Genomic DNA, 136,262 nt, shown 5'->3' with positions numbered 1-136,262 from the left:
TTCTTCCAAAATACCATGGAATGTATCCATGGTACAAGAAGAATTATGTTTATGTAGAGATTTTTTTCCCTACGCATATAGTATTCCTTTTTAAGTAAAGATTTATTTGAGTTGTTTTTAAGTTAGTCCTGGCAAGGCTCGCTTTGTAGTAACCCGTATCATCTGAACTATTAGGTCTAAGAGTTGATACCAAGATATGAAAATGATCTATTTGCAATGATAAAATAAAATATAACTTAAAGACTATGCTAGAAACTAAGGGTACTGTTGCGAATCGGACATTCACATGGAAAGTCACATGATTTTACGTCTAAAATGTGCAGTCCCTTTGGTAGAAAGTTTATCCCATATTTTGTAGGGACCCAGCTACTGACACTGTTTGTTCTTGGAACAGGTTTATGTGTACAACTGAAAGCATCCAGGTAATAAGATACAGTGTACACTGTTAAAAAACAGGTTTATGTGTGCAACAACAAGCATCCAGGTAATAAGTTACAGTGTACACTGTTAAAAAAACAGGTTTATGTGTACAACTACAAGCATCCAGGTAATAAGATACAGTGTACACTGTTAAAAAACAGGTTTATGTGTGCAACTACAAGCATCCAGGTAATAAGATACAGTGTACACTGTTAAAAAACATGTTTATGTGTACAACTACTGCATCCAGGTAATAAGATACAGTGTATACTGTTAAAAAACAGGTTGATGTGTACATCTGAAAGCATCCAGGTAATAAGATACAGTGTACACTGTTAAAAAACAGGTTTATGTGTACAACTGAAAGCATCCAGGTAATAAGATAAAGTGTACACTGTTAAAAAACAGGTTTATGTGTACAACTGAAAGCATCCGGGTTATAAGATACAGTGTACACTATTAAAAAACAGGTTTATGTTACAAATGAAAGCATCTGCAGGTAATAAAATACAGTGTACACTGTTAGAAAACAGGTTTTTGTGTACAATAATAAGTAATAACAGTGTACAGTGTTGGAAAACAGGTTTATAGTGTATAACTGAAAGCATTAGGTAATAAGTTACAGTGTACACTGTACACTGTTAGAAATCAGGTTTATGAACAACTGAAAGCAACTAGGTAGGAAGGTGCAATGTAAACTGTTAGAGAAAATCTCAAGAACTGACGAGGATCAACCCAGACCGAAATATATTTTTAATAAAATAGCATCTACTTTTTTACTCTACAGAGGTTTGGTCCATCACCATTACTGAATTTCAAGTCAAATTTACTTATACAAATAAAAACATAAATGCACAAGATTGCAAAGTCAGAACCAGAAAGTTCTGGAATAGAAAGACGACTTTGAGACCCAGTTTAGTACTTTAGATGAAACCCAGCAATTGTGAATAGAAAAAACAGACTCATTTAACTTAAAACGTTATTTAAGAAGTTACTGTTAACGCAAAAACCGCAAATGCACTTAAACAAGGCTAAAATGTCGTCTTCCTAGCCGACAGTTGTTGATTCTCACTGCAGGAAGTACAATTATCTACATATATATCGATTAATTTTCAAGTGAAGTATTTTATTGATCTTGTAATTGTTTAGAATGCGATTACAGGGTGGATGGAACTGGAGCTGGTTTATTGGCTGGGGAAAACAGGGCTTTTTCTCAGCTGGAGACTCATTTATCAGGCCATTTAACACATAGTTTTCTTAAAGGACTCTTCCCTTATATTTTTCAAACCCAAAAAAAATAATTTGTCCGTTAGATAAGGTTTTTTTGGTTTCGAAGTCGTCCATATCAATTTGGAAAATATCATTAACTTATGAAGCCTTCACCTAAAATCATTTATTTAATGAAAAACGATTTTTTAATATATCTCTAAATTTCATCAAAATTATAAACCAGAGATGAGATTTTAATAGCTTAAACCCAAGTTAACCCTGGTCTTTGCGTCTGTTAGACCCAAATAAAGCTCAAGTCAATACCCGGGTTTTGGATGGCTTCGAGTTTAGTAAAAACCAAATATCTTGGGTTTATATCTCTTCAAGGTTTGGGTCTTCAACAGTAATATGATAGTAAATTACGAAAAAAAAACTTTTATTTTTGTACATTTAAAATCTCAGGAATTATTTTAAGTGTCAAATCTGATCAAAGGTATGAAATAAACATACTATACAAATAATGTATTTATGTAAAGTTCGAATTTTCGAAATTTAAATCTGATCTGCTACCAATCTGTCCGCTAGGCGCTACAGAGAGAACGCTTTCTAAGCAGTCTCTAATTGGTTGAATCAGAGCCAATCCTGACTTGGGTTCTATCTGAGCCCAACTATGTTTAAGCTTTTAAAATCTCATCTCTGGTCTTCCATGAATGAATTAATAAAAATAGAAGTTCATCATAATAGAAATTGTTCGGTAGTTTCTTCTCTATTATTAATATCAAAGTTAGGACGGAGCTCATTTAGTTTTTTAAAATATTTTTTATTTAGGAATATCGTTTATATTCTGGTTATACTACGCTCCATGAACGCTCTTTCACAGGTTTTCATCTATTTATATTTATTTTTACCAGAGCTCAGACTTATAAACTTGTTCTTGATATCCAAGGCGTAAACTTTTAAGTCATTAATTTAAGTTTAATTCCGGGTAAAACGTTTTCCACCAAGAGAAACTCAGATAATTAAGAATTATATATGAATTAAATATGAACTACAGAGAGGAGGGTTTCTTCTATCTTCATTTAAATAAGTTTAGTTATCCAAAAGTTTCTACCTGACAAATATGTTTAGCTAAAGAATCAGAACTAATACTTTGTTGACAGTGGTTGTTGACAATTATGATTTTTGAGGTTTTGTTTTCTGATACCCCATTATATTTTTCTGATACCCCATAACATTTGACTGATACCCACTATATTGTTCTTCTTTCTCAACCTGTATCGATCCAGGTACAACTCAATTTCACTTTACTATCATTGTCAAACCGGACACAATCTCGCAAACTATCAATGTCAAACCGGACACAATCCCGTAAACTATCAATGCCAAACCACTGGGCAATGGGCACAAACTTGAGCTATCAATGCCAAACCACTGGGTACGTTTTTGAGCTATAAATGTCAAACCAGACACAATCTCGTAAACTATCAATGCCAAACCACTGGGCATGATTTTGAGCTATCAATGTCAAACCGGACATGGTCTTGTAAACTATCAATGCCAAACCACTGAGCACGTTCTTGAGCTATAAATGTCAAACCAGACACAATCTTGTAAACCAAAACCACTGAGCACGATCTTGAGCTATCAATGTCAAACCAGACAAGATCTTGTAAACTATCAATGCCAAACCAGTGGGCAGGATCTTGAGCTATCAATGTCAAACCAGACACAATCTCGTAAACCCAAACCACTGAGCACGATCTTGAGCTATTAATGTCAAACCAGACACGATCTTGTAAACTGTCAATGCCAAACCAGTGGGCAGGATCTTGAGCTATCAATGTCAAACCAGACACGATCTTGTAAACTATCAATGCCAAACCAGTGGGCAGGATCTTTCTTTTATATCCTTTTATATCCTTTTATATCCTTTTATATCCTTTTATATCCTTTTATATCCTTTTATATCCTTTTATCTCCTTTTATATCCTTTTATCTCCTTTTATATCCTTTTATAATTGAGAGAATCACAAAAATTACGACAATAAAACTGTATTTGTGAGTTCAGGTGGCCAGGCTCCATTTAAAAAAGTTGATGGCTGATTTACAATAGTATTCTTGAAATCTTTATCAGATCAATAATATGCAACATATTTCAAATTCGGTGATGGTGATGGACCAAACCTCTGTAGAGTAAAAAAAGTTGATGTTAGTTCCACATTTATTGAAAATATATATAAAAATGTTAAAAACCACAAGAAAATAAACAAACAAAAAAGGTTATTTACAACAAAAAATTTGGGTTGTCAAATAGACAAAAGGGAAACGAACTCAGATTAGGAGAAGGAAAAAAGATAATTTGCAAATATTCACTTTTTAAAAAACCGTTGAAAGACAATTATTATTCATTGAGATTGTTTCTGTCACAAAGATTAAAAACAAACAAGTTGTGGTGGGGGTCGATCTAATTAATAAACTTTTAAGTAAATGAGGGGTGGGGGACGGGGGGAGGCTTGTTTAAGGAGTGGTATTTAAAACTTTTAAAGAATTGAACATAAACAATACTCTTTTTTTAAAAAAACCATACTGCAACATATTATGCTTTTTATGTGTTTAATTTTAATAATTCCTCTGATAATTGAAGGAAAACCACGATTGAAAATAATCAATTTTAAAAACTTTCAACATGGTGGTATATTTCATACTTGATCAGACAAAGCTTTTCAAGGTACCATTGAAAATCGGACATCCTATTCCTTAAAAATAAGTTGTAAAATATTTTAGATTTTAAAAAGATTTCTAGAAAAAAAATACAACTTGTTATATCCCCTCATTAGCATATTGTTTTAACAAAACTAGCAAGATTCTAATGAGATAGAATATCAAATTTTCTCGGGGCACCTTCATTGTATTTACGTTTTGTACAAGCATAAAAAATAAATTGACAGGAATTACTGTAAAAATTAAGAAATGTATTGCAAATGCATTTTAAATTATTCCTTTTCATGTTTCAAGCAAAATGTTTCAAGTATTCTGCATAAACCCCAACCCAAGGGAGTTCTGGTCACAAACTCTGATTTATCCATCCTTATATCTTTGCAACCCTATGTTGCAGACCTTGGATATTTCAAACTATGAATTCAGTTCTATTAAATAGATTAAGTTTTGGATATCAAAGGTTTACACCTTCAAATTGCAAGATATATGGAGTTTGTGGCAAGACTCAGTTTTTTTTTCTCAATTTCTTTTTGTTGTTTGAAATTTGATTATGTTTTAGAGATTAAAGTTATTTTAAGAAAAATCTGAACTTATTTCCAAGGAATTATTATTCTTGATTTTAACAAGACAATAATTTTTAATGATATTTTAAAATTCTAATTAAAGAAGAAAGGTTGGAGGTTATTTTTGTTTTAATTATTTTGTTAAACAATTTGTTAAATTCTGTATTATCTTTTAATTAAGAAGTTTTATGAAAAGGCCCTTTGTTATATATACGAACCTGGTATCTCAGTTCTCTACTTATTGCACCTTTATCTTATTAGATATCCATGAATCCTGCTTATTGCACCTTTATCTTATTAGATATCCATGAATCCTGCTTATTGCACCTTTATCTTATTAGATATCCATGAATCCTACTTATTGCACTTTTATCTTATTATATATCCATGAATCCTGCTTGTGGAGGGTAATTTTTGTTTTTATTTCTTAACCCTATAAAGGCTGGTGGGTCTGAGTCTATGTATAGCCGGGGGGGGGGGCGTTTGGCCCCCCTTAGAGAATAGGTATGGCTGAAAATGAATGTTCATGGCCCAATTTTTCATGGCCAGCTCAAAGAAAAAAATTAGAACGATAAGTTTAATAGTTTGGGTGCTAGGGAGGGTGGAAAAAAATTCCTAAAAAAATATTTTTTGTTTTGTTCTAAACAAATATCAAAGTGTGACACATGTTTCTACTTGCATTTTTCAAGGGCTTTTCAAATATATAGATCTGTAGCTCTAGTCACAAAAAAGTTATGGGTTATTTTAGATTTTTTTTTCAATGACCGGACTTTTTACTACCCTAAAAATAAAATAAAAAATTTATCAAAAAACTCTTTAAGCTTATATTCATTAAAAGTCACAACATTTCACGGCGATAGTGTCAAAATGAGAGTGCTAGGACGAAAAACTACATGGGCCGTTTAAAGAAATATAGATACACATTTATGTTTAAAATGTAGCTAAGCGGGGACGAAACAAACAAATTGCAATTTATGAAAACAAAAAAGTTTAAAATTGCGAGATGTTAAGTTGCTTTTTCCTTAAAATTAGATTACAGCATTAAAAATTCAAGTATTCGGGTCAAAATCCAATTTAATCTTATGAAATAAAATGTTCTCTTTTTGCAGAATCCAGATTTCATCAAGACCTAGGAAATAATTCAAAGAATTAAATATCTCAATTTAAACCGGTTTTTGGCGGATTTAAGACGCGGCTCAAATTCATTAAATTCGGACATTGGACTAAAAGATAAAATTTCAATATTTCTCACATTGAACTAAACAGAAGGCGTAGGTTTAATGTATGCTAAAGTAATGGTACCGCTTTGTGACCTCTAGTTCCTCTAGTTCTAATTAAACACACGAGAAAACTAAATTATAATTACACATTAAGTTCTTTAAACAAGATCGTTCTACTCAGTAGCTCTACATTAGAGGGTGTAAGCGTAATTTCAAGTGACTAAGCAGGGTTGGCAATGCCCGATTTACAACGGTACCCTTAAAATCAAGAGTGAAGAAAATATAAATGTTTTTGTTTCTTTTCATTGTTTCTTTTCATTTGCGGGTTTTCTTCGAATGTGACTTAGGCATTCCTTGTTTTTAAGAAGCAATGGAAAAATTATCGGAAATAATACTTTTCAGAAAAACGACGTTTTTTTCACATCAGAGCCCGCGATTTATAAAACTTCGGCTCGAGCCGTAATTCCTTAAACCCAACTTTAAGACCCAATCTTCGACCCAACTCTGAAGACAGCTTGTGTAACACGATTGACAGCATGCAAGATCTTCGGCTCGACTTAAGGAGTTAGGCCCAATGAAAATAAATTCTTCCTTGCTCAATGTTGAGTCTATGTTGTCATAAAACCCCGGAATGCGCAAATTCCTTATATGTAAGTCCGCCAAATAGAATATTAAACCGGTTTTTTGAACTCAACTCCGTGGAAAATAAGATGCAGTTTAAATCCGCAAGCTAAAGCCGTATTTTCCCGAATTTTTTAAAATCGCGAGCTCTGAAGAAAGTTTCAGTTGGGTTCCGTTGTAAAAGGTCACTTGAAATTGCGCTTACAGTCCCTTTAAGAGGAATTTAAATTGAAAAAAACATCTAGTATTTATATGTAAAATATCTTTTACGTTTGACGTCAAAATAACAAATTGTAAATGAAAATCTGATAAATTTCTTATTATATTATTATAAAAATAACCCTGTGGAAGGTTTTTATAACAGAGACACCCTATATGGATGCTCTTATAAAACACACCCTGTAGAATGTTTTTTATATCAGAGACACCCTGTTTGGATTTCTTACTAAACACACCTTGTAGAATGTTTTTTTAAATCAGAGACACCCTGTATGGGTGTAAAGAAAATGTTCTGAAGTAGAAGACAAGATAGTCAGGGTTATAGATTGAACTTGTATAAAAGAGGACTGCTGGAGCCTTTTTGTTGAAATATATTGCAAACTATACACAGTAGATATTACAGAGGAGACATAGCATGAGTAGTAATATTACACTTTTACAAACTATACACAGTAGATATTACAGAGGAGACATAACATGAGTAGTAATATTTCACTTTTACAAACTATACACAGTAGATATTACAGAGATGGCATAACATGAGTAGTAATATTACACTTTTACAAAGTATACACAGTAGATATTACAGAGGAGACATAACATGAGTAGTAATATTACACTTTTACAAACTATACACATTAGATATTACAGAGGAGACATAACATGAGTAGTAATATTACACGTTTACAAACTATAAACAGTAGATATTACATAACATGAGTAGTAATTACGATTACAGAGGCGGTATTGGGTGTTAGACTATCCCAGCTTTCAATGTTGTAAGGTGTAAAACTACTCTACTGTCTCTGCTCTCTATGGTGTAAGGTGTAGGCTATGCTATTATCACCGCTTTCTATGATGTAAGGTGTAGGCTATGCTATTATCACCGCTTTCTATGGTGTAAGGTGAAAACTAATCTTCTCTTTTTTCTCTCTATGGTGTAAGGTGTAAACTACTCTATTATCTTCACGCTCTATGGTGTAAGGTTTAATAGAGTGTATTATTATATCTGCTCTCTATTGCTATGGTGAAAACTTTTTATAAACTAATCTACTATCTATTTTCTCTATGGTTTAAGGTGTAAGAACTAACAATAAAATCCCAAGCTGTCAGGAAACATTTTATACCTTCCTTGGTTCAAGAGTTATATTGTTCAAAATCCGATGCAAGTTTTCAAGATCTGGATGCTTTAGTCTTTATTTAATTTATTTTGTTCCGATGCAAGTTTTCAAATTCTGGATGCTTTAGTCTTTATTTAGTTTATTTTGTTCCGATGCAAGTTTTCAAGTTCTGGATGCTTTAGTCTTTATTTAGATTATTTTGTTCCGATGCAAGTTTTCAAGTTCTGGATGCTTTAGTCTTTATTTAGATTTTTTTGTTTTGATGCAAGTTTTCAAGTTCTGGATGCTTTAGTCTTTATTTAGTTTATTTTGTTTTGATGCAATTTTTCAGGTTTTGGATACTTTAGTCTTTATTTAGTTTATTTTGTTTCGATGCAAGTTTTCAAGTTCTGAGATGGAATTTAAAGAATTTGAGCCACCGTTTAAATCCACCAAAACCCGGTTTAAATTAAGCGCCGGCTTAAATCTTGAAACATTTGATACAATTTTAAGTGGGACCAACCATATTTAAACCGCGGCTTAAATTTAAACCGCCGCTCAAATTCTTTAAATTCGGCCACTGGATACTTTATTCTTTATTTAGTTTATTTTGTTCCTATGCAAGTTTTCAAGTTCTAGATACTTTAGTCTTTATTTTGTTTAGCCTTTTCAGTTGTTTTTATCCTAAACAATTTTATAATAAAAATTATAATGAAAATTATGAGACTTTATTGACGACCTAATCTATATAATAAAACAAGACATTCGTATATATTTATATGTTGCCATAGCCGGCCAAACGGCTGGACCGATTAGGCTGAATTTTTTTTGTGGACACTCATGGGTGCCCGGGGATGTTATATGCTAAAAAATCGAACATTTTTTTCCAACATTTTTTTTCCTTAATTAATTTAATATATATTTTTTTTCCTCGGGCAACCTGGGCCCTTCAGCTAGTAATCCTTAAAAATCAACAGCTGAAGATACATTTAGCTCTTTTGCACTGCCTTGAATATAGCCTTTAACTGCTAAACCTTTAGATATTCCAAAGAAAAAAGAAAAAAAACAGCTGCGGGTTACCAATAATATAATTATAAAAGACCGATAGGATTTTGTACAGTCGTCTATCAAATATCATCCTTTGTTTGTTGCCATGTATTAGTGCATATGCACCATATGCATTGCACCATGCAGTTCTTTGAATTTTTGAATTGCATACTTCAGAGAGAAGCTGCTTGATGCATTGAAAGGATATATCGCCCTAAGCACAGGTACGAAAATGTATGGCATGTGTATTATTTTGCATTGAGCAGTGCATATTATTCTTTTGGCCAATATTTCAAGAGATATTGCGCATTTCTAGGTTGAATGAGTTTGAAAAAAAAAAATTTCAATGTCTAAATCTACCGGGGTATTAGAAAATTGATAAAACAAAACTTGTATAGGTAGGGGTTGTCAATTGTTCATTTTTATAGGTTAAATAACTTTTAAAAATAAATTTGAACTTTTTAAGAGACCTTTCGTTTACAAACGATATTCTTTTTTGACGATCAAACTAATTGTAATAATGATGGAAAATAAAGACTTATTATATTTATTTTTACTCGTACCGTGTTTTGTATTTATATTGTGTCAGACGCCATTTCTTGAAACACAATTCTCATAATTAATTCTAAATAAAAAAAATGTTACTGAGCCAACTAAATAAATTAAACCTTACATTAACAATACAATATTAAGTCTATAGTTGAATATTACAAAAGATTTGAAAAATTTTCTTCAGATTAAATTGTTTTCTAACAATTCAATATTGTCTAATTAGTTTTGCCAGATTGGGAGATACTTCATTTCGAATATACTTGGTTTCCAATATTTTTAAAAAACACTTTTGTCATTAAACAGCTATCAAGAAATGTTTAGTAGAGGTCGTAGTTTGTACTGTATCGCCCAGACAGGGGGTAAATAAAGCAGACACTCAATAGGACTAGTAGCCGGTGCAACAAGGTTAACGCGATCAGACTTTAGGTTGAATTTACTTTTACTGAAGGGTTAGGGGTGCGTGAGAGGACACCCTATATTTACCAATAACAGACCTACTATTATTACCAAGGTATTGTACTGCTATGGGCGTGTACAGTACCGGCCTGGAACTGGTTTTTCTCCGTTGTTTACAATTCAGACCAATCAGAGCTTAATGTAAAGGTAGTTGTTTTTGGTTATCTTATCCTGTAATTTTCTTGTTTTGGTTATCTTATCCTGTAATTTTCTTGAATTTTGTATTTTTAAGTCTTTTATCCTGTGGAATGATTTGTCATTCAAGCTTGAAACAATAAAGAAATTAATTTCTTTGTGTCAATAAAATCATAAATTATAAAGATTATATGTTTATAATTATGATATATATATATATATATATTATATATGTTAAAGCATAATTATAAACCTAATGTTTACACATTTCTAGAAAAATATACATATCTTTTTTAAATAAGTTCAGAACATTTTCTATTGTTTGCAAATATACAGAGCGTCCCATATCATATTAGATTATCTCAAATCTTTAACGACAAAATAAACCCTTAATACTCGAAGAACTTATCATTTTCCGCAAGAAAATTCTTATATGAGCCTTATGTTATTTTTCAAATTGATTTATTCGAATTAAATTTTCTTATTAGTCCCGAAAATCGCAATTTAGACCCGTTGACGGTCTAATATGATGTGGGACACCCTGTACATAAATATTTATTTATTTCATTTCAGCTTGCTGGGATTCTAGTTCCTTTCTACAGTGTTTTTCTTTTCAATGAGCTTACAGCATCGGTTCTTCTAGCTCACGGCCGTCTTGACCTTCTTTTTATAGCAGCTGTCATAGGTAAGCATATTCATTCTTATAATTTATGGTCTTCTTGATCTTTTTATAGCAGCTGTCATAGGTAAGCATATTCATTCTTATAATTTATGGTCGTCTTGATCTTTTTATAGCAGCTGTCATAGGTCAGCATATTCATTCTTATAATTTATGCTCTTCTTAATCTTTTATTTATAGCAGCTGTCCTAGGTAAACATATTCATTCTTATAACTTATGGTCGTCTTGATCTTCTTTTTATAGAAGCTGTCATAGGTAAACATATTCATTCTTATAATTTATGGTCTTCTTGATATTTTTATAGCAGCTAGCATAGATAAACATATGTATTCTTATAATTTATGGTCTTCTTGATCTTTTATTTATAGCAGCTGTCATAGGTAAACATATTATTCTACGGATTAAAAGCTTTCCTAGTAAGCATTACCATAATATATATAAAAATCTGCATTTAGAGGATAAAACTGGGTTAATTACCATAATAATTATAAAAATCTGCATTTAGAGGATAAAACTGGGTTTAAAAGTTTAGACTCACTTTTAACCATAACTTTAAATCCATAATTTACTGTGTAATCATAAAGCATTAATTACATAAATTACAAATTATGATCCATTTATTACAAATATGATACATTAATTAGAAATTATGATACATTAATTACAAATTATGATACATTAATTACAAATTATGATACATTAATTACAAATTATGATACAGTAATTACAAATTATGATACATTAATTACAAATTATGATTAATTGATTTCAAAATATGATACATTAATTACAAATTATGATACAGTAATAAAAAATTATGATACATTAATTACAAATTATGGGAACGTAAATAGAAAACGCAGTATTAGAAGTTTAATTGAAGTCTGAGGGCGCACAATGCATTATTAGGATTCAAAACAGTGTGACATTTGTATATCGCAGCCTTTTGAAAAGGGGTATTTAAAATAAGATATACAATCTGATCTAAATTTTAAGGATGGTAAATTGAAATTGTTTTGGGATTCTAGCTTTTAAGATATTGAGAAAACAATACAAAAGTTTAATTATGATAATTGTTACAAATAGGGTCCGTGCAAATCACTGATGCTCGATTTAAGGCTAAAAAAAAATCTAATCAGTTTTTTTCTTCTAGGAAATACAGTTATTGGAGCAACCTTCATTGCAGGTTTAATAATTTGTTTATTATTGAGAATATTATTGAGAATTAAGGTTTCTATAAATTTCTCAGCAGGGGGCGAATCAATTTGGTTCAACGAGGAAAGTTTGAAAAGTACAAAAGGAACTGATTATTCGCGTATTTTTTAATTAGCAATGCAAATTTTACTTTTTCATTCCAAATAACAAGTAACATTATAGGGGGTACAGGCTAATATCGAATTGAATCGACAATTATAGGTTGTAATATTTAAATAATGGATTTTAAATTTAACTGAACTTTTTACGATCTGAATGGAATAATGAGACCCGTGATTGTGAATTTGTATGAACGATACGCACTTATGTATAAGAAGTTTTTAAACATAATTTCCCTATAGACGATTTCGAATTAAATCCGACATCATTTTTTCCTGAACTATCCCATTATACTTAAATTTTTTCTTAAAAAACTTAAATTGAAATCTTAAACAAAATCAAGATTAAAGTAAAAGTAAAAAAAACTTATTGTTTACTTTAAAAAGATTTAATCCCGACCAAAAGCACATTTTGTCCCATATAAAAACAAAAGAATAGTTACAAAACTAGTTTTTTTATTGAAGCAGGAATTGAAAGATCATAATATAAAAATTTGCATATTTAGTTGAGTATGAATTGATTCCATTGGTCCTGGAGAATGTTGCTATCATATTTGGATCTGGACTAGTTCTAGGATTTATTGTCAAGTTTATACTGCTCTGTGTTTGGATATCAAGATATGCTGACCCTTCAGCCTGCGCAGATAAGTCTGCTGACCCCGCGGCGAGTACAGACAGGTCTCCTGACCTCTCGGCTACTTTTTCCAATTCTGCATTCTCAGACCAGATCTCGGACCAGATCACAGCAACGGAGATGAAGTTTGTTTTCTGATAATCGTTAATATATCGTTAATTTACAGCATTTTACATTAATTTAATTGTTATGAAAATATTTGCTCGTTCAATTAAATTTATTTACAAATTTTGTTGTATTAGAGGAATTAGATAAATATGCACAGCTCAGCTCACGTGGTAAAATTCCTAATTGGGATAAAAAGTGTTTCTTTCAATTGGTTGAAGAAAAACAAAACCCAACAAAACGAAGAATTGACAACCTAAATGTCGATTTTGCAATCGTTCGATAAATGTTAAAAAAATAAGGATGTCAGAATTGAATCTTATTCAAAATATAAACTACAGCCCACACCGGACTATTTGAAATCAAACGTGTTTGGTCTTTAATTCAATAATCATTTACTTTACAGATTTGTTTATTTTATACATTTTTATTCAAAATGCATATGCCAACAAAAAGTATTTTAAAAAAGGCTTACAAATTATGTTTAATGGGTCAAATTGGGATCGAAAATTACAGCTCTCCAGAATATTGACAGAACCGTTAAATCCACGTGAGCCTGCCTTACGCTATGAATATTATTATACAAATAGGGGTTCTGAACATATTTTCAAATGTTTGAAAAAATACTAGAAACGAGCAAATATATAAAAGTTAAAGTTTCAAATAAAATGAGTTTTAAAAAAACAATTGGAATTTGTTCTGCATCTAACTTTCTTGGACAAATTGTTGGTTCTTCCTCCGATCCTCGATCGATGCATTTTTATACGTGCTGCATATTTTCTGCAAGTACCGGGTTACCCACAAAGAATGAGACTTCAGAGATTATATATATCTAACACATAAAATACAATCAATAAATATGGCCGATAAAAAAATTAAATATGTTTTCTAGTATATTTTTTGTTTTGCTCCTTTTATTTTTTTTTAATAAAGCTAAACATTTTAATCCTTTGAAATAAACGTACTGTCAATAGGTGTAATCAAGCATTTTTTTCATAATGATATTTTGTTTCTCTGAATGTTTATTAAAAATAACAACATTTGTGTATACTACAGTGTGTCCCAAGAAACATGGAAATTCTTTGACAAGTTTTATATCGTCTTCGATCCATTTTTCGCGAACATAATAATTGCAGTTCCTTCAAGTATCAAAAACGCCTAGTCTTGAGATTTTCAAAATGTTGTCTACCATTTTTGTATTTTCAAAATTTACGGAGATATTGCAAAATTTGCACAAATTTCTAATTTAATTAATAACTCAAAATTATTATTAAATTTAATATCTTGGTCAATTTTTAAAAAGAAAAGTAGAAAAGTAGAAAAGTAGAAAAGTAGAAAAGTAGAAAAGTAGAAAAGTAGAAAAGTAGAAAAGTAGAAAAGTAGAAAAGTAGAAAAGTAGACAACTTCATGAAAAGCTCGTCAATGACATACAGCCTCGTTTTTATTTACTTTGCGATGCATTAAATATCAAAGTTCAAAGACGAGTTTCAAGTTGTCCATTTCACATAATAGTTTCCTATGACCAGAATATACCATTGATTTTTTTTATGTGAAAATGGATCCCATGTCAGGCAGTAACATTTCTTGTTCAAGGTTGTAAGGCAAGGAAAGTTATTTCAGAGGTGTAAGCATCTTTTGTACTGCAGTGTACTGTCTCCGGGCGGAAATGTAAACACAAGACGGATGTCGAAGCCTGACATGATGGGATCCATCTTTCAAATATAAAATCAATGTAATATTCTTGTCATAAGAAACTATTATGTGAATTATCAATTTATCAAAATTTAATGCTTTTAACCTCCTCGGATACTAAACGAACACTGATGCATCTATTCTTGTTTACAAATTCCGCCCAGAGAAAACTGGTTTTAATATGTACGCAGAGTATACGCAACTGCAATTAACTTGCCTTGCAATACAACCTCGGTCTTGTGTTTACTTTACCGCCCAGAGACAGTACACTGCAGTACTAAAAATGCGTACACCTCTGAAATAACTTGGAAATAACTATCTTTACATTACAATCCTTTGAGTTTACTGAAGTATTAAAGTTAAAGCGACATATACAAATCTATCTAACCAGGAAATATTGTTGTTCACAAATCTCCAGGTTGCGTGCAATCTGAACTGCAAATTATAAGGTTGTTGTCTTTTCAACCTTTTTTACAGGCACTGTGCGCATGTTTAGAGACAATGCAAAAAACGCGATTTTCATAGTTTTTTTTAATGTCGCGGCCCTGCATTGTAATAAAAAAATTACACAGAGAACCAGCAAATTTTGGAATAGGAAGACTACTTTTTGATTCAAGAGTTGACATATTTTAATGTTTCAGTGAAGTCAGAAGCGTTAAGGGGTAGACAGTAGACAGTAGACAGTAGACAGTAGACAGTAGACAGCAGACAGTAGACAGCAGACAGCAGACAGCAGACAGTAGACAGTAGACAGTAGACAGTAGACAGTAGACAGTAGACAGTAGACAGTCAGATTATGTTTGTAGTTGTTAACAAATTTTACTCTGAATTCTGAATTCTGTAACTTTAAATATTTCGTGACTAAATTATATAAAGTAATAAGCTCTAAAAACAAAACAATAAATGCAAACGCTTGTCGATTAATTCTTCGATTTAGTTTTCTCGGAAAATTATTCAATTCATTTCAGTTTTATTTCCAGTTGATTAATTGAATAATTGATAAGTGCATTACTCGGGAAAACAGAGCTTGTATAGGAAGTAACTGCGCCTTTGCCACTAACTCTTATATTCTAATCCCGGTTACTTTGTTATCCATTACTTTAGACTGAAGATATATAAAATTATGAATTCTTTTTTATTAAATAATCTAAGTTTAAAATATCAAATGTTTAAACCATAAGTTTGCAAAGATATATGGATAAGTAAATTTAAGTTTGTGACAAGGATCTATTCCCTTGAAATGCAATACTGAATGGGTCTAGATATGACATTTCATGGATATAACATTTTATAAATTGGACATTTCATAGACTGAGGAGATTTTTTACAAATGATATTTTTTTTTAAATTTTTTTTCTTCCATATCAATTTTTTTATTCGAATTTTTTCTTATTTCACGGGGAACACGGGTAGACAGCTAGAGTAACATTGATTAAATTAAAACTTAAAATTTTTAAAGGTTTTCACAGATGAAATAAGTTCTTAAAAAAACAACTAAAATACTCCACATGTACGTTTTTAAAAAATTTAGAATTTTAATTTTAAATTTAAGAAGAAATTTCGTCAGTAAACATTCTCTTCTGTCAATGAAAAATCTTCTCTGTCTATGAAATGTCTTATCTATGAAATGTCCTATCAATGAAATGTCCTATCTATGAAATATCCGTCTATAAAATGTCGGTCTATGAAAAGTCCTATCTATGAAATGTCCTTTCCCTGAAATGTCTCCTTTCTATGAAATGTCTTTCTATGAAATGTCTTTCTATGATTAATGTCTTTCTATGAAATGTCTTTCTATGAAATGTCTCCTATCTATTTAATGTCCGTCTATAAAATGTCCTAACTAAAAAATTTCCTATCCATGAAATGTCATATATATGAAATGTCCTATCTAAGAAATGTCTTTTTATGAAATGTATTTCTATAAAATGTCCTTCTATAAAATGTCTTTCTATGAAATGTCCTCCTATGAAATGTCCTATTTATTAAATGACCTATCTATGAAATGTCATAATTTTATAATGTCCTATCTATGAAATGTCTTTCTATAAAATGTCCTTCAATGAAATGTCCTTCTATGAAATGGCACAACGCCCTAGATTCTATGAATGACGTGCAGTTCTTAGTTTTTATTTGAAGTAGAAGTTAAAAAAGAAAAGAAAATTGACGTAAATAAAATTAAATCAAACCAAATGTCGACGTAATTTCTTAAACCTATTTCCCACAAAGAACAATAGAGAGAAATATGCCTAATTTCCTTGAGACCTGTATCTGGGTAACAATTAAGAATTTGTAAAATAGTTTTCTATCGTTAAAAAGAGATCAATTCTATCAATTACTGTGCTTGTTTGAGCTAAATAAGTTTGCAAGTTACGCTTATATTGTGGAAGACGATGCCTGACCGCCTTAAACAAGTTCCACAAGATTCAACGGAATGAGATAGAATGGATCAGCCCCCCTGGATCGGTAAACTCTATGTTTTCTATTGGTGTTTCAGGCCCCTGAACGGGTGCCTGAACCCCTCTCCCCCTTTACAAATTCCAAGGCACGTTCCTTAGTTCAGTGTACTCACTAAACAGACCCAGTTCAGTGTACTCACGAGACAGTCCCAATTCACTAAATAAGTGATTTATGAACTTCTAATAATGTTTTTTTTTTGCTTTGTAACGACATTAAATTCACTTTCAGATTGCTTTAATGTAGTTTTCCTCTCCCACATTTTTGTAATTCTTATTGTAGCAAAAAATAAGTTTTTTAATTAAAAAATCCGAACGGTTTTTTACGATGAAAAAAAGTCCAAATACGATAATAATCCCATTGTTTTTACTCAGCTAGACACAAGTTTAATGTTCAGATACAAAAATGTAAAAAAATTATTTTACCCCTGGCTAATCATTTATTCATATATCTATGAAACAAAGAGTTGAATTCTATGAAACGAGCTGAATACACAAAATAAAACATTTTCTCCGAATTTGGACAATTATCGACGCATGGAAAATAATGTAATAGACATTGTTAAAATATTTACCTTTTCTTCGCTTTTAACATTTTAATTCCAAATTAACCAAAATTTTATTTAAGTTTAGACAATTAATCCAAGGAAGGAAAAGTTTTAATTGGAGCTGTGTCCCGCGTGTGGTAGGAAAATTTCAAAAATATTAAAAAGTTTTGACAGAAAATTAGTACCAGCTTAAAGAACTAGTTTCATATTTTATTGAAAGTTGACGGTAGACAGTAGACATTAAACGGTAGACGGTACACTGTAGACAGTAGACAGTAGACAGTAGACAGTAGACAGTAGACAGTAGACAGTAGACAGTAGACAGTAGACAGTAGACAGTAGACAGTAGACAGTAGACAGTAGACAGTAGACAGTAGACAGTAGACAGTAGACAGTAGACAGTAGACAGTAGACAGTAGACAGTAGACAGTAGACAGTAGACAGTAGACAGTAGACAGTAGACAGTAGACAGTAGACAGTAGACAGTAGACAGTAGACAGTAGACAGTAGACAGTAGACAGTAGACAGTAGACAGTAGACAGTAGACAGTAGACAGTAGACAGTAGACAGTAGACAGTAGACAGTAGACAGTAGACAGTAGACAGTAGACAGTAGACAGTAGACAGTAGACAGTAGACAGTAGACAGTAGACAGTAGACAGTAGACAGTAGACAGTAGACAGTAGACAGTAGACAGTAGACAGTAGACAGTAGACAGTAGACAGTAGACAGTAGACAGTAGACNGTTACGCTTATATTGTGGAAGACGATGCCTGACCGCCTTAAACAAGTTCCACAAGATTCAACGGAATGAGATAGAATGGATACGGGGCATTGTACTGACGGACAGTCTACAATTGTGATATCGAGATAGACTCATGTTCTGAACCCTCTAGTAATAAGTAATAAGAAATATATATACTGGAAGTTATTTATGCGTTTTTATTAGAGTCCGACCCACGTCCTCTATATTGGTGACCCCCGACTTTGAACATACAGTTAAACGCTATCCAGTTTCGTGATTTTCTTAAACTTTGAACATTAAGTGATACATCCAAGCATCATGACGGACCTTAAAGAAACTCCAACCGAGTACATCGCCAAAGTCTCCGTCAAGCTCCCGGATTTTTGGACAGAGGACCCCAACTTGTATTTCCTTCATGCAGAGGCTGCCTTCAGAAACATCCAAATCACACAGCTACTCCAAGAGCTAATCAGCTATATAGCTACTCCCGGAGCTAATGAGCTACACAGCTACTCCAGAAGCTAATTAGCTATACAGCTACTCCTGGAGCTAATCAGCTACACTGCTACTTCCAGAGCTAATCAGCTAAACTGCTACTCCCGGAACTAATCAGCTATATAGCTACTCCCGGAGCTAATGAGCTATATAGCTACTCCCGGAGCTAATGAGCTACACAGCTACTCCAGAAGCTAATTAGCTACACAGCTACTCCTGGAGCTAATCAGCTACACTGCTACTCCCAGAGCTAATCAGCTATGCTACTCCCGGAGCTAATGAGCTACACAGCTACTCCCAAAGCTAATCAGCTATACAGATACTCCTGGAGCTAATCAGCTACACTGCTACTCCAGAAGCTAATCAGCTACACAGCTACTCCTGGAGCTAATAAGCTAAATCTTTGCTACTCCTGGAGCTAATTAGCTATACCTCAGCTACTCCTGGAGCTAATAAGCTAAACCTTGGCTACCCCTGGAGCTAATAAGTTGTACTTCAGCTACTCCTGGAGCTAATAAGCTAAACTCAGCTACTCCTGGAGCTAATAAGCTAAACCTCGGCTACTCCTGGAGCTAATTAAATATACCTCAGCTACTCCTGGAGCTAATAAGCTAAACTTCATGGCTACTCCTGGAGCTAATAAGCTAAACCTCAGCTACTCCTGGAGCTAATAAGCTAAACCTCAGCTACTCCTGGAGCTAATAAGCTAAACCTCGGCTACTCCGGAGCTAATAAGCTAAACCTTAGCTACTCCTGGAGCTAACAAGCTATACCTCGGCTACTCCTGGAGCTGCAAATGTAGTGGCTGACAATCTCCTTGTCCCCCTCCAGCATCTCCTCTTGCTCCGAAATATCCTCCCGCTCCACAACTGCCTCCTTCCCCTGGGGTTAAGGTGTCTGAGGTGTCGGCGGTGTCTGAGGTTAAGACGATGCCTGACCGCCTTAAACAAGTTCCACAAGATTCAATGGAATGAGATAGAATGGATACGGGGCATTGTACTGACGGACAGTCTACACATGTGATATCGAGATAGACTCATGTTCTGAACCCTCTAGTAATAAGTTATAAGAAATATATATACTGGAAGTTATTTATGCGTTTTTAATATCATATTAATATAATCAGATTTTAATAACATTTAATAATATCCCTTAACATTAAAAATTACGAAACTAATGGATCGTTTGGGTGCGAATAATAGCCGTGCACAATTTGCTTAGCAGCTAGAGTTTCCAAGAATTCCGTTGCGCGGAATGGGGAGGATTTACTTGGGATTGCGTGAAGAGTTGTGCGGATTTGCAAGGAATTGCACGGAATTGTGGGATTTGCTAGGAATTACGGGAAATTAATGGACTCGAAAGTAAAATTAATTTGATTTGCACTTTTCCGGACTTGTGTTGATCTGCATCGAATATAAAATGAAAGGTTTGAAGCAAAACCTCTCAAATATTTTAAACTCAACTTCATGACTAAATTAAATCAAGGTTTGAAGAGTTTAGTCCAGCCTGAAATCTAATTAAATCAAGGTTTGAAGAGTTCAGTCCAGCCTGAAATCTAATTAAATCAAGGTTTAAAGAGTTTAGTCCAGTCTGAAATCTAGTTAAATCAAGGTTTGAAGAGTTTAGTCCAGCCTGAAATCTAATTAAATCAAGGTTTAAAGAGTTTAGTCCAGCCTGAAATCTAATAAAATCAAGGTTTAAAGAGTTTAGGCCAGCCTTAAGTCTAATAAAATCAAGGTTTAAAGAGTTTAGTCCAGCCTAAAATCTAATCAAATGTTCAATTAAATTATCAAATGTTCCAAGGTATAGCATTAAAGGTTATAGTAAATGAGGGTGATTCAATTTAAACTTTATATTTAATTCAGAACATTAAACAATAATATGCGCCCGCCTCTCTCCCCCCCCTCCCCCACCTTTTTTTATAGAATGTGTACCAAGTATTATTATGTCATACCTGCAATTCTCTATGAATTTGTTATCTAAAAAGTTAATTCGGCTGCATGCTGGCACCCATATCGATAAAACTTAATTTTGGTTGGTCTATTTTTGTTTAATATAAAAGATGGGGAGAGAAGTCCCCCCCCCCTTAAACCATTTCCAGCTAAAAGACGCGATGAGCCACGATACCCATTACTCGGCATTTAAAAATTCCGGAGTTTTTATTCCACTTTAAAAATATTAATCTTATGTTCAAAGATCAAATATATTTACTGAATAATTCAATTATATTTTTACGGACATAGTGAATTAAACATTTAACTTTAATACTGTACTTTACAAACTTTTTACTTCATTTTGCAAATATTTTTATTATAATTTTAAAATACAATGGATAGAGTCACGTCACCACTTTTTACTTTAAGTAATTTAATAATTCAGAATAAATTGTCAAATTTTCGCCCACCAACAGCTTGCTTTCCTAACACCATCGTAAAATTTTCTTTTTACTTTATTTTCTTTATTGAAGTATCAATAAAAAGTACTGCTTCAAGATCTCCAAGCAACTCTGACGTTTTTTTCAAATCCAATAAATTTAAACTTTCTGTAAACCTTTTGATCTACCATAAAGGCAATGCAGACATAATAAGGAACCCTCAATTTAAAGTGCTATGTTCTTTAATTCACAATAGTACCTTAACAGCTGTGTCTGTTAAAGAGAGGTATGGAATAAGGTATCCATCATATTCTGTTTGCCATTTGATTATTTTTGATTGTGGTTTCACTATCAAGTGACAAGCGGATTTCTGTCAGAGAAATAATAGAGGAAAAAGTTCAAATCCAACACTAAACTGTGAAACCAGGAAAAAACGAAATATTCCACATTTTAGATCAGATAGTAGTCCAAGCCCGGTCTCTTGGTTAGTGGTTAGCTTTCCTGACCGTATATCCAAGCCCGGTCTCATAGTTAGTGGATAGTTCTCCTGACCGTATATCCAAGCCCAGTCTCATGGTTAGTGGATAGTTCTCCTGACCGTATATCCAAGCCCGGTCTCATGGTTAGTGGATAGTTCTCCTGACAGTATATCAAAGCCCGGTCTCATGGTTAGTGGTTAATTTTCCTGACCGTATATCCAAGCCCGGTCTCATGGTTAGTGGATAGTTCTCCTGACCGTATATCCAAGTCCGGTCTCATGGTTAGTGGATAGTTCTCCTGACCATATATCCAAGCCCTGTATCATGGAGAGTGAATAGTTCTCCTGACCGTATATCTCACTGCATGGATGAATGTTCAGGTTTTTTTTCTGTAAATTATCCAACAGGGAGAAGTACCATTAACTCGGCTATTAAATATTAATGCACCCAACCTTATAGTTTTCCATGCAGAATGGGAGGGAGGGATTTTTGCACAGAAAGTCCCCAGTAATTATAATGATCAGTTTTCTATCGGGTATAGATTAAAAAACTATGCGAACTTATCGTCGAAGTCGAAATTGATTAAATGAATGTTGCTCAAATCAACCAAACCGTAACTTAGAGAGTTGCAATAGAAAATAAAAACAGATGGTAACATGAAATATGTGATACATAATATATATTAGTTTAAAAGGTCATTTTCCACCCATTGTTGGACAGTTTTAAAATTAAACGGGCAACGCCGCGGACATCAGGGTCACATACAATTAATGTTTGATTTGGTTTTAAATCTTGCATGTTTTCTAATTATGGCAACCCTTATTGAAGAGAAAATGAGGTTTGAAGTCCTTGCTCTTCTGATATCGAATCTTAGGAAATGAACTGAGTTCTTGCCACAAAGCTAATTCCATAAATCTTTGTATATATCTTTGCAATGTGATAGACCTTTAATATTTCAAGGTATGAATTCTACTTTAAAAAACGTCTGAAGTTTGAAATATCAATGGTTTACACCAAGATTTAAAAGATATGTAAAAGGATAAGACCATTTTTGTTAACCCTAAACAATGAGTTCTCCGTTGTAAAGTCGTCTTTAACTTAAATTGTCTCTCGGAGACCACCAAACCAAACCTTACCTCCCAGATAGCATAAACAAACCTCACGTGAAGTAACTCAATTTTAAAAAGTTAAACAAAAGAAAAATATTCATAAAAAAATAGTTGTTTACATTGATAATTAATTGTCATTTTATTTCAGAAGATAAAACGTCTTTTTAGTACTGTTTATACCATAATTTGTACCCGCCTTCAATCCATTAGATCGTAAGATTTTTTTCAATATAAACATTATTTTCACTATATGTACTCACACTAATCAAATGTAATTTTTCAGGAAATAAAGAGATTCAATTATTATCGATTTTATTGGAGACGGTTTATATTCTGTTTGTGTAGCAGTCGAAGTAATCGGGATCGATATTTTGGGAAAATAAATACCCTTCAAATTCCGACCTTAGCTGCCCTGTTTTGTTATTTTATTCGAGAAACTCCTTTCTTGGGTCCAACAATTTTAGTGTGTGGCAAAATCTCAGTTTCTTAAAAAAACTTAACTGTAAAGGACCGTAGACGTATTGTTTCATGTCAGAATTAAACACTTTTTAAGCTAATGGATAAATGGCAATAGGTTCAAAGTGTACCGTTGTGAATTGTACATTCGTCTTGGAGGGTCATTTTATTTTGAATAAATGTGTAATAAAATCTTAATAATGTTTATTCTGTGTCTGAACATTGTAAGCAAAGTCTAAACACACCATTAAACTTCGCTATTGACTTTATCGTAAGAAAGATTAAGTTTTGCATTTTAGAAAGAAATGAACTTCATTGAACATTTAGTAGGAGGAAGGAAACTCAATACTATTGACTGTAAGATTGATTTAAAAACTTTATTCTTTCTTTTAAGAAATAAGAAAACTTTATCTATCACATCCTATTTTATAGAGAATTCCCGTATAGTTATGGGATCGTGAATCAATTAAACCATTTTCAGCTTATTCTAATGAGTGGTATTGAAATAAATTGGTTTTATGAAGATAATCGGAAACCGTTCGATAATGTGCCGACATAACACAAAGAAGACGCACATGAAACAGACAAAAACAATTATTGCAGATTTAAACCTGGCCATGTTTACTAAACAGAACAGGACGTACAATGAATTTTGTTTTTACAATAAATCATAACAAACATTTAAGAAAGTAAATTCAATACGAGCACTCCACGTCCCCCCCCCTTAATCCTTAAAATCTTCCTTCCTTAATTATAACCTCCTTCCACATGACTTCTGATTCTCAACCCCCCCCCCCCTCCCCTTCCAGCCCTCCTAACCACCAAACTTCAAGGATAGTTTAGGATTATGGGAATGCAATTAACCCTGAAGAATAATGTAGAACAAGCCTAAGTATGTTCAGATGTCAGATTATTTATTCATAAACATTATTTTATTACATTAATTCCCTTCAAGATAATTTCATCTGCCAACTACTATACACCGTGACCAGGAACCCACCACACCCAGAATCTTAAAGAGATTGTAAACGAAACTTTAAACCTAAAAATTGGCATGTCTGATTTAGAATGCCCTTTAAACCTAATTTTGAATATCAATCAGGAATATTTCTATCATAGAAAGAATAGAGTTTTTGCCCCAAACTCAAATTTTCACATCCTGATATCTTCTCAAACGAATGGCGTTAACCTTTAATGCTTCAAACTTTCATAGTTTGAAATATTAATGGTCTAAGACATTGGATTGCAAAGATATAAAGATATAGCTGGATAAAGATATAGCTGGATAAAGATATAGCTGGATAAAGATATAGCTGGATAAAGATATAGCTGGATTAGATATAGCTGGATAAAGATAAAGCTGGATTAGATAAAGCTGGATTAGATAAAGCTGGATTAGATAAAGCTGGATTAGATAAAGCTGGATTAGATAAAGCTGGATTAGATAAAGCTGGATTAGATAAAGCTGGATTAGATAAAGCTGGATTAGATAAAGCTGGATTAGATAAAGCTGGATTAGATAAAGCTGGATTAGATAAAGCTGGATTAGATAAAGCTGGATTAGATAAAGCTGGATTAGATAAAGCTGGATTAGATAAAGCTGGATTAGATAAAGCTGGATTAGATAAAGCTGGATTAGATAAAGCTGGATTAGATAAAGCTGGATTAGAAAATCTGAATATGTGGCAAAAACTCAGTTCCTTTGCTGATTACTTTACAATTTCTTTCATTGTCTCCGAATCGTAAATCCACAAATCGCAACTTATTTTTATATAAAACCAATTTTGATAAATGAAAGAAGAATCTCGTATTTATCTTTGATTAGGCAACGATTTTTTAAAGAGTCCCTTTAAGTGGGTATCGTTGATGGAACCCACTGAATATCCTCTTCTGTGTCTACAAACTGATATGTATTTTTATTTTAGATGTAGAAGATTAACAACCCAATCAAATCTGGTTACAAATGTTTAAAGTGTTGAGCTCTGAATCCTGTTGGAAATATGTATAAGAATCCTGTTAGAAATATGTATAATAATCCTGTTGGAAATATGTATAAGAATCCTGTAAGAAATATGTATAATAATTCTGTTGGAAATATGTATAAGACTCCTGTTTGAAATATGTATAAGAATCCTGTTGGAAATATGTATAAGAATCCTGTTGGAAACTGTGAAACCCGTTTACAACTTTACACCCGTTAAATAAAGATTTTTTCGCATTTTCTATTTTAGACTTTTTTGTTGAACTAAATATTTAAAATATTAAAAAATGTATAGCTGTTTACACCATTTTCTACAGATTTTGAATTAGAGTTGATCCAATATGAATAAAAGTGAAAATACATTGATACCAAAAGCCTGTGTACTTTTATGAGATAAACTCTCGATAAAATGCTAGATAAAGATATCTCTAATTTTATAATTTATGATGGTGTCAACACTAGATATCTCAAACCTGGACTATTTAATAGAACATAATTTATAATTTAAATTATCAAAGATTTTCACGATAGTTATTAGAGCAATATATTTTGTGGCGATTATTCAGTTTCTTTGAACCGATCAAATTGGAGAAAATAATTTCATATTTTTTATTTTGAAATACGGAATGTTTGCGCATAAACCAAATACACAAATAAACAAACTATCTGAAAACATGTTTTTTAATAACATATTTTGGAAACTTAGCACTATACAACAACATTCACGTCACGTGTATGTACGGCACCTTAATCATGTCAATTATAAACAATCATTATCACGTTTTATTTCATTTAAAAATGTCAAAGAAAAAAAAATAATGATTTTGAAGTTGGTTTAGATTTTAAGAAGTTAAACCCTTTCATTAAGTTTCCATTCCTTTTCTACTAAATGTTTTTAGTGAGAGAAATCAATCATTGCCATTTAAACCGTTATTTGAACCTTAATGAAGTAAATACCGTCGTTGTTTAAAATGGTTGAATTTTGACAATTTCCTTCTTCGAAACTGCTGGTTTTAACTCTGCTAGTCACTTTTTACAGTGGTCGGCGATTATTTCAATACAATGAAGGAGACCTTTTTATTTAATTTTGGATTGGAAATAATTAAATAGAAGATTTTTTATTTTAAATATTCTCTGTGTTGTCATGTTTTTTTTGTGTATCCTTGCTGATTAAAAGCTTGATATAAATCAAAATTGTAAATGGAATGTCGTCTTCATTACGTTGATAATGCGACCAAGAATGTTAGAGAAACCGCAAGAACTGTAAGTTCTGTTTTACTTGATCACAATTGATATCTCCATATTTGTTTAGTCTGGTTTCATAATGTTTAGTTTAAACCAGAGATGATTAAGTCAATGGGTCAGACTGTAGTCTTGTGCGTTCACCTGTCAGCTAGTTAACTCTCATTTTAAGTTGTGTTCATTGTGTTCCTATTCCTACATCTATTTAAAGGGTTGTGAGTTTTTATGAAATAATGATTTTATTTAATGTTGACTCGTTATTTATAAGAAAAGGACCAATTTGACTGAGTTAAGTTATAAGGTTAGGTTAGATAAAATACTTTGTGTATTTCATACAATCAGAAGATAGAATATCCTACTTCAAAACCTAGCTTTACAACTAAGTGGAGTATATAAGAAGAAGGAAACATTTTAGAATAAAGTAATGTAGATAGTGAAGGTATAAATTCTAACTTTTAAATGGAAAAAGTGAATAACTTATACAGCAAACTCATATATCTTTACAGATATCTATTCAGATGACTTTAACCCTTTTCACATTAAGCTTTCATATCTTTTCTACATTATAGGACAAATTCATCCTGTCCGGTCAAAAATATCAATTTCATTGAAACTTAATGTCGTAAAGAAATTTGAGGATTCAGTTAAGGTTCTTTTCTGAATATGAACACTTTTGATAATATTTACATTTACATTAGCATAAAATATTAGAAACAAAACTAAAAACAAAAATAAACAAAAATTAACCCAATCTGTTCTGAAAATAATATCTCATTGAACAAAAAAATTCTTAATTTTGCTAGTCCGATTTAAAATAATTGACCCTTTTTTATACTTTACGTAAACTAACTGCACTTTAAAATATTTGACCCGTTATAAAGATACATAACTTACGAATTGATCAGTAGATAAAATTTATTAAATTCTAATTTTTGGATATTTTTAAAAATCTTAATGCATGAAAATAAAACAGATTTAAATAGTAACAACAATTTAATTGAATAAAACTATTGATTATTAGAATATTCTGTTTAATGCCTTTTTAACAATCTTCTCCTTGTTCCAGTAATATACACTAGACACTCCGAGCAGTACAGTGCCAATACATACACAACCAAACACAGGCCTTGTCCACTAGAGAAACAAATAAATATAAATACAAACTCTAGTTTTCTAATTACGGCATATATTTTTGCAACCAGAGGGTTGACCAATAAACATGTCTGTTTAATGTAGAAAAATGAGGTTAGTAATCAGTTCAATTAATGCAAAATAAAGATTATTTTTATATTTTTCCTTCACAATTATATATTTCCTTAGTAATTATTAAATCATCTATATTTTTGTACAAATTTTCACTTTTAAAACATTATCAGGGATTTTTTTCAGTTTTCAGTTTGATACTTTATTAATAACTAGCTGAAGGGCCCGGCGTTGCCCGTGGGAAAAAAAATCACTTTTTTTAACCTAAAACACCCCCCGGCCACCCATGAGTGTCCACAAAAAATGTCAGCCCATTCGGTCCAGCCGTTTGGCCGGCTATAGGCAACATATATATATATATATATATGAATGTCTTGTCTTATTTTATAGATACAAGTCTTTTTAGAAGAAATGATATTATTAGAAACACTGGTGTTTTTCACTTTAGAATTGAATAAACATGAAGGAACTGTAGAGTGTGGAGTGTAGAGTGTATAGTGTAGAGTGTAGAGTGTAGAACGTGTAGAGTGTAGAGTGTAGAGTGTAAAGTGTAGAGTGTAGAGTGTAAATGTAATTTCAAGTAACTCTCAATTTATAAATTGTAATGTCAGATTTCTTTGATATTTTTTTCTGAAAAGAAATAGTGCACTAGATATATCACTCAGCTTCTCTTCAAAGTTTATCATTTTCAATTTGTTTTCTCTATACAATAACCTGCATTTTTTATATCTAGATATATTTTACATTATTAATGAGAACAAGGTTAAAGGGTACTGCTGTGAATCTGATATGTCCTCTTGTAGATGGACTGAATTGCTTGAAATTACAAAATTAGTTCCTTTGACCGTAAAGATGAAAAAGGGGACAAAATTCCCTCCCAAAAAAATATCACCCCAACTTCATTATTTTTTTTATAAAGTTAGAACTTTTTGCTGTGAATGTTATTCATTAATCTGATTCCTCTTCGATATCTCGTGGTGGCTAATAACCTGAAGGGATATCCCGTGGTGGTAATAACCTGCAATGATATCCCGTGGTGTTAATAGCCTGAAGGGATATACCGTGGTTGTAATAGCCTGAAGGGATATCCCGTGGTGGTAATAAACTGCAATGATACCCCGTGGTGTTAATAGCCTGAAGGGATATCCCGTGGTGGTAATAACCTGAAGGGATATCCCGTGGTGGTAATAACCTGAAGGGATATTTCGTGGTGGTAATAACCTGCAGGGTTATCCCATGGTGGTGATAGCCTGAAGGGATATCCCGTGGTGGTAATAGTCTGCAGGGATATCCCATGGTGGTGATAGCCTGAGGGATATCCCGTGGTGGTAATAACCTGCAGGGTTATCCCATGGTTGATAGCCTGAAGGGACATCCCGTGGTGGTAATAACCTGAAGGGATATCCCGTGGTGGTAATAACCTGCAGGGATATTCCGTGGTGGTGATAATATGTAGGGATAACTAAAATGAAGGGATCAAGCATTGAAACTCAAATTTAAAAGTGCCAACATTAGATATCGAGATCTATGTTTAAGATTAACGATTCAAAAGTTTATTTTTCTTTATCTTTATAGTATTTTCTCAGAACATCACATAATGAAGATTAACTATGATTGATGAACAAAATCTATACACAAATATTAAGTTTATCTATCTTTAGATATAAACATTTCATTTTTCTCAGAATGCATGATTGCAAGGTAACTGTGAATTGTAAATTCATATAGTAAATGGACATAAATTGCTAGTGGTAATAATTACATCTTTATTTTGATCATAAATATTAGGATTATGTATTTCCGGATTTGTATCAAATTCAAATTTTTTGAATTAAGAGATAGTGGTTTATACAATTCTTGTGAGAATACTTTTTCCATGATCCCTTAGATAAAAGTTTTTGCAACGAACATAATCAATTTGAACCTCTAATTTTATAAAGTGTTTTACTAACCTTAGTTTTTACGGCATATTCGATGGCTCCGCCAATAATTACAGATCCGTTGAGAAGTCCAAAATAGGTCATCACCTTTCTTCGATTCTCCTACAAATATTTACTCAATCATCTAATTTGACCATGACTATTTTTAGTATTATCTGTTTAATCAAATTTGCAATTAATAAAGAATAAAACGAAACACATATTGGTTTATGTACTCTAGCAAAAAGTCACTGAACAAAATTAATAAAAAGAATTTTTAGTTCTGCTGACAAATATATATTTTCAATTAAGCCTAGCTTACCTTCACTCGTTTAGCCATAGCCTTTATATCCTCTTTGACCTCAACAATTTTTTCTGCATATTTTTCTTCCTCTCTCCTCCTTCTAGCAGTCTTTTTCTTACCTCGCCCTACCATTCTGAAAAAATTGTTCAATAATAATTTAATTTGCGGATTTTTTGATATTTTTCTCAAGGATTTCTAACTACAATTTTGTCAAATACTTGTTTATTAGCTAAATGTATTCATCACTAAATATACAGATAACGATAAAAATATTTTTTTTCTCGTTAGGAACGTTCTAATTACAAATTAAGTAATTAAATCTAAGGACGGCATTCAAAATACTGAAAATTTTGAAAGAACTGTACATATTTAAAATCTTGTGCAAACTTTCCTGGAAGAGTATATTTTTAACTGCATATGAAACACATTTAAATTTTAGATAAGGTACAAATTGTACAGTGTTTTAGTATAAATATTTTATGAGGCACCTTACATGATCTTCAGTTTTTGCAAATACGGGGAATTTTTCCCAGTTTAGTGTTATATAGAAATTTCGGCAAACGCCTTGAAACCATACCAGAGAATTAAATGACGTTGAGAATTGAATTTGTTTTTTTGTCATCGCAGTCTGAGAATTTCTGAAATTTCCCAGTCTTTATGTTTCGTGCTGTAGATCCCTAGTGTTTTACTGATAGCAAAGCGTATTTACTTTTTTAAAACATTCAAACGTTTTGTCATGCTTGAATACTTTTTTGAAATTTAGTTTTTAATAATTTGCTTTTTATCAAATAGTACCAACTGTGTTTGGAATAAAAGGCTGTTTAAGTTTCATTTAGTTAAACCGCGATGGATTGATGAACGTTTTTAGTATTCTGGGTCTCTGAAACTCCATGAAACATATTTGAGTGCTTGGATTGGCTAAATTGTGTTACTTATTCTCAACTACAGTTTGCGTAATTTGGAGCATTAGTTAATCAGGTGTTACAAAATACTCATGACATACATACTTAAATGATGTAACGATTTTAGTATTAAAATGTCTGCTTGGCATATTGAAGTATTGGACGAATTGATATAATGGAAACCGAATACCACATCCTAAAGATTTCACAAAAAAAAAAAAACAATAAAAAACGATCATTTCTGGTTTGTTCCTTGTAATAAAGCTTGGATTAGCACTTTTTTCAAAGTACATTTAGTAATTCATTAAGGTGAGTCATTCGGTGACCTTTTTATCTTTTTTTGAAATAAAATATTTGTAATTTACAATTCTCGTGTCCGGACATTTTTTTCAGGAAATGGAATTCCGGGATAATTCCGAAAAAGAGAAAATCGGTAAATTTACGGTAAACGAAATGGAAAATAGAAACTGAACGTTCTATTCTGTAAAACGGAATATTTAAGGGTTCCATTTCGTAAACCGGAAAAATAGCGCCAACTCATCCAAACATTCAGGATATTAAGCAGTTAAGGGGGTCAATGGATATCCATTAGTTTTTTCCATTCTCAAGAATAAATAATGTATTGGCTTTAACTGAAGAGTAAAATGTGAAAAAGAAAAAAAGGTTGGTGCACAAATAATCTGACAGGAGAACAGATTCCAGAATTACTTTTCCATAAATAATCTGACAGGAGAACAGATTCCAGAATTACTATTCCATAAATAATCTGACAGGAGAACAGATTCCAGAATTACTATTCCATAAATAATCTGACATTCCAGAATTACTATTCCATAAATAATCTGACAGGAGAACAGATTCCAGAATTACTATTCCATAAAAGGCGAAATTCGAAAAGACAATCCGCTAATCTGCCCTACATACATATGTATTGACTAATATATATTCTAGATGACTATTGGAAGTTTTATTTATTGAAAAAAAACAAAACAATTTGAAATAAAAATTGATTCAATTCAATAAATACAATGATACATATACCATAGTTAATAACATAAACCTTAGAGATTGTCATATTAAAGGCTTACTTTGGTGAGTAGATACATTGAACTCCAAAAAGTACGGAAACGTAACCAGTTTTATTACATTTTACAAGATATAGTAGCACGTTATTAAAACTTGATGTAGTTTTTAGAAAACAAAACTCAGAACAAAAAAAAATTGAATTCAAAAGTTTACATATTTTTATCAATATTATTCTATAGAAAAGTGTTGCAAGGTTGGGCATCTGTCAAGAACGAATTCCTCTGAGTTGATGACAGATCTTGTAATTGTAGGGTTTGCAGTGGGTAAAGAAGCTGAGACCATGTATAGTTTTATACAGCTGATAACTGTTATCATCTCGCAGGAATTCTGTTTCAACTGGTGCCCAACCCTGCGTACACTTTTTTGTATCCCATAATATCAAAATAAAAAAAAATGAAACTTTTTATAAGTTACGGGTGGGAGGGGGGGGGGGGTTAATTTAGTTAAATGTTAGAATGTTAGGGATGTTTTTACATCCATATTTCAATATTGAATTTATTTTAGCCCTGCAGCTTAATAATTAAAAGTTATATCTGATTTTTTTAAACACCGACCCGCCGTTTGACTGTCCTCCACTCTATCATATACATGAAAAAATTCAAAATTAATTAAAAACTATGAAGTTAAAAAGTAAAGAAGTTTAAGCGTTTTAATGTAAGCTGTTTTTAAGTTATTTAGAAAAAAATACATGGGGTGGAAAACACCCCCCCCCCTGCAGCCGTGATAGGGTCAACTAAATTTTCTGAAACCTTAATTTCGTTTCAATTAGTGTTAAATTCAGGGGCGGATACAAGGGGGGAGGAGGGACATTCGCCCCCCCCCCCTGAGATTTCGAGGCGAAAATGTTCCCAATTTGATAAATGTTATTGTTAACGATAAATTTAGAATTAGAAATTTGTAAGTTAAGTTATAATATTGTTCATATCTAGTAATGTTCCTTAATCAATACTCATTTATCAAAATTGTAATATTGTTCCTAATTTTCATGCATTTAAGTATAACTATAATTTCTTTTTGTTCTTAAATTGCTAATGTTCCTATTTTTGTTCCTGTTCCTGTGTCCGACCCACCTTAAATCCCTGTCCTAATCCTATATTTTTGTTCCTAATTCCTGAACAATCTTTTTATTGTTCCTAAATTCCTGTCCTAATCCTTTATTTTTGTTCCTAATTCCTGAACAATCTTTTTATTGTTCCTAAATCCCTGTCCGAATCCTTTAATTTTGTTCCTAATTCATGAACAATATTTTAATTGTTCCTAAATTCCTGTTCTAATCCTTTAATTTTGTTCCTAAAATTTAAAAATCTAGTTTTTTAGTCTTCAGTCATTAATTTTGACTCTTTTTGAGTCTTTTAAGTAAAAAAAAAAATTCCCCTGCGGCACGATTTTTGTTCCTAATTATCCATTTTTTTTTCCTAAAAAATCTTCCCCCCCCCCCCTCACTTAAATCCTGTATCCGCCCCTGGTGTTAATCTTGTTCTTGGAATATGTAATAAAAAACTGGTTTCGTTTCCGTATTCACAAGAACTCAATGTACCTACTCACAAAGATTCAGCCTTTGATCCCGACCTAAAAGTTTTCAGAGAGTATCGTAAACTTAACGTGCCCCATCTCATCAAATTACATAATATTTCATCTTTTTTAATTCGTGTTTTCCTCTTTTTCCAAATTTTCAGATTTTAAACAATCACAAATTCAAAAAATCTTTAAAGGGAGAGACTTGCTTTCATGCTGTGTATGTAGGTTGTTAATCGTTTTTGAAACCGATCGTTAAACGATCGTTTTTTGTTTCGTTTTTTAATCGTTTTCAAAAACGATGGTTTCGTTTTTGGAAAAAACGATCGTTATTAAAAACGACCCACTCGTTTTGAACTTTTAGAAAACGAATAACGATCGTTTTTTTAAAAACGATTTGTGACCGTTTTTTATACGATTGTTTTTTTTAAACAATCGCTTTTGTAAAAACGATAGTTTTTGAAAGAAAAACATTTTATTGACAATTATGTTAACGATTGTTAACGAAGGGTCGTCGTTAAACATGTCTGGATTCTTTGATTTGTGTTAAACCGATTCCAATGTACGTCTTTCCATTTAGGTATCGCGATTTTTTTCTTTAAATCATAAGTTTTACTCCTCAATTATTGCCAATATATTTGAGAACAGAAANTAAAGTAAAGGTAGGATAGAAAGGAAATGAAGGAAAGGGGGATAGAAAGGAAATACAGTAAAGTAAAGGTAGGATAGAAAGGAAATGAAGGAAAGGGGGGATAGAAAGGAAATACAGTAAAGTAAAGGTAGGATAGAAAGGAAATGAAGGAAAGGGGGATAGAAAGGAAATACAGTAAAGTAAAGGTAGGATAGAAAGGAAATAAAGGAAAAAGAGGGGGGATAGAAAGGAAATAAAAGAAAGGGAGGGTGGGATTACAGAATAATAGGCTATTTAGGAAAAAAGAATAAAAAAGGGAAAGGATGGATGGGCAAATATTCAGGGAAAGAAAAGAAGTGTAAAGAGAAAGAGAATGTTTGAAAATGGAAAATGAAAGAGTAGATTAAAAAGAATGAATGGCATTTTCAACCGTGGAAAAGAAAAAAAATGAAAAGTTGAAAAGGAGAACATGAAAGGAATCAAGAAAAAAGGAAATTAAGTTTTTTTTCAAAAAACTTTTATCATTTATCATTCTTCGCTATAGAACAGTTTTTTAGCTGCAGATGATAGAATTTGAGCATAGAATGCATTTAGATATATGTTAAAATATTAGAGAAAAATTAAAACCAGAAAAATATGAGATAAATATTATTTTTGTTCCTTCTTTTACACGCTTACTAGGATTTAATTAAAGAGAATAGAATATATATTAGAGTGGAATTTACTAGAAAAAAGTGTAAAACGGCCATTTTGTTGTACTGTTTCCATACTGCAGGTGTACTTCACATATTTGTGCTATATAGCCTTTTGGGCCCTGGAACAAGGGATGAAAATATTGTCTACCCTGGTTAACCAAGAGATAGAAAAATGTCCTACCCTGGTTAACCATGAGATGAAAATATTGTCTACCCTGGTTAACCAAGTGATGAAAATATTGTCTACCCTGGTTAACCAAGTGATAGAAAAATGTCCTACCCTGGTTAACCAAGAGATGAAAATATTGCCTACCCTGGTTAACCAAGGGATGAAAATATTGTCTACCCTGGTTAACCAAATGATAGAAAAATTTCCTACCCTCGTTAACCAAGAGATGAAAATATTGCCTACCCTGGTTAACCAAGGGATGAAAATATTGTCCACCCTGGTTAACCAAGTGATAGAAAAATGTCCAACCCTGGTTAACCAAGAAATGAAAATATTGCCTACCTTGGTTAACCAAGGGATGAAAATATTGTCTACCCTGGTTAACCAAGGGATGAAAATATTGTCTACCCCCGCAACATCAGCTCATTGTTTCCGGTGGGGACTTTTCAGTGGTGGACTTTAGCTGGCGCCTATATACTACACTGGCGCCTAAACTATACACCCGGCGCTTAGTGTTGCGGCGCCAACACTACAGTTGCCTGTATGTATTGTTAACAAGATCTTGTGGTTACATATTTTCCCCGCTATGCGTGAATTTGAAAACTAGTGAATTCTTGGAATTGTTGTTTTATGCCAAACCATGGACGGAACTATGTTCATGAATCAGTGAATAAATAGTGAACAAAGTAAATTAAAATGTTAAGTTTTATTCTTATGTTTACTTTATTTTTCGCTTTGGCGGATTCAAGGGTTCGAACATCGGGACGACTTATAGGTACATTTTTTTAATTTAAAAAATCCTTTTTTATTTTTATACTTTAGGTGCCAAAGAATTCAGTGCCCGTTAATTTCTGGTTCGGAAATTTGGAAAGATTGCTATGTGAATAGTTGAAAAAAGGTCCTGAGAAATGTAATTTCTTAGAGGGACGTACTTTTAAATGCATAAATCTCCATCTCTTAGAAAATTCATTATTTTCGCTCATTTAGTGGTTTCTTCGTAAACGTTATTTGCACATTTCTGATTCAGAAACAAAGGAGAAAATTATAAAAATTTAAAAATGTTCAAGCTCGAAACACAACGATATCTTCACACTGATAAAGATTCAAAGATTAAAAGGAATTGAATCTTTGCCACAAACTCTGATTTTCTAATCCCAATATCTTTGGAACCCAATTTCGTAAACCTTTGATATTTCAAACTTATAGTTTTTAATCTAACAAAAGTCATAGTTTGAAATATCAAAGGTTTACGAAATTGGGTTCCAAAGATATTGGGATTAGAAAATCAGAGTTTGTTGCAAAGAGCCAATTCCTTTTAATGGAAGATAACTTCCTTATAATTTCAAAAACAGTTGCTGTCAAGTATATGATTGGTTTTATGTTCTTTGTTATAAATATATGCGGTCAACTCAAATGAGAAAATCCGCAAAACCATTCCAATCTGATTCAAAATGGATGAAGAAGCAATTAAAGAATTGTACCTTTAAGTATTTAACAGTAAAAAGACTCCTTTCTTTTTGAGTGGATACGCTTTTTCAGAATTAGTTTTTTTTAATTATTAAATAACAACAACGAAAAATAAAGTAAAAATTATACAGTAATCTATAAATTGGATGGCTAGGAACATATTTCTCAAAAGAAATTTTTTAATAAATCAATGCTAAAATCGATTATTTCGTTTTCATTATTATATTGAATTTCTAATTTTCTTAGAAAGGTCGTCTTTTCAATAATAATTCTAGAAAATCTGCGAAAATCTTTGTGAATAATAAGAAACCAGAATAATGAGATAATAGAAGCTAATAATTGAATAAGATTACTTATTTTCGATTAATTTTTATTTTCTCAACATGTTCCTATACATGACGTCTGTGGGTTTATTGTAGAACTTTTTCACATTTTATGTCGTCTTTATTTAATAATTTAAAAAAAACTAATTCTGAAAACGTATCCACCCCCAAAGTAGGAGTTTTGAGCATCGAATTTGCGCTCAACCTCAGGATTTACAGATCTTTAAAAAGTTTAATGTGTCTCAAAAAAATTCGAAAGCAGGTTTCCACAATACTGCATACTCAGTTCAACTACCTTACATTGCCGGTCACTCCCTTTAAAACAATTAAGATTTTCAAATGTATTCTATATTTGGTATAGGGAACTGCAATTTCAGGTAAAGGGTAATTTTTAAAGATTTGAAAAAAAAGAATTCTCTTTGAAATTAAAATCGCCTTGTGACGAAATTCTTTAAAACAATTTTCCGCAGTGCACGATTTATAATTGCGAGATTTTTTTTTTTTATTTGATATTGAATACGATTTTTTGAGATTAAAAAATATAATAATGTAAGAGATGGTGTTAAAGCAACGTGATCAGACGGAACTACATAAAATGATTCTTGGAAATTTGTTCAATGTTCGTTGACGTCAAGTAAATTATGAATATCAACGTTTTTTTTTTCTCGAGAATTAAAAAAAATTTAATAAGAATTTTCAAAAGTACTTCTTTAGAAATAATATAGCTTAATCATGTATAAAAGACCATTATCACTAATGTTGAATACCTTATTCATTTAATGTTTTGAGATTTTTTGCTTAGAATTTACGAAGACTTGTAATAAACTTTATAAAAAGAATGAACAAAATATGTTTTTCCTTTGGCGCTAAAAAAAACAATATTTCTTTTTTATGTATATATTAATGAAATTTTAAAGATACAATTAATAAATTCAATTTGCTTCGTATTCGATGCATAATAACTATTTATATTTATAATTATACTGGTTGAAGGGAGGCGAGGTATAGAGTATTTGAGCCAAAAACTTTTCTTTTTCGAGAGGGTTCGAGATTTTTTCGATGAGATTTTTAACCAGAGCGTAGCGAGGGTTAAAAATCTCATCAAAAAAGTCGAGAAAAAAAGAAATATTTTTGGCGAAAATACTTTACGAGCCCCCTTTAACCAGTAGGGTTTTAGATATTTTTATGCCCTGGAAAGAAAGAAGTATGAATTCATATGTAAAAACTAACAAAATAAATAAATACACAAAAATGGCACAAAAATATAAAGTTTAAACTTTTAAAAGTACATATTAAAGAAAATCCCAAATATTAATAGCGGAAGATGATTATTCAAAAGAATACGGGAACTTCATAGCAAAAAATGCGCAAATATTGAAAGGTGTACTGAGTTGGGGTGAAATTTTACTTTTAAACCCATAAGAAAATAGTGAAAATTTTACTCCAGCTCAACTTGGAATATATGGGTTACAGGATATGTTCACCATAGATTAAAAAGAGGCCACCCAGGGCATAAATAAACTTTGTGATTAAATGTTATTTATTTTCATGAGATGATTTGATTAGATGAATATCCTCCTTATGTACAATGTATTGCAACGTGTCCATAGGAAACTAAATCAGAAGGTTTTTTTGGGAACATATTCATTTACGTCCATCTGAATCAAACTATGAATATTATGATTTTTCTCGAGAATAAAAATGTCATTAAAATTTTCCAAAGAACCTGAACATATAAAATCTCGAATAAAAAATGAATCTTTTCGAGTAAAACTCACTTTACACACAAAAAAAGTTAATCACCAACAAATTGTGCTTTGAACATTGTGCTTAAAATTGTCAAATATCCGTAAAAATAAATAAATGAATACTTCTGCAAATTATGTAATTCCTTTTATTTTTTGAATAATTTTCAATTCTAAGAGTTTCATTCAATGTCTCTGATGCATTAATATTTATGTCAATTTTAAAGAAAACCAAAGCAATTAAAGTAATCAATTTTCAGCTAGAAAAATAAGGGCCTCTCATTCATTACTGATTTTACAAAGGTTTAGCCGCAATTGCTGTGAATTATACAGACCATTGTATTAAAATAGGATATCTTGAGATTTCGTATGCAGTCCCTAACTTTCAGTCTTTATCTATATATACCAGGGGGTAAGAAATAGAAGGAAGATATAACTGACGCGGCCCGCCCTACCATATGATTATACATGATTTGCGGACGGTACTTCATTTGTATAAGAAATATTTGTCTGATGTAACAATTACTGCGTATACAATAACCTATTCTGAATATTTCATATACAAATAGAGTACCGTCTGCAAAGCATGTATAATCATATGGTAGGGCGAACCGCGTCAGTTATATCTTCCTTTTATTCCTTACTCCCTGGTATATACATTTAAAGTTGTAACCTCTGTTTGTTTATCTTTCTGTCTGTGTGTCCGATCATTAGAAACCCCGGACCGATTTGCCTCAATTTTTGATTGGGGAACTCGGGAGATACGTTTAGTGGGTCGACTTTTGACGGGAAAATTGGGCAACGCTGGGTTTTCAAGCTAGTTTGATATACTTTTAATGATCTTATCACTTTTAGGTTTAACAGAAAATATTAAAATTAAAGGACTTTTCAAGATTATTATTGTTTTATTAATTTAAATATCTAGTTACTTTAAATAATTACTTGATCATAAAAAATCTCCATTTTTATTAAATGAATTATTAATTAATTAAATTAATAAAAAACTAATGAATGTATATTTCAGCTCGACCCAGAATAGAGAAGTGTAATGCTCGACCTAAACACTATCTGGACAAAAGAACAGGACATTACTATTTCTTCTCAGGTACACACGGTCGTACACACGGACATCCTCACGGACTTACCTTAAGGGAAATATATACACAGACGCATACACGGACATACACCCCGACGTACATTTGAACGATGAATTCCACCTTCTCTTCATACTTCATGAGATTTTTCCTAAACCTCTTTGTGAATTTTTAAAATTGATAATATTTGGTAGACAATAAATGGTTTGTAGTTTGTACAATGAACATTTTAGATTGTCATGTACACTGGATATATTTCCCTACAAAGCTATTTAGGACTTACAGGATTGTTTTTAAATGCATATGTTTGAAGTTTTAAATTTGCTTTTCAAATGAATTGAGTTTTGGTCACAAACTCTAATTTTGTAATCCATATATCTTTGCAACCTGATGGAGTAAACCTTTGATATTTCAAACTTAGATTACTTGATCAAAAAGAGTTAATAGTTTGAAATATCAAAAGTCTACAACATAGAGTTGCCAAGATATAGAGATAAGAAAATCAGAGTTTGTGGCAAAAACTCAATTTCTTTCTTTGCGAAATTATTTGCTAACCTATAGATTAAACCTTTAAGTCGTAGTATTTGAAGATTTTTTGGTTGGTCGTCATGTAAGCCTTATTCTTGATGGTTTGATCCTGTACAAGGAAAAATACGTTAAAATTTGATCAATGAGTTCTCAATATTTTCAATTCAGAGATTATGCAGACAGTATTTCTTGTATTATAAGAGAAGTTACATCTTATTATATGTGTATATTCTCCGGGATACCCCTAAACCGTAAGAATCACTCAACGTTACCCTTGAAAACTTATCTTATAAAAAGAAATCTTCGTTTTTCTAAGCTTAGAAGGGTTTAATTCGGATAATTCCTATCGGGTTTCCAGCAGTATATGTATTAATTTATTTAATTATTTTTTTGTTGAAACTTTCTTATTTTTAAATGTAGTTTTTTATAAAAAAGACTTGTGTTGTGAGTTGTATATTTATTTAGTATATAAAAAGAAGAAAATTTTACAGCATACAAAAATGTTCAGATCGTTTCTCAAGGTACCATTGGGAATCGGTCATGCATCTCTATTCATGGGGGTCCTTTGAATTTACTTGTACAGTCCCTTTAAGGGGGTAAAAAAACATCTGTAAACGCTTATAGACGTGGGACATCTTATCTCAATCTGTGCAATCTATGGTTATATTTTACATAGTTTAGACGTGGGACATCTTATCTCAATCTGTGCAATCTATGGTTATATTTTACATAGTTTAGACGTGGGACATCTTATCTCAATCTGTGCAATCTATGGTTATATTTTACATAGTTTAGACGTGGGACATCTTATCTCAATCTGTGTAATCTATGGTTACATTTTACATAGTTTAGACGTGGAACATCTTATCTCAATCTGTGCAATCTATGGTTATATTTACATAGTTTAGACGTGGAACATCTTATCTCAATCTGTGCAATCTATGGATACATTTTACATAGTTTAGACGTGGGACATCTTATCTCAATCTGTGCAATCTATGGTTACGTTTTACATAGTTTAGACGTGGGACATCTTATCTCAATCTGGGCAATCTATGGTTATATTTTACATAGTTTAGACGTGGAACATCTTATCTCAATCTGTGTAATCTATGGTTACATTTTACATAGTTTACACGTGGAACATCTTATCTCAATTTGTGCAATCTATGGTTACATTATACATAGTTTAGACGTGGAACATCTTATCTCAATCTGTGCAATCTATGGTTATATTTTACATAGTTTAGACGTGGAACATCTTATTTCCATCTGTGCAATCTATGGTTACATTTTACATAGTTTAACATATTTTGCATATTATTAAAGTGAACAAAGAGGGCTTTGAAGTTTTATCTGTTTCTAAAAAATAAGTTTTTAACCAAGAATATATTATACAAGAATAATATAATATGAAGGAAGATCAAGGTTGGGAAAGGTAAAGAAAGGAGACAAACTTTCGGAAAATAGTAGAATCATTAGGTTGGTCGTTAGTTAAACTTTATCAGTTCAATCTCGGTCTCACTATTCACTAGCTGAGGAACTGATTCAGCCATACTATTTTCATACCTCGCTATTCATTAGTTTCTAACTCTTGCCTTAAAAATATTCAGCTTCCAATTTGAGAACTTTTTTATTGACAGAACTTATGATAAAAATATAATTATTAACTCTTGGCCAAGGAGACGCAATGGGTTAATCTAATTTTATGATAAGTTTAATTTAGCTCTTTCTAATCCAAAAATTACAAGTTAATTTACATATATCAGCAAACATAATTAAATTTAAAGTATTTCACAAAAACTTTTCAAGTTCAGAAATCTCTTTTGCATTGCGGCTTTTGTACCAAGAAACTTTTAAATTGAGAGGATCCGAAGAAACATTATGTCACACCATTTAAGGGTCTGTACCTAGAAACTTCAAAGTTAAGAGGATCCGAAGAACCATTAAGTCACACCATTTAAGGGTCTGTACCTAGAAACTTCAAAGTTGAGAGGATCCGAAGAAACATTAAGTCACACCATTAAAGGGTCTGTACCTAGAAACTTCAATGTTGAGAGGATCCGAAGAACCATTAAGTCACACCATTAAAGGGTCTGTACCTAGAAACCTCAATGTTGAGAGGATCTGAAGAACCATTAAGTCACAGCATTAAAGGGTCTGTACCTAGAAACTTTAAAATTGAGAGGATCTGAAGAAAAATCGAAAAATAAAACGGTCTGTCAAAATAATTTCACCAATAAAGTAACAACGACCAGCAACATATCGTTTTTTATGTTAAAAGTGTCATAATTCCTTTGAAAGTCTGCAGCACATAAATCCGTAATTTCCTTTCACAGAGAAACCACAATTGAAAATCGATCCTGTTCAGAGAGAAAAAGAATGATATTCAACCTGGAAAATACTAGGGTACCGTTGATCACTCAGATAAATGAAAAATAAAGTAAAATTGAGTCTTCAGTCTGTTTAACTATATATTCTATCATTTAGAATCCTTGATGTGTGCAAACCATGGTTTAAAACATGACCAATATTTGACGAACCATTGTTTACAAACAAATTTAACAACCATAACAATGTGTTATCCAGTAAGAAAAAAAATTTATGAGAAATTTGACAATTACTTCTCAAAAACTAAAGTTAAAACTAGTGTTGTATAGTTATAGCAACTCGCGACATGTTGTTAATTTCAAATTTTGTACACAAAAAAAAATCTTATTTTGGTGTCTACGTTAAAGAAGCTTACAAGTAATTAAAAGAATAACATCTTTGTAACAAACAAGCAAAATTCTGTCATCCTTATATCCGTGTAACATAATGATGTAAAACTTTGATATTTTAAACCTCTAGATTATTTGATCCAACAGAATTTAAAGTTTGAAATACCTAAGGTCTCCGACTCAAACCCTAGTTTAAAACAAAAAAATAATTAAAGTTAAAATATGTAGAATTATAGTGGCATGGTGGAGTAGGGGGGGGGGGGGCTAATGTTAAAGAGTTTAAAGTTGTAAACTAATGGTCTCAGTCTTTTATTTATTTATCTTCATAAATGTGTTCAACTGGTCTGGTCTACACAAATTACAAAATAAATTTCTTTTCAACTTTAACTGAAAAGCAAATGAAAAAAAAGTTGAAAGATCTATCAGAATTCAAAGTTTTATATATCAAAGGTGTACTATCATCAGGTTGCGTAGATATAAGGATATAAAAAACAAGAATTAATGGAACTGCGTAAATGCAGTAAATGGTCTATCATTTTAAAAACCAATTATTTTGAGTTGTGGTTTCTCTACAAAAGTGACTCGCGTATTACTACAGACAGGAAAAATCAGAAATAATCACTTTAAACCTAAAAAACGACAATTTCTTCCACATTTTCTATTAAACAAAGGTTTCAAGGGTATACTCTTGTGATTCTGTCATTTTCATCTTTGCATGGAGGGTCACTTGAAATTACGCCTAGAGAGCCTTTAGGAAAAATATTTTTATATTTTTTATATTTTTTTGACTATTGCTGAACCTAGCTATAGCATCTTGAATCTCTAAATCAAACATAAGAAAAAAGAAGATTCCAAAATAATGATTGCTTTGTTTTCTATACACAGAGGTAAAAATACTGCTTTCTAACGTCACACAAACAGTTTTTTAATGAATAAGGTAAAAATCTAAAAATATTTGTTCAACCAACGTCATGAAATATTATGCTAATCATTATCTTTAATTATAAATTATTACTATTATTAAAAATATCCCTCTGACATCAGCAGAAACGCTCCAAACTACAAAGTAGTATGCTTCATTCCTAGTGCAGCTTTGTTACCGCGTAGCTCAGAAAAGAAAAATGTATCAGTTACGCATCAGAAATTCAAAACATTTTTGTTCTTCTCAATATCTTTAATTAATGGAATGCATGTATTGTTTCAATCTAATTGTATTTTTAAAGCATTGGACAAGCGTTAACATTTTAGTTTCATGTAGTTGTAAACAGTTAATACATTTTATTAATCGTCAATTAAATGAAAATAAGTGAACTAAGTGAAATAAGTGAGTTTATGCAAAATGTATAAAAAAAATAACTCTATTCAGTTGTAGAACTTTTGATTTTTTAGACTAATAAATTCTGTTGGACCAAAAAAAGTTTGTGATTTAAACCAGCTAATTTGCACAGATGTCGAAATTGAAAAATTCGAGTTAGCTGCAAAAATTCAATTCCTTTAAATTCAGAAGGGTGAACTTCAATATTATGTCTTGTTCATCCTACTTTAAAAAAGATTAAAAAAAACTATAAAAAATAAAATAAAATTGAAAATCATACAAAAATAACCAGACAACAATAGAATAGGAATACGACATTATAGCATTATTAAAGCGTATTTTGTTACAGAGTAAATAGTTTTACTAGACACTTATGAAATCATTAACTTAGTAAAATGGGTCTGTTTACACTGCACAGTTGCTGCGTCTTATGCTCATTGGACTTTTTAAAGCTATAACTTGATTCTGAAAGTCGTCTTTCTTATTCAAAGTTTTCGGTTAATCACTGAAGATAAATTTCAATAAAGTACATTTTGAAGAAATTCAAGCAAAACAGCTAGATCTAAGACCCAACCTGACCCTAGACTTAAAATGTTTTGATTGTTAGATTGTTGTGTGGTCTAACAAATGAAAGTTAGAAAGTGCATTTATGAAAGTTTAATTGTTTAATTAGATTCCTTTAATCATTCTTGAAATTGTTGCAGTGGTAAAGCTTTAAAAAGTTTGTAAGAATATTATTCAAGTCTAACCGTTACAAAAAGTGATAAATAGAAAGTCCACGTCTACGTCAGCATGTATGCATCAATGTTTTGTTTGTTAAAATTAGATTTTTTCTTTCCTGAAATTTTTTCTCCAGCTTCACTCTCTAATTTTTACAAAAAAGGCAAAAAAATCACCAAAATATTCTCCAGCAAAAAGATATAATTTTACGCGACTTAAAGGGACTGTAAACGAAAAATAAAAGGGGGTATTGGTTGAAACCTGAGTATCTTAGGAGTTGATTTAGACCCATAAGAGTTCTATCTGATGTTCCTGTCTCGAGAAATTGATATAAAACTGTGTCAAAATTATACCAAAATGTATATATGTAAGATTTTGTATAAGATTCGAAGTATATAAACAGATCATATTCAACAAATACGCAACCAATCTGAAAACAACGATATTCCATGAGGAGCCTGAGAAACTCAAGCTTGCTTCTATTATTATTTAAATTTAATAATTTTTTATTGTTAATAGAAATAATTGATAAAATTATTTATGCGTCCGGAACATGTCACCAGAACTCCAACCAATGGCAATGCAGAATTATTGTCACATGTCTCCGTCTGTATCACGTGACCAGTATACTGCACTGTCATTGGAAGGAGTTCTTGTCACATACGGACGTATATCTTACATATATACGTTTTGGTTTATAATTTTGACACAGTTTTATGTCAATTTCTCGAGACAGGAACATCAGATAGATGTCTTATAGGTATCGTTCAAAACCTGAGATTCTCAGGTTTCAGCCTATACCCCCTTTCATTTTTCCTTTACAGTCCCTTTAAGTTCCCAGATTTAGATGTACACAGTAGCTTTTTAATCATATCAAAAGACCATCGAAGTGATGAAAAAAGCCACTTCTTTTTTAGAGTTAAAACCCTATTTTCTTTATTACTATTTTCGCATTTCAAGGAATTTCTCAGTTTTAGAAATTTTTAGAAAGATATTTATTTCTGGAGAAATTTGAAGAAATTTTTAGATTTTTGAAAATATGTAACCACACGCTACGTGTTTAGTTTCATGAATCAAAATATATTAAATATCAGAGAAAATTCAAAGTTCTTGACTTCCCTTCGTTAGGATACATATTATTTGTAAGGATAGCTTAATTAATATCTCCATCTTTACATATACCAGCTGGGGTAAACCATTGATATTTCAAACTTTGATTATCTGATTTAGCAAATGCATTCTTATTTTGTTTAAGTCATCAAAAGTAGAAGGGTGGTTTTTGTTTTTAAATTTATCGTTTAAAAGTCGGATTCAGGCCCTGAATTCATAAATTTAAATGAAGGAATAGCTGGAAGGGTTTATTTTCAATTTGAATTCTGTTCATCATGTTACTGTTCAGATTTCTGACTGTTTTTATATTCAAATAGAATCAGATGAGAGGAGAATCAGAGCCTGGGGGTGAGGGGGGGGCGAAGTTAGGGAGAGAGAATTCTAAAGATAAAATAGGATGGGGAGGCGGATTTTTCCGTGAGGTATGTGAGGACACTTATTTAAAAGGACTCAGGTCTGAATAGACTGTGAACAATATTATTAAACAAGGAAGAATAGGTTTGGAAGATAGGGTTACCCACAAAGGATGACACGATAATTATTAAGTCATTTTTTAAACATTCAAAGATCCCTGCAGCTGTAAACTTCTTTCTCTCTTATTTAGTAAACCAGGTAAAGGTTGCAAATTAAAGGCAACCTTTAAAAGAATTTGTCCACAACACTGCATATCCAGTTTAACTACCTGAAATAGTCGGTCTGAAAAACGAGGGAATTATAAGTTACGGAAATATGTGATAATTTAATTTGAAGTAATTTTATAAAAGATAAATATTTTTAGTTTTTACAAGGACATGCATAAATGACATTGCCCGATTTACAACGGTACCCTTAACGGCTTTGTCTGATCAAGATGAAATAGATATCATTGTTTATTAACTGTTTATTTTCGTTTGAGGTTTCTCTGTGAAAGTGACATACCGCATTTTTTGTTGTTTAAAAGAAGCAACGGAGAAATTCGCTGAAATAAACACTTTCGAGTCAGAAAAACGACGGTGTCCTTCATATTTTTTTATTAGATTATGGTCTCCAGGGTAAATCGGACATTTACATCTTTGCATGAAGAATCACGTGAAGTTACGTTTGTAAGTCTGTTGAAATGGGATTATTGGACCTTTTTAGAACTGGAAACTAATTATTAAGCGGGTAAATTAATAGATGGAACTAATTTCCCTAATGTTGGGCAATCTCGGAGAATCTCTTAATATTCGCCATCTTTTAGATTTTCCCTGTACTGAGTTCCATTCAACTTTATTCATCCAGAGTTCAATTTTTCTATTCTTCTATTCTTCTATTCTTCTTTTCTTCTATTCTTTCTATTCTATTAGTCTTCATATTCTTTCTACACTTCTATTTTTCTATTCTTCTATTTTTCTATTCTTCTACTCTTCTATTCTTCAATTCTTCTATTCTTTAAATTTTCTATTCTTCTTATCTTCTATTCTTCTATTCTTTTATTCTTCTATTCTTCTATTCTTCTATTCTTCTATTCTTCTATTCTTCTAATTTTCTATTCTTCTATTCTTTATCCTTCTTTTTTTCTATTCGTCTATTCTTCTATTCTTCTATTCTTCTATTCTTCTATTCTTCTATTCTTCTATTCTTGTATCCTTCTATCCTTCTATTCTTTTATTCTTCTATTCTTCTATTCTTCTATTCTTCTATTCTTCTATTCTTCTATTCTTCTAATTTTCTATTCTTTATCCTTCTTTTTTTCTATTCGTCTATTCTTCTATTCTTCTATTCTTCTATTCTTCTATTCTTCTATTCTTCTATTCTTCTATTCTTCTATTCTTCTATTCTTCTATTCTTCTATTCTTCTATTCTTCTATTCTTCTATTCTTCTATTCTTGTATCCTTCTATCCTTCTATTCTTCTATTATTGTATGCTTCTATCCTTCTTTCCATCAATCCTTCTATTCTTCTATCCGTCTATGATTTTATTCTTCTATCCTTCTATCATCAAATTTTCCTCAATAAATGATTTATTATCGGTATCTTCGTATCCTTAGTCCTCGATCTTTCAATTACAAAATCTAAAATTTAATAACTCTGATGGATTATGTAATTAAGTTAATTGAAATCCGCTAAAAGAATTAGAACTTGGAATTTGTTTGATAATAAAACCAGAATCAATATCAGATTTCTACTTTGTTACTTTAACAAACTTTTTAAACGACCATCACTTTGAAAGTATTATCTTTGTGCCGAAATCAGTTACGTATGACTATAATTGTAAAGCATTTAATGAGTGACCCCGACAAAAATATTGGATTAAATCTAAATTTTTGCGACAAACTTTTTTACATCCTTGGAGAAAACTTTCAAAACCCTTAAATTATAAAAAAACTTTTCTTGAACTCTTTGTTTGTAATTTCTATATTTTTGCCACCTAATATCGCAGACATTTAACATTACAAACCTAAAAGTCTGCTGTAGGTTACCACCACTGGGTTGCAAAATTGTTCAGTTCCTTCTGAAAGTGTTAAAGCCAATCAATTATCATATTTGACTAAAATTTACTATATTAGGTTAATAGATTTTCCAACAGTGGTTTGTAATTATCATTAAAAGTTTAGGCAAACTTAATGGCAAATTTTAAATAAAAATGTAAAATAATAATCAATATAATACTTGTTTTTTTTAGGAAAAACTGATTATGGAAGTTATGAAGCAAGTTGGCTTGACGCAAGAAATATTTGCAGGTATAAACCAAAATTTACAAGATTTACAAAAATTATAAAAATAATATTTTAATACCAGTATGTACGTTCATATAAAACAAGACATTCGTATAAATGTTCTCTATAGCCGGCTAAACGGCTGGACCGAATGGGCTAACATTTTTTGTGGACACTCATGGGTAGCCTCAAAGAATAAAAAGATCTTCAGCTAGTATGTACATATTTTTATTTCTGGAAAAGAGAAGTTTTTCTGTGCAAACCCAAAAATTAACAATGAAATATGTTTCAATGTGTTTAAGTGTGGTGTGTACGTTGTTTCCCATTTTTCTTATAAATTTGTCTTTTTTCTTTATTTGCCACCAGTCAGTTTCTTTATTCCCAATGCAGTGGCATTGCAGATTTCTGTGCAAAATCCAGTTTTGCACAATGCATTAATTACTTAATTAATTAATCCGGTGATTTTTATACTATGGTTAAATTTAGAGAATTTTATAGTATTCGCAATCCAAATCTGTGGCTTTTATTCTTCGGTTATCAAGACTCAAAATTTGCAACCTGATGGATTCAACCTTAGATGTTTCAAACTTAGAGTATTTGATTTAACAAAAATCATAGTTTTAAATATCTAAGGCCTACAACATTGGGTTGCCATGACATGTCTTGCGGCAAAAATTCAATTCCTTTCGCGCACTGTGATTTAAAGGTCTCGAGCTCTCAAGCAAAAATTAATGAGACTTTTTTTAAGCAGACTGAATCCATGTGCACTTAAGATTAAAATCTTATGTTTTCAATTCTAACATCCTTTATTGAGAAGAACCAAATAAGTTTTATTTTTTCTGATAAGATTTATTTTCCATCCTTAAGGCTAAACTAAAGGAGATATGTGGTCACAAAGCCGTACCAATAATGTCGTCTAATTCGACCCTTAGCTTTTACTAGGCTCCGATCGCAGGGTGTCCAAGAGAAATTAATTTAATTCTGCTGACGACAAAAGATACAAACTTACTATTACTTGATCCCGGGAAGCTATCAAACACAAATCATCTCTCTTGCAACCTTACTAAAGTTTTCTTTACTACAACTCGGGGAGGACTAAAAAGTAAACTAAAAAGTATTAAACAAAAAGAAATGGACGGTGTTCAACGAATGCCCAAATTAAGATGGTTTGATGAAAATAAAAAATCGCAGTTTTTAATTCTATTAATTCATTAACTTGAAATATTAAAAATTGAAATAGATATATCATTTAAAAAGCGCCTTTTATATTATCGATAGCAATCTTTAAATAAAAATTTGAAATTCATTTTTGAAGTTATATTTTCTTGATTTGGAATTTAAACATTCTTTTAGAATTCAAACAGACGAGTAATCAAATCTAACTTTTCTTCTGTCCAAACTTTTTGCGCATTTCCTTTTCTTGTAAAACTTGCACCAATTATAACTTTTTTTATTTTCTTGTTGACATTTATCTAGAAAATATAGAAATTTAAATAAAGTTAGTTAGATTTTTTTACAATTTACCAAAGAGAAGATAGTTTGTTTCTTGATATTACATCTGAAATATAAATGTATCTATAAAATGTGTTTATCATTTGAAATAATTTATACTTTTTTTTAGGTATATGTTTGCATTTTTTGATGAAATTATGTCTATGTATTATGTTTAACCTACATACCATGAATACCAGAATTATCATATTATATTTCTCTAAAATTTATTGAAAATGGGTTTACCCAATGAAAAGGTCAAATTTATGCAAATGTATCGGTACGACGTTGTGACCCCGTAGCTTCTCTAGTTTTAATTTTTCAACCATGCGTTAAAAAAATATTCCTCCAATCGCAAATTTTACCAAAATTATGCTTAAAATATATATGAATTTAGTCTAATTTTAATTTAATTTTAAGTCTCACATGATCCATGGCCTCCTGTTTAGGGAGATGTGTATGGACCTGGTGTCCCTCGAGACCTCGGAGGAGAACATGATGGTGGAGGCCGTCATCAAACAGGCAGGCCGAGTATATTCAAAACTTTTACAACTGAACAGTCTTTTCCAAACGAAATGGTCAATCCCTTTAATCTGTTTGTCCAGTATGATCAATCCCTTTAATCTGTTTGTCCAGTATGATCAAACCCTTTAATCTGTTTGTCCAGTATGATCAATCCCTTTAATCTGTTTGTCCAGTATGAGCAATCCATTTAATCTGTTTGTCCAGTATGATCATTCCCTTTAATTTGTTTTTCCAGTATGATCAAACCCTTTAATCTGTTTGTCCAGTATGATCAATCCCTTTAATTTGTTCGTCCAGTATGATCATTACCTTTAATCTGTTTGTCCAGTATGATCAATCCCTTAAATCTGTTTGTCCAGTATTTTGGCTACGCTCAATTTAATACAACCGAAGTTAAATAATTTACTTTATTAACTGGTAAAGGTACAAATTTAAGTTAAAGTTTTTGAGTATTAAATATCAAGGTGACGTGGCAGAAATCTAGTACGTCTTGCCGCGTTCCAATATCCGGCTTCAGTCTCTTCATAATAGATCGTCTTCCGCCACAGTATGATCATTCCCTTTAATCTGTTTGTCCAGTATGATCATTACCTTTAATCTGTTTCTCCAGTATGATCACTACCTTTAATCTGTTTGTCCAGTATGATTATTACCTTTAATCTGTTTGTCCAGTACGATCATTACCTTTAATCTGTTTGTCCAGTATGATCATTTCCTTTAATCTGTTTGTCCAGTATGATCATTACCTTTAATCTGTTTGTCCAGTATGATCATTCCCTTTAATTTGTTTGTCCAGTATGATCAATCCCTTTAATCTGTTTGTCCAGTATGATCATTCCATTTAATTTGTTTGTCCAGTATGATCAATCCCTTTAATCTGTTTGTCCAGTATGATCATTCCATTTAATTTGTTTGTCCAGTCTGATCATTCCATTTAATCTGTTTGTCCCGTATGATCAATCCCTTTAATCTGTTTGTCCAGTATGATCAATCCCTTTAATCTGTTTGTCCAGTATGATCATTCCATTTAATTTGTTTGTCCAGTATGATCATTCCATTTAATCTGTTTGTCCAGTATGATCAATCCCTTCAATCTGTTTGTCCAGTATGATCAATCCCTTTAATCTTTTTGTCCAGTATGATCATTCCCTTTAATCTGTTTGTCCAGTATGATCAATCCCTTTAATCTGTTTGTCCAGTACGATCAATCCCTTTAATCTGTTTGTCCAGTATAATAAATCCCTTTAATCTGTTTGTCCAGTATGAGCAATCCATTTAATCTGTTTGTCCAGTATGATCAATCCATTTAATCTGTTTGTCCAGTATGATCAATCCCTTTAATCTGTTTGTCCAGTATGGTCAATCCCTTTAATCTGTTTTTCCAGTATGATCATAACCTTTAATCTGTTTGTCCAGTATGATCACTCCCTTTAATCTGTATGTTCAGTATGATCATTCCCTTTAATCTGTTTGTCCAGTATGATCACTCCCTTTAATCTGTTTGTCCAGTATGATCACTCCCATTAATCTGTTTGTCCAGTATGATCATTCCCTTTAATCTGTTTGTCCAGTATGATCATTACCTTTAATCTGTTTGTCCAGTATGATCATTACCTTTAATCTGTTTGTCCAGTATGATCAATCCCTTTAATCTGTTTGTCCAGTATGATTATTACCTTTAATCTGTTTGTCCAGTATGAGCATTACCTTTAATCTGTTTTTCCAGTATGATCATTCCCTTTAATCTGTTTTTCCAGTATGATCATTACCTTTAATCTGTTTGTCCAGTATGATCATTCCCTTTAATCTGTTTTTCCAGTATGATTATTACCTTTAATCTGTTTGTCCAGTTTGATCATTACCTTTAATCTGTTTGTCCCGTATGATCACTCCCTTTAATCTGTTTGTCCAGTATGAGGTGGACGATATCTGGACTTCTGGCAGACTCTGTAACTTCCATGGATGTGATGCTCCACATCTACAACCTAAAAATATTAAAGGTAATTACATGTTTACCACACTGTTAAAACAGTGTTTACCAAACTGGACAAACCTTGTTTACCACACTGTTAAACATTATTTACTACACTGGTAAATCATTTTTTACCACCCTGTTAAGCATTGTTTATCACAAAGGTAAATCATTGTTTACTGCACAAAGGTAAAGCATTGTCTACCACAAAGGTAAAGCATTGTTTACCACACTGATAAGCATTGTTTACCACACTGGTAAGCATTGTTTACCACACTGGAAAGCATCGTTTACCTCAAAGGTAAGCATTGTTTTCCACAAAGGTAAAGCATTGTTTACCACAAAGGTAACACACTGCACTGGTAAACAATGCTTTCTAGACTGGTGAAACATTGTTTACCAAACTGGTAAACATTGTTTACCACACTGATAAAACATTTTTTACCACACTGGTAAACATTGTTTATAACACTGGACAAACTTTGTTTATCTTACTGGTAGTAATGGGCAATAGCCAGATTCGTTTTACAGAAACTTTTGATATATTTTTAGACTATTAAAGGTGTTACGAGTACGACTATATGAGAAAGTTCCAACATTTAAAAACTTTATTCTGTAAAAGTTAGCTTTTATCAAGCATGCTAATATATTACCCAAGAAGAAAATATCAGGCAAAAACTATTAAGACGAATCTAGCTAATGCCTATCGCTACATACGGGTAAAAAGTTTACCCCCTCCATATATCTGTATTAAAATTCTTCATTTAACCCTAATTTTTCACCCAACCCCCCACATGACCCAATCCTTCTCTGTAACAGCTACCCGCTCTATCTAACCCAAACCACAAAAAAATTCCTCAAGGGGAATTTCTCAATCTAACCCAAGTGTTCACCCATTCCAAGTACTATGTCAAACTGCTTTCATCTAAACTATAGTTTTGAACCCATCCAATCCCTCCGTGGGATAGTTTTCATTTATTCTAGAGTTCTCCCCCCATCCAATCCCTCTGTGAGATGGTTTTCATTTATTCTTTTTTAAGTCAAGAGGCAGGTTATTCCACATCTTAAGAAGAGAGCTTGATGGTAAATACTGTAATGAGCACATTTTGAGAATGTCAAGTTGATAGTTCAGCGATCTTTTAAAGTTTCCAAGCTTTTTAAAAATATTTTCAAAAGATGCAGGAAGAAGTTTATGTGTATATTTATACATAAATATAGCTTAAGGTAAGTGTATGTTTGCTTTAAAAATATATATTTGTAACCCTGAATGATACAACCCAACAAATATTTGTTTCGAATGTTTTGAAAAAAAGGAGACATATATGATTAATCTGTATATTTATCCATAATCTTTGATGAGGGAATATTATCATAAATATCATGAAGTTAGTACAAAATAACAAGAAGTGATATTTATAAACCAAAAAGTGTTTTCAATCCAAGAACCCTATGTTTAAGGACAATTTATAAACCAAAAGGTGTGTTTTCAAACCAGAAGCCCTATGTTTAAAGATGGTTTAAAAACCAAGAACCCTACGTTTAAGGATTATCTATAATCCAAGAACCCTATGTTTAAGGAGGTTTTATAGACCAAGAACTCTTAGTTTAAGGATTGTTAATGAACCAAGAACCCAATGTTTAAAGATCGTTTAAGCACCAAGAACCCTAAGTTTAAGGATTATTTATATAAGGAACATTTTTTTGACTTAAAAGACTCAAAAAGAGTCAAAATTAATGACTAAAGACTAAAAAAACTAGATTTTTAACTTTTCACACATTATAGTTTATTAAGACAGATATTTTACCTGTTTTGCACTAGGGTTTCTTTCCCTTAAGCATGCTATTGAGTCGAGAAGCTATTCTGAAAATAGGAACAAAAATAAAAGATTAGGACAGGGATTTAGGAACAATAAAAAGATTGTTCAGGAATTAGGAACAAAATTAAAGGATATTAGGACAGTGATTTAGGAACAATAAAAAGATTGTTTAGGAATTAGGAACAAAAATATAGGATTAGGACAGGGATTTAAGGTGGGTCAGACACAGTATTAGGAACAGGAACAATAATAGAAATATTAGCAATTTAAGAACAAAGAGAAATTACTAGTTATACTTAAATGCATGAAAATTAGGAAATGTATTACAATTTTAATAAATGAGTATTGATTAAGAAACATTACTAGATATGAACAATATTATAACTTAAGTCTAGTTTCTTACAAATTTCTAATTCTAAATTTATCGTTAACAATAACATTTACTTGTTGTCGTTGATTTTTAAATTAAACTGAAGAAAAGAAAGTCAAGATAAGCCGCATATTAACACTAATAAAACAAAACACAATGTCGTCGTATACTTACATCGTTGGTTATATTTATTTTTAACAAGCTAGAAAAATATTTTTTTCGTCCTTTAATTATTATATTTCCATGAAATAAAAGATAATCAAATAGCTTGAAATTGAAAAACATTAATTTATTGATTTATCAAATTGGGAACATTTTTTGCCTCGAAATCTCAGGGGGGGCGAATGTCCCCCCGCTCCCCCCCCCTGTATGTATCCGCCCCTGAATTAAGAACACTATGCATAAGGATTGTTTATGAACCAAGAGACCTAAGTTTAAAGATTATTTATAAACCAAGAACCCTATGTTTAAGGATGGTTTATGAACCAAAGACCCTATATTTTAGGATGGTTCTGGTCTGGCTCAGGATCTTCTATTCCTCCGACCAATGAGACTGCTCCGGGATGGAAGGATAACCCTTGGTCTGATACAGGTTACAATATCTCACAAAGAAGAAAAGTATAAACTGTTCACTCTCCACTAAACACTACTATATCTTCGGTCAATGTACTGCAAAATACTGCAGTACACACCAAAGTTTAGTTGAGGGTTAGTTGTATAATATGTTTTCTTTTAACTTAATTTTTACCGATAGAAATAAATTTAAAATGTTTTTAAGATAACACATTTATTCAAATAAAATTACTGCATCGATGTTGCAAATTTTGCATTTTTGAGATCCGTTAAGAGTTAAAGCAGAGTTTGTACTTACGTTATTATCTCGTTATCTTCATTATTTTTACTTTTTTTCTGTACAATACAAAACAATTCAACCTACTTGTCTTGTAAACCTTTGCAACAAATTACGTGTCCTCTGCAACTGAACAAATTAGTTGTTGTTTAGTTTAGTATAACTAGTCTACAGTACAACTGAAACGCAATAAATTTGTTGTATACTTCTGTACAACTGTACACCAAATTGCTAGGTTTCCTGTCTCAGTTCGTCTCTAAACCAGTTCCACAGCCGGACAATGCTGAGTACCTACTCCAACGCTCTGGGGTCACCATTGAAGCATGTTTATCAGGTGGCAATTCATTAAAATTCATATCAAGTTAAATTTTCATGACTCCATGACTCAGGATTTCACCTGTAGTAGGTAGTTCAGCGACCTCAAGTTAAATGTTCATGACTCTATGACTCAGGATTTATCCTATAGTAGGTAGTTCAGCGACCTCTCCCATTTATCTAATTCGGTCACATATCAAGTTAAATGTTCATGACTCCGTGACTCAGGATGTAACCCATAGTAGGTAATTCAGCGACCTCTCCCATTTATCTAATTCTGTCACATATCAAATTAAATGTTCATGACTCCGTGACTCAGGATGTATTCCATAGTAGGTAGTTCAGCCACCTCTCCCATTTATCTAATTCGGTCACATATCAAGTTAAATGTTCATGACTCCGAGACTCAAGATTTAACCTGCAGTAGGTAGTTCAGTGACCTCTCCCATTTATTTAATTCGGTCACATATCAAGTTAAAGGTTCATGACTCCGTTACTCAGGATTTATCCCATAGTAGGTAGTTTAGCCACCTCTCTCATTTATCTAATTCGGTCACATATCAAGTTAAAAATTCATGACTCCCTGACTCAGGATTTAACCTGTAGTAGGTAGTTCAGCCACCTCTCCCATTTATCTAATTTGGTCACATATCAAGTTAAAGGTTCAACGGACATTACACCTTGTAGCATAGAGAAAGGAAAAGAAAGGGTAAAGCTTACCTCAGATGTATACAGCCGACTACCCTATTAAATTATTAATTAATTAATTGGTGGTCGGTTGTGTACATCATGATATGTTTACGTAACTAACACTGTACACTTGTGATCGTATTTCTTGGGGGATTTTATGGAATTGATAATTTTTTGATTTTATTTCTTTATATAAAGAGTAATTTTTATATAAAGAGTAATTTTTATACAAAGAGAAATTTTTATATAAAGAAAAGTACGTATTAAATATTTAGCCATGAAAAAACTAACTTTACCAACAGGATATGTAATTAGTTAATACTTCTGATATGATAAAAAAAAAAATGTATTCTGGATAAAAGAAAATTGCAGACCAGGGCATGGACTTTTTGCCCCCTCCCCTGGCCCTACATTGCATTTTTTTTTCAAAACTTTTCACCTGACTAACATCTCCTTCTTTGAAAAGGTTTAAGCAAATATAACTCGAGGGATGTATCCTTAAAAGGTCTAGCCATGAAAAAATTCACATTTTTACAAGAATTGTTCGTGCATTTTCTCACGTTGCAATATTGTGTCATTCTTGTCTTAAAATAAACAAACAACTTTACTGAAATGTACTGCAGTTTACAATCCTGTGTTTACAATCCATATTTAGTGTCCATCTAATTATCAATAAAAATATTTAATTATCTATATTTAACCACCCAAAGAGATACGATCACTCTATACACATGTGTACAGTGTTTGATACGTGACATCTGAGGTAAGCTTTACCTCTTCGTTTCCTTTCTCTATGCTCTTTAGACACATTCCTTCTTTCTCTGCTATATCATCTATTATCCTTGTTTATATAATAGCTTATATCTTTAGACACATTCCTTCTTTTCTCTACTATATCATCTATTTATCCTAGTTTATATAATGGCTTATATCTTTTCTCTGCTATATCATCTATTATCCTTGTTTATATAATGGCTTATATCTTTTCTCTACTATATCATCTTTTATCCTTGTTTATATAATAGCTTATATCTTTTCTCTGCTATATCATCTATTTATCCTTGTTTTTATAATGGCTTATATCTTTTCTCTGCTATATCATCTTTTATCCTTGTTTATATAATAGCTTATATCTTTTCTCTACTATATCATATATTTATCCTTGTTTTTATAATGGCTTATATCTTTTCTCTGCTATATCATCTTTTATCCTTGTTTATATAATGGCTTATATCTTTTCTCTACTATATCATATATTTATCCTTGTTTTTATAATGGCTTATATCTTTTCTCTGCTATATCATCTTTTATCCTTGTTTATATAATGGCTTATATCTTTTCTCTACTATATCATATATTTATCCTAGTTTATATAATGGCTTATATCTTTTCTCTACTATATCATATATTTATCCTTGTTTATATAATAGCTTATATCTTTAGACCTTTAAAAAAAATTCTGAAATAAAAATAAGTCATATCATGTAATATTAAAGGTTTGCGTCATCAGGTTGTAAAGCTATAAGTATTTGTTGTCTAAATATTATTTGTTGTTTAGTTCAAAATAACTGGTATTCAGATGGAATAGAATGGCATGATGCAGCATGTTACAGGTATATATATTATACACTTACAAAAATAAAATTAAAAATATATATAGAGTAAAGTGCACCTTTATAATAATTTTGAAATTATTAATTTTTCATTTCAAATAAAAGCCGTTTACTAAATGATGTAGGTTAAATTTTTACAATGAATTTATTGACACCAAGTTTGATTTTCGGAAGTCAAAAGGATTTTTTTGGGTTTTCAAAGTACCTTAGCTGCAGAAATAAAATTCTTAGCATATGAGCTAAGAAATCGGAAAATTTCAATATTAAATCATACCTCTTTTTTAATTCTACTTCTCAGTCATAAAAAGACAAACTATGAAGAAACTTATTTAATAAAATTTTTAGAAATAGACATTTTGCGCAAGATAAAAACACATGACTACTTGTTTTCTGTCCAATTTTGATTTGAAGGTTATTGAATGAAATAAACCTTGGTTTTATTTTAAGAACGCGTATCAATATGTATTATTCTGGAAATGAACTTTACTCTTTGTATATATATGTACAAAAAATAAACAGAATGTTCCGAAAAAAAACCTTTTATTGAATTTAAAAGTATCACACGTGGGTCATCGTGGAACATTGCTTAATTATGGAAAGGGTTCTTTGTACATATTTAAATCCCTGTTTTTGTTTTATAGATTGGTCAAATTATCAGAATTACGATTGTTCTTAATTTGAAATTGTCAATGTATTGTCATTTCCGAATATTTCTAACAGAATAACTTTAAACAAATTTTACTTTGTTTGAGTTACCCTCCATACAAAGAAAACAATGAATCAAGAATGAGAGAACTCTGTGTGTAAATGTGTTGAAAAGCTTCTAAATGGTTCTGAATCCCGTTGTACGCTGCGTAAAGATTGATCTAAACACAGCTGATCCGTTCCTTGCGCCCCCTGAAAATATCGTCTTTTTTATGTTAGACGCGGATTTCTAACACTGAAAGTAAATATTTTCTCTTTCTTATAGAAGTTAACTATTGATGTTATTTAAATAAAAAAGAGCTTGCATACAACGTTTAAACAATTTTAAAACGGAGATGCCCCTTTTTAAATGAAAGGACACTTGAAATTACGCTTACAGTCCCTTTAATAAAATTAGTGTGCACTAAAAGGCTCCGCATAATGCAGCGAAAACTCCTTTCAAGTTCTATTACAGTATCTTAAAAAAAAAAAAGTACGAATTGTGTAAAAAAAAGGAATATTTAAATTTAGCAGTTTGACTGTATTTGTCCTAACAAAATAATATATTGCCCCCCCCTAGCAAAAGTCCTAGTTGCGCCTCTGATTATATTTCTGATATTTTATCCCTTTACTATATTTAATTAGAATATCTAAACTACCTGCTTCCCAACATATTAGATCAATGAAAAGTTTCCTGGCCAAGAAATTCTTGTTGTTGTAAACATTAAAGCTTAAAGTTAAGCAACTATATACCAGACTCATTAAAGGGATTGTTCCAGACATTTAAATGAGTTCATAGGAAACCCCAATGTTTAATCATGAGTACATTCGATCAACAAAACTTTATGTTGTGAATATAGCGCTGTTATAGTGTTGTGTTCTATAGCGCTAAATGTACATGCAAAGGGCTGCATAAAAGCATAAGTAAGTTAGATCGGTAAAATCAAAGCCCAAGGCGTTGCGACACTTTAAAGTCGACCCTGTCATAAGACTTTTTATAAGTCAGCTGAATCTATGTGCTAAGCGTTCAAGAATAACAATATCCATCAAAAGTTCCAATATCCTGTCCTAAACCATCTAAATTGTAATTTTATTTGTCATCATTTTTATATCTTTAGATATTTGCATTTTTATTTCGGATTTTCATTTAAAAAGAAAAAAACGAAGAGACGTTTTTAGGTTCTTTCATGCTTTATATTGCGTAATCAATTCCAATAATTTCAAGATGAAACGATAGAACCAATGAGAAGACTTTTATTTACATTATTATACATTATTATTATATACAGTGACGTATTAGGACTGCCCGGCAGAAGTGTTTTCCTAGGACCGGCCCGCTTTTAGTATTGTACTGTACTGACCCGATTTTAGTATTGTACTGTACCGGCCCGATATTAGTATTGTACTGTACCGGCCCGCTTTTAGTATTGTACTGTACCGGCCCGCTTTTAGTATTTTACTGTACCGTCCCGCTTTTAGTATTGTACTGTACCAGCCCGCTTTTAGTATTGTACTGTACTGGCCCGCTTTTAGTATTGTACTGTACTGGCCCAATTTTAGTATTGTACTGTACCGGCCCAATTTTATTATTGTACTGTACCGTCCCGCTTTTAGTATTGTACTGTACCGGCCCGCTTTTAGTATTTTACTGTACCGGCCCGCTTTTAGTATTGTACTGTACCGGCCCGCTTTTAGTATTGTACTGCACCGGCCTGCTTTTAGTATTGTACTGTACCAGCCCGCTTTTAGTATTGTACTGTACCGGCCCGCTTTTAGTATTGTACTGTACCGGCCTGCTTTTAGTATTGTACTGTACCGGCCCGCTTTTAGTATTGTACTGCACCGGCCCGCTTTTACTATTGAACTGTACCGGTCAGCTTTTACTATTGTAAAGTACATGGATTTTCCTCTGACGTTTATAAAGCAAAATAATTATGCATATCAATGCAAGTTTTTAAAGTATTTTTGAAAAAACGTTCGTTTTGTGATACACGATAGTTTTTCAAAATCTTTTCGGAAAATTTGTTCGTTCAACAAAAACAATAGTTTTTTTCATTTGTTTTTTTAACAATAGTTTTTCATTTCTTTGAATGATCCGAGTGGTTTGCCTGCGTTTATTTTGTTTTTTCACAAAAACAATGCCCATCTCTAACTGTACTTTTCATTTGACTTTAGTTTTTGAAATTTTGACCTGACCAGATTCATGATACAAGGAATTACAAGTTATTTGAATCATTTTTACCTTATAAAATGCAAAAAAAGAAAAAATCCCCAGACAGATAATAAATATTTAAATTGGGGTTTATGTTTCCTTGCAAGCGTATAATTATATTTAACAAGAAACTTGAATCTTTTAAATCCTTCAAACCTTATTCTCATGAATATATTTTCATTTAGATATTTCTTTGAATTTAACAAAATTTAACAAAACTGCACAATTTTATCTTATTTAAAATTCAGAATAGACATGCAGTAAATATAGTAAATTGGAAAAATGTTGATAATACAAGCGAAGAAAAAATACATGGAAAAAAACTGGTTTAAAGTTTAAACATAACAATTGGCAAGAAAACATTAGAAATGTATTTTCATCGTGTATTTGGTAATCTATAAAAATATAGATTCAGATGTTTATTAACTCTAATTATGTACAAAAGAAATACAGACTATTAACGTAAACTTGAATAACATTCATTTTAAATAATTACAAGGCCTAATGACCGATGGTACCCTTTAAACAAATGAAAGAAAATGAGATCAAGATTTAATGGTTTACTCCGTAATTCTTCATACTCTTTTCACTTGTAAACTTCATACTCTTTATGCTTTTTACTTTAAACCTAAATTCTAATAAGGAAATGGAATCGATATCCAAGTTTTTCCAATCTTAGTAAAAACACTGGGCATTCACACTCACACCCGGCCTCACAGAGGACTATCCGACCAAATTCAAGAAACGCATTCTAAAAGTAACAGACACTTTAATTTCAGACAGATTTACGGCTACGGCTTTGTGATCTCGTATGTGCATCGTTGTATCAAACAGAATAAACCAAACCATAAATATGTAGTCAATACATCTTTGCAACCTGATGTCGAAGACACCTGATATTTTGAAATTTGAATTCTTCGAGCTAATATATCAAAATATTTAAGATCTCTTCCAATGACTAAATCATTATTTATATAAACAATAAAATCCGAAAAAGGAATTACTTCCGTTTAAATATATCATTCTGAAATCATGCCCAAAACTTGTTGAAAACACAGTCTGTCCAATTTTTTTAAAATTTATTTCAGCCTGAGAAGGGCTTTTATGCTTTTAAAACGAAAAAATTGGTAAGGTTTTATTTAAAAATTTGTAAGGTTTTATATAAAAATGGTAAGGTTTTGTATAAAATGGTAAGGTTTTGTATAAAATGGTAAGGTTTTGCATAAAATGGTAAGGTTTTGTATAAAATGGTAAGGTTTTGTATAAAATGGTAAGGTTTTGTATAAAATGGTATGGTTTTGTATTAAAAAAATGGTAAGGTTTTGTATTAAAATGGTAAAGTTTTGTATAAAAAATTGGTAAGGTTTTGTATAAAAATGGTAAGGTTTTGTATAAAAATGGTAAAGTTTTGTATAAAAAATTGGTAAGGTTTTGTATAAAAATGGTAAGGTTTTGTATAAAAATGGTAAGGTTTTGTATAAAAATGGTAAGGTTTTGTATAAAAATGGTAAAGTTTTGTATAAAAAATTGGTAAGGTTTTGTATAAAAATGGTAAGGTTTTGTATAAAAATGGTAAGGTTTGGTATGTAAAAATGGTATTGTTTTGTCATAAAAAAATTGTATGGTTTTGTATAAAAAAAATCAGAGAAACATGATTAATCATTTCATGTTCTTCAATGAGATTTGAAATAAACATCTGTGTACACATTTAACTACACAATCAAAACAGAATAGTTATATAAAATAAAATATAAAAATTATATAAAAAAACATGTACTGCCGGATCATGGTACAATCTGCATTCACTGTTTTCTTATTTATTTATCTTCAATGAAACCAGATTTTGAGATCTGTCGATCCCAATATGTCGCAACCCGTCCCCGTCCCCCTCCCTTCCCTCTCCTTAATTCTAATCTCATTGTTGTTCTTCATTCTTGTTTCTAGTTTAGAACACGGTGTGCAAAGACCTTGCAACTTTGAAATCGTGTCTTGGCACTTTCGTAGGAGCAAAAACCTAGAGCATATGTTTTGTACTCTTCAGACATAGTACACAAAACAGAACATAAAGTTATTCAATACAATATGGTGTGGTAGGCAAAACAGAGCAGAGATGTCTTATTAAGAACACAGAAAAAGATGTATACAGTGTTACCTGCAAAGGATGAGACTTCAGAGACGACTCTGCGGATTTTTTGTAAATTTTGTACATTCATCATTACACGGTTCACAGCATCTGTCTACTTGTTCCTTTCTTTTTAAAAAATGTACAAGCCAGACACAACATTTAACCTATAGACCGTCATATTCAATGATTTTTAGGTCGTCCGTTATAAAAGTCTCATCTTTTGTAGGTAACCCTGTATGGATGATGGATGTGTATTGGCTTTATACATGAATCGAATCTAGATCTTATTTTATTTTATGGATTAATAAAATGCTTTTCCTTTATGCCTTACTTGACAATTTTACACTGTTAGAAAAACTCTTAACATTTGCTAAAAAAGTTGCATTATTTTTTAGGACTTCTTTAAAGTGTTGAACCACCATTGCTTTTGTTTTTACATCTCTAGCTTAATTACACTTTTTTGTAGCTCTAGACATGTACATTTTAAGAATGTTCAGCACGTGTCTCTAGATTTACTTTTGAAGAAATAATAAACAAAATAAACCTTAGGATTATTGTGTATCACAAACTTAATAGTTTAGTCATGCTTTTTACAGTAACATACCACAAAATTATATGATAGGACTGTTTGATATTAAATGTCCAATTAGTATATGATATGTTTAAAAGAGATTCAGCTCTCAGGTTCAAGAAAATCATATTTTGTTTTATTTCTCTAATAATGTTTATTTTCAGAACAAAGCAATTTATCTGCGAGGATTCAGATGTGATGATGAACTTTATGAAGAAAACTCATCCGAACTTTGTACTCAGATAGTACACACATCTTACAGGGACAGTGTACTTAGATAGTACACACATCTTACAGGGACAGTGTACTTAGATAGTACACACATCTTACATTAAATAGTACGCAGATCTTAGTGTACTCAGATAGTACACACACCTGATAGTGATAGTGTTTTAAGATAATACACAAATCTTACAGAACAGTGTTCTCAGATAGTTAACAGATCTAACAGGGACATTGTACTCAGATAGTACACCGATCTTACAGAGACATTGTACTCATATAGTACTTAGATCTTACAGGTATAGTTTACTCAGATAGTAAACAGATCTTACAGAGATAGTGTACTCAGATAGTACACAGGTCTTAAAGTGATAGTGTAGTCAGATAGTACACAGATAAAACGGTGCAGTGGCATTGCACAATATAATAATGTACACAAATATTAAAGTGTCATTAGTACTTAGTACTAAGATAGTACACAAATAGCTCACTGAACCAATGCAAAGATATCAGTTTACTAAAAAATGGCACTCTACCATCATATTCAAAATCCACAATAACTTTCCAATACTTTTGAAAAATATTACAAATGCTACAGCAGCATGGTACACTCAGTTTACCACTTGTAGTTCATGTATATAGTACATATTCAACGTACTCCTCCTCAGTTATTAGTAAAAAGTGTACAAACACAGACTTAAAAAGTACACAAGTCACTATGATCTTGCCATGCTACATTTGTTGCATAAAACGTGCTGGGTCAACTCTACACTGGGTAGCGTGACTGGACGGTACGTTGGACTGTAATTTTTTCATTTATATATTTTTGCAACCCAGTGGCGTAAACCTTAGATTATTCAAACTATGAATTCTGTTTGGTCAAGTAATTTGATAAAGTTTGAAATTTCAAAGGTTTACACCATCTAGTTGCAAAAATATAGGGATTACAAAAATTTGAGTTTGTGTGCAAAAAATCAATTCTTTTCAGTTTAATTATGTAAATACTAGTCAAAAATGATAGTACAATTAACACTTCTTAAAATTTAAACAAATTTTAAATTTATGATGTAAACAACATTAGAAGTTTTTTTTAAAATGTTGAAATATTTTTATATGTAGACACCCAATCAAAATTGCGATCATTACTGTTTTTACTGTGTAGAATACGGTTCTCTTATTGGTCTGAAGGGTTTACAGAGCAGAAATCAGTTTATTTCCCAGCGAGCAAAAACTTCGTTTAAATTAGATTGTCCCATCAAAAGTTTCCTATCGTCGAGTTCGGACATTTTGAATTTAAAGAACCAATTTATTTAAGTTAAAATAACTTTTTGCTGTCATTAATTAGCTTGGTAACCCAGCTTTGTCTGGAAACAAAGTTTTTCCTAAAAACTGCAACCCAATTTTTGTTGTTTTTGAACAAAGCTAATCGAACAATCCCGTGTTTCTACCGTGTTCCCTAATCCAAATTTGGGAAAAATCCGGGAAAAGGTTTCCTGAGTTATAATCAAATATTATATTAATTATTATATAACTTATTGTATTTGAGAATAAATAAACTTATATTTAATTGTTATTTTCTGCGTACGGTCATAATAGTATATGTAGTATTGGTGCCAGTATAAACGTCGGACCCACAAATGTCTGACGGTACAAACCTAAGACTTACAATGGTCGTACAGTACAAACGTCGGATTGCAGAAGTCGGGACAGACTAGTACAAACTAGTACAAACAGACTAGTGCGACACTAGTACAAATGTTGGACTGGTACAAACGTTGGACTGGTATAAACGTCGGATCAGGACAGACGTCGGCCCAGTACAAGCGTCGAACTTGTACAAACGTCGGACAGTACAAACGTCGGACAGTACAAACGTCGGACAGTACAAACGTCGGACAGTACAAACGTCGGATGAGGACAGACGTCGGACTAGTACAAACGTCGGACTTTTACAAACATCGGACAGTACAAACGTCGGACCACTACAAACGTCAGACTAGTACCAACATTGGACAAAAGATTTTCAAAAAATTTTAGATTTTTTTAAAAACCCCTTATATTGAATTGTCTAATTAAAACTACCCAAAGGAACTGAGTTCTTGTCACTACCTCAAATGTTCTCATCCCCCTTTATCTTTGCAACCCACTGGTATTAACATTTGTATACTTTCAAACTTAAACTGTTTGATCTTTCAAAGGTCTACGACATTGGGTTGCAGAGATATAGACATTGGAACATCAGAGTGTGATAAGAACTCAACTCCTTTCTGATTTGTTGTTTATATATAGTGCTGTTTTCAAAAAGTTGAGAGTGAGACTTTATTCAGTTATCTTTGATTTTGATCATCAAACGTTAGTGGCTTTTAATTTATTTCTTATATCAATAGCCTTTTTTCAAACTCAACCAAAGTTTTTTCTTATAAATGTACCCGTCCGACGTTTGTACTAGTCCGAAGTTTGTCTCAGTCCGACGTTTGCACTGTCCTACCTTTGTAACGTCTGGCGTTTGTACGTGGGTCCGACGTTTGTAGTTGAACTGCAGGTACCGTAGTATCAACAGGAGAAATGTTTGTTCGAAACTTGTTTATTTGACCTTATCCCATGGATGGGCTATTTTGGCTCCCTATCCTGATGAAGGGGGCGATTTCATCCCTCCTCCCCCCCCCCCATGAATTTACTCAGAATTGTGATATAAGGGTTAGGGTGCTAAGGTTTTTGAAAAATTAAAAAGTACATTGGGAAAATATTTAAAGATATTTTTTCTAATTTTAACAAATATACTAGTTTTAAACTTATTTTGACACTAAATTGATAAATGGTAATTATTATATTTAGCCATTTTTAAACTTACTCAGCATTCCTCCCCCACCCCTTTCTTTTTATAGTTTGATTATAAAGTTGACAATATTTTGTGTTAAAGTCCAGAAATCAGTTTGATTGATGGTTTAATCTTTGCACAGGGTGTCCCACGAAACATGAGGGTTAAGAGACGACTTGAATATTGTATTTGATCTTTGTAATATTGTGTTGCATTCTTTCTTCAAACTAATATTAAAAGCAACACTCTCTGCAGACCACATTTTGAAAATGCCAGGAATAGGGGAGTTTTGGGCTTAATTTTTCAAGAATCATAAATGTGTAAGTCACGTTTCGTGGGACACCCTGTATTTCTTTGAATGCAGTTGCATCCAAACTATTGAAAACTATTTTCTTTTGGCAATATTTAAACCAAAATGTTTACTAGCTTTTCAAGAATGCACAACTTGTTATTTTCTCTCACCAACCAATTTCATTTTATATTTTTATGGAACTAGTAACATATTAGTTTTGAACGAACCTACAATTTCTCATTCCTTTAGAAAAAGCTGTTTTAGGTATGCTATACTTCTGATTTAATACTGCTCATCTAAAAGCTTTTTTAGTGATTTAAATAAGAAAGTTTTGTAATCCCGCCAGGCTTTCAAAAGCATCTCGTCTTTAATAAACAGTATATAGTCAGATTTTGATCCCAGGCTATGCTCTCGAGTTTATCATTCAATCCCTCGGGGGCTTAAAGGAATTGAGTCTTTGCCACAAACTCTGATTTTCTAAGCACTATATATTTGGAACCAAATGTTGTATACCTTAGATATTTCAAACTATGAATTCTGTTAAATCAAATAATCTGAGTTTAAAATATCAAAGGTTTACAACATCGGGTTCTAAAGATATTGAGATTTAGATATTTGATTTTGTTCCAAAGACTCAATTCCTTTCCATTGATTCTAATTTTTCTGAGAGTATTCTAATATGTCAGCAAAATATGATCTTAAAATTATAAATTTTATTTGAATTAAGTTTTTTAAACCTAAATTTTGTTGAAAATAGTTTTGTGCACGTAGACCCATCCATCTCCGGCTGAAGGGAAATTCTCTAACTATTGAATATATTTTCATGATTTAGACCAAACAAAAACACACAGAGCGCTATTCTAAAGAAAAGAAAAAAAAGTTTAAATAATTTTTCATGGTTTCATGTTTTGCAATCGGGGACTAAAAAAGTACAAATCCCACTAATCTACATAGTCTCACCAAAAAAATATATAAAAAATATTCTTTCTTGCAAATCATTGAATTAAAAAAATGCATGAAAATGGTAAATTGTTATTTTGCACACTAAAAAATAATGACATTATTTTCCATTTACATTGTTTTATTTTAAAGTTTATCTGTTTTATATAGTTTCATATTTATATTATTCTGTTACGTAATCAAAAAAAAAGACACGTTTAAAAAAAATTAATTATTCTTCCTCAACTGTCAGTTGTCACAAGCAAGAAATAAGAATTGTTTTGCAACTTTGAACCTATATTATGTTTTCTTGTTTGCACAATTGCAAAATTCCGGGTTTAGAGCCTAGTTAGCGCAAAGGTTAGAGTAAAAGAATGAGCTTCCAAGAATTTGTTTAACTTTTCACTGTTGAAAGTTGGAAACAGTTGTTATTTAAAGCGAGTGTTCCCGAAAATGAAAAAGGAGGAAAAAGATTAACAATTAAGTAAATAAAGAATTGATTGACAGATTAAAAAAAGGCAACAAGAACTTATTTATAGGACATTTAAAGTTAAAGAAGGGCAGGATAAGTAACCTATGCTTGTGTCCTTGTGTGGCATTTAGAGCCTGAGTGGTAGCTAGATTGATAAGCTACGCTTTTGTCCTGTGTGGCATTTAAAGCCAGGGGGTTGTGTCCTAGTCGATTTGGATCGTGTGCCTGGACTGATACAGTTCGGGGGACGAACTTTCAAGAGTACGGCATTTACTACAAATATTTCTCTACANACGATGATTCATTGACTGAAAACACCTGTCTTTTAACTGTATCCCGATTGGGCTATTTTTCTTTAGTATACATAAATTTGGGTGGGGGGAGGGTGGTTTTCAACCCCCCGCCCTCCCCCTCAATGATTTTGTCCTTAGTGTTGAGTATAGGGGATTGTGATACATTGTTAAAAACATTAAACCTTTAATTTTAAAGGTTAGGGTGCAAAGGAGGATTTTTTAGAAGTTCAAAAATTACATCTAAAAAATGTTCAAAAATAATTATTTTAACTTTTGACAAATATTTATATGTGACACATTATAACTTCCCTTTTTCAAGGGCTTAAAAACAATAAAATGTTAGCCCTATAGCTTAATTAACTAAGCATTTCTGATTTTTTGGAACCGTTTGGGTCACCGTTTGAATGTCCTCCTCCCTCCTTCTCTATGCTTAAAGAAAGTTTGCCGAAAGGAATTGAGTTTTTGTCACAAACTCTGATTTTCTTATCCTTTTATCTTTGCATTTCAATGTCGGAGACCTTAGATATTTCTAGCTATGAATCATTTTAGATCAAAAAATGATAGTTTGAAATATCTAAGGCTTACATCATCAGGTTGCAAAGATACAGCAATTTTAAAATCAGAATTTGTGGTAAAAACTCCTTCCTTTGTTTACAATTATAATGTTGAAAAAGTAAAGAAAATGTATCGCTTTTACGTAATTTAGAGAAGACCGTAGGTTAAGTGGTTTTAAACAATGATAAATAAATATAGTACAAGTTTATATACTAATAGAAACCATTATAATTAAAAATAAAACATTTTCAGAATAAAAGTTTTAAAAAGTTTTAAAATATTTATTTTGTACTTTCACAGCATTTTATAATTATCCTGGCAAAGAGAGCTTAAGAATACCAGGAATAAAAAAGTAAATTAATTTTTGTAAATTATTGAACTTTTCACTTGTTTTGAAAATTGTAAAATTAATGTGTTTCGATTTAACTAAAACTGTTATTATAAGTTATTTAGAAAATTTTAACGTCGATTCTAATTTTAAAAATTCTTTTTGATCAATGATGGACAAAAATATATATTTATAATTGGCCTACTTTAAAGGGACTGCAGACTTCATTTCAAATGAGAAATAAATCGTCATGTTTATTTATTGTTTAGAAAAACGATGAATTTTGTCAACTTCCTTCCTTATCTCTACTGTTTAAAACCGCAATTTAAAATTTTAATTTTTCAGAAAGATAAAGAATGGATGATATTTTTGCTAAGATAAAGGTGAGATAAGATACTGTTGTGAATCGCCATTATAACTTTGTAAATGAAGAGTTGCATGAAATTTGGTTCCTAGTCCCTTTATCAATATTTTAGATATGTACTTTCAAACTTTCCCATTTATAATTTAAACTCATCAATTATTTTATTTTTTACAAATTCCGTGCACAAAGTTTATTTTTTCAACGAATTCAAGTTATTTAGTCGAGGTTTCTATTTGTTCTGTGAAAGCACTAAAATCTTCGTAATCAAGTTCATCGAGATCTTCATCATTATCCTTCACATACAAACAATGAAAATTTTTCCCTGTTTTAACATTTTTAAAGGGAGCGAAAAATGAAAAGGGGATATAGGCTGATCTCGAATTGAATTCTGGATTGATGGTTAATAATTTGAATTCTATATATTGCATCTATAATGAGAAAATGGTTTAAAGCGCAGAGTCAGTTCAAATTCACGGAGTTGATTAATTGACCTAGACTGTAGATAATTCAATTTTTGACTAATAATTCAGTTATAAATGTCGAATTCAATTTGGGATATTTGTTTGTACTTTAAATATCATAATCTTTAAATTAAAATTTGCAAGGATTTAACCCGAATTCTATCGTGGTTAGAAAATGTATCCCTTTTTATTTTTTGCGAGCACTCCCTAAATCCTAAATATTTTACATGATCTATAATAAAAGTTATTCCTGGAATTTAGCACGTATATTTTTATAAAAGGACAACATTTGTGTTGGCTCTAATCGCCGCATGCTTATTAAAAAAAGATTTTACTTTTTAAGAATATGTTGAGTAAAAAATTACTTGAGAATCATTTATTTTATTCGCTGTATTTGAACATGATAAGAAAATATCCTTAAATTAAAGAATTTCTTTCAGCCAGTTTAAAATTGAAATCATGAAATAGGTTTCAAGATCTAAGAAATGCATTTACTATATATATATATTTATATATATACCCTCGGACTTATTGGAAATATTCCTCTTCTAGATATTTGAAGAATTTAAACTGTATTCAACATCAGTATTAAACAGTTTTGAAGAACCTGTTGACTGGGACTTGTTGGGCTCTAATGTAAAATTGTTGGGCTCTATTGTAAAATTGTTGGGCTCTAATGTAAAATTGTTGGGCTCTAATGTAAAATTGTTGGGCTCTAATGTAAAATAGTTCACTTTTCTTAAACATTTAACAAAAAATAAACTTATTTATTCTACAAAATCACGGATTCCCCCCCCCCCTCAAAAAAATAAGGGTGGATTGGTTTATTTTCTTTGGTTTCCTTGGTCGATTTATCTGTGCTTTTTTTTTTTTTCCTGTCCTCTTTTCTAAGCCTAAAATATCATTTTTAAAATGTAATGAAGACGTGTGCGTAAATATCTAAAGTATAAAGGAATTGAGATAAATACATTTGCAACCCAATTTTATAGACCTTTTATAATTCAAACTATGCTTTCTAGTTTCTGTTAGATCAAGTAGTCTAAGTTTGAAATATCTAAGGTTTTCACCACCAGGTTGCAAAGATATAGGGATTACAAAGTTTGAATTTGTTGCAATGAAAAACGAGAAAATTAAAAAATTCTAAATTTTTACCGTACTGCATTTTTTATTCGAGCAAGGAGAGCGGAACCATCATAATCATCATAATAATCATAATAATCATCTTCAAGCAGATCAGTTATATCCGGTACACGAGCTCTTACTCCTGTACAGCCCACTGTACACGGGATCCTTCGGCGTACACCTGTACACCCTCCTGTACACCCTCCTGTACTTGTTCTATGTACAGCTCGGGCATCTCCTGATAAATATTGTAATGTACAGTTGCGAAAAAAGTAATGAAGAAAGATTAAAGATTTGACAAAGAGTGCAGAATTAATAATTTTTTTTCTATATTCAATATGAAGAGAATTAGATGAAAAACGTCCTCTACAGAAAATCACACATTAATGCTGCCTTGCATGTCAACACAAGCCAGGGCCGACAAAAAGAAATAAAGATTTGTGCAGGGAAACACATAAAAAATACGACATTTAAGTATACATTATGTATGTTTGTTATAATTAATGTTTTCTTATACCCCCCCCCCCTTATGTTGATAGTCCAAATTTATCTAGAATTAAATCTACTACAGTCGTCGGCGTATATATCAATACAATGATAATAACTTTCTATTTTAATTTTAGTTTCTACCAATCTTTCAAAACAGAAGAGAATAGATACATAAAAATGTCAACATATTATAGAAGTTGTCAATTAACAGCTTCTCTGTGTTTACAAGTTAACTTGTAAATTAATTGCTTGTTAGAAATTAAAGCATTATTAATAAAAAGTCGTCTCCATTGTATCAATATAATAGCCGACCACTGTATATAATTAAATATTGTATGTTTATACCTATAAAAACTGGATCTCTAGCTCCCTGAATACCATGAGTACCAGCGTACACATCATCATACCCACCATAGTATTCTCTTAAAGAAAGGATCGTAAAGATGGGCATTGTTTTTGTGAACAAAGTAAATTTTTGAGAATGAACGAAATTTTTCGTTATGTATGGTGTGGTTCAGAGGAAAAAAAGAACGATAAACGCACTTTTTGGATCGTTTAGAGAAACGAGCGATTTAAAATCGTTCGAACGAATTTTAAAAAAATTTTGGACGAACGAATTCAGTTAAAAAACGAACGAAATAGATTGAATGAATGATAATTTTGGCAACGAACGAAATAAATTTTTTTGAACAAATGAAAAGAAAATAACGAAATGGGTTGTTCATAAACGATGAACGAACTAAATGAAAAAAGTCAAAGGTACCTATCTCTAGTTCGTGCTTTACCTGGCGTATTCTGTTTTATGCTTGTTGTAAAGCCGTTTCAAGTAGTTTAGATAGATCAGGCGCTTCCATAGTTGATTTCTTCTTTCTGAATGTAAAAAAGACGTTTTCAATACGATAAGAACCAGAAAACCATTGAATAATAATCAAGTCACTCCTGTATGCCAGGTCCATTAGTGCCTGATCCAATCAGGGTTCAGCCATGTGTTAGGTGTCTATTCTCAACCAATAAAAATTGCATGGCGGTAACATCTATTGTTCTATCTAGCTTATTATCCAATTAGAATTATGAATCCTTATATCGGCGCTATAACAGTAAATGAAAATATTTTCTGTTACTGAAACTATAGTGAAGGAATGGCTTTACATAGTTACCTCAACTGTGCAGTTTAAGCAGATCTATTTCACTTGATAAATGATTTAATAACTTACTAGTAATACCACTTATTTGTAACAATTTCAAATATTGTTTTAATATCGTCATCCTATTCCACAGTTTTCTTGTCCTTACTTTATAATGTGTTAAGATGAGCTGTCCGAATTTTAACTTCCCAACTAAAGAAATGTTTTAGTAATCTTACAAGAACAACAACAACGAATCAACAAATCCATTAAAAACAACAACAACAACAACAACAACAACAACAACAACAACAACAACAACAACAACAACAACATCAACAACAACAACAACAACAACAACAACAACAACAACAACATCAACAACAACAACAACAACAGCAAGCAAAACAACAATAACCCTATCAACACCAGCAACAATATCAAAAACATCAGCAACAACTATAAAAACTACAATAACAACAACAACAAAACTAAATTTTTATAAACGGTACCTCCGACTGCTCCTCTTGATGCATAACCGACTCCGAACCCATCCCTAGCTCCATGGCCTCCAAACCCACCGTGTCCAGCTCCTAGAACATCTCTACCTAGTCCACGGGATCCAGGATGATGTAGCCAAGGATCCACACAACACTGGCGATCATATCCTTCACAAGGAAATAAAAATAAAATAAAATATTTGTAACATTCTAACTAATTAGGTTTAAGGTTCTGTTCATATTGCAATTTTTTAATGCTTAAAATCCATTTCTATACAACAAAACAACATTCAATATAACAAAACAACATTCTATACAACAAAACAACTAACAAGTATTATGTTCTTACTCTGTAGGGTTTAAATTTGAATTACGAGGTTGCAAAGTCATACCATGTATTCCATATAAATTCCTATATCTTTGCAACCTAATGCATTTTAAAAAATTCATAATTTCCCCTGACAACATTTGATGGAGCACCGGAGCCAAATTCAACTTAGTAGTATCATTGTCCAGAGCAAATAAATGCTGAATTTCATCAAAGAAAAATTTGACGAGTGCTAAGCTTCTAAGTAGAATTCGGCTCAGGTGCTCCATCAAATTTTGTTCAATGAAAATTTGACATTTCTTAGAGAGTGGTGTAAACCCTTGATATTTCAACGCAAGGGGCTTGAGGAAAAATTAAACTTTTGAAAGACAACCTTTGTGAAACCTTAAAACTCTTTTATCCTGGTTGAAATTAGATTGATTTAAAACTGGTTATTATAGTAGAAAGAAAACTGTTAATACAATTATAAACCCTTCATAGTAAAGCGTTTTTAACGGGTGTTATATAATACGAGTAAAATAACGCCATTTTAAATCATTAAACAAACTGGCATTAGTATTATAATTATGACACTTGGATTTAATCCGTTATCAAATATATCAAAACTACGGTTAAAACGGGGTTATCCAGACTTTCTAGTGAAAACCAGGTGACTTTAAACTGTATTTAATTTCTTTTCAAATTCTGAAAACAAAAATGAAACCGATTTAAAATGGTTTTTTTGGTTTAAAAATATCGTTTATCCTGTTTAAACCCTGCTTTGTGTTTGCTGGGTCTTACCTGAGGGAAAAATAGATGCCGGAGGTAAAAGTCGTCTTCGCACACTTGGATAGGAATCAAAGGACCTTGAAGCCTGAAATTATATTTTATATCTGACAAATTCCCAGATCCATTAGCAGGTCCATTAATGTTTTTGTCTCAAATCTGATAAATGATTTGTTTGTGGGTTGTAATCTTCATCATTTATTATTATTATTATTATTATTATTATAATTATTATAATTATTATCATTATCATTATTATCATTATTATTATTATTATTATTATTATTATTATTATTATTATTATTATTATTATTATTATTATTATTATTATTATTATTATTATTATTATAATTATTATAATTATTATCATTATCATTATTATCATTATTATTATTATTATTATTATCATTATTATTATTATTATTAAAATTATTATTTCTATTATTATTGTTATTTTTTGATATTATTAGAATTCTTATCATATTACCGAGCACTCGGATCTGCAAAGAGGGGCAGGTCCAGGGCATTCTGCGGGGAAAAAAATCTTGGTAAAAAATTAAACTTCATATCTACACAACAAACATTAAAAAACATTCAAATTATAGAAATCAACATTTACAATAAATATGATATTAACATAAACACAATATTTACAGAAAAATATTTTTTACTTTATAAAAAATAGCATCAAAATAATAACAAATACTAACAATACTTAAATACTAACAACAATGATAGAAAAAAAAAGAATAACAGAAAAGCAACAACAACCACAACAACAACAACTTTAACAACAACAACAACAACTTTAACGACAACAACAACAACAAAAACAAAAACAATAATAACAGTAACAACAAAAACAGGAACATCAACAACAACAAATAAAACAACAACAACAACAACATTATTTCAGACAACAACAACCAGAACAACAACAACATCAATAATAACAAGAACAAGAACAAGAAACAAGAACAACAATAACAACAACAAGGACAACAACAACATTATTTTATACAACATTAACAAGAACTACAAACACAACAACAACAACAATAAAACAATAACAACAAGAACAAGAACAAGAAACAAGAACAAAAACAACAACAACAACAACAACAACAACAATAAACAGCAGACTCAAAAAAACAATTAAAACTAAAACAACATAAACCTCAACAACAACAACATCAATAACATCAACTACCTTGGTTCCCCCCTGCAACTGTATCTATTGCATGAAGAGGAGAATCCTCCAACCATTGTCGCAGAGATGCAGAAAGTGACATTGTCTTAACAGAAAATAAAATTTTATTTTCATTATAATTAAATTAAATAGAAACAATTCTAAATATATTGTTTGAATGTTGCAAAATAATTTCCACGAAATAAAAGAAATAGAAACAAGAAGGTAAGATGAAAAAGAAAATTTCATAAAAGAAATTTTTTATTTTTTTTATTTCAAAATTCAAATAGAAGAACATTTGTTTGTGTTTTCATATTGTCAATAATAATTGTAAATTAATCATCTGTAATTGAATAATAAAAAAAACAATTTTTCATTTTTGATGATTGATAAATTAAAAATACTTAATAGTAAATATTGAAAATATTATTAAATTCTATAGACAATTTTTCAAATTCAATATGATGTCATCATCGATTCACAATGGTACCATATTTAACTTCGTTTAAGCAAAATGGATGAAGATTGAAGATATTCTGTTATCTATATTGAAATTTGATCCTTTTGAATTCCGATTTTTCTTTACAGGGACCGTTCACTTATTTTGGTAATTTTAGGGTAAACTAAATAGCCTATTAGCTATTCATTAGTATATTAGTCTTATTTTACCTAACAAAGGAATTTAGAAAGAGACATTTGTTAAGAAAAGAAAACCAACTGGATGTCTTGGCCTTATTCATAAAAAGTGCAAAGGGAACTTTTTTGATTCGGGAATCTCTTTAAATAGGAGTTCAATAACAATAATTTTTCTAAACCTTTTAGATAATTCATTGTTTACCTTATTGGATCCTAGCATTGGAACAGTTAGCTTGTTAAACCTAGAATCTGCTAGTTCACCATAAAGATAGCTATGTGACCTAAACAGTTAGCTTGTTAAACCTAGTATCTACTAGCTCACCATCAAGATAGCTATGTGACATAAACAGTTAGCTTGTTAAACCTAGTATCTACTAGCCCACCATCAAGATAGCTATGTGACCTAAACAGTTAGCTTGTTAAACCTAGTATCTGGCTAGCACACCATCAAGATAGCTATGTGACCTAAACAGTTAGTTTGTTAAACCTAGTATCTACTAGCTCACAATCAAGATAGCTATCAAACCTATAGTTAGATCCAACTGTCAAAGAAATAATCTCTATCGTCCCACTCCCAAGCTTATTATTCAAATGAAAAAATCCTGAACATATTAACTTTTAATTCTAACCTGCAGTCCGGGACGAACCAGCTCCTATCCTGTCGTCCTGCAAGAATACTCTCATATAAGGCTGCAGTTCCTCTTCTCCAGGCTAACTCGTATTCCTCGTACTCCGGGTCCGAGATATCCGGGATACAGGGATTATCAGCAAAACTAAATAAAAGATTCAAATAATGTAAAGGACAGTAATTATGTTCTAAGTGAAAGGGACTGTGTAAGCTTAAGTGACACTCCATGTGAAGATGGCAATGTCCGATTCACAACTGTAACTTGGGCTAGAATCAGTTCTCAAAATTATAAACATTGATATCTAATTCATAATTGATCAGACAAAGCTAAGGGTACCATTGTAAATCGGGCATTGCCATTTTTGCAAGGAGTTTTAATTGATATTACGCTTTCTGTCCTTTTAGCAACCCAATTGTTGGAAGAGGAACAGAACTAAACCAATTTAACTATTTAAAGATGTCCCTCAGGGCAAAAGGAAAAGATTGTTTAAAACTAGAAACCTTAAATCAATGTGTTAAGATAAAGTGGTTAAAAATCTTTACAATAAGATCAGTTGGATGTATTACACTGTAGTAGTAAAATAAAATGAAATAAAATAAAAATAATGAGGTTTTTGAGATGACCGACGTTTAAAAATATCTTCAATGAACTATTGATCCAGGAAAATAAGTTTGCAAAAAATTGTTTAGAATTTTTGCCATTTGCAAAAAAAATCTGCATGAATGATTTAAAACTTGAATAGAATAATCCTAAATGTCAGCCTGAAAGCTGGCTTTAAATATTTTCCATCAAATGTTAATATCTCTTTCAGTGAAATCCTGTAATCCTTTATGCTTCTATGCTTGTATACCTTTCAAGGTTTAACATTTCAAATTCCTTTCACCACTATAGGTCTCTACACTGTTAAGGGGTCTTATGAAAAACCATATTTTAAGGATAACCAATTACTTTTCACAAACTCTAATTTTCCAATCCATATATCTTTGCAACATATTGATCTTTTCTATTTCTAACTATTAGATATAAAACAACTATCGAAGTTCTACAATATTAGAGTGTAAAAATATTAAATATAAAACAACTATCGAAGTTCTACAATATCAGGGTGTAAAAATATTAGATATAAAACAACTATCGAAGTTCTACAATATTAGAGTGTAAAAATATTAGGTATAAAACAACTATCGAAGTTCTACAATATTAGAGTGTAAAAATATTAGGATTGGAAAACTAGATTGTGTGACTAATTATTATTCAGAAATGCAAGGTAGGTAAAAATATTAAACTAAAGTTACACGGAGAAAATGAATTAAAATTAAGTATTTCCAAACAGTTTATATTAAAACTAACTAGAAAGATCGGAATAGTTTCAAAACTAACCTGGAAGGATCGAAATAATTCCAAATTTAACCTGGAAGGATCGAAAGAATTCCAAAACTAACCTGGAAGGATCGAAATAATTTCAAAATTAACCTGGAAGGATCGAAATAATTCCAAAATTAACCTGAAAGGATCGAAATAATTCCAAAACTAACCTGGAAGGATTGAATTAATTTCTAAACTAACCTGGAAGGATTAAATTTGACCTAAAAGGATTTAATTGGCTTCAAAACTAACCTAGAAGGATTGAATTGGCTTCAAAAGTAACCTGGAAGGATTGAATTAACTTCAAAATAACCTGGAAAAATTAAATTGACTTCAAACTTTACCTGCAAAAATTAAATTAATTCCAAAACTAACCTGGAGGGATCGAATTGACTTTCTAAACCAACCTGGAGGGATTGAACTGAATTTCTAAACTAACCTGGAGAGATTGAACTGAATTTCTAAACTAACCTGGAGAGATTGAACTAATTCCAAAACTAACCTGGAGGGATCGAATTGACTTTCTAAACCAACCTGATTGAACTGAATTTCTAAACTAACCTGGAGAGATTGAACTGAATTTCTAAACTAACCTGGAGAGATTGAACCAAATTTCTAAACTAACCTGGAGGGAATGAATTGACTTTCTAAACTAACCTGTAAGGATCAAATTGACTCCCCACAATAAAGAAAGGAGTCTCTATATAAGACCAATATCTGGACCAGACTCCACATCTGTGCGCTAACTCACTAGAGTTCACATCAGACTAAAATAATGTAATTTTTATAATTACTGTGTAATCACTTTTCGATATCTGTGTTGTGAAAATCGCGAAAATATCGAGACACTCGTGGCAAACAAATATACTAAATCATTATATTCGCCAACTTGTTGGGGGTCAAATAATTCTTTTCTGATTACCTTGTTTTCCTCAATACATGATTCATCATCTTGTCTTCCCCAGAATATCTTCTCTCCTTCCTCTTTCTCGTAATCCCTTAACATGGATTATAATTCCTTCCCACTCGTTCTCATAATCCCATTATATGGTTTATAAGCTCTTCTTTTTTTGCATAATCCATAAATATGAATTATAATCCTTTTCTCCATTATCACAATCCCTAATAATGGATTATAAACTCCTTCCTCCTTCTCATAATTCCTTAATATGTTTTACAACCCTTTTTTCTTCTATTAATCTCTTAATTCCTTCCTTCTTCTCTTAATCCCTAAATACTTTTTATAATCCCCTTCCTCCATCTCATAATCACTAAACATTGTTTATATACTCCCCTTTCTCCTTCTCATAATCCCTAAATAATGTTTATAATCCCCTTCCTCCTTCTCATAATCCTTAAATACTGTTTATATACTCCCCTTTCTCCTTCTCAAAATCCCAAAATACTGTTTATAATCCCCTTCCTTCTTCTCATAATCCCCAAATATTGTTTATATACTACCTTTTCTCCTTCTCAAAATTCCTAAATACTGTTTATACTCCCTTTACTCCTTCTTATAATCCCTAAATACTGTTTATAATCCCCTTTCTCCTTCTCAAATTCCCTAAATACTGTTTAAAATCCCCTTCCTTCTTCTCATAATCCCTAAATACTGTTATATACTCCCCTTCCTCCTTCTCATAATCCCTAAATCCTGTTTATATACCCCTCTTTCTCCTTCTCATAATCCCTAAATACTGTTTATAATCCCCTTCCTTCTTCTCATAATCCTTAAATACTGTTTATATACTCCCCTTTCTCCTTCTCAAAATTCCTAAATACTGTTTATAATCCCCTTCCTTCTTCTCATAATCCCTAAATACTGTTTATAATCCCCTTCTTCCTTCTCATAATCCTCAAATACTGTTTATAATCCCCTTCCTCCTTCTCATAATCCTTAAATACTGTTTATATACTCCCCTTTCTCCTTCTTACACTAATACCACTCTTCACCATCAGATTTCTTCTCTTAACATTTTTATTTAGTGGATTTGTTTACTCCGTATTGTGTTAATGTTTCCAATTAAGATTTCCAAGATAATGGTTTGTTTCAACAAATTCCATTTTCATGTTTTTAAAGGGAATAAACAAGTAATACAAATATGATGATTACTTCTCAGAAGAAACTTGTCAATGAACATGAAGATTACAATTTTGAATTTTATATATGTTTTGAAATTTAAACTCAATAGACCTCTACTCTCTAATTGAATAACAGAGAATTGTGGTGTTAACACCTTTTTTTCTCTGGAATTTTTGGCAATGTACATTTTACAGGGTGTCCCCCCGAAACATAACAGTTGAGAGACGCTCATGAATAACGTCTTTGAAATAATTTGTGCAGTTCATTTGTCGTGAACCACTAGTACAAGTGTGCTTTTTGAAACTATAATCACAAAATAACCCTTTTCTTCTCGAGGTGTCATGACACCCTGTACCTCACAGACTTTTTCCCACGTAGATTCTAAAATAAAGTTTTTACCTGTTGGCGCATTCTTCTGATTTGACCCACCATGGAGTCATGTCAGGACTATCAGCTATACACTTTACAGGTACTCCAGGTAGTAAACTTAACAATATATTCTAGAGTTTATCAGCTATACACTTTACAGGTACTCCAGGTAGTAAACTTAACAATATATTCTAGAGTTTATCAGCTATACACTTTACAGGTACTCCAGGTAGTAAACTTAACAATATATTCTATTCTAGACTATTCTAGACTACTAAATTCTTTTTTTGAAAATTATTGGACAATGTGTTATAAACCGAATTGCTATTCATGTAAAACTAATTAGATATGTTTTAATATGCTTTGATATTTGTTGTGTACATGTCAGACAATTACTTTAAACTCTAGTTATTCGAATTAATGTATAAACTATTTTGCATATGATAAATTTGCACCCTGATCTATAATCGTTCTCCTTAAATCTATTTAATTGAAATATTTTGTTATTATTACTAAAATTAGGTGGAAAAAATAGTCAAAACAGCCAAGAGCTATTTTCCACCCAATTGCTTTATACTTGTACTGTTAATATAATCATCAATTATGTGATTGTAAACTCTATCTGTATACAGATACATTTATTTTAGCAATAAACTTTATTTTATCTTATCTTATCTTCTAGAGTTTATCAGGACTCCACTATACAGGTACTCCAGGTAGTAAACTTAACAATATATTCTAGAGTTTATCAGGCCTCCACTATGCAAGTACTCCAGGTAGTAAACTTAACAATATATTCTGGAGTTTATCAGGACTCCACTATGTAGGTACTCCAGATAGTAAACTAAATAGTATATTCTGGAGTATATCAGGACTCCACTATACAGTTACTCCAGGTAGTAAACTCAACAGTATATTCTGGAGTATATCAGGACTCCACTATACAGGTACTCCAGGTAGTAAACTCAACAGTATATTCTGGAGCTATTAGGACTCCACTATACTGGTACTCCAGGTATTTAACTATACAGTATATCATTTATATTAGTTAGAGTGCTTTACGGGGAGAAAGTTTCCTGGATTGAGCCGTTATTCAATGCTCACACTGTATCCACCCCTTTTCTCTGACGAATAGAAAACCGGTTTTACCTGGCAACATAATCACAGTTGTATCCTACACCACGTGCTCCAGATCCACTACCAATCAGAGTAAGGGAGGCGGCACGGGCCAGCCCGAATCTTGAGGACATGTCTTCAAGGAAAGCAGTTAGAATATGTCTTCCGTGAAAATATAAGTTTCCTGTGTTCCTAGAGGCTCCACGTGTACCTAAATTAAAACTTTCGTTTAGTTGCGAAAACCTGTTCTTTAAACTGCATATAAAAAATTATATTTACAGCTAGACCTTAGACAAAAATGGTTTTGCATAAATGTACAAGTTTTTAAAAGTATCCAAACCATTAAAATATTTGAACCCATCCCGAAAAAAGTTTAAAAAGTAGGTTGTAAAAGTGTTCAAATAAAAATATTTTTACTTTTGACAAATATTTACATGTGTCCAGGTTATTGCATCACCCGTAGTAATAATAACCTAACTAAAAGACCTTATTATTAAGTGACATTTCAACAGGATTCTAAAATGTGTTAAATTTCAACAAAAATGGTATTTCTGAATAATGAAAATAAAAGATGTTGGAAGAGATGTGCAATGTGAACACAAGAAAATGCTAAATGAAACAAATTTTAATGCAAAAGAATTTTCTTAATAACTAAACTTTGCAAAAGCAAGTAATAAATAATATTTTTCATCCAAGTTTTGAATCTTCATCAAAGAAATGAAAAGAATTCTTGAAAATTTTCTGTAAAAGATTATTCATGATAGACTTGAACCCCCCCCCCCCCCCCTTCATGGTTGTTAGAATGGGGAAGGAACCAACACTCCAGTAGACCTTGGACCAAAATTTATGAATTAGAGAGAAAAAATTTATGAATTAGAGAGGTCGCTAAACTATCTACCGCCGGTTCATATCATAAAACAGCGATTCAAAATCTATTTGCTAAACTGATTTGATTTTAAGAAGTAATAATACTTTCGCATTTTAAGAAGTGTTAAGAGTTTTTTCTGTAAAATATTAATGTGTTCTCTTTCTAAATGAACCGGTGTGGTTTTGGACAATCAGAAGAGAACTGCAAACAAGTTATTGTTTGCCTATTCTCTTAGCCATATCAATTGTAATCCTGGAATAGGAAGACAACATAAAATCAGTAGATAAGTGCATTTGATGTTGTTACAAAGCAAATAGTTTTACTAGTAACTTATTAAACCACTTATTGCATGAAATGGGTCTGTTTACACTGCACAATTGCTGTGTCACACATTCATTGGACTATTAAGTCAAAACTTAAGTCTAAAAGTCGTCTTCCTACTCCAGAGTTGTCATCATTGTTGGTATATCTGCCTTCTATCAATTTCCTGAAAAAGAGTGCATTGTTTACCAACAACAACGACATGTAGCTTTTTCTGTTAAAACATAATTAAACATTTCTAACGAGGGATATTTTGCATTTAATTAGAAAAGCTTTCTGCCTGAGAAGACATCTTGAATTTTGATCACAGAAAACTAGACATTGTATACTAGTACACTTTGTGACCTCGTAGAGTGTATTTATCCGATGACTAGAATTTCAAAACATTTTTTTTCTCCTTCATAACTCTTCAATTGGAGAAGTTAAATTTGGAAATATGTAAGATAAAGATTTCAATGTTCTCATGCTAGAACTAATTTTCATGATTTTCAGACACTTTTCAGGAAAACTTTTCAAATATTTGTTTTTGCCAATTTGAACTAATAGGTTTAAAATATGAAACAATTTTTACAGCAAATAAAATATAAAAATAATCAGTGTTTTACTTATGAGATAACTTTTATGTGCAAAATTTTCATAAAACTCAATTTCAACATTTCTATGACGAAAGGTATAACTATGCATCTGAAGGATTGAAAATGTATTGGTTTTATTCTACATATACATCTCTTCTTTGTTTACTTCAATCTTAAACCATCGATATTATAGAGATAGTGAGCAATTAGGAGTTTATTCTAATGTGCATTTCTTCTTTAAACTCCACTCCAGCCTAATCCAATGATATCATAGAATTAGTAGTTTATTCTATCAATGCATCTCTTATTCGAAATCAAGCTTAAACCATCGATATTATAGAACTAGAGTGCCATTTGTAGTTTATTCTGTCAATGCATACAGAACTAGAGTAAACTAGGGTTTATTTAATACTAGCTTGGGAAACCCAGCGCTGCCCAGGTTACTAAAAATTAATCCTGCCGTTTACCCGCACTGGAACGATTTAATCAGGAAACAAAATTTTTGCTATTAAAGTCGACTTACCAAACTTAGAATCTCAAAACTAACCTAAGAACATTCTAGTGGGTCTCCCAAGTTCCCCCATTCAAAATTTGAGGCAAATCGGTCCAGGGTTTCATGAGTTATGATCAGACAAACAACCAGACAGACAAACAGAGATTACAACTTTTTGCTGTTGTAATTTCATGTGACCCTCCGTTAAAAAAGAGTGGCGTGGGATGCCCATTTTTTTTACGTTTTTTACAGTGATAACCAGAAAACTGTGGAATAAAAAGACAACAGTATGGCAATACTTGAATGTATTTTAAGTTTTTTCAAAGCAAATAGTTTTTTTTTGTAGAAGAAACTAACATGGATACAATAAGCTAATGTACATAATATCAGTTAATCGTAGGGTTGTTACTCATTATTATTGGCCTTGAGGGCATTGTGGTCTATCAGTTTGTATGAGAGTAAATTCTCAAGCTCTTGGAGTGTTGCTACCTTCGGGTTCACGTCCCAGGTTGCTGGGTTCTTTATCTGTATCTTTTTGATCCAGGTCGTAAGATGATTTTCATGGTAGTACTCCATGTTTTCTTCAAAGTACTGGGGATGTCCTCTCTCCCTTATTACTTTAGCAGCTGCATCAGGCCCTTCAGCCATGAAGAGATCAATCAGTCCTTCTGTCTCGAGCCCCAGCTGCACTATCGAAATACATGTGTTTCTCAGGCTGTCGAGCTTGGAGTCGCCACCTATACTCAATACACTATTATGTTCACAATAAAGTCACGGTAAGTCAAACTTGCCTTCACAGTCTCATGGGCTAGAACACATAGAACCCGTATTGAGCATCCAGCCATCTATTGTACATACGTAAGTTCAAATGGAAATAAATAACTATTAAGTATGAGCTGTTTAGCCTGTTGTGCAACATCTTGTACAGAGCTATAGAGTTCCATAATGAAGATTGTCCAAGACAGTTCAAAGAGTTACATAGCTTCTTCGCTAGAGCTAGCTATACTAGCCATCTCATTAACACTTCTTGATTTAAGTGTGTCATTAGCTATCACAATCACTCTGGCTACACTCTCTCTTCAAAGGCAGAAATCTTGGCATCTGATATAGGACGATCCTCTCTCGTGATCTTGGTTATGTTCCCATTTGCCGACAGGAGGACTTCTCTAACCTTAGGCTGGGGCTTGACCAGGTTTAGTATAAGTGTAATTAGCAAGTCTAGTTTCAATCTCACATATAATATTTCTTCATCACAGACTCACTAATCTTGTCTCTGTCAGGTCCTTGGGCGAGTGGCTCATGTGAGGGATTGACTGGTGCTCTTCTTTGATTAACAGGAGGAAGCCTGAATGGGGGTAAAGGAACTGCACTCCAGGATGGGTATTCTTGGCTATCAGCTGCTAGGAATGTTTCGTCATTGCCGAACTCACAGTCCCAATCTTCATCATTTGCGTCGTACACAATTCCCACTCTGCTCCCCATAGAGCTAGCATAAGACATAGTTGATAAAAGGGTCTCCCTTGAAGTCTCCCATTATGTCTCTGAGCCGCTCAACCACAGAATTTGAAAGCTTCAACATTGTCTATGGAGAAGATCTCATCTTCTATTCCTCTTAATGTCCCTTCCTTCACTTTGTACCCTATAGCTATCTCAACCCTGTTAGATAGAGATGCCTCAATATAAGTCAAGGCCTTCTTGACAATGTGGTAAGACTTGATGTTAACAGATTTCCTTCTGAGGTCAGAAACCTTTGACATGTTGTTCAGGTCTCCAGATTTAGTCCCAGACCCTGGTGCTGTAATCGTCTCACACTCAGGTGCGTTTGGATATGCAATTATTGAATGGCTCTTCTGTTGGGTAGCTCTCGTCATTCTCTTCGTGGATACACTCGCACTAATCTTTACCATAGACAACAGTGTGTCTTGTTCGGGAAACAAACAGTTCATTGCCAATTCCGCCTCCCACAGTTTCTCTCCAGGTAGAGACCTTCCGTTTAGGCACATGGTTACAGCTCTGGCCATATGGATCGTTTGTGATTCGAGGGGAAGGCTTCAATATGCCGGGTTTGTAACCTCGAAGATACCCTTTTGAAACTTTCGTTACGTCCCTCCCCTTTCTGGATCTCCTGGTGTGCATATCATCATACTCGAACCCTGGTCTGCTTCAGGCGAACCCAGTACTCCTATCTGTCACGTCTGATCCAGATGAGAGAAGCGGTACGTATTTAGCAACTACCTTATTGTTGTATGAAAATTTTGTCTGGTTAATAATTGTCAACAGAATATTTTTTATGTATTCCTTATTTATGTTTGTTTACAAATATTAATTTTTGATGAATGGAAATGTAAACAAACACGCCAGTTGTGTTGTGAATCCGGAGCTTAGAGGTCTTTAAATGCTTGTTTAACCTAACTTTTGTTTAGTTCGGAAGAGTCTTGCGAATCTATCAGTGCCACAGAGCTCTCTATTTTCAAGAGTGGAACTCATATATTTGTATTTAAAGTAATAAATTATTGTTCAGTTATTCTTGTTTCATTTTAAAACCACATATACAGAATCACTTTAAATTTCCTGCTACTGCAGACAGGGTATTATTTTTCTGCAACAAGAAAAACAAGAAGAAGGAACAGGATCAGGCAGTGCAAAGTTTACCATGCTGACACTAACAAAGCTGTAGTAGTTATCTTGGACGAATCATGTTAGTTCTCATGGAGGTTTGGTCCTAGCGATGGATATAACTCCCTTTATGCTTCTCTCCGAATAATCTGCAGCACATCTAGCTAAGAAAGATGACACTGCCGTCTTGCTATGTATACACACATACCTCCTACACCTTGCTAGCAGCATTCACCATCTTCTCACAAAACTCACCACATTTCACCATATTCCTCAGTATTCGTCTGAGGCTAGATGTTGTGTCATCCACTCCTTTATAATTGGGATGGACTGATTTGATGTAAAACTGTATACATTCGGGTTACGGAAGGGAGTGAGGTAGATTGCTCCAATAACAGACTTGCACTCTTCATACGACTTCGATCCCTCCTTGATGTCTGCTAGTCCCTGTGCATACATATTCACAGGTCTCATGGGGTCAGTTTTCTCCTTTGTCACAAAGTCAATGAACGCGGGAAATCCTCATCCTCCCAGTACGATGGTGCTATAATCTGTGCTACTAGGCTGATGATATTGCTCTTCGCAATGTTAGGGTCCCATTGTAGAGCAGTACTCACAGCAAGCCTAAGGGCCATAATGTAGACAAGCATGGGATCTGCTCCTTTCTCTATAGCTCCCCTTATGGATCCTGTTATGTCCTGCATCTGGCTTTGAAATGTGACAATCATGCAGTCAGAAGATGTGCAAATCTTCATCATGCAAATTCAATGTTTCAAGACTTCTGCATTTGGGAGAAGAACCAGTTAAGGAAGGTAAAGTTGAGTGTGGAGATAATAGCCTTGTCCTTAGCTATCACTAGTCCCAATTCCGCAGCCTCTATGCTCGCACATTTCATCTCCCTCTGTTCCTGTGTGGCTTTCTTTAAGAAAAAGAAGCAAAACAAGGCGTCATCAATCATCACCTTACCCTTGTAACCTTCACTGGAAGTCAGGATACCACGTTTTCTCAGCTTTGCAGTTACATACAAGAGAATATGACTATGAAGGATACAATCATATCGTCCAGTCCACCCCTGAACCATTCCTTCATTAATTTCCATATCCACGTTAAGCCCATCCCTCCTGCATACGAACTTCAACCCCTCCCAAACTTTCGTGAATAATATGTTATGATCTGCTTGAGTGTAGTTGAGGACTGTGTCAGGGTGTTTCAGGAAGAAATTGCGAGAGGCCCCAGGGCTCCACTCTTTCACGTTGATGCTAATGAAGAGGCATGAGCCAACTTCTGAGGACTTGGACAGGAAGGTCCTAAAGGCGAGGTCCATGTCAGCCCTGCTGGCCCCCATAACGATGTTGTTGAGATTGTTTGAAAGAAGTTGGCTGCTCGAGTCCATCTTGCTGAGCATGCTCCTACTTGGTTCATTCAGGGACAACATTTCTCTCGATGTTTCAGCATCCTTGGTACTCTCAGCCATCGTTGCGACATATGCAATATTGTCTCTCTTGATCAATCCATCAGTGAACAGGACCTTGTATTTAGCCATGGTTACTCTGCCTCCACACTCATTTCTGTTGAATAAGCTGAACAGCAACTCGTTCAAAGATATGTTCCTCTTGAAAGCTGTTCTACCAGGGTTGATGTAGTCATCGTATGATGGAGGAACCCTTGTCACATCCTTGGCCTGAACAAATGCCTTATCAGCAGTATGCACATATGGGAAGTGCTTTACCATTTTAGCTGCTCCCTACAGACTCTCAGGAGGATTCCCTGGTCCGTGTTTTACAGTAGATCTGACCTCCTCTTCTTTACCGGGTTGGCATTTGTAGGTAGGTATAGAATGCTCCTTAGAAGCCGTTACTAGGTCATATATTTCACAGAAACTGATGTAGTTCCTTTGGTATCAGTTGTCCTCTCCTCTGTCATCTTGGTTCATGTAACTTTCAGAGTTTTTATGAGGTCTCGATCAGAGGTGGGGAAATAGTGAAATAGGTAGCATAAATCTAGGACAATACAATCCTATGTTCCAAGTCCTTGAATAACTCAACAAGTCCATTTGCGTCTCTGCACACCTCCTCCAGCCCTTCGAGGAGCTTCTTCCTCCCGTAGTCTTCGCCTGTATCAAGACCATCTGGTATATCATGCATGTGGTAGTCATTCTCGAGCACGGCAAGGACCTGCTTGAGTGACTTAGGAATCTTTGTGTCCTCCTCTGGATAGGCTGCACGTATTCTGTTCCCTATGTACCTTTCCACCTTCATCACAGCATGGCTAGCGTCTAATGGTTTGTCAATGTTGATACCGGTGGTCTTGTAAACCTTCATGAAGGATCTGACATTAGCAATTGATTTCAGTCTATCTATAAGGTTTATCACATGGTCTCTTCCCAAGAAAACCCATATCTGTAGCTTCCGATACTAACTACTATGTACAATTTTGAACAGTATTTCCAACACCAAATTGATTTGTTTGCATAAAGCCTCCCCGGGAGGTATCCTAGGTCAGGGAGGGCTTAGTCTTCAATATCTATTCCAGAGAAGTCAACCAACCCTGACTGTTCCATGTCCCCTAGAAGGCCGCTAAATCTCCCATCCCTTGTGGCCTTGAACCAGAACTCCACTTACTGATAGGCGAGGATGGCCCTCTCCGCGCTGATAGTCAGGTCTCCTAGTGCTAAGTTTGAAGCCATAGCATGTAGGCACCAGTTCCATGAAACACAATTTGTAACTCCCGTGAGGTGGAGGAAGTTATTCACTATCCCATGTGTCTCATCCATGTGGGGTATACATCCCGGTTTGAAGTTGATTTCGTCAAGTATAATGTGCGAGAGAAAATGCCCTTGGCTGCACTGCCAGTAGTCCAATTTGGTGCTAAGGACATCATCTTGTTGTTTAGCTTTATCTTCCTCAGGATGTTGCTCAAGTCAGGGATATCGGCATGCCTAGTCAGGGCATTATACATCTTTCGGTTTGCCAGGAAAGTAGGTGACATATCATCTGAGTCTTGATAGTCCTCGTCAAGTTCTCTCCCTGCCAGTGCAGCACGCGATGCCTTGGTCTCTGCACCCCACTTTTCAAATAGTGACGGACATGGATTGTTTTCTGGAACCCACTCCCTCACATCTTGGCCCCCGCGCAGGTAAGCTATCTGAGATGCTGCTACCAATTCTATCTGGGTGTCCCCGCGATAGCAGGGTTTCTTGTCTACTCTCGCCATGCGAAGCCTTTACATTCATGGCATACAGAAGGAGTAGAAAAAAATTCATCATGAGGCCATCATAACCTGCATCATGAATCCCTGATGGCCAGACCAGGGCTTAGTTACGTGGTTCTCTGGCAGCACTTGCAAATCTCCCTATTGAGTGTTTGTAAACAGTTTCTGCTTCAGTTTCCAATGAAAAGCCAGGAAACACACCTCGAGGGAAAACACCCTACACTGCTCGGAACGAGGAGTCCCACTTCAGGTTCTCTGCTCCAGCACCTTAGTTCTTCTTAGCCATCACCCAGAGGACTCACATCAAGCACCAATAGGTTAGGTCCTTATAGTCACAATTATATCTCTTATAGAAATGAATCAAGCAATATAGGCTTGGTTGTTTTAGACCTAGCTGATGAATAAGGAGGTGCTGGTTCCCAAAGAGTTGCTGGTTCCCAAGGAGGTGCTGGTTCCCAAGGAAGTGCTGGTTCCCAAGGAGGTGCTGGTTCCCAAGGAGGTGCTGGTTCCCAAGGAGATATACTGCCAGAGGAGATATACTGCCAGAGGAGATATACTGCCAGAGGAGATATACTGCCAGAGGAGATATACTGACAGAGGAGATATACTGCCAGAGGAGATATACTTCCAGAGGAGATATGCTACCCAAGGAGATATGCTACCCAAGGAGATATGCTACCCAAGGAGATATGCTACCCGAGGAGATATGCTACCCGAGGAGGATATGTTACCGGAGGAGATATGCTACCCGAGGAGATATGCTACCCAAAGAGATATGCTACCCAAGGAGATATGCTACCTGAGGAGATGTGCTTCCGTAGTGGTTCGGAAACTTTTTCCCGGCAGGAGTGTTTCACAGAGTTAGAGATGTTTCCGAACCAGATGAAGGAGTATAAATGTCATCTATTGTATTTTGATCTCTATTACTGTACTGCAGTTCAAGGGCCCCAATCCCCCCCCCCCCCCCGGCCCACCTTCATGTTAAGACTAGCTAAACACAAACCAGTTTTTTGTTGACAAACAAGTGTTGGCTCAGATTAGTTTTCTATTTACAATTGGTTTGACAATTAAGTCAGTATAGCCATCACCATAGGAACTATCAGAGCTTTTAGTGTATTGGTATGAAATTTATATTATTATTGTTATTTCTGACTGATGTTATATGTTTTATTTATATACCATTATAATATGTCATATTTCAGCATATAAATAAACAGAGGAGAATAAATGTGTTCCTTCGACCAGTTAATATCTGCGATCGTGTTGCTGCTGAGTTTTCTATATAAAGAGTAGTAGTGGTTCTAAAACCACGAAACATGTTCTCTTTCTAAGAGAACCGGTGTGGTTTTGGACAATCAGAAGAGAACTGCAAACAAGTTATTGTTAGCCTATTCTCTTAGCCATATCAATTGTAATCCTGGAATAGGAAGACAACATAAAATCAGTAGAAAAGTGCATTTGATGTTGTTTCAAAGCAAATAGTTTTTCTAGTAACTTATTAAACCACTTATTGCATGAAATGGGTCTGTTTACACTGCACAATTGCTTTGTCGCTCGTTCATTGGACTGTTAAATCAAAACTTAAGTCTAAAAGTTGTCTTCCTACTCCAGAGTTGTTATCATTATTGGTATATCTGCCTTCTATCAATTTCCTGAAAAAGAGTGCATTTTTTACCAACAACAACGACATTTAGCTTTTTCTGTTTAAACATAATTAAACATGTCTAACGAGGGATATTTTGCATTTAAATGGAAAAGCTTTCAGCGTGAGATGACATCTTGAATCTGGATCACAGCAAACTAGACATTGTATCTGACAATACTGGTACCACTTTGTGACCTCGTAGTATATTTATCTGATGACCTACTAGAAATTCAAACCATGTTTGGTCTTCTTAAGTTAAATTTGAAAATATGTAAGATAAGGATTTCAATTCTTTCAATCTCTCTGCTAGAAAACTAATTTCCATGATTTACAGACACTTTTCAGGAAAACTATTCAAATATTTGTTTTTGCCAATTTAAACTAATAGGTTTAAAACATGAAACAATTTTTACATCAAATTAAATATAAAAATAATCAGTGTTTTACTTATGAGATAACTTTTATGTGCAAAATTTTCATAAAACTCAGTTTCAACATTTCTATGACAAAAGGTATAACTATGCATCTAAAGGATTGAAAATGTATTGGTTTTATTCTACATATGCATCTCTTCTTTGTTTACTTCAATCTTAAACCATCGATATTATAGAGATAGAGAGCAATTAGGAGTTTATTCTAATGTGCATTTCTTCTTTGTACTCATCTCCAGCATAATCCAATGATATCATAGAATTAGTAGTTTATTCTATCAATGCACCTCTTATTCGAACTCAAGCTTAAACCATCGATATTATAGAACTAGAGTGCCATTAGTAGTTTATTCTGTCAATGCATACAGAACTAGAGTGAACAAGGGTTTATTTAATACTAGCTTGGGAACCCAGCGCTGCCCAGGTTACTAAAAGTTACTCCTGCCGTTTACCCGCACTGGAACGATTTAATCAGGAAACAAAATTTTCGCTATTAAAGTCGACTTACCCAACTTAGAATCTCAAAACCAACCTAAGAACATTCTCGTGGGTCTCCCGAGTTCCCCCATTCAAAATTTGAGGCAAATCGGTCCAGGGTTTCATGAGTTATGATCGGACAAACAACCAGACAGACAAACAGAGATTACAACTTTTTGCTGTGGTAACTTCACGTGACCCTCCGTTAAAAAAAGAGTGGCGTGGGATGCCCGATTTTTTACGTTTTTTACAGTGATAACCAGAAAACTGTGGAATAAAAAGACGACATTATAGCAATACTTGAATGTATTTTAAGTTTTTTCAAGGCAAATAGTTTTGCTAGTAACGTATTAATCACGTATCAAGTCGCTTAATATAAATTATTAAACAATTAACAATACACAAATGTACAATCCTAGACTAGTAACCGTCAAAAAAGTCCTTGGAAAAAAAGTTTCTGGAAAAAAGTCCTAAAATTTTACACTAAAAAAGTCCTTTAATTTAAAAGTCTCTGGAAATAAAGCCCTACCAATTCGAGACTTTATTTTCTTGGACTTTTTCGCAGATTTTCTAGAATAATTATTGAAAAGACGACATCTGAAGAATTTGAAGAAATCTGCGAATAAATTGAAAGAAGATTCAATATAATAATGAAAACGAAATCATCGATTTTAGCACTGATTTATTGACACATTTCTTTTGAGAAATATGTTCCTAATCATCTAATTAAATTACTGTATAATTTTTACTTTATTTTTCGTTGTCGTTATTAATAATTAAAAAACAACTAATTCTGAAAACATATCCACCCCCAAAGTAGGAGTTTCGAACGTCGAATGCATACTCAGTTCAACTACCTTACATAACCGGTCACTCCCATTTAAACACACTCTTTTGGTACAGACACCCTCACACATGAGACTTCCGCCCCCTGGATTGTATGTGTGTATTGTATAGATGAATGTAACATGCTTTATACCTTATTCTTTGATATCGATGCGTTTATATCTTTATAAATTGCTTCGAAGAAAAAAACGATATCGGAAGACATTATATTTAAACAGAAATTGATTTTGCTAAACATATCAAAACACCTTCCAACAAAATACAGTTTAAAATATATCCAAAACAATATAAAGCTTAAAACTGGTTTTCTAAACCTTCTCACAAGTTCATTTTACTCCCACAATTTGTAATCTGATATGAATCAATGAAACAATGTTTTAATTTAATTTTAAATTTTCTTCTAAAGTCCAGTTACATGTTTTTTTTGTGTTAGCCATCTTTATTCGGGTCCCTACAATTCCATGTACGCATTTCTTATAAGTATTTATTATCTAAACACAATATTTTTTTAGCTGTAAACTAACCCTTTGTTTACAAATCTACTACCTGCATAGTTATCACTAGAGCAGTAGTGAAGAGAAGCCTTGAAATGGTTTGCAAAAGGATTTACTCCAGGGTTTTCAGACCAGATCCCATCAGTTCTCTCAACCACCTAGATACATGGATGGATTTACTCCAGGGTTTTCAGACCAGATCCCATCAGTTCTTTCGACCACCTAGATACGTGGATGTATTTACTCCAGGGTTTTCAGACCAGATCCCATCAGTTCTCTCAACCACCTAGATACATGGAAGGATTTACTCCAGGGTTTTCAGACCAGATCCCATCAGTTCTCTCAACCACCTAGACAGATGGATGGATTTACTCCAGGGTTTTCCGACCAGATCCCATCAGTTCTCTCAACCACCTGGATACATGGAAGGATTTACTCCAGGGTTTTCACACTTTTCAGACCAGATCCCATCAGGTCCTCAACCACCTAGATACATGGATGGATTTACTCCAGGGTTTTCAGACCAGATCCCATCAGTTCTCTCAACCACCTAGACAGATGGATGGATTTACTCCAGGGTTTTCAGACCAGATCCCATCAGTTCTCTCAACCACCTAGATACATGGAAGGATTTACTCCAGGGTTTTCAGGCCAGATCCCATCAGTTCTCTCAACCACCTAGATACATGGATGGATTTACTCCCGAGTTTTCAGACCAGATCCCATCAGTTCTCTCAACCACCCAAATACATTGATGGATTTATTCCAGGGTTTTCAGACCAGATCCCATCAGTAATCTGTAAACTCCTTGGTTCTATCTATTTTGTCTATGGAATGTAAACTCCTTGGTCCTGATAAACTCTGTGGATAACAATCTAACCTGTTGGGATGCAGCAGTACATAAATCTCTCTTAGAACTCCCTTCTCTGCACCTTTCCCTGCATAGATAGATAGATAGATATATAGATAGATAGATATATAGATAGATATATAGATAGATAGATAGATAGATAGATAGATAGATAGATAGATAAATCTGACCTACAAGCCTCCACTGAACCACAGTGTCCTCCATCCTCCAAATAAATCAAAACATGCTCATTAGCATATCTCACATCCTAGACAAATTGATTTTTTAAAGAGAATGTTCATAAATTTGTCGAATAGGCTGCAGAATATAAAGTTATTAGGTTATAATAAAACTACAATTATAATTTTTATTACAGTTTTTAATTATTATAATATATTGTATGCACCATGTTAATGAATTTATGTACACTGTACGTACACGCTGGTACACTGTTCAACACACTGTACTCTGTATAAAAAGCTGTACAGTGTACGGTGTTTTAAGCTTTTTATCTTTGATTGTAGTCTGAGGTTTCTTAACATGTAATTCTAACATCTTATAGCAAAATATCTCTTGGACTAAAGAATTCCTAAAGAATTCAATGAAACACCAACAATGATGAAAGAAGATGGGTTTCGTCTGCTTCTGAAGAGTTTTAAAAATTACTCTTTTTTCCAATGATACTTCAATTTTCTGGAATTGTTGGCTCATTTTTGTTGATAAAAAGAAAAATATATTTTGAAATGGAAGAAATACACTTTTATTTCATAAAATTCTGAATCTTTTAAGAGATTTTATAACGGGCTAGGTAGGTAAAATCATTAAAAAATTTGCATTATAGTTGGAGTTAAAAGAATATATAAATATTTTCTATCTAAGCTTTTGAAAAATGTTTATGGCTAAAAAAAGATAGTAAACTGAATGTGAATTAATTGCATTGGACTTTATAATGGTATAGTGTTTAAATTATGCATTCTAGCTAAGGGGTTCAGAGCAGTGTTAGGTATTTTAACCCTTAAAAGGCGCCTTATGTATGGACGGGGGGGGGGCATTTGACGCCCACCCCTAGAAAAAGCCTTAGAGAATAAGTATAGGGTTAAAATGCATGTTCATACTCATAGCCCAATTTTACAAGGCCCGCTCATAGAAAAAAGTAGATCAATAACTCTAATAGTTTGGGTGCTAGGGAGTGTTGAAAAAAATGCCTAGAAAGGGTAAAAAAAGTGAGGGAAAAAATTTTTTGTTTTAAACAAATATTAAAGTGTGTCGACACATGTTTCTACATGCATTTTTCAATGGCTTTTTAATGTAGGTTTTAGATCTGCTGCTTTAATCACAAAAAGTAATGGGCTATTTTAGATTTTTTTTTACAGACCAGACTTTTTTTCTGCCCTGTACCCTACCCTTTAAATAAAAAAAATGTTTAACAAAAAATCCTTTAAATTACTTTTCACTAAAAGTAAAAAATTCACGGTGATAGTGTCAAAAATGAGAGTGCTAGGACAAAAAAACTACAGGGAACGTTTGGGAAGTTGCCACTTGGGAAAATGCCTTTGGGAAAGTACGTAACATCTTATTTAATATTTAGTCTTTGATACACGTTTTAAGTGCAATAATCAATAATCATGGTTTCACACTGTCACTGCCCTGTTTATTTTTGTTCACTCAGAAAATGACCAGATACAAAGTTGTATTGCGATGGGAGCTGTTGCATTCTCATTATAATGCAAATGCACTCTCGTAATGATATATGTACTTACTTACGCATGTACAATTTTCCTAAGCATGTCCAGTGCGCGATTTGCGCACGTCCGTTTACCTGTTGATGAAGATATGAAGCTGGAGTTCCATCATTACACCTTGCTAGATCATACTCACTCAGATCCTTCCTAATCAAATATTATCTTCAAGTAAATTCAAGGGATCATCTCTTCAATTAGAATCATAAACAAGTAGAATTCCTGGGAACTCTTGAATTAAAATCATATTCATAAGGAATTCCAGGGACTTCTTAAATTGAAATTACATGTAAGGGAATTTCCGGGACCCTTGAATTCAAATCACATTAAAAGCAAATTTCAGGGACCTCATAGATTTACATCACATTCTAATTCTAATTCCAGGGAACTTTTGAATTAAAATCACATTAAAATGGAATTCCAAAGACCTCTTTAATATAAATCTCTTTCAAAGGAATTCCAAAGAAATCTTGGATGAAAACCATTCTTAAGAGAAATTCTGGGAAACAAGTAACAAGTAACATTTATTGGAAATTCTTTTGGAAGAAAACGACACTTTAAGGAACTGTTGTTATTACATATACTATATAAAACAAAAAGGGGGGTTATGTCCGATTTACAACAATACCCTTCAATTCTATACTTTATTAATCATAACCAAAGATATCCGCATGCCACTCTAAACATTGAATGGGAATACCAGGGTCCCCTTGGATGAACCCCACATTGAAGGGGAATACCAGGGTCCCCTTGGATGAACCACACATTCAAGGGAAATACCAGGGTCCCCTTGGAAGAACCCACACATTGAAGGGGAATACCAGGGTCACTTTGGATGAATTCCACATTGAAGGGGAATACCAAGGTTCCCTTGGATGAACCCATACATTGAAGGGAAATACCAGGGCTCCTTTGGATGAGCCCCACATTGAAGGGAAATACCAGGGTCCCTTTGGATGAACCCAACATTGAAGGGGAATACCAGGGTCCCTTTGGATGAACCCACACATTGTAGGGGAATACCAGGGTCCCCTTGGATGAACCCCACATTGAAGAGGAATACCAGGGTCCCCTTGGATAAACCTCACATTGAAGGGGAATACCAGGGTCCCCTTGGATGAATCCCATTTGAAGGGGAATACCAGGACCCTCTAGGATGAACCCCACATTGAAGGGGAATACTATGGTCCCCTTGGATGAACCCCACATTGAAGGGGAATACCAGGGTCCCCTTGGATGAATCCCACATTGAAGGGGAATACCATAAAAATTTTGGTGATAAAATATGAAGTGTAAATCATCTCGAGAAAACTTTTTTCAACTTTCAACTTTTTCAAAAATCGGGAAATTCTATTCATAATCTTTCAACTTGAAAGGATTGAAGACGTAGTTTCATGTCATCCTCAATTAAACTTTCTCTTTCGTCCCTTTTTAAAAAATAAGAAAGATATAGTCAGCTATCAGTATTGAAAAGATATCCATTTTCGTAGTTTTCTTTCTTTTTTTCAGCTTCAAAAATATTCAGATGAATGAAAACAAGAATAACTCCTTTTTTCTTACCCAGAGAAAGGTATCTTGGGTAGCATGCATTGGTTACTTGACTTCAATTGCCGCTAAAAGCGTGATTTTAAGTGATGCAAAGATAAAAATGGCCGATTTATTACAGAACCCTGAACCCTTTAATCAGATACAAAATTTGAAAGATAACGTCGTTCTAATTCAACGTTATAAAAGAGTTTATTTCTGTTAATTTCTCAACATTTTCTTAAAAGTAAGATATGCACAACAAAATCAAAACAAATAAATCATGCATACCTAACAAACTTGATCAAACCAAGCTTTTAAGGCTACTTTAGTAAATCGGGTCTTGTCATTTTTAAAATTACGCTTACAGTGCATTTAACTAACTCTGAAAGGATGGATTTAAAAAAAACATTAACGAATAAAAACCTGAGTAAAACATGAACGAATAAAACCTAAGTAAAACATGAACGAATAAAAACCTGAGTAAAACATGAACGAATAAAAACCTGAGTAAAACATGAACGAATAAAAACCTGAGTAAAACATGAATAAATAAAAACCTGAGTAAAACATGAACGAATAAAAACCTGAGTAAAACATGAACGAATAAAAACCTGAGTAGAACATGAACGAATAAAACCTGAGTAAAACCGTCTGTTCTGATATCTGAAGCAGTACCAGCAGTAGAGGGAGGATAATCATTTCAGAATCTTAGATCTAAACATACAGTTGTCTTCTTATATATCAATACAATGAAGACGACGTTTCGATTGATATTTTTTATTTCTACCAAGCTGTCAAACTGCACGGATACAAATAAACAAGGAAACATTATGAAGTTTTCAATAAACAGCCTCTCTTTGTTTTCTAAACTAAATATCTAAATATATGTTTACAGGTATTAAAGGCAATTTTTATTCGCTATAGAATTCTGTTAGAACTTTAAAATATCAACAGTTTGCATCACAGATTGCAAAGATATAGAGATTACAAAATGTTGTGGCAAAATTATATTTCATCATGTTTCTAAGATAAGTTAAAATTCCCTCCCAAACCTGCCACCTCGAATATATCTTCCCAAACACTGCCACCTCGAATATTCCTCCCAAACACTGCCACCTCGAATATTCCTCCCAAACACTGCCCAGCTCGAATATATCCTCCCAAACACTGCCACCTCGAATATATCTTCCCAAACACTGCCACCTCGAATATATCCTCCCAAACACTGCCACCTTTAATATTCTCTCCCAAACACTGCCACCTCGAATATATCCTCCCAAACACTGCCACCTCGAATATATCCTCCCAAAGTCTGCCACCTCGAATATATCTTCCCAAACACTGCCACCTCGAATATATCCTCCCAAACACTGCCACCTCGAATATATCCTCCCAAACACTGCCCAGCTCGAATAAAACGCAGTTAATATTGCGCTGTAAAGAATGCAATAAATATGACGTAAAAGAAAAGATAATCAATTGAAATTAAAATTAATCAAAATGTTGTTTCTTTCTGTTTTTATTTACGTAGAAAATCTTTTCAAAAATAGAATAAAAGAACAAAAGATCAATAATTTTTGTTGTTGAAAATTTTGTCAAAAGGAAAATTTAAAACGTTTTTATATTCTGAGAAAAAACTCAGGGGAGGTTTTTATCTTCTATATAATAATGCTCTTCGATCATATATATTTGTTTGTATATATGTTAGCTATGGCTGGCCAAACGACTAGACCGAATTGGCTAAAATGTTTGAGGGAACCCTTTTTATTCTTCAAAAATCAAAATTTGTTTTTTGAATTTATATTAAAAAAATTCAACGGGCAACGCAGGGTATCTCGGCTAGTAGTTTATAAAAATAATTTTGGAATACAGTGGAAATCGGGGAAACTGTGGAATAAAACGACGATTGTTAGTCTAAAGTTATGACAAAAGTTATCAAATAAAACTCAGATTGTTTGCAGTATAAACGAACCCAATTAATTATTTAAAAAGCAAGTTTAAAGCTTTTTGTAAAACTTCTATTTTATAGCAACATCACATAAACTTAGAATTGCCTAAATGTCGTCTTCCTATTACACAGTTTTATGGGTTCCACTGTTAAACTAAATCTTGTATATTTTTCATGATATTTTTACATTTTAAAAAATAAGTTCTCTAAATTTCTTGTTTCTAGGCTAGGCTTTTTTTGAGGGAGGTCCAAGGGGGGGGGGGGGGTGGGACTTGTATCCTGAAAAATCATAGATCTTTTCGGGAATTGACATCAGTGAAAGATTTGCTTTTATTTTATTTAGGTTTTTCTAAAGACTTTGCTAATAATAAAAGACGATATTATGAGACGTCGACAGCGTAAAAGTACTGGATTTTTACAGACGACGACATTTGTTACTATCGCTGGCTCACCAAGAAAATGCGTCAAATTTGCGTAGATTTTCTGATCTTTAATTAGCAATGTCTTCGGTTTTTCTACCATTTTTATAATTTACCTAAATGTTGTTTGTTTGTGTATTCTTCTGATTGGAGCAGTACGTAAATCAAACAGTACACAAACAGTCAGCACCTAAATAAGTACATTACATAAATAATCAAGTTGGATGTACGGATTAATCAAATTAGTCACTAAATCCAGAACCCAAAACTTAAGACAGGGTATCGTTATGAAAACCAGTTTTAAAACCCGGGTTTTAAGAATGGAGTTATTGCAGTTTTGTGAATATCAATATTTTGTTATGAAATATTTTGTTATTAATTTCTTCAAATTCTCCATTTTTTTTAAAATCTCTGTAATCAAAATCTACACAAATGTTAAGACCCCAAAAAGGAAACTCGGGAGTTTCGTTCTACGATACTCTTTTAAATTTCAGGCTCTAAATCTAGTTTACTTGAATGAATTATTGTGTGATCAAGGTGTACTCAGTAGAGCCTACATATTTATGGGTTTAAGTCAAGTTCCAGGTTTGGCATGAAAAAAAAACATACTGCAAAACACCCAAAAAACACATTTATACCCATGTTAAAAAACTACCCGAAAGTGTTTTTTGGGTTTTTTAGAATTTGTCTTATAGCCTATATCGATTATAACCAAATTGTTACAGCACTAAAAGCTGGACCAAATCGGCTGAATTTGTTTGAGGAGTAATATAGGCTGAAAATAAAAATTTCTTCAAAACCGCGAAACTTTTTTTATTATTCCGAAAATGGATTAAAAACTACTGACTAGTAAATAGATCTAAAATATTTAACACTTGAAGTATACCCCTCATGGAGAATTGGGAGGAAAGTTTATTGTAAGAGTATAAGCTGTAGGCACAAAATAGTGTTCACCTGTTGCTTAATATCCTTTTTATATGATTAGTTTGTTTTAGTTATACTTTAAAATTAAAAAAGCAAAAAAAGAAAATAAAATCCAATAAAACCCAAGAACGCTATGCTGGTTTTTTGTCAACCCTGAAATCAGGAACAATAATTTTGTTTACCAACATTTACCCATTTTCCAAAATTTACCCATTTTCTAAAATTTTTGATTTCTCCCTTAAAAGTTAACCCGTTTTTACACTGACAGCCTTTTATATGCACTTTCTCCCTTCCCATTTTTTTATTGTTTATATTTTGCTAACATGAGGAAATTAGGCTACAGTGACAATTCATTTTAAATCAATGGATCTAGCTTTGTTCGAACCCAATGGCGGAAAACCTCTTTATTTTTCTCTTTTTCTCATTTAAAATTCTCAATTAGATTTTAAATATTGTCAAAATATTTAAACTTTATGATATTTGGACATTTCGCAGAATTAGAAGTTTCAATTGAAGAAACTTTAATTAGCAAACTTAGGAGATTTTCAAACTTCTTTATCAAATATGGAGAACTTAAGTAAATGTCGCATTTTCTTTTAAAAATTAGCTTTTTATTCATGGTTTCATTAAGTTGTGAATAAAAACAAACTGCAGTCATGAAAATTTTTTTCTAAAATTCTCGCCATAAAAGTACAATAAGTCTAACTAGACCTATTTACATTGAAACATAAAAAAGATAAGTTGAATTTTAGGCGCCATACTTGTACAATTATGTCACCATCATCATCTCCTCATAGTTTTCTTTCATGATCATTAAATGATAAGTATAATATTTACCATTATTCAGTTCAGATGGTATAATAATTGTTTAAAAATTTGTATGGTAACATTTTTGCTTAAAACATTTTTCATTTTCCCCCTAAATTACTTAACTACCCCACCCCTATACTCCCCCCAATCAACCCTATACCNCCCTCACCGCCCCCGAAATATAAGCTAAATATTCCTTCTAAAATAATTTCTGGCGCCATCTTGCCTTTTTCCACGTGGTCAGTTGTTGTTAACTCTACCACGTCCGGTGCTCTACTGGCAAATTAAATGATTTATCCATATTTTGTCCACGATCAAAATCAGGGGTTTTGAGAAAAAAAAACAAGCCACACATGCTAAAAAATAATGGGCAGCGGTATTTAATTTTTTTTTCAATGTCTAATCACAAATTTTTTAAGCTTCTTTTTATTATAAAACAGGCAAAAAAACTGGCGCATTGCAGGAGGTGGGAATTTTTCTTAAAGATTCAGAAATACCAAAACATTTTAGATTACGAAGCAAGAAAATTCTTAATAATTTGATTTCAGAACCAGAAAATGTATTTTATAAAACATTAATTAAAATACATAACTGCTGAAATTAAGTTCAGTAAAACGACTGAACACTAATACTTACCTATACTCAAACTGTAATCCGTTTACAGTACAGTACAGTACATTACAGTACAGTATAGTACAGTACTATCTTTGCAACCTGTTGGTGTAAGCTTTTTTATCTAGTAGAATCGTAAGTTTTTGTTTTATCTTGGATTCGCAAGACAAGCAAAGACGTCTGATATTTTAAGCAAGGGAACCCAAAATCAAGTAAAATTCTCGTAGACCTTCCTATGGAATCATGGAATGCACTATTTAAACCGGTATACCTTTTAAGCTATTGCCTGCAATCAAGAAAGAATATCTCCTTGATTTTCGATTTTCAGCTGTGGCTTCTCCTCAAACAAAACAGAAACAATGAAGGAAATCGACAGAATAAAACACTGTTAAAACTAGAAAAATAAAATTACTGCAAATTTTCTGGCCTATTTTGCAAGCTTTTACGAATAAAATTAATTTTCCGAAATTGTGCAATTCTGCGCAAAATGGCTCCACGAAAAAAATTCAGCGCAAAACTGGAGGTGCAGCAATAACAAAATTGCGCCGTAAACGTTTCCTTCGTGTAAAAATATGGTTACCATCCAGGATTAGAAGTTTTGATATATTATATATTAATAATCTCTTGTTGATCCGGCCGTACGTGCGTATGTGCGATTATTCCATTCAACCATTGGAACTCTTATCTCTGCATAAATTAAGGGCCGGGTTTGAAATTTGTCGGTATTTAGTCTTTGTCATTGTCAGGTGTTACTTTCTAAACGTAGTTTCCTTTTAATTTTGTATTTTTGGAACTCCCATGGGGGGGGCAAGAGAACTACTGCCCCCCTAGGTACACCACTGTGCCTGACCTGAGGAAGGGAAATGCAAGCAGATGTAATATTAAAAGAGCCTCCCCCATGGATGCCCCCCCTCAGCCTCTCAGGGGGGCACGAGTAGAGGGGGGCGGGGGGGCGCGGCCCCCCCCTCGTACGCCCCTGCGGTGGACTTGGTATACTTTTATATATTTTTATCTCATTAAAACCTTAGTCGCAATTTAATTATAATTAGATTTAAAATCACAATAAATTAACGGAAATATTTTGAATTTTCGTACTTGTAAAATTTATTCATGCATTTAAAGAAATACAACCAATAAAAATAAAACATGCGTAAACAATTTTATAATAAAGTGTTCGAATATTTTTGTTTTCGTTAATAATTATTCAGATATATTATTTGGAAGACAAAAAATGGAAATAATTGTGCAAAAGTATATATTAGCCCCTGCGGAAACAAAAATGTTTTATCAAGGGTTCGATTATATTTCCATCAGCCCATATGGTTCATATTTTAACTCTATAGACACTGAATCACAATAAATTGTATTGTCATCATTCCTCGTGTTTTAACATCCGACATTTTGTATTTTACAAAATTATGTGCACGTTTTTTTCAACATTCTACCTCTCCCCCCCCCCTGCCCTTTCCTCGCCTCCCCTGTCTGCTGATAAAGGATAAACAAATCATTATTGTTTTAAATGTCTTATGAAGTAAAATAATAGGATGTCATAATATGTAAAAATAAATCATTTGTTGCTTGAAGGACTTACAAGGTAATCCAAACAATATAATAATTCTCGAAATTTCGAATTAAGATTAATACCAATAATCAGCCAGAGGCCAGATTTAATGAACCACTACAACGTTGTTCAACTTCTCACTTTTTATTAATTCTCGTCCCAGTTCGATATTCATATTTTTGTTTGCATAAAATTCAATTATTAAATTACAAACAATTAGCATCTAATGAAAATACTTGAATTTTGTCCTTGACAAATATAAAATTTGATTTCTCTTGATTCAATGATTATTTTTTAGACACTCAAGCTTATTTAGGCCTTTTGTTTAGTTAACATCTTGAAATAATAAGAACCAAGAACTACATCTGTGATATAAATATATAAATATATATTGTATAAATAAATAAATATATATTGTATAAATATATTATATATGGCAGGGTAGTGATTGTGCAGAAATTAATTATATTTGGTTGCCTTGAGATAAATACAATATAATGATAAGGTCCATAAAACACATAATTCTTATATGTTCAACACTTTAAATTAAACCTTTAGATGTCTAGCTAGATTAAGAACTTAGTGTAAGCTGAGTTGTTTTTACCAAATTCCTGTAAACACCCCCACATTTTTCAAGTGACCCTCCATTTAAAGGGAGTGTTCGCGAAAAATAAAAGGGGGTATAGGCTTAGTGCGATAAAAAAGCGCTTTTGATCGCTACTGATCTTAATTCTATCTGTTGCGTCTATAAGGAGAAAATTGTTAAAGACGTCTCACACCGAATAACTTAGCGGCCATACAAATTGAGAAAATTGCAACACGACATAGACCGTTAAAAAAATCAATTTAATTTCAAACAAATCATTCAGATATTACAACCTATAGTCATTGATTATCTTTCGCCACATTTGTATATAGTTTATATTTTATAATGTTTTTTAATTAATTTGTTTGTTTCTCTTGTCGATTGCGCAACTATCTAAGAATGCCGCACACCACTCACAATTTTCGAAATCCGTTGAAAACTTTTCTAAAAAAATAAAATATTATAAAATATAAACTATATACAAATGTGGCGAAAGATAATCGATGACTGTAGGTTGTAATATCTGAATGATTTGTTTGAAATTAAATTGATTTTTTACGGTCTAAGTAGTATGTTGCAATTTTCTCAATTTGTATGGCCGCTAAGTTATTCGGTATGAGACGTCTTTAACAATTTTCTCCTTATAGACGCAACATATAGAAGTAAAATTAGTAGCGACAAAAAGCGCTTTTTTATCGCATTAAGTCTATACCCCCTTTCATTTTTCGCGAACACTCCCTTTAATGATTTAAAATCCAATGCAAAACGCTACCCTGAAACTATTTAAAATGGTGGAGATATCTTTGTTTTCCAATTAGTAATTTTCAGGCATATTTATGGAACAAAGACAAGCCAAGAATGAAGGTCACAGAATAGTTTTTTTTTTAGATAGAAATACATGATATCTACAAAGAAAGGGTTGAAGTTTACACTTAAAAATGAGGCTCGAAGGTTCTAATCTAAAATAATTAAAAATTCTAAAATGTTAACATTTTATTCATGTTTTTTGTTTACTCCAATTCTCAATTGGAGTAAACAATAAACAATACAGAAAGAACACTATATGTCGTCTGAGGCATAAGCTCAAAGGAGTTACGCGCATGCTGCGTTGAAAGACAAGACAGATAGGGAGATCATGCGCGTAACTCCTTTGGGCTTCTGCCTCAGGGTTATTGTGAACGAAAACCCCCTAAATCTTGAAAAGACGACATCTAGTGTTCAATCTGTATTGTTATTAATCTATGATTTTAAATTTTTTACATTTTTAGATAATCAGAGATCGGAACTTTTAAGTGCAAGTTCGTTAAGATCTTGGTATTCAATGTGAGCACTTCTAAACTTGAGAATCAAGGAATATCCGTGCAGGGTATTACAACCAAGGAATATCTAAATTTCAGTCTTAGCAAAATAACATTCTATTTAATTAGAACATATGAATTCTCAAAATTGATAGTTTTGGTGCATTTTATTTTTTACATTTAGATTAAAATGTCATCTTCCATATTTTGTTAAGTGTTTTAATACCAAATAGAAAATATCACATGGAAGTCATGTATTATAGAAAAATGTATTTCAAAATAAAATATTTTTGAGTAAAAGATTTGTTTAACGAATTAAACTGCGAGTCTTTAATGCCTAATACAGTGTATGGAAGAAGACATTCAAAACTATTCATTAACTAGGTCATGTTTTGAAGGACACTCTGTATTAAATTTTAATAAGGTGAATGATTATTATTGAAAGTGAGGTTTTCAAAATTCAAATTTTTAAATATTTTTCACTTTGCCTCTTCTAAAGAACATTTTTAATTAAAAATTTTATCAATTTCAATAAAGGCTTCACGTGTTGGTTCAGTTTTACTAGTTTAAAAAGAAAAAGTTGAAAAATCAAACAATCTGCAGCAAAATGTCAGATTTAATTTTTTTACTAAAACTATGTTTTCTATGGCGTCATTTTCTTTTGAGTGACGAAATCATTTTTGCTCTTTTCTGATCCCTATTGAACAAATTATTTCTTTTATTTCTTTAATTTCAAAATTAAAATCTAATTTTATTGTCCGTATTAAAAAGATACAAAAAGCACAGTAAAACTAAAAATCACAAAGTTTAAAAACAATTTAGTCCAATGAAAAAGATTTTGAATGTTTGAGAATCCGATGTTTTTTGATCGATCTGCAGGGCCCTGATTAACCAAATTAAAAATCAATAATCAAAAATTTAAAAGAAAAGTTTAAATTTCTAGAGTTTAACCCAGAACTTCGGAGACACCGAAAGAATTTCTTTTTTCTAAACCATGATCATGGAATACTGTAAATATTTTAGTTTTTTTAATTTACAAAATGATATTTTCAAAGCTTCTTTTAAAATAGTAATTTAGCTTTTGGTGAAAATTCATTTAAATTAGATTTTATATTTCCTTTGACTTTGTCATATATTGTTTCCTTTTCCTTGAGCCCGTGGATAAGTTCATCTGTAGTTAATATCTTCCTGGAGGTTTAACAATATTTTGTTATTATTATTATTTATTTTGTATTCATAAATTTTATAGCGCATTGAATCGTTCAGTATTTTCAGTTCAGTCAGTCAGTTCAGTTCGTTCAGTTGTTTAGTTCGTTCAGTTCGTTTAGAATTCGTTCAGTTTGTTGAGTTCGTTCATTTTGTTTAGTTCGTTTAGTTCGTTCAGTTTTTTGACTTCGTTTAGTTTATTCAGTTGGTTCAGTTCGTCAGTTTGTTAAGTTCGTTCATTGTGTTTAGTTTGTTTAGTTGGTTCAGTTTGTTGAGCCTGTTTAGTTCGTTCAGTTGGTTCAGTTCCTTTAGTTCGTTCATTTTGTGTAGTTCTTTAAGTTTGTTGAGTTCGTTAAGTTTGTTCAGCTCGTTTAGTGCGTTTAGTTCGTTCAGTAAGTTCAGTTTGTTTAGTTCGTTTATAGTTCGTTCATTTTGTGTAGTTCGCTTTGTTTGTTCGGTTTGTTGAGTTTGTTAAGTTCGTTGAGTTCGTTGAGTTCGTTGAGTCTAGAGATTTAAAGTTAAACAAGGGGACAACTTCTGGAAACAAAATATTCATTACATTTTGTAGATTTGTCTCATGTTTGTGGTTAACCTGAAACTAATCAAACAAAAATCTTACCTCAACGAATCAAGCTGTTTTAAAATGTCGTCTTTGGAGAACTTGTTTCCGCCAGGATTTATAGAACCGTTGACAATTTTCTCTAAAAAGAATTTTGTTTCACATAAAGGGAGTGACCGGCAATGTATGGCGGTTTAACTGAATATATAGTATTGTGGACAAATCTTTTAGGATTCATTTGAGACATATAAAACTATTCTACGACGTATATTTAATGAGTTTGATCGACTAAAAATCATTTTTTTTGGGTGGATGCGTTTTGACAATACGTTTTAATCTGTCTCAAATGTGAAATGAATCCATAAAATAATTAATAATCAAATGTTATTTTCTAGTTACACCGACTACCATTTATTATGCAGCATTTATAGCGCAGTGGCAATTATATTGATTATATATACAGGGTGTCCCACGAAACATGACAATTGATAAAAAGATATGAATGTCGTCTTCCATATACTGTATTAAATATTAAAGGCTTTTTGTAGTTTATTTCGTTAAAAAAATCTTTTGATTGAATATATTTTACTTTTAAATCAATTTTACTGTAACATGACTCCCATATAATATTTTTATTATTGTCTAGCTTTGGTATCAAACAACAAAATTAGGGAAGAAGACATTTTAAACTATTCACCAACTGTCATGTTTCGTGGGACACCCTGTATGTCAGCCTCTGTATTATTTCATCCTATTAGTAAACGGTTTTATATTGATATTTATGCTGACCCCGGTATATGATATTCAAACATGCTTCAGCATCATTTTAATTAGAGCTACTTCAGAAACATAATTCACAAAATAATTATTTGGATTTGCAATGGAATAGTTATAATCTCTCTTTAATGAACATTTTAGTTGGGAATTCTCTATAACTCAAAAATCCTACATTCTTATAGTTTGCACTTAAAAAAAACTTTAACATAATTGTAAATAGTGAAATTCGTAGCATATCATTTTTCTTCTTATTATAAGAAATGTACGTCGCTAATAGATGTGTTAGTGATTGTAATTGTTTTAAATGACATGTAAAAATTTTAAAAACACTTATTTTTAGATAAAATCGGTTGAAATTTAAAAAAAACAAAATCCTGAGGGATGAACAAATTTGCAAACAGCATGTTCAGTTTTGCATCACTTACCAAGTTGTCTAATGCGAAATTTTAGCGGTTTTTCCGGTAACTGAAGTTGTTAATCCATATTGGACATTAATCCATCAGAGGTGAAAACTCAAGCTGTTTTGTTGTTTCAAGGCTGTTTTATTGTTTCAAGCCTGTTTTATTGTTTCAAGGCTGTTTTATTGTTTCAAGGCTGTTTTGTTGTTTCAAAGCTGTTTTATTGTTTCAAAGCTGTTTTGTTGTTTCAAGGCTGTTTTATTGTTTCAAGGCTGTTTTATTGTTTCAAGGCTGCTGTTTTATTGTTTCAAGGCTGTTTTATTGTTTCAAGGCTGTTTTATTGTTTCAAGGCTGTTTTATTGTTTCAAGGCTGTTTTATTGTTTCATGGCTGTTTTATTGTTTCAAGGCTGTTTTATTGTTTCAAGGCTGTTTTATTGTTTCTTATTTTCTAATCGATATATTATCTTTGCAATCTAATGGGTGTAGACCTTGATATTTCAAAAAATTATGTAAGGTATACGACATTGGGTTGCAAAAAGATAAAGGGATTAGAAACTCAGAGTTTGTGGCAAAACCTCAATTTCTTTAAAAGTTGTCACAGCGGATATCGAGATAAAGCTTTGTATCGCTATTTCACACAAAAGTGTTGATCTCAATCTAATATAATTATATTATATATATAATATAATTATAAATAAAAAATATTTGGAAATTATATTCAGGCTCAGATTAACTAAATTCCTTTGGTGCTTCTCTCCTGCTTTCTGTGATCTTTTGTTCTTTTCTCTGGAATAAAAATAAGATTAGGAAAATTTAAATTGTCCATTTTAAACTTTTTTTCCAAGCTTTTAAATATTTTCAAGCAATTTATTTCCTTTTGAGAATGTTCTCTTATAGTTTTGGTCAATATTTCATCCATTTGAGCATGCAGGATTCTTGTCTCCCCAGCCTCGTTTTTTATATTATCTAAACATATTATTCGATAAATCATTAAAATAATCATGCAGTTAAACCCTAAATGAGCAATACCATCGAAAGAATTTATCAATTGTCGTCTTGAAAATTTTTCAATGGGTTTTATATTTTTTTACGTAGATCTCAATATTTGCGAAAATAGATAATTGCCATGAATATGCGGGAACAGTTTTAAAGAGCTCCATATAATCATTTAATTAAAAAACTAAATATCTGCAACATTCCATTATCAGAAAGTGAAGAATACGACATTTGATAAATTCTTTCGATGTATGGCTTATTTAGGGTTTAACTGTATATATATCTTAATAAATAGAAATTTAATATCAAGGGAACCCAGCATAAACAGAAACGTATTTTGTTTATCACTTTACACGCAACATGAGAGTTGAAAGACACAAACTATTTAAGAGATGAAAGACGACTTCATGTCCCTGGCCCCCCCCCCCCCCGACTATTTTGGGTAAAGAAGGCGTCCAGCCTGAGTAGGGTTAAATTATTTTATTGAGATTTCCTAATTGCGTCATCTGAAAATTGATAATTTCTAATTGAGGGTTCTCACAATAGAAAATTATCAGAAGATACAAAAGCAAAGCATATCTTCTTTAATATAGAGGGTGTCCCACATCAAATTAGACCGCGTCAATGGGTCTAATACGATTTGGGGGACAAATCAGAAAATTTAAGAAGAATGAATCATTTTAAAAAATTTAATAAGGCTAATAGAAAATTTTGTTGGCAGAAAATGCTAGATATTTCGCGTATTATGTGCGTAGTTTGGCGTTAAAGATTGTTGATAATCTAATATGATATGGGACGCTCTGTAGTTAAGACAAAGGTTTAAAGGATAGGCGATGTGACTCTTTAAATGGTGGTTTACTTGAAGTTAATTTAGTATTCCTTTTAAAGCCAATATGAAATATGACTGTGAGTAAACAAAAACAAAAAACTTGATTTTGTAAACTGATCAAAATTGTACAAAAAATTGTTAAAAAAAATTGTTAAAAACAAATTGAAAAAAAAATTGTAAAAAAATAATTGTAAAAAAAAGAATAGGAAAAGAAAAGAATTTACCTCCAAGTTCCTCCTTTATAGGAAACGAAATCTCAGGAAAGGAATGTCTAAAATCCTGCTTCTTCAAAACCATCAACCTTTTTTTAATAATTTATTGTTTTATGTAAAAAATAGAACTGCCGTTATATTCCCCCGCCTAAGAATATAATAATACCTTTTATTTATATTTTCCATTAAGTTAATTCAAAAGTAAATAAGAAATTAATAATTCATGTTCTTTGAAAGGAATTTTCAGCTGACGAACAATTTACTGTACGAAGTATAGTCCTGGTATTTAATCTGCAACTCTTTTTATTAATCTATAAAATATTTGACCTACAATTAAAATTCCTTAGACATGGCGATTTGAAGGTGGAATTTTTTTTAAATTTGGAAATAGTCTTCTGATTTGGGAAAAAATAAGAACGTTTAAAATAAAAGTTTTGAATGTAGGAAATAAGTAAAAAATTGGTAAATCGTTTCTGAAGTCTCATCCTTTCTGGGTAACCCGGTATATATGTATAGAGTGATTGAATAAGTTTTTAATTCCATGTTTTCCATGACCCAGTAGTGTTTCTATATGTATATGCGGTAAACTATATTGTTAAGCCATGAGTGCGTTTTAACTTTGAATCTTATATTAACTTGTGCAATAAAGATTTTTTTTAGCTTTTTTATACTTTTTGTTGGCTTATTCAAAATAATAACGTATTTAGTCGTTTACGCAATTTTCGAAGAATTTTAAATAAGAGATCATAATACGACTGGAAACATGTTGATACAGACCATAGATTAATTAAAATAACAGATGTGACGCTAGATGTCGTCTTTTCAAGATTTGGATAAAACTCGTTTACAAATAACTCTGAGACAGAAGCGCAGAAGAGCTCCGACCAGTCGTCGTAGAATTACAAGAAAGATAGATCCTGTTTTAAGCCGACTGCGCGAAACTCCTCAGGGTTATTGTGAACGAGTTTAATCCAAATCTTTAAAAGACGACATCTAGTGTCCTATCTGTTATTGATCTATGATATTTAATCTTGTTTATTGCTAGCTTGACGTAATCTTCGCACATCTTTTTATGTAAACGACTTTTTTCCAAAATGAATGCAACCTAACTCTACAAAAAAAAGTATAAGATGAGATCATGATTAGATAATAATGTAAAAATTGTATTCGGGATAAAGTATAAACAAGAAAGATTTCCTAAGTCCGTCCCGAAGTTGATCTGATATTGAACCCCGTCTCAGGGTTGATTCTTCGCTCAGATGATCTCTGAGTTTAAACTCAGGTTCAGCAAAGGGAGCGGATACTAAATTAGACAGATCTCTGCTCAGTTCCTCAGTTACAATAACAGGTTGTGTTGTAATAGAAAGTGTTGTGTTTTCCCTGGCGCAAGTTTCTGGAGTTGGTTTATCTTCTTTGGTTTTATTTTTGTTCTTTTTAATACTTTTCCAGGTAAACCGCTTGGATTTTTGCTTTGTGGGAGAACAGCTTTCTTTTTCAGGATTTTCATCTTCAATATCTTTCATGAATACACTTATGCTGGCCTGAGAGGAGAAATGAACGGTTCGTTCCAGCTGTAGGGAAGGCAAGGATGCACGGGTTATTTTCAGATTTTTAGATGTAAGATTATCATCATGATCAATAAAAGGTTCTTCAGGTTCAGGTTCATGGCTGGAAAACTGTTCTAGATCTTCAGAAAGAATAACTTCATTATGATCCATCATAACACTAAACACAAATTTATCACATTTTAAGAACTGAACATATTTTATTACGATAGGAACCAATCGGTGATTCAGGATTTGAACCTCTCTCAAATTCATTAGATTCCGTCAAAGACCAAAATATTTCATTACCTTTCATTTTTAAGATACAGATCTTTAGCTATTGAAGTTCCAATTGGAATTCGAGCTTTTCTAGATCCACCTCCAGAAGACCCTAAACAGGAACTTAATTAAAACCGGAGATTTTTATAACCAAAATATATAATTTTAAAAAACAAATAAAAATGTTTCAGGTTTTATAAACTACTTATAAATATTAATTGTTCACCTCCTGAATTCATTGAAGCTACAGATAATGCTGCCGCTTTCTTTAAAGGCATATTAGGATAGATGGGACCCTGAAATATACTTATTTAATCTACAAGTTAGAAGAAGTTTACTAGTGAGCAACAAGGACTGTGTTTACATATGCCCAAATTGTTTTGTTTTTTGAAAAAAATGAATTATAATCATAGATTAAATAAATCCCCGTGTGAGTTTCATTTGACTAGAGAAACCGTGGTTATTTGTAATTGTCGAATTATAAATAAGTGCTTGATAGATCTAATCGTCTGTGGCAATTTAGATAGGTCTAATACGGTAATAGGAGTTCTCCAATGTACAGTATTGCCCATAAAGGATTCAGAGCCGGAATTTACATTGACTTTTCCTTATATTAAGATTCACTAAAACTTTAAACTTGTTGCTTTCTTTGCCCAACTATAAAATAAGCCCTTACAAGACTTTGTTTAAGGCAGATAAATAATTAAACCTCAAAATTGTCATATTTTAGGTGTTTCAGGTCGTTTTTATAGTCTTATCCTTTGTTGCCAGCTCTGTACTTAGAAATCATCTCTGAGTTCAGTGACTAACGATCTCTAACCTCGAGATCTCTGAGTTCAGTGACTAACAATCTCCAACCTGAAGATCTGTGAGTTCAGTGACTAACGATCTCTAACCTGAAGATCTGTGAGTTCAGTGACTGATTGAGATATCCTCTTGTCCTTAAGCCTCCTCAGGTTAGAGATCATTTCTCCTTCAACCTTAGTTTTACTTCTTCTCAAACCCTTCTCCTTCGATTGCCTCTTATCCGACTTGTACTTAAATATCATATAAAAAATTATTTCAAACATTGTCTAGCTTTTTTTCAGCTGTAATAACTCCCTAAAACGTTTTTCTTACATAACCTGAACGTTTGGTTATATGTATACCATGTATCTAAGATAAATATAAGATATAATTTGAACAAAAGGAATTGTTTTTTTGTTACAAACTCTGATTTTATAAATCCTACATTTTTGCAACCCAATGTCGTAGACCTAAAATATTTTAAACTATTCATTCTATTAGATGGAATAATCGAAGTTTGAAATATCAAAGGTTAACAAAATGAGGTCACAAAGGTATATGGATTTAAAAATCTTAGTTTATGGCAAAGACCCAATGTCCTTTCCAATAGATACTTTTCACAAAGTTTTTTGGGAAGCAAACTTAAAACCTTACATATAAAAACAACTTCTATTATTAGACGAAAAAAAATAAGTCCAACATTTTTTTTGAAATATATTGCAGTATAATTGAATTTGAATAAATAAAGCCATCATCTTTTACTTTGATTTTTAACTTTCATCTTTAACTTTCATCTTTAACTTGTATCTTTAACTTTAATATTTAACTTTCATCTTTAACTTTCATCTTTAACTTTCATTTTTTCATCTTTAACTTTCATTTTGAACTTTCATCTTTAACTTTAATATTTAACTTTCATCTTTAACTTTCATCTTTAACTTTCATTTTTAACTTTCATCTTATACTTTCATCTTTAACTTTCATCTTTAACTTTCATTTTGAACTTTCATCTCAAGAAGAATAGGTGGAAATCTATAAAATCTTGATTAAATTTAAAACTGACCATAGATTTCATCATGGCTTCTCTTAGAGCTCCATACCATTTATGCAAAGAATTTCCATCTACAGGACGCATGGAGATATCACCCTTGAAAAATAATTGGAATGGTTATTTTTAAATATACTCAAAGGAACAGACCGGCATATGTAAGGCAGTTGAACTGAGTATGCAGTGTTGTGGACAAATTCTTTAGGATTCATTTGAGACATATAAAACTTTTTAAAGATCTGTAAATCATGAGTTTGAGCGCAAAGTCTACGTTCAAAATCGTACTTTTAGGCGGATACTTTTTCAGAATTGTTTTTTTATTAATTATCAAATAACGACGACAAAAATGTAAACAGTAAACTAATCAGTTGTTTAGGAACAGGTTGAGTAAATAAAAATCATCGAAAATAAGTAGTCTTATTTAATTCTTAGTACTACAATCTCTCTTTAATCACAAAGATTTTCTGCAGATTTTCTTGAATTTTATTAAGAAGACGACATTAGAAGAATTTGAAGAAATCTGCGAACAAATTCATATAAAATAAGAAATTCAATATAAAAATGAAAAAGTAAATAATTAATTCAAACTTCAATTTATTGACTAATTTCTTTTGATGAAATGTTCCTAAACATCTAATTAGTTTACTATAGAATTTTTACTATATTTTTCGTCGTCCTTTTTTACTGATTAAAAAAACAATTCTGAAAACGTATCCACCCAAATTCATGAATTGAAACGTCGACTATGCGCTCATACTCAGTAATTATACACCCTGTAAAAGTTTATATGTCTCAAATGAATCCTTAAAAATTTTTCCACAACACTGCATACTCAGTTCAACTGCCTTACATAGCCGGTCTGTCCCTTTAAAGAGACTGTAAACGTAATTTCAAGGGACCCTCTGTCCAAAGATGGCAATTGCAGATTTAACGAAACACTTTGTCTGATTAAGTATAAATTATATATTAATGTTTATAATTTGGAAAACTAATCATTTCCAATTGTGGCTTATCTACAAAAATGACTTGCTCATTTCTACGACAGAAAATCATTTAGAAATTATCAGAATTAAACACTTTTGAATCTAGAGAAAGGACAATTTCTTACAATTATTGATTAGATAAAGGTTTCAAGAGTACCGTTGTGAATCCGGATTTGCTTTGTCATCTTATATTGCATATCGCTTAAAATTCCTTTGAGAATATGTTTTTATTCCACCTAAACTATTTACTTTTGGAGAACAGAAAAATAAAGATCTGATTGCTTTCCTCAAAATATAATTAACACCAATCATTTAAACTTTTATATTTAAGTGAAATCTAAGATCACACAAATTTCTTACCTTTCCTTTTCTTACTAAATTTATTGTACTGTACAGCTGTAGTTCAACATTGATAACATCGTGTAGCAGTACACTTTCTTCAGGAGACTCACCATTCACTGCTCTAGAGTAATATAATTAATTGTACTGTACAGCTGTAGTTGCACATTAGTACACTTACTTCAGAAGACTCCCCATTCACTGCTCTAGATTAATATAATTAATTGTACTGTACAGCTATAGTTGTTTACCAACACATTTTCGCAAGGATCCTCCCCGTGTACTGTTCTAGGAAAAATACAAGGAAATAATCGTACAACATTTGTATCCCCCCCCCCTCCCCCTCAACTTACTGTAGACTATAACTATCATGATATCACGTTTAAAGAAACTAGCGGCTCATCTTTCCTCATATAAGAATTTTAATAATATTTACTTCTTGTGAAAAAAATCCAAACGATCTTTTGTGAGAATACACAGTACTTTCTGATCTCGTTGCAACCATTTTTTAGATTTCACGATCATAAAACCACTCAACATTTCCTGTATTTTACACCATACATTACAGTTAGTATGGTATGGTTAAGGTATGCTTTGGTTGCATGGTATGGTATGGTATTGTATGGTATGGTATGGTATGGTATGGTATGGTATGGTATGGTATGGTATGGTATGGTATGGTATGGTATGGTATGTCCCTTGTTATCTTCCATTGCTTGCATAAAAGTACGAAAACTTAAAGCTAACTGACACATTAAATAATATAAAATTATGTAATATGGTAATAGGAAGGAATTCTCTTATCAACACAGCACAAACTAAACAAGGGGGAGGGGGAGGGGGGCCACAATTAAATATTTTAAACTTTAATTTTATAGTTATTCGAAATAATTGCATAATTTTCTTGTGGTACTATATGTGTTCAAATTTCTTAATAAAACCTGTAGGATTTTTAAATAATATTCGAATATATTGATGGCAATAACATTTAACGATAGCTTTCTTTTAATTTATGTAAATGTAATTTCAAATAAATCTTCATTAAAAAAAGGCCGATTAATCATCGTTAAAAACTGATGGGACGGAATTTGTCAGAATTTACCATTTTCCTCGAGGAAATAATGACGATTTCTTCCTCATAACTGCTCTGGAAAGGTTTTAAAAAAATCACTTAAATAAGGAATGGAAATTATTTTCTCTTTGCAGACTTTCAATATCAAATACTCGAGGGATAATGCCTGAAACTAATTCTAATATATTTATGCACTTTTGCAAAAATATCCAGACGACTACCCAGCGCTTAAATCATTTGTGCAAATTTTCTTTTACTATTTTAATTTTTAATATTCTTTGGTTTTTAGTTTACAGGATATGGTTTCCATTACAGGGTGTCCATAATTTGTTTAATAGGTAAGTAATCTTAGAATTTCAATTAGAAATTTGCATCACAAAAATAAAAAAAATTTTAATTGTGATGTTTTATCCTAACTCTAATACAGGGTTACGCAAAAAAATCAACTGCAAAGACGACCTGAGAGACCTGAGACTCTCAATGACATTCTTTTGGTTACATTAAATCATCTGCCTTAGATTCAGTCCTTCAATGACTAATTTAATTTTTGGGCAACGTAAGAATCAAGTTCATAGTTTCAGGGAATCAGAAATATAAAGAAACAGAGAGTAAGCATTCCGTACAGTCGTCTCTGAAGTCTCATCCTTTGTGACTATCCCTGTGCTTTAATTAAAAGCTTAGTGAAAAACTTTATGTTTTTATTTCACCTTGTACCGCGACCATATTACTGTACATTTTATGATCTATGGTTTCAATTTCATTGTTTCTATCTATACGTGTAGTATTTTCCTTGTCTGCCTATAGCCGAATTCAAAGAATTTGAGCCGCGTCTCTAATTTGAGACGTGGCTCAAACATGGTTGGTTCCAATTGAAATTGTATTAAGTGTTTCAAGATTTGAGCTGGCGCTTAATTGGAACTGGTTCAGCGACGGGGTTTTTATTATTAAGTTTCGGCCTCTGGTTAGTTTTTCGGTTTGTTTGAATCTAAGGAATACATTTCAAAAGTTTTAACTGAACTTTTAGTTTTTTAAATTAGCCAGTAAAAGAAGAATAGTAGTCAGCAAAGAAATCGAGCCATTAAATTAAAATTGTCTAATCCCTGTGTCTTTGCAATTTGATGGTATAAACCTTTGATATTTCAAATTTAGAATTAATTGATCTAACAGAGAAATAACATTTAAGACACAAAAAAAGAACAAAAAGGAATAAAAAGAATAATTTAACAAGATAAAAAAGCAAAAAAGAAAATTAAATTGATAGAAAGATAAAAAAGAAAAGTAGATAACGAGAGGAGTGAAACCAAAAAAAAGATAATAAGAAAAAAGAGAAGAAAAAATAAAATAAACTGATGGAAAGATAAAAAGACAAAAACTAGAGATAAGAACGAATAGAAAGATAAAATAGCAAAAATAGAGAAGACGGATATAGAAAGATAAAATAGCAAAAATAGAGAAGACGGATATAGAAAGATAAAATAGCAAAAATAGAGAAGACGGACATAGAAAGATAAAATAGTAGAAAGAATTAAGCTTATTCAAATTCAAAAAGAAAATATGCGAACACAAAGAGGGATAACGGGATTGAAAGATAGAAGAAAGGTGAACAGATAGAAATACAGATAGAAATATATAAAAGAAGAGAAGCTAAGTAGAATAATAAGGGTTTGGAAACATGCATGCCTGCGGCCTGTGCAGGGCTGTAACGCATGAGTAACTCCAGTTCAATGTTCAGGGTTTTCTTCTCGAGGGAGGAAGGGGGGAAGGGGAAGGGGTGAGGGAGGTGAAGGGGGTGAGGCAAAAGTATCAAAATATCAAATGCCAAATGATCAAATGTCTAATTATGGAGTACAAACGCAGTACGTTTCAATTAGGTCTACAAGCTTGAAATGTAAACAAATCAGAGAAAAATCATATAACAACGGATCGTAACAACAAAGAGAAAACAAAGAGGAGATGATAAGAGAAAAGGAAAGAGAAGAAAAGAGATAAGGGAACAGAAGAAAAGAGAAGAAAAGTAAAGAAAAGATAAGAAAAAGCGAAGAAAAAAAGAAGAAGAAAGGAGAAGAGAAGAAAATATAAGATACAAGTAGAATTTAGAAGAGAAGAGAACATTTTTTTATTATTTTTTGATCATTTGGCATTTGAGAATCTGATATTTTTGCGGGGGTGAGTAATTAGATAATCAAAAACAAATAGGATTAAGGATTACATAAATTAGATAATGTATACTTATTTGGTATAAGGTATCAATAGAAGAAGCTTATTTTTATTGCATGGTTTTATACTTTTTAACCTTTTAAAATCTTTTTAAACACTTTAAACTAAAAGGTTATTGAGAAAGATGTGAAATCAAATGCAATGAACTCTGTTTCTGTAAACCCTAGTAGCTGTAGAAGCTTGTGGTGATGGAGCAGCAGTTGATTCATCTGTAGAAGCTTCTGGTGATGAAGCAGCAGTTGATTCATCTGTAGAAGCTTCTGGTAATGGAGCAGCAGTTGATCTATCTGTAGAAGCGCCAGCAGAAGTGACATCTGCAGTTAATCCATTGGTAGAAGCAGCTGTGGAAGAAACATTAGTCTATTCATCTGAGAAGCTCCTGATAAAGCAGTATCGGTCAATTTCTGTTATGATAATAATTTTGAAAAAGATTAATTTTTTTAGCACACATTGATTTTTTTTAAGACTGACTTTTCTGTGATGTCTATTGTTCTATTATTATTTGAACTCTATTTCTAACCCTGGACATGTAGATTTTAGAACAATTTTAGAAACATATTTCTAGCTATTATTTTGAAGATACATCTCATATAGAAGTTTGATTCAAGGTTTGTGGTGGGAATATTGCATGGGTTAAATCTATGTGACCCAAAAACAGTTTGCTCCTTCCTTCCTTTACAAAGAGGTGGGGCGGGGAATAGTAAGCAAAAAATACAAAAAATAAGATTGTGTTTGTGTGTGAGGGTCCTGGGAGGTTTACTGGAGGTTAACAGAGGTAGGTAAACTAGTATATATTGTATTCAATATATTCAGTCTGTTATATACTCTCAGTACTTTACAGTGTCTGTGCCTCGGAATATTATATATCCCTCAAATGATTTGTTTTGTCAATATTTCTTTTTAAAATTGTATACTTTTATGTTTTATACGTATCTTCTCAAGGAATTTAGTCTTTGTCACTAATTCTGATTGTCTACTACCTTTATCTTTGCAACCCAATGTCGAAGACTTTAGATATGTACCACTATAATTTCTGTTCCATCAAATTGTGTACGTTTAAATGGTTTATGTCATTAGGTTGCGAAGGCATAGGGATTAGAAAATTTGAGTTTGTGGCAACGACTCGATTTCTTTGTTTTACATATTGCAGTCGCACTTGCACGTTAGTAAACGAGAACATTGTGTGTTTAGTAACGCATCCGTTTATTTGGACATCTAACCTAAATACAAAAATGAATAATATTTTTTAAAGTTTCTTATATTTAAGAATTTACAAGCTAAGGGATATTCATCTTGGAATAAAGATATTTTATTTCCACGAAAGACCTGTTGCTCTAGAGAAAGCAGAACATATTGTCAAGGTTACCCAGAGAGTAAATATCTGTGTTGAGAGTAAAATTTAGGTTTCTGTAGCAACCAGAGAGAACTTGTAGCTTAAACCAGAGAAACCAGAGTTGGATTTAATGAAAAGAAGAAGTTTATCTAGGTATAGGGAGCTGAACTACTTCTTCTTACGCAAATTGATCCGATTGAGCAATTAAGTAATGTTCTGTAAGAAAGTAGTGAAAATTCAATTCAATCTCTGTTTGTTTGTTTTCATATTAATTATTCGATCATAAATCAGGAACCCATTGACTGATTTGCCTCAAATTTTGATTGGAGAACACGGTATAATTCTTTTCCTACATAAAGTTTAGTTTCCAGGTAAAGCTGAGTTACAAAGTTTTTAGTTAAATGTAGATGAATAAATGACGAGATAGTTAAATTATTATCAGAGTAAGTTGATCTTCAATTGGAACTAGAATGGTAGCTGTAACCACCCATTAACTATATATGTATATGTAGTTGCTGATGGGCGATACCTTTCTTACCTTTCTAGGTTTTTGAACGTTTAAGAGGTTCCAGAAAACTCTGAGAAGATTGTTATTGTCCACATATATAAACGCAAAAATTAACTAAAAACAATCGTTTGAAACTATTTTTTTTCTTAAATTTTTTTCTAGGATAAAAGTTTTGCAAATAAATTAAAGCAAACTTTTAGAGAATACAGTTTTCTCTACAACATCAGGTTGCAAAGATATAGGAATTAGAAAATGAGAGTTTGTGGCAAAAACTCAGTTACTTTAAGCAACTTTGTCATTTTTTTTTTGGCTGCTCTTAAGCGTTTAAAAATTTTAAAAATGAACCAATAATTATCTATCTTTGGCTCTTCAATTACTGACTTTGGCATGTTCTTTAAACTTTAAAAATAATCAGTTCTTTCATTTATTCAATTTTTTCGAATTTTACTGTTAGCTAATTTCTGGTGTTTAATTGTTATGATCATAAAAAGAATCCCTGTAAAATATCCAAGTTACTAATGCATCCTGTTGTAAATCTGAAATATTTGGTTCCCTAAGAGGCAGTTTTTATGAGTGTTTTTTTGGTTGGTGGGGAGGGGGGGGAGGTGTATTGGTATAGTTTGTACCTAGCTTTATGGCCAAGTAAAAAAAAATATTGTAAATCAAATTTATTCTGTTATACTTAACAGCTCTGTGAATGTGTTTAAAATGTTTATTTGTTTTTTTTTAAATAAAGATTTCCCAGACGCAATTCCTCCCTACCCCTAATTTTAAGCGGAACTGAAACCCTGCTTTAAGTTTTTGCAAGTTTTCAATTGCAAGCCGTTCAGGGTTCACGTTCGCAAATCTCTAGCAAAGATTTTGCAAAGTTTAGATAAATCAAATTGTTTAAGTAAATTTTAAAGAATTTAAAGAAAGAATGAAACTTTTTTGTCTGTAAAATTAAGATTTCAAAAAATTATCTTTGATTTTAAAATCTTTGGTGGAGAGTATTTCCCAAGAAACACCGGCCGGCAAATCTGCGGTTCACGCCTCTAAATATTTTCAGTATTTGTAAACCTTGCCTGGCAAGCACTACAGGCAGTAGAGGCAGTGGGCAGTCCATATACTGCTTAGTTTAACTAAAGTATATAGTTTATCCAATACATTATTTGCATTTAAACTATTTTTATTTCTTTTTTCAAGATTTATTTCGTTAAAGTTAATTTTTTGCCTATTTGTTTATAAATCATTTTGAAGGGTGTGTCTTCTTTTTAAATTATTCAAAAATGTGAACTTTTTAAGGTTTAGAAATCTAAGGAACTTTATGACCAAATATTGTTGTATTCCAGGGGGGAAGTAGAATTACCGTAAAAGATAGATTTTGTATTTAGAATATTATTACATGAACAAGTTCTACCCTGGTTTGCTAAAGAAGTTTAAAGCNCAACTTGGCCAACTTGTAGATTGGTAAATTTATCGCAGGACACAATGATAATAATGTTACATTGTGTTTAAACTGATAAGGAAACATTGCATATTGGTTTTACAATACTACAGGAGGATTAGTCATAATATGAAAATAAAAAAAAACCTATTATAAAGGGAGTGTTCACAAAAAATGAAAGATATAGGTTGATATCGAATCGAATTCGATATCGATCTCCACTAAGGGAAAAATAAAGATTCACGGAGTCCTACGTTCTTCGGTATGAGTAGTTTTTAATTCTTTTCTCCTTATATGCGCGCAACATATAAACGAAACATCAGTAGAGATCGATATCGAATTCAATTTGATATCAACGTAACTACACCCCCTTTCATTGTTCGCGAACACTCCCTGTAATCACTGACTAACCTTTCTAAAATCTAGAAAATGCTTGTTGCAAATAAGGTTTACCATTATTCCAAATCCCAAAAGTGTCTTTTTAAAGTTTATTAAGTAAAAAATGTTTTTAAAAATGGATTTTAGATCTTAAATAATCTTATTGGGCGTTAGATATTATATAATATATATAAGAATTATTATCATTTGTTTTGATAATATCACTAAAACTTAACAATAATAAGTTATATTAAAAAATGATTTTTTATAAAGGAATTGGGTATTTGCTACAACTTTTCTAAATCTTATATCTTTGCAACATGGTTGAGTAAGTCTTTGGGTTTTAAAACTTAGATGTGTTAATCTAACAGAACTCATAGTTTGAAATATCAAAGGTCTACGATATTGGGTTTCCAAGATTAGGGATAGTAAAGACAATTCCTTTCCAATTTTATGTTTAAAAAATCAATAATTAAAAGCTGAACTCTCCTCTCAGTTCAGACATTATATATTAATGAAAGAAAGGAGCAAGTATGGAGGAAGATGGAGAGATGAGAGGGTTTCATGATAGAATAAATTTAATTTTAAAGTTTTAAATCCAAAAGCTTCAGTTTTCTCCTCTCCGAGCAACACAACGTAGTGGAATCTAATTTTTTTATTTCTTATTTTAAAGTAAATAATTTTCAACACATCTGTAGTTTCAGAGGTGGAATAAAATTTCTTAAATGAATATATTTTTATCCTTTTCTTGACTGTTTTTTTAAGCGTGAGAGGGCTGCCAGGAAGGTAAAGATTTTACAAATATAGTCGGCCATGTTTAAAAATAAACGGCCATGTTTAAAAATAAACGGCCATGTTTGAAAATAGTCGGCCTAATTAAAAATAGTTGTAAGCGTTTGAAAAAAGTCGGTCATGTTCGAAAATAGTTGGCCACGTTTGAAAATAGTCAGCCACGTTTGAAAATAGTTGACCACGTTTGAATATAGTCAGCCATGTTTGAAAAAACCGTCAGCCATGTTGAAAAAAACCGTCAGCCATGTTGAAAAAACCGTCAGCCATGTTGAAAAAACCGTCAGCCATGTTGAAAAAACCGTCAGCCATGTTGAAAAAACCGTCAGCCATGTTGAAAATTAAAACTATTATTATCATTATCTGTCATGTCATCATTGGAAAGTTCTGTTTATAGAATTGAGAATTTCGAAATGGAATCAGCAGTAGTTTAACGTTATATTTCTATGAAGTTTTAAAAGTTTTCAACAACTTGGCCAACTTGTAGATTGGTAAATTTATCGCAGGACAACAAAAAAAATAGTTCATTTTAAAATCCTTTTAAAAATTGTGTTTCAACTATATATATGATATATATTGAAAAAGAAAATTCGCAATGATTAAAGCAAATGGAATATACTTAATTAATTAATTATATTATTAGGCTTTAAACTTTATAGTTTCCTTTCTGTATGAAATAGTCTCTTAGTTGGAAAACAGTACATTTTGCAAGTGTAATTCCCACGCTCGAGTTAACGCTGAACTGCATTTTAAACTTCTTCAAGGATGCGCAGAATCTGTTAAAATGTGTGTTTTACTGCGCATAGGGCGTGTAGTGGACAGTGCTCAATGCGCGTAGCATTTCCGGTTTATGATTATAACCAGCCACAGGTGAATCAGCCGAATTTTTATTTCATTTTTTCTAGGAGCTGTGGAGCAGCGTGGATGTGAACGGAAACGGATATGTCTCCCTAGCTGAGACTCAAAGGGTAAAATATTAATAAGCATTACTTTTTGCAAAAAGTGTATCAACAATTTTAATTCAAGCAACATGATTTCATGAATGTTATTTTATTAAAGTTTTATTATGATAACATTACAAGGGCCAATTTATACTTAATGAATATGTGTTTGGTCGATTTTATAAAACAGTCATTCTTTTTAAATGGGAGATCTTTTTCAACAACATCAATATTAGATAAATCTTTGTCATTAGATGGTAATTTGATATGATCTTTATATGCCAACGAGGTTATAGTATATAGAGTGATAATGTACGCTAATCCTTTACTAATTGTACCGGCCATGTTCTTCACTTCCAAAGGTTAATCTGTATATTACAGTACTCGGGGTTGATTTCTGAAAATATTTAAATAGATAAATTGGGGTCAATGTAACTATTACAATCCACTACGCCTTTATCGTGTGCAGGAATACATATTCACAGGAAGACGTACTATTACAGTCTTTTACAGAGCAATAATTCATCGTTAATAAACGGTTCTGAGAAAACAGAGTAAAATTCAAGATACAAAACCCCCAGATACACTTGTAATCCGAAAGCGTACTGCATATTTGATGTTTGTACTGTATGACTAGGTCATAATATCTTAATAATGTTTTTCAGTAAACTATCCCAAGTGTACATTCAGACTAATACATACGTACAGGTAGTTAAGATCCAGCCCCCCTGATATATACAGAAGAATTAAAAATTAATTGAATTTAGATCCAACCCAAGTTCAGGTACAGTTTAATCAACAAATGGCGCAACTTTGAAGAGAGGAGGTGGGGAAGGGGGGTGCAATTTACTTATTTTTTACTTCATTACATTTCAGAAAACCATGTTGCGCCTAAAAATTCTATTAATTTAGGGATTCCGTGACATATTTGTAATTATAAAGATAGTCATCTTTATCCTCAGCTTTATATTCTCGCCCTCTATATAGAAACAATTTGAATTTTGCCCATAAATTATATCAATTTAGGGAATCCGTGACGTGTTGGCTATCCCTGAAGTGTTCGACTGTATCCCAGCGATCAACGCAGCTTTCCATCACTCCAGGAAGATCTGCAAGGTGATCAAATCCACCAAGTATTTTTCTTTGAAGAAACTATCTTTCAACTTGACCTAAATAATCTAAAGGGATTGTCGTTAAAATTACAAGTGGCTTTTATCTCACAAAAAGTGGGGCGCATGCCCGATTCAAAACGATATGCTTTAACCCTTTATCGGATCAGAATTGTGCGAAGATATCGTCGTGTTTCTAGCTTGAAAAGTATTTAATTCTGAAAATGTCCTCCATCAGTTCTGAAGCAGAAATATGTAAGCCACCAGTACTTGGAAGACAATGTTGAAAATAATAATTTTTTTAGCTAAATAAACTAGAATATCTCATTCATTCAAGCTGTGTACATCTTCTTAATAAATAAAGATTTACTGTTACGACGTTAACTGTTCCTTAAAGGGATTATCCACGTAATTTCAAGCAGCTGGCTGGTTCCAGTTTAAGAGTTAAACATGATTCTCAACTGTAGTATCCTTATACTTCAAGTATCAAAGAAAAAAAGATATAAAACCTTTGAAACAAAAATATCAAAATTTTCCGCAAATTGTAATTAGATGATAACAAATTGTGATAAAAAGGTTGGATAGATTATGAAAATCTTATATCTTATAAAGGGTTTTTGATCTATAGTTCTCTATAAACGTTTACCTAATAAATGAAAAAAAGATGATTTCTTTTTAATGTTTCATGATTACTGGATTATATTCAAATAGAAAATTACGTGACTTGTACAGTTTGGATTAGATTAAAACAAAGAAAACTTAATTTTTCTGAATTATTATAGATTAATAATTGTTGTCTGTTGTGCCCCTTAAAGAGATTCAAAAATTAAAAAATTACGTGTTTTGTTTCCCCTAAAATTTTATATTCATCTAATCATGCTCAACGACTTTTTCCGATCTTTAACAATTATCTAAAAAATTCATATTTTGTGCTGTTATGCATTTTGCCTATTTTTGTATTGCATAAAAAAGCATATTTTGTGTAGTTTTTATTATTTTCATAAAAAGCTAGGCCAACAGCAAAAAAACTTTTGGAAGATTGAACCTTCGATCCTTTGAAGAAGACGACAATTAATAAAAAATCATAATCCTAATTTTTGTAAAACATATCTTTGAATTATAGCAATAATTTCTCTTTTCCTTATTTTCCCAAAAAAAGTCGAAAAAATTAAAAATTAATTTAACATTTTTTACTAGTACGATCCAAAATTCAGACAAATGTAATTCTCTTCTGATTTTTTTAAAGATTTTATTTTTAACTTCTAAAAGGTTTTTCTTTCAGAAACCCAACCCCCATGGTGATGATTATCTTCAGGCCTCAGAGTTCCGTGTTTTCCTTTATTTACTCCGGCAGTTCTTCGAGTACTACCAGGCATTCGACAGGTTGGCGTAGTTCACTACAATATACAATGTCCGATTTACAACGATACCCTTAAAATTCTAATCTGATCTAAAATGTTGGAGAAACCATCGTTTTTCTCTCTTGAAAAGGGTTTATTTCTGTAAGTTTCTCAACTGTTTCTTATAAACAAGGAATGCGCAAGTCACTTTCGCAGAGAACCTGCAAATGAAAATCAACATTTTAAAGAAACAAAAACATTGAAATCTAATTCATACATGATAAGAAAAAGCTTTTAAGGGTACCGTTGTAAATTGGGTTTTGGCATCTAAGCATGGAGGATCATTTGAAATTACGCTTACAGTCACTTTAAAATAATTTTTAACATTTTTTAAAGAAAAAAGGTGAAACTACCCAGATTTGTGGAAATATTAATAGAACGAGGAAACTTTTTATATTTTAACTTTATGCTTGAACTTTTTGACCCAAAATTATCTGTTTACACATAAAGTCATGATTTGCGGTCAATCCTATACCTGTAACAACATCAATTACACTTGATCATTGCTTTTATGTCGTCTTCCTATTCCAGAGTTCTAACTGTATCTATATCTATACACCCTGATATTGCAGAAATTTATATTTCAAACTATTAACTATGTTTGATTAAATTATTTAAAGCTTTAAATATTGAAGATTTGCACCATAAGGTTCCAAAGATATAGGGATTATAAAGTTTGCGGCTCTGGCAAAAACTCGGTGCGGGCTTCTCAAACCGGAACTTAAGAGATTATGTCTACCATGGTTAAAATTGTCTGTCGTCTTCATTCGTTTAACCATGGTTAACATGTCTTAAGTTCCGGTCTCAGAAGAATATGTTGAAACTAATTAAATAAAGTTGTTACCTAGGCTGGATACTGGAGATGATAGGAGAGTGTCCAAGGAGGAGTTCACCTCTCCCGCCATGACTGCTGCACTAGAAAAGGTAAATTTGAATGTCGTCTTAGAAAAACTTTATTTCTAAGATTTTTTTTTATTCAAATTTATGATACTTGTTTTTAGTGGGTTGGGCCAATTTCAGACCTTGAAGCTGAGTTCGAGACAATCGACAAAAACGGGGGCGGTCAGATCCTGTTTGGAGAATTCGTCGATTGGGCGCTCTCAAAGAACCTTGATATCGAAGACGACGAAGATTGAACCTGAAATGTAAAAGACGACATTTGATCCCATCCCATGTGGTTTTTTCTTTCGATTTTTGTTAAAATTTCCGTGAAATTTTTTATTGATTTTTTTAAATTTTCAGTTTTATTTACAATAAATATTTAAGAACTTTTTCTAAATTTGTCAATTTTAATAGATACGAAGATATTAAAGACAACTGAACCCTGATCTCTGTCCTTATTGCAAAGACAACGGATTCTCATATATACAGGGTGTCTCAATAAACATGGGAATTCAGTGACGAATTCGATATCGTCTTTTTGTTTAATTCTTTGATTTAGTATAGTGATACCTACTGAGAAAGCTGTAATCTGTAAGAGTTTCGTCTGCTATGTTCACATTTTGTTTGTTTATGTTCTGACTGCATACGGTTGTAGTTAGTAAAACAAGAAAATTGCAGTATACAAACAAAGTAAACTTGTCCGTCAATTCACTATTCATCTTGCGGAGACATTATAGACACATCTTTACAGTCTTTTACCCTTTTCATGAAATAAACTCTAGCAGTAGAGATGTCAACGATAGTGTAACGTAACGTAAAATGTACGTTTTTGTACGTTACGTTACAATAATTTGTAACGTTTGGATATATTCTAGATAACGTTAACGTTAAACGTTAACGTTAGAGGAACATACCCCCAACATTAGCGTTTTTTTGGTAATGTAACGTTATTTTTCTAATATATACAACTTTTTTGACCATAACGTAATGAAATGTTTTGTTTCCAAGGGGAGCTTGAAAGTCTAACGTTTGAAAAATTAATTGTGATTTGATTGAATATCGTAACGAAAGGATTTCTATTTCAAAGTTCAACTTTTAAAAAGTGTAACGTTGTATAACTGAAAAATGCATTACTGTTTATGAAAACGATTTGAAACGTTTTCCCTAATAGTATAATGAAAAATTCAACGTTGCAGAAATGGGTTATTATTTTAATAATCAGGAAACGAAAGTTTATCTAACAGAGTAAAATTTCAATATTGTAACGTATAACATTTAAAAAAAATGTAATTCTGTAAATCAAAATTTTTCATAACTTTTCTCTGAGTACTAAATTGATTAGTCTAACGTTAGATATATGTCTAATGAAAATGTTGTTCATAAAACGTTAGACTATGAGGGCTGAGTTTTAATTTCAAAAGTGTAACAATGAATCTGTCAATCAAAACATTTCAAAACGTCTCTAATATATCAATGTAAGAGATTTAACTGATGATTATAAGAGCAAAGACTAATGGTTTTTCATTTCAAGTTTAAAGAAAATGGGTTTATGCCAAAAACTCTCATTTTCATTCAATATATCTTTGCAACCCGATGTCGTAGACCATTAATAATGAAGTAAACAAGGTTTAAACCATCGGGTTGGAAAGATATAGGGATTAGTAAATTTGAAAAAAAACTTAGTTCCTTTCTAAAGTGTAAACGAGTTTTTTTGTAACATGCTATTAGTGAAAATTCAAATCTTATAAATGTTTCTTGGACATTAAAGGTTTTTGATTCTGCCATTGTTTGATGAAACCCACTAAAACTCTGGAAAAGGAAGACGATATTAAGAAATTTTACATATGCATTTTCTGTTATAAAGCAAATGATTTACTAATTGCAAAAAAATCAACTTATTAAGTGGAACGGGTCTGTGAACAAACACAATTGCTGTTCATGTTTATTTGACTACTAAAAATCATAACTTCAGTTGGCATGGTTCATGTTTTAGGTTGAAAAATTTAGAAATGTAGATACTTACTAAAATGCAACAATATTTTATCAAATGGAAAATGCGTGTTATGTTTTATTCATAGATTTTTATGAAACTTTAAAATAGAAAAAAACTGAGTTTTTAATCGATTTTTTTTAAAAGAAAAAAATGTTGAATAATTTTATTTCGCGTTGTTTGTGTTAAAAAATTTAGCACTTGTCTTACTTTATTTGATATTTTTTAACCCCAAACATGAACTCTGAAAACATTTTCATAGTGGTTTGTAAACTAAAGCTAATGCAGCTTTTTTTCTCACTTTGTAAGTAACATAAAAAACACAGAAAAAAAACTAAAAATTCGCCACAAATTATAATTTTCTAATCTCTATATCTTTGCAAGCTGGTGTTGTAGACTTTTGATATTTCAAGCTATGAATTCTGTTAGATAAGAATGTCTAAAGGAATTGAGTTGTTCACAAACTTATATTTCTAATCCCTATATCTTTGCTACCCAATGTTGTAGACCTTAGATATTTTAAACTATGAATTCTGTAAGATAGAAGAAAAGGGTCAGTCTGCATTGCGTAAAAAAATATTGCAATCAAAACAATTTCAAAATCATAGGGTTCATAGGGTTGCGAATTGACAATGGAAAAATTTCAACAAGGCCTAAAAAAAAATTTCAAAAAATAAATATGATACATCATTTTCTTGGAAATTTCATGCTGAATTCAGATTCGAAAACCATTTTTAAATATATTAAAATCTAAAGAAGTTATGGCCAAATAACGGTACTAAATTCCGGTTTTTAAACTTTTTAATGTTTTTGATGAGTTTTTTAGCTCTGAATCACTCAACTTTTAATTTTTTTAAACGCTTTTCAGATTTGAATTTAGCATTGAATTTCAAAGAAAATGATGTATAACATGGCCTTACGATGAAAACGCAGCGACTTCCGGTGGGCGGTTGGCTTTATTCCAATATTGATCACCCCTACTGGACATGCCACTCCATAAATGGAAGGTCACTTGAAATTACTTCTCAATTCCCTTAAAGACACACTTTGAGTTAAAAGTCTAATGCTAAAAACTTTCGTTTACAAATTTTAGAAATCGTTAAAAATAATAATATTTTAACATCTTTATATTGCATAATACATTTTCATCTATAACACATTCTCTAAAAAGGTTAACAACAATACAACAGCAACATACAGGGTGAGTAACAAATGTAATTATCACGGAAAAAATCTTGCAATGCTTTCATTTAGAAACAATATCATTTTTATAAAGTGTAAGGTTAGAAACATTAAGGCTTGAACATTTTAATACAACGCAACGTATAGAACATTTTTTCAAATCTTTCTTAAAACGAAACGAATAAACAGTTTTGATTGTCAGTTGTAAAAAAGTGTAACAAAAATTTTTCACAATAACGTTTCGATAAATCGTAACGTAAGAAAATGTGTATTTTAGTAAAATTTCTAAACGTAATTAAAAAAATTTATATTGGAAAAGTTAAGATAAAACGTAACGTTAACAAAAAATTTTTTGTACTGAAATGCATTGTAACGTACAGAACTATGACTCAATGACGTTTTATTAAAGCAAAACATTTGTCATCTTTAAGATCTTAAACAAAGTGAAAGTGTAACGTTAGGTCTCTGAAAATATTTACCTTGCATTAAAGTGGAACGTTAAAAAATTGTGGTTATATTACAAAAGCTTTAACGCAACGTTGGGAAAGTTTTTTAAAACGGGAAATGCAAAAGCGTAACGAAGCTTACTGTTTTTTCACTAACATTTACAAAAGCTTACTGTTGTATACGATATTCAAGTTCAGAAAATTCATTACGTAACGTTACTCTATGCCATAAAATTTCATAATGTGCAATGTAACGTTTCAAACGTTAATACTTTTGATGAACACTATCGTAACGAAAGCTAAAATCTAGAAAAATCAAAACGTTGACATCTCTATCTAGCAGACATAATAATATTATGGCTTTTGAAATTAGGTATTACAATGCTAATTATTAACAAAGACGATATCCAATTCGTCACTGAATTCCCATGTTTTTTGGGACACCCTGTATTATTTTGTATTAGTAAAAATGTAATTTCATCTTAAAACTTAACTATGATCTGGCTATAATCACAATTAAAAATTCCTTAAACAAAGTTTAGCAAATTGATTTTATACCTAAAAGAGGGACATGCTGATAAGTTTGTATTTTATTTAATTTTCTCAATTTGTTTCTATTTTCAGATAATATGACAATAGAATGGCCAAGATTATGAAAAAAGAATTTGATGTCAAGGAATCTGAGATAACCTCTACTGTAGAGGAACCATGCTTTGTTGATATACCTGAAGATGAAATAAAGCTAGAAAATACAGATAAAAGGTAATCTTGACAAATTGTTCTAAAAGTGACCCACCATGCTGAGAGAGGAATGTCTGATTTACAATTTATTGATTTTATATTTTAAATATTTTATTTTATTGATTTTTTATTTAAAATATTTTATTCTTAATATATTTGTAGGTTTCCTACCACCAAACTTGACGTGTATAAATAGATAATGGTTATCTTTAACTATTAAGAAGAAAACCTGGAGTACGAATTGGATCCTCTGCATTCAGAACCAAAGAGAATTAGGAAGAGGCAAGACAAATATCAATGATCTCAATGCGAATATCGTGTAAAAAAATCGTAGTCTGCAGAGAGATGTTAAAATTAAACATGAAGGGGTAAGATATCTTGCATAATTGTGAATATGCTGCATCTACAGCAAGTGATCTTAATTGATTCATGGTGAAAATAAACACATCAGAGTGAGATGTCCTTGTTCTCAATGTGAGTATGAAGCAACTACTGTCTCTAAAGAGACATGTTAAAAATAAACACAAAGGAGTAAGATATCCTTGTAAATTTGTTGCAAATAGTGAAGATAAGTTGAAGTCATGTGTCAAAGTAAACATAAAGTAGTTCTCAATGTAAAAATCCCACAACTACAGCAACTTTTTTATTTTTAAAAGCAGTGATATATCTTTTTTCAGAAATTTTCATTCAAATCTTGACCTAACTTAGTCCTGACAGAAAAATTAAAGGGGGACCCGGGACACCCCCCCCCCCTCCTCATGTGTTTATTAATATATCTCATTAATAATGATTCATAGGACGTTTTAGATTTTCTGAACCCGAAAAAAAAGAGGAAAAAGATCAACAAACTAAGAATTTAAAACTTTTTCTGAAAGCCTGAAACGGACACAAAAAATGAAGAAACGGACCCAAGAATAGAGGAAACCAAACAACAAATAGAGAATTTAAAACTTTAACTGAAAACCGGAAACAGACCCAAAAAATGAGGAAACGGACTCAATTTCAATATCTTGTTTTCTTCTGAGTAGTAAGGATAACATAATTTAATAGATTTGATATATGCATTTTGTTATCATTATTAATAAACTGAAATAATAAACTATCAATATTTGAGCAAAACTTATGGAGCACCACAAAAAATGTGATCAAATCAAAACTTATCATAAACATATCAGACTAAACACATTGAAATGAAATTGATTTTTACTTTTGAATAAAAGTTAAACATTTTATAGGTTGTATGAGTTGAGAAAATTGTAATGTGTGAATAAAAATCTGGGACTTTCAATAAAAATTTCACAAATCAGTGTACTGATCCCCATAAATTGGTATCAATAGGTTCTATCTTAATCGGTTTGTTTGGACGGTTCTTGGGGGTCCAAACCCAATAGAAAAGATCCTTTTGTAAAAACCACTATATAGATATGCGGATTATTGATTTCTGAATTAATGAATGTGCAGCTAAGCACTAATTTCTTTTTTATGACTAATACAAGAGGTGGATATATTCTTAGTAAATCATGCTTTATAGCATTTAAGATTGAATTTGGTAAAATTTATTTCTATCAACTTGTAATTTATGTTGTCTGGAAACTTTAGTACTCCAATGTCTAATTGAGACTAATTATATATAAGGAGATGAATTCTTATTTTTTTTTCTAATTGTTTCTGATCCCAAGAGAACCAAGTGGGGTAATTAATTATTCCCCCTCCTTGAGAGATAGCAAGTAGATGTTCTATTGATCATTGCATTATTAATGTGAACTAATTAACCTGGGGAAATCTTCACACGAAAGGATTTTCACAACGTGACGAAATTACAATTTTTATTGCATAACGTTGTGATATTTATTAATTTTCCCAATGTGACGAAATTCCCTCGGGTATATAAGGGGACCGAAATTTGGTTTCTTTAGTCTGGTAATTAATGTGGTAGCAGAATCATCTCCTCTGGTCTTCATATCATGGGTAAGCTCAATCATTTAAATTAGGTCACCTTATAATCTGTCATAATTTTGTAATGTAATATTAATTTCATAAGTACTATATTTTTGAACCACAGTGTGATTTTGGACTTGTATAAATAAAATTAATTGGACTAATATTTTAACTTAGAAAATAAATCCGTAATTATACTTATATCTTATTTAAGACTTAGATAACCTTAAGGTGAAAACTTAGAAATAAATGTCTCAGTAAAAAATTATAAATGTTAACTTGAAAACAAGGGAAATATATAAGTGTTTGGGACTTGGGAAATTTTAGTAAAATCATAAATTAAAATTCTTTTGATAACTGACAATTATAATCTCATTTCGAAAGAAATCAAGTCTCCTTGATTTGTTTACTTATAATTTAGAATTAAAGGTCCGCTCCATATCATAAACACATAAGTGTCTTTAATTATCTTAACAGTTCAACAGGTCTCAATTAGAACGTTAAAATCTCAAAGTTAATCAACTTATTTATCAATTCGTGATTTTCATTCCAGAATTATAAGTCTTTTTAATAAAATTATTATTCACTAAACCAAGGTCTTAAATCAGTAATTAAAAATCAACGAATAAAGTCCCCCGTGGCAACTTCCATTTTAGGAGACGTTTGTAATGATGCAATTTAGATAAAAAAATTTTATTCAGGTTTAACTAAAGATTTCAATCCTTTCTTCTCTGAGATCCGTCCTAAACAGAAAAGAATTATTAAAAGGGAATAGTCATTTAGTAATCATTGATAGTTGAGAAAAGTAGTCTCAACATAAGTAGCAATTTAAGTTGATAAAAGTAGTCTCAACATAAGTAGCAATTTAAGTTGAGAAAAGTAGTCTCAACATAAGTAGCAATTCAAGCAGCTAGAAGAAAGTATACTTGTTATAATCTCCAAGATTATAAATTCTAACGAACAGTTTCTACCTTCACAAGCCCTATATTTTTATCATCATTGTGCATTATGCATACTCTGGAACATTCTGAATTTATACATTGAGTTCATCTCTACAACTTCTATCTTCTCAAGCCCTATATTTTTGTAATCATTGTGCAATATGCATATTCTAGAACGTTCTGTATTTAGTTTATTTTCACAACGTTTAAGCTTCTCAAGCCCTATATTTTTATCACCATTGTGAAATATGCATGTTCTAGAACATTCTCTCCCCTACAAGCCATGAAATATGTCCTAGTTTTTTGTCATCATTATGCAATACCCGGCCGTATAAAAAGGCCACCTTTTCGTAGTAGATTCAGTCTGGGGTTCACA

At 32.0% G+C, this 136,262-nt stretch overlaps 5 protein-coding genes across 8 annotated transcripts; 2 read left to right on the top strand and 3 right to left on the bottom strand.

The window, feature by feature from the left end:
* Positions 1–27,542: 27,542 nt before the first annotated feature.
* LOC111709816 (uncharacterized) lies at positions 27,543–30,166 on the bottom strand. The gene is made up of 3 exons (XM_023483729.1): positions 30,013–30,166; positions 29,724–29,813; positions 27,543–27,702 (listed from the first exon to the last, which is right to left on the bottom strand). The coding sequence occupies exons 1-3, from the start codon at positions 30,124–30,126 to the stop codon at positions 27,586–27,588; spliced, it is 321 nt and encodes a 106-aa protein (XP_023339497.1). The 5' UTR covers positions 30,127–30,166; the 3' UTR covers positions 27,543–27,585.
* A 5,293-nt stretch (positions 30,167–35,459) lies between these two features.
* LOC111709818 (uncharacterized) lies at positions 35,460–65,028 on the top strand. Its single transcript, XM_023483732.1, has 9 exons — positions 35,460–35,767; positions 39,552–39,632; positions 48,659–48,716; positions 50,633–50,705; positions 52,621–52,708; positions 55,373–55,459; positions 55,953–56,051; positions 58,281–58,335; positions 64,092–65,028. The coding sequence occupies exons 1-9, from the start codon at positions 35,689–35,691 to the stop codon at positions 64,171–64,173; spliced, it is 702 nt and encodes a 233-aa protein (XP_023339500.1). The 5' UTR covers positions 35,460–35,688; the 3' UTR covers positions 64,174–65,028.
* Positions 65,029–70,014: 4,986 nt separating this feature from the next.
* On the bottom strand, positions 70,015–101,037 carry LOC111709817 (uncharacterized). Of its 2 annotated transcripts, none has more exons than XM_023483730.1 (21): positions 100,962–101,037; positions 99,116–99,192; positions 97,032–97,101; positions 95,404–95,480; positions 95,243–95,300; positions 94,415–94,520; positions 82,420–82,597; positions 81,301–81,387; positions 79,741–79,816; positions 79,476–79,585; positions 77,454–77,597; positions 77,027–77,105; positions 76,210–76,294; positions 75,487–75,527; positions 75,015–75,087; positions 73,919–74,074; positions 73,068–73,152; positions 72,628–72,704; positions 71,824–72,031; positions 71,513–71,564; positions 70,015–70,503 (listed from the first exon to the last, which is right to left on the bottom strand). In XM_023483730.1, the coding sequence occupies exons 2-21, from the start codon at positions 99,175–99,177 to the stop codon at positions 70,423–70,425; spliced, it is 1,905 nt and encodes a 634-aa protein (XP_023339498.1). In that variant the 5' UTR covers positions 99,178–99,192; positions 100,962–101,037; the 3' UTR covers positions 70,015–70,422. The 2 variants fall into 2 exon arrangements, with proteins under 2 accessions (XP_023339498.1, XP_023339499.1); XM_023483731.1 differs by lacking the exon at positions 100,962–101,037 and adding an exon at positions 99,856–99,878.
* A 6,365-nt stretch (positions 101,038–107,402) lies between these two features.
* Positions 107,403–117,863, bottom strand: LOC111709819 (uncharacterized). Of its 3 annotated transcripts, none has more exons than XM_023483733.1 (15): positions 117,292–117,661; positions 117,030–117,136; positions 116,615–116,717; positions 115,287–115,370; positions 114,334–114,474; positions 113,664–113,733; positions 113,468–113,549; positions 112,812–113,339; positions 111,627–111,703; positions 110,452–110,543; positions 110,319–110,363; positions 109,604–109,643; positions 108,462–108,543; positions 107,754–107,824; positions 107,403–107,519 (listed from the first exon to the last, which is right to left on the bottom strand). In XM_023483733.1, exons 1-15 carry the CDS (start codon positions 117,346–117,348, stop codon positions 107,455–107,457), a joined length of 1,644 nt encoding a protein of 547 aa, XP_023339501.1. In that variant the 5' UTR covers positions 117,349–117,661; the 3' UTR covers positions 107,403–107,454. The 3 variants fall into 3 exon arrangements, with proteins under 3 accessions (XP_023339501.1, XP_023339502.1, XP_023339503.1); XM_023483734.1 differs by lacking the exon at positions 117,292–117,661 and adding an exon at positions 116,775–116,799 and having other exon boundaries at positions 117,030–117,122; XM_023483735.1 differs by lacking the exons at positions 117,030–117,136; positions 117,292–117,661 and adding an exon at positions 117,696–117,863.
* Positions 117,864–119,505: 1,642 nt separating this feature from the next.
* LOC111709815 (flagellar calcium-binding protein) lies at positions 119,506–129,138 on the top strand. The gene is made up of 9 exons (XM_023483728.1): positions 119,506–119,521; positions 120,050–120,278; positions 121,150–121,255; positions 124,293–124,313; positions 125,222–125,284; positions 126,284–126,373; positions 127,649–127,749; positions 128,615–128,690; positions 128,768–129,138. The coding sequence occupies exons 1-9, from the start codon at positions 119,506–119,508 to the stop codon at positions 128,900–128,902; spliced, it is 837 nt and encodes a 278-aa protein (XP_023339496.1). The 3' UTR covers positions 128,903–129,138.
* The last annotated feature ends 7,124 nt before the right edge of the window (positions 129,139–136,262 follow it).

The sequence above is a fragment of the Eurytemora carolleeae genome, unplaced genomic scaffold (assembly GCF_000591075.1).
Source record: "Eurytemora carolleeae unplaced genomic scaffold, Eaff_2.0 scaffold967, whole genome shotgun sequence".
Classification (NCBI taxonomy): domain Eukaryota; kingdom Metazoa; phylum Arthropoda; class Copepoda; order Calanoida; family Temoridae; genus Eurytemora; species Eurytemora carolleeae.
This window is presented reverse-complemented; position numbering and strand designations above follow the sequence as displayed.

What these genes read in the sequence shown, in the direction of transcription:
- LOC111709816 (XM_023483729.1), bottom strand. Translation starts at nt 30,126, where the DNA reads ATGGTAGGGCGAGGTAAGAAAAAGACTGCTAGAAGGAGGAGAGAGGAA. An exon ending in CTATGGCTAAACGAGTGAAG is followed by an intron (nt 29,814 to 30,012) that starts GTAAGCTAGGCT and finishes AAATATTTGTAG; the next exon opens with GAGAATCGAAGAAAGGTGAT. An exon ending in AATATGCCGTAAAAACTAAG is followed by an intron (nt 27,703 to 29,723) that starts GTTAGTAAAACA and finishes TTGTTTCTCTAG; the next exon opens with TGGACAAGGCCTGTGTTTGG.
- LOC111709818 (XM_023483732.1), top strand. Translation starts at nt 35,689, where the DNA reads ATGTTAAGTTTTATTCTTATGTTTACTTTATTTTTCGCTTTGGCGGAT. An exon ending in GACGCAAGAAATATTTGCAG is followed by an intron (nt 48,717 to 50,632) that starts GTATAAACCAAA and finishes CCTCCTGTTTAG; the next exon opens with GGAGATGTGTATGGACCTGG. An exon ending in CATGATGCAGCATGTTACAG is followed by an intron (nt 58,336 to 64,091) that starts GTATATATATTA and finishes GTTTATTTTCAG; the next exon opens with AACAAAGCAATTTATCTGCG.
- LOC111709817 (XM_023483730.1), bottom strand. Translation starts at nt 99,177, where the DNA reads ATGATTATCCTCCCTCTACTGCTGGTACTGCTTCAGATATCAGAACAG. An exon ending in AGTTGCAGGGGGGAACCAAG is followed by an intron (nt 75,528 to 76,209) that starts GTAGTTGATGTT and finishes TTTTCCCCGCAG; the next exon opens with AATGCCCTGGACCTGCCCCT. An exon ending in GGCATCTATTTTTCCCTCAG is followed by an intron (nt 74,075 to 75,014) that starts GTAAGACCCAGC and finishes TTCCTTGTGAAG; the next exon opens with GATATGATCGCCAGTGTTGT.
- LOC111709819 (XM_023483733.1), bottom strand. Translation starts at nt 117,348, where the DNA reads ATGTGTCAGTTAGCTTTAAGTTTTCGTACTTTTATGCAAGCAATGGAA. An exon ending in TAAGAGAACATTCTCAAAAG is followed by an intron (nt 110,364 to 110,451) that starts GAAATAAATTGC and finishes TTTTTATTCCAG; the next exon opens with AGAAAAGAACAAAAGATCAC. An exon ending in ATTTCGCATTAGACAACTTG is followed by an intron (nt 108,544 to 109,603) that starts GTAAGTGATGCA and finishes AATTCTTTTTAG; the next exon opens with AGAAAATTGTCAACGGTTCT.
- LOC111709815 (XM_023483728.1), top strand. An exon ending in TTGTCAAGGTTACCCAGAGA is followed by an intron (nt 121,256 to 124,292) that starts GTAAATATCTGT and finishes TGTTTTTTTAAG; the next exon opens with CGTGAGAGGGCTGCCAGGAA. An exon ending in TACTACCAGGCATTCGACAG is followed by an intron (nt 127,750 to 128,614) that starts GTTGGCGTAGTT and finishes GTTGTTACCTAG; the next exon opens with GCTGGATACTGGAGATGATA.